Source organism: Arachis ipaensis, chromosome B7, assembly GCF_059453495.1.
Source record: "Arachis ipaensis isolate K30076 ecotype BB chromosome B7, ASM5945349v1, whole genome shotgun sequence".
In the NCBI taxonomy this organism is placed as follows: domain Eukaryota; kingdom Viridiplantae; phylum Streptophyta; class Magnoliopsida; order Fabales; family Fabaceae; genus Arachis; species Arachis ipaensis.
This window is the reverse complement of record NC_142442.1, coordinates 94,951-209,358: the sequence shown is the minus strand read 5'-3', so window position 1 is coordinate 209,358 and position 114,408 is coordinate 94,951. Positions and strand designations below refer to the sequence as shown.

The window sequence follows — 114,408 nt, the reverse complement described above, 5'->3', positions numbered from 1 at the left end:
AATTGGTTAATTAAGAGTTAATTAGTTCATTTAGGAACCATATGCACAAGATATTAATTAATCTTCAAACATCATTGCCCATATCTAGTGATATCTACTCTTTTTTCCTTACATCTTTTGAGTATATAGTATTATTAATTATTAATTATAAAATAATTATCTCAAAAAACTGAATTCTAATTGATAGGGTTCAGATTTAGGTATACGTTGCCACATGCACAAGTTCTATAAAGTTTATAATTTGAAGTGTCTGAAGAGCACGGGTTACTTTATCTAATCTTTCTTTACGGCCTTAATTAATTACGATTTTTATTTTAATCTAAAAGTTATTAACCTACAAGATTTCCAATAATGATGATGGCCATGATGGCAGCCACTACTACTACTTCTGTTCTAAACAAGAAAATTAATTAAACCTATGATTAAGGGTCAAAGAGATGCCCTCATTCCATTCTTTTCCTTTTAATTTAGTTTCCCTTTTATCAAGATGAATCATTCTTTCATTGCTTACGCATATATGCTTCCCTTTTTCATTCCTCTATCTCTTTTTTTTTTCCTTTTTAAATGTGTATATTATCAAGAGCAATGTTAAATGATTAATAAGTATTTTTACTAATATTTGACTAATTTATTTTAAATATTAAAGACTAAAGATTAAATTTTAAATTTTAATAATATAAAAAGGTGGAAACTCAAGTGGAGTCGACTTCACATGAAGTTGATAACTGAGAGCCGTTAGATGATTTGACTGATTTGACTAAATTTTCATCTAACGGCTTTTATCTATCAACTTCATTCACGTAAAGTCGACTGCAGCTGAGTTTTCACCATATAAAAATAATAAGATATTAATCTAAAATATTAACTAATACTGATAAAAAATATGGGCTCCTAATATACATTTTTGTATTATATATCAATAGCACCCTTTGAAACTTTAAAGGGTATGCAATTTCTTATGCAAGGATATTATTGTTAAGAGAATCATGTAACGGATTGGATATAATTACAAGATATGCTTGAGTTATTCCAACTTCCTATAGGAATATATGTACCTTAATATTTTTTTTTTATATAGGTTAGTTTTATTTTTAGAAATGATTTTTGAAGAGAAGTAGAAGCATTCAATATATGCATCTATCATATTAAATATTTGAAAATTAAAAAATATTCGTTTCCTGTCTACTATCTATATATATATAAATATTCAACCATTAAAATAATCAAATTTATTATAGTAAAATAATCAAAGATGTAATATATACAAAATAAAACTTATTTATAATAATATAATAAATTTTTTTATGAAATCTTAAATACATATTTTTATATATAATAATGAATTAATATCTGATTTTTTGTATATCTATAACATGACTGTTGACAAAGTTAATTCATTACTAGCCAAGTCCGATCACGTGAATTTTATTGAATAATATTAAGATAAGATTGGTTAATATTTAAATTTAACTTAATTTGCTAGAAGAATTTATCTCATATAGAACAACCGTTACTATCATCCATTAACACTTGATGAGATGTTAAAAATTGAACTTAAAAAAGTGTAATAAATTAAATTCCAAAACTAGTCGAAGATAAAGTCATGATAACCTTTTTTTTGTAGAGTAAACTGATTACTGGACCAATTCAAATTGATTATAAAATCATGATAACTTTTATAAATATATAATGAGCTATTCTCAATTATTATTTATTAATATTTTCTCTTAAAAAAATAAAAATTTTGGGTCTTCTAGAAGGGTTCTGATGCATGGGATTAAAGCATGCTTCTCTATTTGAGAAGAGATATATATATATATATATATATTAAATTATTAATTAATTATATATAACAGTAACTGAAATTGAAAAAGGTGGAATATCTTTTAATTTTATGTAGTAAATTAAACTGTGTGCATGAGGCATAGTTTTTTTCTGACTTGAGCGGAAAGAGCATACCAACATGGCAATGGCATCAACCAATTAAGGTCCCTCACAATATAAATTTTGCGCTTTCGGTCATTAATTTCGTCATCATCACTTCAATTATTGCTCCAAAAATATAATTAATTAATCGAGAAAGTTTGGAAACGAAAGTTCAGGGAGCAGCCAAAACATTCCTTCTTTTACATTAATTAATATAATTAAACTATATTTAGTTTTTATCCTCTCACGCCTCTTTTGATTTTTTATACTAAAATTGATTTTAATAATAATTATATTTAATATTAAAATATTTGATTGTATTAAAAATATATATTAATAATATATAATGTATTAATCTATTAGCAATCAATGTATTTTCTATAAATAATATTATTTCACAAAATATAAAATTTGTATTCCTAAAGATCATATGCAACTTTGTGATAGAAAATTTGTCTTATAATATTAAAATTCCTGAAGCCATATGCTATTTTTATAAGAAAATAAAATTGCTTATTCATCTCTATTTTATAAGTGTTCAATTCTTATTAACAATGTAATAAATTTTTTTCTACAAATATTGTCCTATCTTTTAAATTATTTCACATGTGTCTCAATAGATCATGATATTAAATTATTTTAATATTTTTAGTTAATATTCATATGTATATTTATTTACGGTAATACTAGAGAAATAAAAAAAATAGCCATAACTTATCTTATTTAATATTCATTAATTGTCATAACAATTAATGAATGCTAAATAAATAAGATAAATTATGACTATTTTTAACTAATTTTTTTTGTTATAAAATATTTTTTATTTATTGATTGATTTTAATCTGATCTGTTAATAATTATATTTAATATTTTTTTTCATATTTTTTTTTATTTTATTTTATAATATATAATTTGTATGTAAAAATATGAATTGTGTATTGTAGAAGTTATTAAAATATATTTAATTTAACATCCATAATTTTATATATATGATATTTATAATTTTAAAAATATAATTCTATAATCTACAAATTGAAATTGATTTATTATAATTTATTATTATTTTTTTATATTGCAAGTCACAAACCAATATTTTTTATGTTTTTTATTTTCAATAAATTGAGATTAATCGAGTTTGATATTTTGAATTTTTTTTTACATAGTATATTGTGGTGATTTGAAAATATTTTTTAGGGTTAATAATATCAGGATTTAATCTTTCATTTTAAATAAAGATTATATAATTATAGATGTAATAAGTTAATAATGAGGGAGAGATTTTTTGGATTTGATTCTCATAAAAATAAATTTGATTTTTGGTGTATTAAATAAAAAGAAATATTTATAAAAATAAATTAATTGTGTCAATTAATTAAAAAGAGTGATTTCCACCTTGATCTCTTATAAGTGAGAATGTTATTAATGTGATTTTTGGCTATGTAGCATGGCTCATTAAAAACCAATTTAAGTGTAAGTACTAGCTAATATATCATATTAAAGTAGAAGGCAGGTAAGTACTAGCTAATAGCCGCACCCATATATGTATGTAATCAACATAAGTAGACAATTAAGCTTAAATTAAGTCTAAGTTTTTAACTAGTGAAATATCTTTTCAACTCTTGGAGATACTTATGTAAATGGTTATTCGGTAATTGGATCCAAATATTTTTGCTGGTTTGGGTCGAGCTCTTGCATTCTTTTGTTTGAACTTTGGGCCTCATATTCTTTGAATTATTTAGATGCAGAATTTAGGATAAAAAAAAAATAAAGTTACAATATAAGTTAATAATCATAGGTTGGTCTAATAATTAATTTATTAGTCTATTAATTAAATTGTCTCTATATTAATAGCGTAGAGTTTGCACTTTGCAGGTAGTTTCATTGTAAAAGGTACACATTGTCTTTTTTTTTTTTTTTGTATCAGAGTATCTATTATGTTAGAAATCCAATAATTAATCCCTCAAATATTGATAAAAACACAAAGTGGATGACCCTTCTAAATAAACAAACTCTATTCTTATTTTCTAGTGAGTATTGAACTCGAGAGAAATGATTAAAGGAGACAGACCTTCATTCATTTGTGCCAGCTTACGTTGGTGCACATGTTTTCCGATTAATGTTGAATTATGATTCATATTGGATAATTAAGCATACACAAATCCATATGCATTAATACTGTCAATAGGGCTGATCTCGTAGGGCTTTGAATCCTAATTCATAGGGCCAAGATAATATCACAATAAAATGCCTTACAACCAAACGGGCCAACTTTTCAAAAAGCCCATAGGGCTAAAAGTCCTCATGGAGCAAAGGATCTAGGGCTAATCTATGGGCCACCTTTCTTTTTTTTTTTTAAACAAAAAGAAAATAAATTTACTTCCCAATTAATTGCCTAGTGTGATTTTTGAGAAATCGAGAATAATAAAAATATGATGAGATTTTGTATATTAATAATAAAAAATAAACTAAGTTAGATTAGTTCAGTGATTAGCTCACTAGTCTGCTTAAGTAAGTGTCGAGGGTTCGAATTCCACTTGATACATGCAGCAACTCATTGGTCAACGACAAACCCTTAAATGAAGTTCAGTACAACGACGGATTAGTCCTTAACCTGTCGGGTTAGAAGATACCATGGGAAACCAAGCAACTTTTGTGTTTTGTAACCATCAATTGGTCATTAATAATATTTTTAATGGTGTGAGATTAAATCTAATAGTGTAGAATCATTCAATTTTCTTTTGATGATTAAATACTGGCCAACTTTTTAAAAAATTGCTGACCCTCAAGACTTTTACATAATAATAATAATAATAATAATAATAATAATAATAATAATAATAATAATAAAATGTGTCCTTTGACTTTATTCTAATTGTGATGAAAACTTCATTAATAAAATTAGAAGCGGTATGTTTCTTAAGAGAAAACAAGATCAAATTAATTAGTTCACCTAAGCGTGAAAACTCTATTGTTCTACATGTAACAGAATTCCCCTACATTAATTAAGTCCTAAACATCTTAACCAGCATACAAACATATTATCATCATGATTTGGTGCGCATGTATCTCTTTCCACAAACCATACATCAATTATATAATGTCGAAACTAACTAATATAATATAATATTATACATTATACATTGTGTTAATTAAGGTGCAAGTACTACTACTATCGAAAGTTTATAGTAGAGAGTCTGTGTAGAAAGTGCATAAAATTTTCATCTGTATCCAACATGCTAATTCTTACATATTGTTGGCTAACTCCAAAGTGTGTTCCACTTCTTGTTAATATGTTGTGTCCTCTAAGAAAGCTTTCGCAGTCTTCTACATTTCTTTCACATTTTAGCCACACAAATGCTGTGTACAAACGTTTTACAGTGTCAGTACATCAAAATAAAATTCAGTATATAATAATAATAACTTAATTATTTTGCAATATGTAGTACTTTAAGAAGAATTTTGAGAATATTTGTTTAGAAAGTGTTGGAAATTTGTATCTAAGGAAATATTTGTTTCAAGAGAGTAACACAGATTTTAATTAGGTTATATTTTGAGAATTTATTTTAATATACTGTCAGTATAAAACAATTTTATACGTACATCCAATCATCTGATTAAACGACTATGTAAAATATTTTACATGGTCAATATATCAAAATTAGAAACGAAAACAAAATATTTTTTTGTCCCAAAGGGGAAAATTATTGGTATTTTTGCTTCAATAATGTATGAACACCATTTTAGTTTATTATTATTACCTGGATGAGGCTCCAAATTTTGATTAAAGAAGGTGCAAAAAGAAGGAGAGAATGTAGGGACACTGAAGAATCCATTACTACGTTGAACTGCTTCTCTGAGTTGTTTCCATCTGTCTGACATGATTTTGTGGCTGAACTGGAAGAAGGATTCGCCGCCGCCTTGTAGTTCGCAGCTGTCGGAAACTGCCCTCAGAACCTTGGCGGCCCTAAGCTGTGAGTCCTTAGAGACTCCTATGGTATTGAGCTCTATGAATTTGGTCATTTTCTTTGCTACTTCTTTGTCTTTCACAAGAGCCCACCTACAAATCTTAGTGTAAATTCAAATCTTTCACAAGGACATAGCATACTACTAATATGATCATTAGTGTTCAAATCTTTTAGATATTTGCAAAAGATTAATGCATTTTTTAGAAGTTTAATTGATTCAATAGGCTTTTAGGCCAATTCTCTCAGAATTACGCACAAGTATCATCTCAGAATTACTTTAATACGAAGTTTGATAACTGAAAATCGTTGAATAATAATTTAGTCGAATATTTTAAATCATCTAACGATTTATAACTATCAATTTCATATAAAGACAATTATGTATGAGCTTTTACCGAATCTTATTAGTATATTGTTTGATAGTGATACAAACATGATGTGTAAAAAGAAAACAGAAACATAGCCATCATATCAATGAATAATCATATTAACAATTCTACGACTCAGATATATTAATTAGATAGGTCTTTCTATCGATCTTTTTAACTATGCACACGAATTGAAGACCAACAGAAAGACCTATCAAATCCCAATCTTTATTAGAATAGTAAAAATTCAAGTGCAGTCATTTTATGTAAAGTTGATAATTAAGAATCCGTTAGTTGACAATTTAGTAAAAAATGTCAAATCATTTAACGATTCTCAGCTATCAACTTCATATGAAACTAACAACGACCGAATTAATTTCCAGGTATTAGAATAGAATGCAATGTATGAAAGTTAGGAAGAGACAAACCCAATGCGCATTCCAGCATGACCAGTAGTCTTAGAAAGAGTGAAAAGGGTAAGATCATGGTTGGAAGGGGAAGAAATAGGAGTGTACTGAGGCCAGTAATAAGCAAGATCGTGGACCAGTAGACCCTCAGAGCGATTGAGCACTGAACGCCTGACGCAGCCATCAGGGTTGTTGGGAGAAGTAACTAACTCAATGTAGGGCCCACTTTTGTCAAACTTGTCAGCATCACCACCCCATTTGTATAGCCCTGATTTCTGGTAATCCGTCATTGATGGGTATGACTGCATTTCAACATCTCTCATCTTATGCATTCATTAATAATGAAGTTAATTCTACTGTGTCTATGAATTACTGTCTAAATTTTGTGTAACTTATTTTTTTAGTAAATTTTAATTTTTTAAAAATTTTTATTTTTATATTTTTAAATTAAATATTAATTTTTTATTTTTTTTTATAAATAAACATTACCTTTTAGAGACCATAACATTCACATTTTATAATAATCTCTATTCTCTAGTAAGATTTTCAAATGTCAAATCTACTTATTTTGACTGTCATCACTCATCAGTTCAGCACATGCAAACTGTATATTGTATCCACTGTCATCGTCTTATTTATGAGTGTTATTTAATTTATATTTAATTATTTTATACTTATACTAGATTAACATATACCTTTTAATTATAAAATCATAAAATATGTATCAATTTATTATATAAAATAAAATAAATATACAAAAAAAATTTGTTATCTATTAATAATTAAATAAACATAGAGAGAGAAAGGAGGCATTAAATCAATTCTGGGAAACAGATATAGAAGAAATGGTAGATTCGTAGTAACAGTTTGAATGCTCTAATTAAATATATTATTTTACTAATTGTATTTCGTGTATATAAAAAATTAGTTATTTATATAAAAATATATATTAAAAATAGTTGAATCTCTAAGTTTATATATTCAATAATCAAAGATAGTGTTTCAAAAATCAAATTGAACCAGTTGGATTTGGTTAATTGAAAATTGACTATTATATCAATCCAGTTTAAGATAAAAAATGTTTAGAAGTAAATCAGTTAAAAGATAAAAAAATCCAATAAAACAATCGATTAATTAATTGAACCGGTCTTATTATTAGCGGGTTAACCAATTTGAAAAAAAAAAAATAAAAAACAAAAATTTATATATTTTATATATAAATATATTATTTTATTATATCTGATTTAATTCCAATTGAATCTGTAAATCTCTAACTTTACTGATTCAATTACCAGTCCAATTTTCAAAACACTTACACAAAACATGACAAATCAATAAAACATGAAATTCTTATAAAAAAAAATGGTGAATTTTAGTATGCTATGTTTATAATAGTTAGAGTGACTATAAAGTGTTATTAAAATTAAAATTACATTTTTTTTTACATTTTAATAACACTTTTTTTAGCAATATTTTTTATGAAGTGTTGTTAAACAATAAAAAAATATTATTTTAATTTTAGCACTATTTTTAAAATACTATATCTATGGCAGTAATATAGACATACTAAAAAATGATATAAAAAATTAAAGAATTAAAAGAATTATTTAAAAGGAAGCAAATGAAAAAAATAAAGACCAACAAACTATAATTTAAATAACATAGTATTTTCATCCGCATCTAAAAGTCTCGTGTTCGAATTTCACTCCTAACTTAAGAAGAAGGAAAGAAAGACATACAGAGTAGTAGGGGGAAGCAGAGACAACACTGATGGGTTGAGGAGAATGAGTTGGAGAGAGAGCATAGAGAGCAGCAAGAAAGAGCTGAGAGGAACCCGTTCCAACAACAAGGTGACGATCCTCTGTGACAGCATTTCCCACCACACGGTGGAGCCTCACAACCTCCTCTGCAAACTCAGGTTCTAGGAACCAACAAACATTGCTCACATCTGAGAAGTAACTCATTGATTGCCACCCTGCAATTCTGATCGTTGTTTTCTCTCCCGTTTCTCTCCAAAATGCTTCGTACACTCTCGGGTCTCCACTGCCAATCAAAACAAATTCATTAAGGATATAATTTTGTTAAGCAAAATGCACCTGAAGCTATTTTTATGTGAAGTTGACAGTCGAAAATCGTTAGATAATTTGATAGATTTGACTAAATTATTATCTAACGATTTTTTACTATCAACTTCACAAGAAACAATGCACGTGAGTTTTCGCTATTTTGTTAAGTGCTAAACTTCTATCAAGTTTATTAAAAAGGTGTTAAGTACTTTTAATTCATATTTGCATGTAAAATTTAATGTTGCTTCTGTATACTTATTAAATTAATTAAGCTAAAAAATTATAAATCAATATTGTGTTAGGATTAGTATTGGATCATGCTCTAATTTCTTTTAAAATTACATCTAAATTTGAAATTTTATGTTGATCAATTATTGGCAGAATCAGGATGAATTCAGGTTGGTAACAATAAAGAAATAGGAATAGTTTCATTGGAATCTGAATTAAATTCTCTAAATCACCATTGGTTTTAGTTTTAGAATGAAAAACTCTTAGATGGATTATTCAATGAAAGCACTATTTGATACGGTATTGTATCAAGAATTAGAGAGAATTAGGTAGAAATATGAGAGAATAGAATAGAATTGCCTAGAATTAAAGTTAATAGGAGAATTAAAATTTCTAATTTAATTACATCATGCATGTTTACACTATTACATCATACTTTTATTTATAGTATACTTTTTTAATTAGGTTATAAACTCAATATTAATCCTAATATATTGTTAATAATTAGAAATTTTTTTTAGTTAGTTAATATTAATTAATATTTTAATTTGTAAAATTATTTCTTAGGATATTACAATTTAGAATTTAAGATAAAAGTTAAGATTTAGTATTTAAATTTTAAAATTTAAAAAATAAAAAATAGTTAAACTAGCTGATAAAAAAATTAATTTATTGGTTGAACTACATTTTTAAAACATTAAATAATTCTAAACATCGGATACCTCATTCTTCTTGTAATATTATTATAGTGTTGAATTTAACTTCTGAAATAAAGTAATAATACTTTATTTTGTTATAATGAAATTAAATGATAAATCTTAAACAATTGAGTATATAAAAAAAATTAGGGGGTTATTATTTAGGCTATTTAGTGGCTGGTGCATTTGCATGTGTTAGGCTATGGAAAATATGGGGGTCCATATATATGAAGGAAGAAATGATTAGACAGAATAATGAAGAGGACAAAAGATAGAAAAAGTAGATGGTAGATGTTTGCATTTACAGCTACATACATCAGATTAATTGGGAGGCAAACCCATGCATATACCTCTCAAGACTTTTGAAGACCACAAAACAAGTTGGAATTGGACTTCCATTTTTAATAATATGCACCCTTGGACCCACATTTTTGCAGTTCCAGTTGATGCAGATCCAAGATTCTAAAGGACCTATATATATATATATATAAAAAGTGAAATTCAAATGCAGTCAACTTCACGTGAAATTAATAATCCGTTAGATGAAAATTTAGTTAAATTATTTAACTATTCTCTCTCAACTATTAATTTCACGTGAAAACGACTACACTTGAGTTTTTAATATATATATATCTTTTCTATGGTGTATATTATTTTTTTATTTTTTAATAAATGAACAATCTATATAAAAAGAAAAAGTATAATGCTATGGTAAAAAGTGATATTAGGTATAAAATAAAAATTATTTATTTTATAATAAAAAATATTGAAAAAATAAAAATATAATATACAATGAATTTTTTTCTTAAAAATTTAATTATAATTTTTATTTTTTACCAAAAAAAAAAATTCAAAGAAAAATTACGTATTTTTTACTAGGGGTGGCAATGGATAGGGTAGGATTGGGTTTGGAGCCAACCCTAATCTTACCCACGGGTTGAGAATATCTCAACCCTAACCCTACCTGTTCTTAACCTGCGAGTACCCGACCCTACCCGCGGGTTACAAAAAAAGATGCAACATTATATAACTTGATGATAATTTAAAATAGAACTGACTTTTATATATAAAAAAAATTAAATTATCAATTAATGAACTTCTTTTAATGACTAAGGATCTTTTGCATTTAGTGAGAAGTCTTTGGTTCAATATCCACTTAAAACATATTTTTATATAAATATATAACATATACATATATAGGGTGCGGGTTGGTCGAGTAGAGTTGAGACACAAACCGCACCCTACCCGACCCGCGGATAGAATTGGGTATCCGCAGGTAGGGTATGTTGCCACCCCTACTTTCTACCCCGCTGTCTGACTTGTAATTTGAAATTATCTTTTTATTCTAAAAATTTTATATTTTAAATTTAAGATTTAAAATTTTAATCTTAATCTTAAATCTTCACAAAAGAACAAATTGAAAATTAATTCCCATGATTTTTCAAATAAAAACGTACTATAATTGAGGCTTTTGGTCCATCCAATTGAATTGGTACACTTTTCATTCACAACCAATTAGTTGTGTCAGCATGAATTAAATATATCTGTTAATTATTGGTTACACTACTATCCTTTAGGAAACTATCTCTTAATTTTCAGTAATAAAATTCAAATATCAATAATTTTATATAAAATATTCACAAATGGGGCGGCCACATAGAAGATTAGAAAAAGAAAAACTCTTAAACTTTAACTGGGACAAGAAAAGGTGCAGCACTGCAGTTTCATAATAATTTTGATGGTCACTGCCGAAAGATAAAGGTTGCCTTCAATCAGTGTAAGCAACAAAGCATCAACCATATCATCCCCCACTAACTTATTTCCTATTCTTCCTACTAAAAAGGCACCATTACTTTTATTTTCTTTCTTTTCTCATCATTATTATTATTATTTCTATGTAGTATAGTAGTAATATTCCACTTTTTTATTATTAATTACTTAAATTCGATTTATCATTGATCAATAAATTAATGTATATACAAATAAGAATTAAAACTCTAACACTTGTTTAGTTAAATATTTCTCCACCCGACAAGTTAAAAGACTAATTTGTCGTGAATCTGAGTTTTATTTAAGAGTCTGTTGTTGGCCAATAAATTGCTGCATGCACAAAACAAAATTAGAAATTGTGATATTTTATTTAAACGGATGAGTGAACTATTCGACCAACCTAAATTGGTTAATTAAATTTTGTGTTTTGACCCTCTAACTAAATTAGGTATGATATTTTTCCGTGGGTGAAAAAAGAGGAGGAAAAAAAAAAAAGCAACGGTAGTGGATTTCCCAAATCAACTCTAAGCTATAGTGTTCTTCCCTGCAAGTGACTTTCACATTTGACCAAAATTCCCCACACGTAATAAGGGAAAAGATGACAAAAACTGTTTTTTTCCCTAGTGTATAAAATTATTGTTATAATAATATATAAAAAAATAAATAAATTTTTTATTTTTTAATTCGAAGACATATAAATTTTTTACTAATTAAAAATATAAAAATTTTAATAATTTTTTTAAATATAAAACATTTAAATTTCTCCGTTCAAAATATATAAAAACAAATTAATCTCTCAAATAGACTTAAATGTTTCACATTTTAAAAAATAAAAAATCAAAAACATATTTATCGTTTAATCTAATATAAATTTATGCATCGCATAACTTTAATTATGTCAAAACTCAAAACAAAATCATTAATTGCACCCAGATAAAATTCATATCAATGATTAGAGCACAAAGAGAGTAAATTGGAGGTAAAAGTAACCCTAGCTTTTCTAAGAATATTCTTTTAAAAATTAAAATAGTGTATTTTTCTTTTTTCCTTATACTATAAGCATTTTAGTGAGATTAACACTTTGGTGGTGTTTCAACTTTAATATTCTTTTATTGCACTTAATCATTTTCAGTGAATAACATTTTTCATAAAAAAAACTCGTGTCAGAAAGATTGCTAGAAGCATAATTATTTATATATCTTTTTTTATTATTTTAAAATTTTAGAAGAAATAATTTTATAACAATTAGTTCTATTTTAAAAATTTATTTCTTGGATCAGAAATAATTATATAATATCATCCTCGCAAATAAAAATGAGGAAGTAACGACATACTCGTAACTAACAACTAAAACAACGTCCAATAATAATAATAATAATAATAATAATAATAATAATAATAATAATAATAATAATAATAATAATAATAATAATAATAATATCCATGTTAGACATTTTAATGTGAGGTGTATAGAATTGAATATTAATATATAATTAAACTAATAAATTTTGATATTATATTAAAATAAGACTTATATACTCATGATTTAATATTATGATTTTGCTAAAACCAAAAGTTTGCAATAACAATTTGTTTATTCAATTGTTAAAAACATTAATGCATTAACTCTTACTTTTCTTTTTTTTAATAGAATCTTTTTAGTTTTGTATTATTTTTAACAATTACCTAAGAAATTCGTTAGATAAAAATTCTAAAGGTTATATTATAGTTACAATAATGATTAAAAAATTGAAAGCACGAAGTCAAACTACCAAACAATATTTAAAACTGTTTACAAGTCTATACTCTAAATGTCTCTGACATTTTTCTTTATTTTTTGTTCAAAAAATTCAGACGTGATACATCTTTACATAAAAAATAGTATTATAAACTACTAAATAATTTAAATAAATATATTCGATCAAATATATCAAATTATCTAACGAGTTATTTTACGTGTTGTGAGAATCCAATTTTCTGTTTTTGTTGTAAGAGAATAAATTGGGCAGGTTAAATGGTAAAGACTATGACTTGTCCCTTTCTTGCTCAGAAACAAGTGCAGCAAGCAAAGTAAAGAAAACCGGTCCCAAAATTAAAGACTCAAGGCCCAGAGCCAATAACGCACAATATGAAAAGGACTATTCATTCTTCATAATAATAAGTAAAATTCAAATCAAATACAACATTCTTATATTTTTCTTGATTAAGTGATTTTACCATAAGTAAATTTCTTTTTGATAATTTTTTACATAAATGTCAAAATTTTCAGAAAAGAAAATTTTTTAAAAAATTATCTTAGCTTTTGTTATATGAACTTTTTAAATAATTATGCAATTAATATTATCTTTAAAAGACTAAATAATATTTTTTAAAAACTATTTTATTAAAAAAAAATCTTAATAGTTTAGTGAAATACCAATTAGCTAATAAATATTTCAAGGAACTAGTTAATAAATTTTAATATAAAAAATATGTAATAAAAATTAATATTTAAAATTTTCAATATATCTCCTGTACATTTATGAAAAATAACTTTAAGAAAATCTTAATTAAAATAACTTTAACAAGGCCCTTAAAATAATCAATTTAAACAAAATATATATGATGCACTACTAAATTAGAGATATAATTATTTATGTTATTTATTTTTATCATATTTTTATTAGCTTAAATATTTAAAATTTTTATGTCCAAAAATATTTAAAATTTGACTCTTGATAAACTTTAAAAATAAAAAAAATAATTAAAAAATCTATACAAAAATTTAACAAATTCAAAAAGATTTATTTAAAAGAAGTGTTATAAACATAATTACTTATGTTGTTTTTTCTACCCGTTTAAGTGGTTGAGATGAATGATTTCACGACAAAACTAACACTATAAATATGATACCAATAAATAAATTAAGGTGGAAACTCAGGGTAGTCGACTTCACGTGAAGTTGATACTGAGAATCGTTAAATAATTTGACTGATTTAACTAAATTTTCATCTAACGGTTCTCGGATATCAACTTCACGTAAAATTCATTTCACCTGAGTTTTCACCATAAATTAAATAAATGATTATTACTAATGTTGAAAGGGTAGTAAAATAGAACTTACTGGTCGAGATTGATGACTCTGTTGTTGTTTTTGGGTGGTGGTTGATGATGATCCTCACAAGTAGAAGAAGAAGAAGAGTTGGAGAAAGAAGAAGATATAAGCAAGCGAGGTTTATTGTGAGTGTGGAGATTACTAATTTGCCCCTGATGAGGATATTTGTAGAAGAAGAGATCAAGTTGGGAATCATAGATTATTCTGAGTATGAGGCTTACATTGAGAGCGAGAGAGAGCACCAACAAGTGCCTCATGGAGAACAAGCTCTGAAGCTTCGCCATGAATCAAGATTCAAGAGAGAAGAAGGAGGAGTTAGTGTATGTTCTTCAATAATCACTATGCACACTTGCCAATTATATAAATAACTCTCTCTGTGGTGTCATTCAAAAATTATTATTTTATTAACCTAATAAATTTGTTTTATTTTTTTCAAAAGTTATTAGTTTCTTATTGTTACACTAACTTTATTTTATATAATCTCTTTTTTTTTTTGGTTTGAGAAATTTTAATACTGTGTTGTGAAATTATTTTTAAAAAAATTTAAACTAATAAGTAGAGGGTGAAAATTCAGGTGCAGTCGACTTCACGTGAAGTTGATGGTTAAGAGCGGTTAGATGATTTGACTGATTTGACTAAATTTTTATCTAACGGTTCTCAGCCATTAACTTCACGTGAAGTCGACTGCACCAAAATTTTCACCTAAGTAAAAATGCATAGTTATATTTTATAATTAAAATATTATTATAGTTGTTTGTTTTAATTTAAAATACCAAATGTTATATAAATATTACAAATAAATTATTGTAGATTTGTTTAAATAAACTTTTTGAAGGTTGAAAATTGAAATTAAGGATTTTTTTTATGTTTTGTAGTTTTGTTTTTTAATGTTTCTATTATTTAACATTTTATAAAATAAAAAGTGAATATAAAAAAAATAAGATTTTACTTTTTTATTTTGTTACAAAGTTCTAAAAATATATTGAAAATTATTATAATTGAAATTAAGGGTGGCCTAACTCAATTTTAAAAATTTGTTTGTAGTAAAAGAAGTGATTTATATTTATAAACTCTTTAAAGACATTATTAAAGATGTGAGATTTGTAATAAAAATAAAAATAAACACTTTTTTTTTTCAAATTCAAAGAGAAACTAAATTAGAGTTGTTTTTGGATTAATTATTTAATTCCTCTCTTTTTCTTTCCCCTCTCTCTCTCTGAATAACCTAAGATTCACTTTGAGGGTTGACTTTGTAACTTGTAAGGATGATTTATGTTGGTATTGAAATTTTAAAACTATCATTTTTATTATAGAATTTATATTTTGTTAACTATTTAGCTCATAACTATGGATTTACAAAAGTAATACATGTCGTTGCTAAATGCATTATTTGCCACGTGGCATATCACATGTGATAAAAGATGCTACAAAACATGCCATGTGGCAGATCACATTTGCTTGCATTATAATAACATGTCCTTAACGTGATGATGGGTTAGCAAACACATGTTTAAGAATTTATTTCACCTATTTAGAGAAAAAGATTATTTGACAAATACTTTAACTATATATATAGATCACATTAATTAAGGACATATCTATTATGAATTTTTTTAATATACTTTATCTACTTATATTTCTTTAATCTAGCTTTTAAAAAAAATATTCTCATGTAGTCATGTAGATTTCTAAAGTCTAAAATTTAAAGTCATTTAGGTCAAATTAGAGTTTTAAAAAAGTAGGCTAAAGCCCAAAAATGTTTAATAATAATAATATATTTAAATTTAAATCACATTTTAATATTATGAATGTATTTTTTCTATTTCTCAAAAAAAGTATTTTACAACTTAATTCTTTATATATTAGAAATTTTATACAAATAAAAAAAATAATTTTCCAAAAAAAGGCACGTTTTTTAAGAAGAAGCGAAATAAATGCAAACTAATATATATATCATACTTATTTAATTTTGAACAATAAAAATATTATATATGTACTAAAAATCATCGATTAAATTAATTATTATATATTTATTTATTTGTGTATCTGTATATATATATATATGTATATATATGTTGTATTTTAATTTAATATATATTTTATACGAACAACTAATTTATTAACGATTAATTTTTTTTTATGTATATAAAACAGCCAGTTCAAATTAAACAAGTACTTGGAATTATAATATAAGCCAGGCCTAGCATGCATATATAACTTAACTTTTTTTTTTTTTTTACTAAAGATAGGGAGATTCGAACCCACGACTTTTTAGGTGAGTATGAAGAGATTATACCATTTGATATATAACTCATTGGCCATATATAACTTAACTTTTTTTTTTCTCAAAGATAAATGTTATTTTATTAATATAAAATAAAAGTGTTTCCATAAAGAAGTACAAAATAATTGGGTATTTCTATTTATTACCAACTATGACTGAAAGACTAAGAGCTTAAAAAAGAGTAAAGTAAGAGTAAAGAAAATTAGCAGCATCTATCAGGTATGGCTCACGAATTCATGTACTAAATTACTGACTTCTTTCACTATTTCTGGTATTGAGCTTATTACCTTCTCAAAAACACACCAATTTCTCGCTTTTTAAGTGCTCCAACACAGCGCCGCTACGAGAAGGATTTTTGAAACAAATTAAATTGAAAAGATTTGGCAAGTGATAATAAGGTGAATATAATCCATTCAGGTCCCAATTTTTGAGGTCCAAGCATTGAGTAGCAAGGAATTAATGCATGTGATGATAGGGATAAGATAACTACACATGCACCTAGGGCACAAATGCCTTGATTTCTATATTCATCATCTATCCAGACATTAGGCATATACTCATAATTTGGGACCAATATACATTTTCATATGATAGGGAAACCTTATGGCTGTTGTGTGGAGAATTTTGAATGAAGGGTTTGAGGCTCAGCTAACTTCAATTTAATTTAAGGATCATAAATGGAGGGGACCCTTGTCTATATAAATAAGTCTCAAGAGGAATTTGGTCCAATATCTATAAAACTATTAGCACTAGCTTTAGCCCCTTTGACTTGGTGTGTGTTGTTTCATTCACACAACTTGCAAACATGCCTTTTCACTCTGCTTCCTTTATTTGGAGTTTTTTGGACCCCATTATGGCTGCTACAAATTTAATTTAAATCCTCTAAATTTTAAATTTTTATTTTAAAAGGTAAAGCATGATCTCTCACTTTTAAATAATTTTTCTCTCATATTTTCTCTTGGTCCCACTTATGAAATAAACGATGAGAGATCATATTTTTTCTTCTAAAGTAAAATTCAAAATTTAGAAGATCCAAATCCCTATAAATTAATCACCCATTGTTATCTTCTTCTCGAATTAAGGTTCTTTTTTTAAAGTTGAATATAATTATTAAGACAATTATAAAGTTTTATTAAATATTTACAAATTAAAAAAAAAAAACAAAAATACCTTCACTACTTTAAAAAATTACTTTTTACGGTTATTTATTTTATTTTTAATGACAATAAAAATACACGTTAATGTATTTACCAATAATTAGACATTAATCGTCTTATATTTTGTCGTTAAAAAGTTTTAGTGACAATAATTATTCAATTGTCAATAAATATCTTTTCAATAATTGCAAAAAGTGTATAATTGTCATTATAATATATAATAATAACGATAAATATATAATTTCCGTAAAAATATAAGTTAAATAAGACATATAATAACTATATATTATTGCCACTAAAAATAATTTTTGTTGTATGTTTTTATTATTTACAACAATTTAAAAATATCAGCCAATATTTTAAAAATTACTTTTTATTAAATATCAGCCAGCATTGCAAAAAAATTTTTTTTTATCTTAAATTCTAAATCTTAATTTTAAAATATAAACCCTCGAAAAAATAAAAATTAAAATAATAATTTTACAATAAAAACAATCAACTAATATTTACTAATTTAAAAATCGATTCATATATTTATTCTTCTGAATTATGCAAGTCCCTAAGGAACCAACAAACATATAAGATCAAAAGGGAAGGGTCATAAGCTAAGTTGATGAAAATGAAAGAATAGATATAGAGTTGAACAAGCGGTTGACATTTCATCACAAAAACAGTACAAAGAAGCAATCATATGGTTCCAATGGCCATAGTTGGGTGTACTATATATTGTGGTGCTTAATTCAATTGCTAAACCTCACGTGTCATGGATATAGCATTACCAATTTAGCATAAATATTTTTAAATCAAGTTAGATTAGTCGAGTAATTAATTTATTTATTTGTTTAAATATTTGTTAGAGTTTAAATTCTATTTTATGTATACGGTAATAACTTATTTAGCAATGACAGATCTAATATAAGATAACTTAATTTTTAGTCGGTTAAATTAAAAAATATCGTAAAAAAAAAATTTCATATTTAGTTTTTATAATGAAATCTATTTCTAAAGTTAAAAAACAAACATGCTTGAGCAAACGTATTTTGTATAAGACACCAAAAAAAATTTTTATTTTGTATTTTTTTTATTCTTTTGAAAAAAATGGAGAAAATACTTAAATAAAAAAAAAATCTTAAACATTGTAGGCGTTCACAAGTAGAACACTTCAAGCATATTTATATATTAAGGTATATTTTTTTCTATTTTCCTTTAATATAAATAAATGCACATAGTGTTTGTAGTAATGATTAGAGTGTGGCAACAGGTATGGAGGTTAAAATAAATGTTTGCCTAATTAATGGGGACCCACGGTATGATGAGTTTGAGATCCCAGCACTTAGGAATATGATGATAAATTGATAGACCATATTATACATACTCTAATTCTCCAGAACATGCTCAAATGATCGTTGTTTGTTGAGTGCAAGAGAAATTAAATGTTAGTGTTCTATGATATTATTCCTCTTCATCACGAGTAAAGAAAAGAAATAAATCATTAAGCTATTAATTAGTTTAATTTGTATTCACTTAATAATTATTATGTTGGTAATGCTGTTGAAATGAAAGCAAAGAAATTAAAGAAAGTATATTTTGATTGCAATAGTGCGATCTTCTGCCAATATTTGTTATGCTTAGACGTAGTTTAGGTAAACAATTTAATTAATTTTTTTTAAAAAAAATAGTTTAAATTATAAATAAATTATTTTGTATTTAGTTTTTTAATTTTAAAAGTATTTATTTTAAAAGAAATAAAATAAAATTTTTTAGTATGAGAGAAGTTATTTTTTAACTTCTCTATAAACATTTAAATAACTTTTTAAAAAGCTACAATTTGATTTTGGAACGAGAAAATAGAACTGAACAAAAAATTTTGATACAGATATTGAAATACAAATATTAGTAGTTTGCTTTGCATTTTTGTTTATAATGTTTTTAGCTTTTAAAATCTTATTAAAAAAGTTAAAAATAGTGAGAATATATAAGTTTTTATTTCTATTTCTTCAATTCATAGAATCTTAAATAAAAGAATATTAAAAATAAAAAGGTAAATTAAACCAATTTTAATATTTTTTAAATATTCACAAATCCTATAGTTACTTCAATATAACTAAACATATTTATATTTTTTTATATTAAAAATATAATTTTTTATATATCTCATTATTCTATTCATCTAAATTTTTGAAATAACTAAACATAATCTTTTGTGACGATTTAACATAGAAAATCTCTTTGAGAAGATCGAATAGAATTGGATAATGAATGAGAATCTTTATTGAATTTAAATAAACATGTATATTACATATACATAATAATTTTTTTAATAAAAAATTGAGTAATGCTACGTGTATATTAAAATTAGCTACTAAAATTAGTCATTAGTATAAAATATATGTTGAAATACAAATATACATTAAAAATAAATTAAATCATACATGTATTTATACACAAATACATTAGAGGCTGATTTTAACGGTTGATTTTGGTGTATAAATAGCATTTTTTAAAAAATACAATCTTCACTTTTTACTAAAATTTAATGAGATAATACTCAATTTGGTCTCTGAATTTGCATACGAGTCTTAATTTAGTCCATAAAATTTCAATTGCCTTAATTTTGCCCCTAAACTTTGCGAACATGACTCATGTTAGTCTTTAAAACAATTTTTAATATACAGATGTTAACGGAACACTGTCATAGATAGCCAATGTCACGTTAGACTCTGTAAAATAATGTTTTAGTTTTGATACTCTAATGACTAAAGAACATCGTAAGCGGTATTTATTAAAAATTTATCTAACAAAACAAATGATTCGATAACGTTTTTAGACTATTTAAATGTCAAAACCAAAACTACATCATTTTACAAGTTTTAGCATGGCATCTGATTGTCCATCAGTGCTCTATTAGCGTTTTTGTACTAAAAATCGTTCTAAAAACTAATGTATGTGAGACACGTATACAAAATTTAAAAACTAAATAGAGACAATTGAAATCTCAATAACTAAATTGAGATTTCTGTACAAATTCAAAGACCAAATTGAATATTAACTCAAATTTGATTCTTCATTATAGCATTATTCTATGTATATGTCTCATGTCTATCTTTTGTGACGGTTTGGCATATACGTGTGAACATGTCGCATGTCTCCACATGAAGCAAACCGATTGAATACCTGTCGGAAGCAAGAACAGATATAGAATGGTCAAAGTCATTTTGGTGAATAAATTCTGCGACATTTCCATGTGATGATCAACTCTAAACTCAGTTTTTAATTTGGTCAAAGTTTCTCATCTTGAAAACTTCAGTTCCTTGATTCCATAATGCTTATTTATTTCCCATCACTCCTCCTATCCTTTTAAATTGTAAGTGAGATATGTCAAAATTTTTAATATTGAGTTGTCATGTAAGATTTACCAAAATATTAAGATTTCTTAGTGAATTCGTTATTACGAAGTAGTTACTGGAAAAGAAAAATCGTTAGTAACAATTTCAATTAACTATTTTACCATTGACAGATTGTTAATGGTAATTTTTTTTGTAGAGTGAAAAAAAAAATAAATGTCGATCAGAATTATTGTATTTCTCATGTTAAAATTAATTTGTGATTATTTGTAGCATTTTTTTATTTTTAATATTGGATTAATAATAGTATTTTTTTAAATTGTGATCTATTATGGTATTTTTCTAAAATGTGGGATGATTTAATGTACGGAGTACAAATTGGACCGTCCGATTTTTAAGAGGTACAGAAATCGGACCGTCCAATTTTTAGGTACACAAATCGGACCGTCCGATTTCTGTACTCAGACTGTCCGATTTGTGTTGAAAAAATAAAAAAAAAATGGAGTACAAAAATCGGACAGATCCGTACTCCAAATTTTTTTAATTTTTTCAACACAAATCACCAATTTGTGTACCCCATAGTTTTAAAAAATACCAAAAATTACCACGTTAAGGTATAACACTCATTCTACTTTCATATCCAATTATTTTAACCTATTTGTAGACGCATTTTTTTAGTATAATTTAAATCAATTTAGATCTCTTAATACTACTTATAGAAATAAAATTTAGTGTATAATAGAATTGTAATATACTTCTGTTGTTATGTCAATATACTAAATAATATTAAGGGAATTAATATTACACTCTTGGTATAAAAACTATTTCAAATGGATTTCATGTTATATTTGATAATAAAGAGAATTTAATTTAAATGTAAGAGTTTTGTGAAGACAATTAATTATGCATTATTACATTAATACAAATAAACAATTTTAAAATTTATTATTTAAACAAGTCAACCACATAAATCTAAATTAATCATCACTATAATCTGAATTAATGATTGTGTAAAATTAACAACTACCACATGTTAAAAACAAAAACCCCATGTGAAATAGATCTTTTGGTATTAATATTTAAAATAAAATAATACAAAGAAAATTATCATTTTTTTTTCATTTGATAAAGAGAGAATAAAAGATAAACAAACTTTTATTTACTTAATCTTTAGTATTGACTGATGATGTTGGAAACTTATGTGCAGTCAGCTTTACTTAAAATTGATAATTAAGAGCAGTTAGATGAAAATTTAATTAAATCAATCAAATTATTTAACGACTCTCAACTATCAACTTAACGTAAAGTTGACTGCACCTGAATTTTCACCTTAATTGATACATCAAAGGATCCCCAATTGAATCTTATAAGAATCAAAACAAATACTCAAGCATTGACAATTTTGGTTCATGAGTAGGCCAAGGAACATGAACCCTAACCATGTTATCCTCGTAATCAAATTTCACACCCAACCCATTAATCTTACAAGCAATAGGCTCCTTTGATGCAAACACTCTCATTTCCCCGCAACCCTTTATTCCAATTTTGACCCTGCTTTGTTTATCATCAAACACAAGTGACTCAATTGCACCGCCAGAGTTGAGCATGTTCACTAACCCAATTGGTGCAAATTGATTTAGCCTCTCATTATTATTATAATTATAATTATTATAAGATGATAACACCCTAACTGGTGAAACTGTCATTAGTTCAAAGCTGAATGGTTCAAGTGAAACTTGTAATTTGTCTGAATTCTTCATTAGCTTCAATTTGTTTTCCTTGAAGAGATAAACTGCAAAAACTTCCACACCTTTGATGGAAATTGGTTTTTTATTATTAGCATTAGAATTATTATTATTACCATTGTTCCATTCAATGTCTTTGGGGCTTGCAAAGCATGTCACTGTGTTTGAGAATTCAGAGGCACTCTTGTTTCTTCTTGTCACAGGCACCAACCTCCTCCTTGGCAATTGAATAGTCCCAACACTCCAGTGTACTGCAATTAAACAAATTAAAACCAAAGTTATGTCGTATAATTTGTTAGAGTATAATTAGGATCAATTAGATCAATTAGCATTATTTAACATATCTGAATATTTATTATAAGAAATTACGTCTTTATTATTTCGATTTTCTTAACACCTATAAATCTCTTTTTATATTATATCATTTTATACAACTTGAATACTCACAAATATTTTTTCTATTGTTCCATCTTCCCTTGCTAACATAATTGATATTAGGAATTAAATGGGTGTGAGTCACTATAACAATTAGCTTAAGAAATAAGAATTATTTTTATTTTTAAATAATATACGACTTTAAAGCATGAATATTGACGACAATTTAGACTGTGTGTAGTAAGAGGGTGAGCCGACAATAATTTTTAGGGTTTATCTATCTTGTGTCCTTAGGCATTGTTTGGTTATTGAGACATAAATTTTCAAAGACATGCTTACATACAAATGGACACAATAGACATGTATTTAGTGTCTCTAGACAAAGTTGAGACTAGTAAGAATGAATATGGACTCTAACTTTTGTGTCTCTTAGTCAATGTCTTTGCAACCAAACAAATCTAATATTAAACTATTCTTTTGTGTCTATGTCCTTATGTATATTTGTGTCTATGCCTCAAAATTTTGAGACACTAACCAAACGAAATCTTAGAGTACATGTTAAGATTACAAAATTTAAAAATTTTATTGAAAATATAAAAAATTTAAATTTTTAATGTATTTATTTTATATTTATTAAATAAAAATATTTAAAACTTCTCATTAATAATAAGCTTATCATGTGTCCTAAGAGAGGACACATGTTAGCTAAACTCTAATTTTTAACCTAGTTCATTAAATAGACCTAATTCAGTCCGAAAATTAACTTGAGAAGCAAGAACTGTCTAACACTCTAAGAAATGAGACTTTATTGTTAAATGAAATGAGACTTTATGGTTAAATGAAATGAACAAAAATGAGCAATATCGATGTGCATAGGAAAAATTATATATATTCTTATGTAAATTGATGTTATAGATCACAATATAAATCTCAAATGAGCTGTGCATGTTGACTTAGTATAAAAAAATAAGTACAAGTTATTATAAATCGACTCGACCAGATTAAGTAACACGTAGTAGATAATTAAAGTAGATGATTTTGTGATCACCTTGTTGAGGTTCCAAATCTTGAGCATTGTTTTGCCATCATGCAATGGATCCAGAAACAAGCAATCTCTAGTAGGAAGTGCATAATGTTGGCACCTCAAGATAGAGCCATTAGGCAAAACAAGAGTCTTAAGCAACTTGAAGTTATGGTTGGAAACACAATCACTAACATAAATTGGTCCACCAGAGATGGCTCTTGAGGCAGCATGGAACTCAGCACAGGGGTGAGTGGATTGGAACATGTCCCAATCTGGCTGAATGAAATTCCCCATCCACAAGCTGTTGTAGGCACAGTGTACCATGTGACAACCTTGTAGCCAGTATGTGCCGTTCGGGTCGCCCGACGGATCCGTACACCAAAAATCATCACCTAAACAAATTATGACAAAAACAAGTATAGTGAATGAATTTTTAATTAGTCAATATTAATTAATTCTTTATTATAATTTTTTAAATTCTCAGCTTCTGAAATATTTAAGATATATGTTTAGAATTTAGAGTTTAGAACTTATGGTAAAAAATAATTGACTGATTGACTTCTTAGCTAAACTCTTATAATAAGAATGATAACGATAAATTCGACAAAATTTTATGTTGACTGATTGACTTCTTAGCTAAACTCTTATAATAACAATGATAACGATAAATTCGACAAGAATTTATGTTGACAATAGAAAGTTGCTTACCGACTCGGCCTAGCGAAATGGCTTGGGTGCCCAAAAGGAAGAAGTCATTGCAATGCTCCATGCTAGCAATGACTCCATTGCCTTTGAAATGCTTCTTCACAGAATCTGTAAGTGCTTTGTAATAAGCTTTCGCAAGATCGACACGACCACCGTATTTCTCGCATAGCATCTCAAGCAACTGCATTCAAATAAAACAATAAAACATCATCGTCCATCATGTCTCAAATCTAATTAACTAATTTCTCTTTCTATTTTTCCAACAATTTTTAAAAAATAATTTTTTTGGGATGGTAAGAACTAAGAACACTCTTTTTATGTGGCTTAAATTTTGGAGGCCCAATTCAGACTATATGAATATTTCATAGTATAATTTGTGGACTTCATCATCATTTTTTTATATAGAATCTTAAAGATTTTTATAAGGTGTATATTATCCTTATAATGTGTGTGGTTAATTAAAAACAGCATTTAAATTAAAGTATGGATGATATATAATAAAACAAAGAAAGAATATTGGAGAACACTTACATGTATAACATCAACCTTAACCCCATCAATCCCCACAGATTCCAAATGAGAGTGAAGTCCCTCATACAATTGATGCACCAAATGAGGTGGTACCAACCCAACACCATTATTCACAATTTTATCCACAGCAAGATCCTCCATTGTCATTTGCAAACTTTGTGACATCTTAGGACCAACAACCTTAGACATAGGCATGCCCTTCACATTGGGCCTTATCCCACCCCAATACCCACAAAGCGCATGCCACACGTAAACATGTTCCACGCTCTTGAATTCTTCCTTTAGATCCCTAACAAACGCACCCATCCCTTTCTGGTCGGGGTCTACAATCCCTTTGTAGTCCCTGAATTTAGAATTCTCTACAAATTTAATCAGCCGACATGGCATTTGTTCACCGGCCGATGTTCGGTTCATGCCTTCTTGTTCATCTGTGATTGGATCGTCGTCGTGACAAATTGATTGTCATCCGTCGTCGATTAAGACCATACCCGGAGGGCACCCTCCCTCTACAAGGCCTTTCACACCTTCGCATACCCCTTTAGGGTGTACCTTCAAGTAGAAGGCATCCCATGTACACCAACCAAACTTGTCCACAATACCTTAAATATGTAACCATTTAAAAGTATAATGTCAGAAATTCAGTTATGTATTATTGTAAAAAGGTTTAACTTCGTGTACCAAATATGCCAAAAGTTGTTGTAAAGAGAAATATATAATTAATTTATGTAATACAATGTTATACCATAAACTAGTAGAATTTTAAAGACTACAGACAATATTCATGTTAGGTACATACTCAAAATTAATTATTGAATAAATTATTTATATAAAATAATATATATTAAAAATAAATTAAATAATATATGTATTTATATACTTTTTATAATTGATTTGATTTTTTATGTGCAGATCACATTTATTTAGAAAATTACATTATGTTATGACTACATATTTAGGCATGATTTGATAATATTTTAAAAATTTGATTAGTTGCCATTTTAATTTATAGAATCATTAGTTTCCAATAGATTGTGACTTTGGTGAAAAAGAATTTAATAATCCCAATCTAAGCAACTAAATTTGAAAGACATTTAAATTAAATTAAAACCCAAATGAAAAATTTAAAGAAAAAAAAGTTAGTTAAATTTACAGAAAAGTACCTGGTGGAGTTTTTTCTTGAAGGAGCTTGAAAGTTCCCAAGTGAAGGCGTATGATCTTGATGGCTTCTTTGACCAAACGGAAAGGGTCATGAGAAGCATGAATATACAAACAGCTTCTGAAGGTGGATTCACTGACACGTGTCGATCCACTCTCAACGCACATGTCCACGTAATCATCCAAACCCGGTTGAAGTGAGGCTCGGAAGGAACCTTCTAGAATGGGGAGCAGGAGAACATAGGGTCTACCATAGTGGTCGTTCTTGTCCAACATTAACAACTGAGTTTCATGCTCCACTTCGTGTCCATTGCTTCCAACCCAATGTGTTGTCCACCACACCTTAAACCTGGCCGAATTTGCGTACATGAATAAATACAATTTACGCATATTTTTTAGATTTTGCATACCTAATTTTAAATTAGTATTTTGACAACAATAATTTATACCCACATTTACATAATTTTTGTATATAAAAAATATATAATTTACACTTATATCTACTAAAATTTACCTACATAAATTAATATAATTTGTAATTATATTTTTAAAAATTTATGCAATAACAATTTAGTATTTATAATGACTAAATAATAGCTAAAATTATTTAAAAAATATGAACTCCTAGAGTTTTTCTCTTTAAATATTTAGGTTACACATTTTATATGTAAATCATCTAAAGGTGATAGTTTATTAAAATAAAACTCATGTATATGCAAGATCACTTTGAAACATAAACTTAATTAATTGTCATTAAAAACTAATTTACCCTTATTGTTGTTGGTGATAAGGTAACGACTAATGAGAGTTCGAGATGAAATTTTAAAAATTTTAGAGAAAGAAAATAAAAAAATTTAGGTCTCATATTTAATACTAATATATGTATTTTAACTTTATGTCAGGCACGGATACATGTATCGAGTTAGCGTGTCGTGTTTCTAAAATTTACAGAAAGATTTTTAAATGTACCGTTATATCGGTTTATCAATCATTTTTTATCGTTGATCTTGATTATATATTATATATTTTTTATAATTAAAATCAACGATTAAAAATAATTGAAATACCGAAATACCGATACGATGTTACACTAAAATTTTCCAAATTTATATCTCACGCACTATGCAAACAATAGACATATGTCACTGTATGGACCAAAAATGATTACATTTTTAATACTTTTATGTGAATTTTTTCATAATTTTTCTTTAAAAAATTTTATGTGAAACTTAATTTTAGCGAACACAATTTTTATGAATATAAAAGATGTCTTTTTTAGTTTGTGTGATTTTTGTTTTATAAACTTCGTTTCCATTTTTCTTGCTGAAAATATTTTTTTAAATAATAAATTTTAAATTTTTAGATTCTGAAAATTAAACAAAAAAAAAATTATACCAGAATTCATGTAAATATAATAAAATTAAAATATAAAATAAGTAATGACCTGAATATGCTCATGAACCTAATGTCTTTGAGCTTGCCAAGTGGAGCCACGTGGCGGCACCTAGATTCGGTGGCATCAAAGCCCACGAAGCAACCAACGACGTTGTTGTTGTTTGCATCCGATGAATATGGCGATCGTGTTGCTACTATGTTGGATGGAACCTCCGTCAGAAAAGGTTCTCCATTTGCAACAAAGTTTGATCCTTCTAACTTTATACACAAAGTTTCTTTTTCATTCTTACTACTATCACTTCCACCACCATTCACAAGTTCTCCTATTTCTTCTAATGCACCATTATTTTTGGTTAAGTATGGTGGAGCCATGTTCAATCGAGTTATTGAAGAGGGTAATTATGTAATTTAGGTAAAGGGTTAAGGTGATAATGAAATGTTTAAGCTAATAAGGTTTGGACTTGTTAAGAATTTGAGAGGATCAAGAGTGATGAAGTAGTATAATTGTTATGAGATTTGCGAGTGTGGGAAGATTTATATAGAGCTATGAAGTATGGACACTTAGTTGAGTTGTCGTGTCTGGGTGTCGGACACATTTCGGATACGATACTCATCGATCATCGTCTGACACGCGTGTCTGCTATGTCCAACTGTGTCTTAATAAAAAATAAAAAAATTTTCTCTGAATATATTTAGACACACTTAAATATCATCACGTGTTAGTGTGTCCAAGTTTATTCTTAATATATATTTTTGAAATAAATTTAGATATAGTATATATTATTATTTATTAAAATAAAAAATATTTTAAATACTACATGTGACATTAAAAATAATTAAAAAATTAATTTATATTTTAATATCAATAAAATATCAAAATATCATTACGATTTATCTAAAAAAATACTATATATCTTATATATATGCGTATTCCCGTGTTTTATAAGATTTTAAAATTCGCGTGTTGGCGTGTTTCATGTCGCGTCGTGTGTCCGTGCATCATAGATATAGAGAAACCATGGTTTTTAAGAAATTAGATCCAACCAGACAATTCAACTGGATTAATTAAAAATTAATTTTTAAATTGATATAATTTAAATTAAAAATTAATTAATAATAAATCAATTAAAAAACTGAAAAATCAATTAAACTATTAATTAATTAATTGATTCAATATATATATATATATTTTAATTTCGGTTGAATATTTTAAACTCTTAAATTTTTTAATTTTTAATTATTCATTTTTTAAAATCTCGGAAAAAAAGTGTTTTCTACTTTACATATAGTGGGTGGAGACAACCATATTAAAACGGCATCATCATCTAATACGCTTTCCTCTTCATTTTTTTAGATGTCATCACTAAAGAGAATAATTAATTAATTTTATATATTTAAATAATTTATTATGTATATATCTTGATTATTATATTTATACTGTAAGAAAAAAATTTAAATATTTTTCTAATATTAAAATTTTAATAATTTTATTAATTAATTTTAATTATAAAAAAAATATATAAAAAATATTAATTAAAATTATTAAAATATTAATATTTTAAAATTAAAATTACTAAAATACTAATATTTTAAGTACATATAAAAATTTTTCCCATACTATATAAATCGTGAACTCTAGTTGATGGTGGCAGTAATAACATTAACATGCGCTGGAAAAATTGAGAACATATTAAAGACAAAAAATAATGGACACTTCTAGAACGAACTGAGGGTTAGTAATAATAATAAGGTGGGTTCTACAAGAGGGTCTACCTGCATTGGATCAAATATTTAAAGATATTATTGGTTAAATCTTTTATACTTAATTAATTAATTCAGGTTACCAATTCTAGCTCGTTCCATCAAGAACTCTCGTTTCTTTTCTAGATGTTTCTATAGAAAGATTTTAAAGTGTACCATGGTACCGATATATCAGTAATTTTTACTGTTGACCTTAATTTTATATATATTATATATATTTTTTATAATTAAGATCAACGGTTAAAAATAATTGAAACATCGATACGACGGTATACTTAAAAATTTTCCGTTTCTATATTTAGCTTTATTAGTGTTAGTATAATAAGTATAGGAAGTTTTTTAAGTGTACCGTCATACCGGTGTATCAATAATTTTTAACCGTTAATCTTAATTATATATATTATATATATTTTTTATAATTAAGATCAACGATTAAAAATCACTGAAACACCGATACGACGACATACTTAAAAATTTTCCATAAGTATAATTATGATATTAATATTTTTAAGGAATTGTTCATTTATTTAATTTATCAGCATGAACGTGAGTCTCCTCGTCCGCGAATCATCAAGCTTCAGATTCTTCATCACTTCATCATCTTCATTCGTTGCTTTTATTCATTTTTGTAATGTATATTTATTATTTGATTAATTAGTTAGTTAACTTTTATAAATTGCTAATTACTTGGCATGTGAAATCTCGGATCCAACTTTCCATGTGAAATGTACTATTGGTTGATACTACTAAAAATGGGTCCCTAATTGTCCTCATTAGTTGCAGCGTCTCATGGGAAACTAGAAATTTCCAGTGAACTCTAATTTCAGTTTGCCGAAGAAAAAAAAAAAAAAAACCGGTATAATAATATAAAAATATTATTTCTATATCAAAATTAAGTATTAAAATTAGTTATTATGTATTTATATATAAATATATATAATTTAATTATTTTTAATATATATTATTATATTTTATATTTGAATATATATTTTATATTAATAATTAATTTTAATAGATGATAATAATAATTTACATACAATTAATTATTTTTTTATTTAATTAAATAACTATTACAAATTTATATATAAAAATTATTATTAAAAAATATTTTAGTCAAATAAACTAAAATATATTATTTAACTCTCATATAAAAAAAGTATATTAGAAATAAAAGGGACAGTATCATTAAAAGAAATTTCATTTATTATTATTATTATTATTATTATTATTATTATTATTATTATTATTATTATGGAATAGTTTAAGAAATATAGTAGACTAAAATATCTTAAGATATACATACTTATTTATCATAGTTATAGAAGTAATTAATTGTATGCAAATTGGTTCTTTAAATATACTACATTTTTACATATATAATTAAGCATGGATTAAATTGGGTTGGTCTAGCGATTAGCTTACTAGTCCGCTTATGCAGGTGTCGGAGGTTCGAATATCGTCTTATGCATGCAGCAATTTATTGGCTAGCGACAAACCCTTAAATAGAGCTTAGTACCACGGCGGATTAATCCTTAACTTGTCGGGTTGGAGATACCGTGAGAACAAAAAAAAATTAAGCATGGACATTTATAAGGGTATACAGGTAAAAGAAATACCTCATACATACTTGATGATAAGATCGTGGGTATAATTCCTTAATCTCTTATTCAATGTAGTTATTGTTACAACTTACAAATACCAAGTTAATTAAGTAGTAAACAAATGCAATTTGCCAAAAGAAAACACTATTTACATGAACAAAAAGTAATCATATTCTTTTGTAAAGTTATTAACATAGATACGAAGGATAGTACATATAAAATGTTGATCATTCGGTTGGGTTGAGGCTTGGCTGAAAAGGATCCCATGATCAGTGTACTATTTTGTGTGTTGTGTCACTTGCAACATGGAACATCTATTAGGTTATATTATGGGATACAAGGGGTTACTGCCGAGTGCCACATTACGTTACACCTGCACTTCATAAGAATCTTTCTGAAATACGTGCATGTGAGTTTTGTGTTTGTTTAGTTTAACTTGTTTTTGGGGCAAGTAAGGTTTGGTTAGTACACATACACAGATACAGATGCACAGATGCACGCAAAGTCTTGGTGATTATTTCTGTCTTACAATAGCATTTAGGTTCGAAATTTGACTGAGACTAAGGTAGTGAATAAAACTCTTAAAGTATTACACGTGTGAGGGTCGTGTAGGTGAATTTTTAATGTTTAAAGTTAGGAGCTATCCCATCCATTTGAAAAAAAAAAAAAATTGGGTTGCCTACTATACCTTTAAGCATGACAAATTAATGACTAATCCGTCATGGATCTAACTCTATTTTAGAATCTACTGCTAACTAATAAATTGCTACATGCACAAGACGAAAACCAGTTCCAAACTCTGTTATTTGTTTCATATATATGTATGTATTTTTGGTAAAATGTTTCATATTGTTATTTGTTCCAAACTCGGCATGAAAATCAACCGGTTCTACTAGTCCTTATTTTTTTTGGACAGGGAACCAGTTCTACTAGTCTGAATGAACCCATTCTGTTTAAGAATAGGCCTGTAATATTTGGGCTAGGCCCAAGAACCGTGATGAGCCTGGAGCTTAAACTTAAAAAGGCCCAATAACTTCGACCAAATGACTCCCATACTAAACTGAGTATGCTTGACCAAAAAAAAAAAAAAAAACTGAGTATGCAGCAAGATAGGTCAACGAATTTACCATGCTTGGGTTGATCATGGTCTTTAAAGCGTGGAATCTGCTCATCAAAAAACACTGCAATGACAGCGTTTTTATGAAGTAAAATTCCAGTGATTAAAATTCCTGATCACTGGCCAACAGAATTGAATAATAATGCAGCCTATGCAGGAATTAAACCTCAGATTGAGTAAGTTGTTTCAACTATCTCAACATGTACATAAGACAACAACTGTGTATTTTTAGTGTGCAACAAATCCTACAAACTACATCTTCCTTTGGAATATCAGCTGTAGCATACCGAAGAACAAAAGTAAGCATGCATTAGCCAGAGATTAAAACATGAAACGAAGCTAAAATTAAATGAGAAAGTATAGGGAGCCAATGACCTAAGCGTACAATGTGTACAATGAAGGTTTAGAAAATATTAGAGATATTATTATTAGTGTTACATTGTCCTGTTAGGTTACTCTTTTGGGATGAGTGGTTTCAGGATATGGTATAAGAGTTTCAGATCCGGAAGGTCAAGAGTTCGAACCTTGGTGAACCAAAAATTAGCTTTTTATAACATGAGATGTTTATTCATAAACCAAAGATTTAGCCCATTGTATACATTGTACACTTAGGCCATTGGCTCCCTAGCACTACTCAAATTAAATACTTATCTTTTACCTTTCTCTTTCAACTTTTTTTTCATCATCATCAAAACAAATACTCGTTAAAATTGAATTATATGTGAGATCCATGTCTATCTATCAATTTTCTTGGCTTTGGAATTCATAATTTGATAAATGCTCAAAATTTAAATAATTGTGTGCAGACTCGTGCTTTTTTGAATTTCATAAATTCATCTAGTGAAAGTAAGGTCTTTTCTCAAAATCAAAGGGAGAATATTAACTCAAACATGATGTCCAAAGTTTCAGACCTTGAGTCTTGTATTGATTCCAGAATACTAAAAATTAGAATCTAATTAACAACTAAAAAATTTGCTATCTTAATTACAGAAATCACGATACATTTGCATAGCAGCATTGCAAGTGGAAAGCATCAAAAGTTTGCAAAATGCTATCAACCATAGGTCCTAGCTCATAGCCATACATGGAATGCAAGAATGGTCATAATTAACAGATGTAACTAAATGTCAACAATTGGCATTTTAATCAAAAGGAATAAATTAGATTTAAAAGAAACCCAAAACCCAGGAAAAGCCTCAGTAAACATACCATGCATCAGTCCCAAAGCCTCAACTTCATCACCAAATTTTATGATTCCTTGCTCAACCCGGCCAGTGGCAACTGTTCCTCGCCCCTTGAACAAAAACAAGTTATAAGGAAGTTGAGGTAACATTCTGGAAAATATACCTTAAATCAATAGGTGACTTTACAATATTCAAGAGCAATCCAAAACAGATTTTCATGAGCACTAAACAAAGTTGATAAAAAATATATAAGTAAATTTTGCCGCTGATTGATAAAGGAGGGGAAAAAGCAAGAGTGACTATTGCCGTGCAATAATTTTATAATAAATAATGAGTCACTAATAATTCAGCTCAATAGTATGCTTAAGGAGCGAGCAGGATCAGTTGAGACCACCGTAGTGGGGTGCCCATGATTTGCAAATCTCACTGAAAGGGCAGCAACACAACTTGTTTTAACCACAATCTTTTCCCACTAAGCATGTCATACTTCCTCTCCTTCCCTGCCACCATCTCCTATTTTAATAGAGGGCTTTCTTGCTTCTAAGGTCTACCCAATTAAGGCTACGTATGATCAGCATAAAGGGATCTCTCTAACCTCCATATGTATAATAACTTTCTCTTCGTATTATTAATATTTCTTAGTGATTTTCTAATATTTACAAAAAAAATTCCTTCATTACTGCAGTTATTAAAAACTTAACCACTCCTTAAGAGTTTAGTGATTTTCTACATAAAATCTCATCAAAATTTGAAATTAACAGCAATAAGGAATAAAGCAATTATTTCCTAAATCAATTGTGAGGCCAAACAAATTAGTTGATTGACAAAAAGCGATGCAAGAATGCTACCTTATGACATATTTAAAAGTGTTATGCATAACAAAAGTGATTAAATACTCACATTCAGCATCAGCATTAGTTTTTAAAAAATAAATCAACCAAATCAGTAGAAAATTATCTATCCAATTAGTGGAAATGGAAGTTATTGGAACCAGTTATTGGCAATTGATATTCATCACAAGATGCAACATGACCAATTTTCCTATGAATAAAGCATTTCAGCATCATCAAGATAACAATCACAATCAGTCAATATCAAGAAATTATGGACAAACCTGGATGATGTTGGTCCACTGGCAAATAAGGAATCAAAATTATTTTCTCCACCAGATAAATTGACTTCAAGATGGGGTGGGTTTATAACATCACAGGGGGGAAAATAACAGATTTGCATAACTTTGAAATAAACCAAAGTAACTATAATGAAACTAAGATGAATGATTCGATTCACAACCAAAACAATAATTAGAGCTAACATTTAATCACTAAGTATGCTGTCCATAGAGCCCCAATGTAAAGCATATAGTCCCTTACATGCCCCCCACTTGAATCCAATGCCTCCTTCACTACCTGAACACACTCACAAAGAAACAAAGTCACAAACACTTCGTGAGCAAAATGCAAAAAGATAAAAGTTGCCAATTTTGAGGATAACCAACACCATAAAAAGGAGAATCGGAACCAAATTAATAAAAGTTAGAAAGAAATTAAGGATCGGCCATTGATAAAATATGATTGTACTGATTGCTTTAGTTGGAGAGCTGAAGCTTGAAGTTTGGTGATGACAAAATAATACAATTACTGAAACTTTAGATACCTAGATAACAAATTCAAAAGTTTATATAAAACAAAAAGGCAACCTTATATTACAATAATATAATTAAAATTTAAAAGACAAGAATAATTTATTTCAATTTTAGCTATTGAAGTTTAGTGGTTTAAGTTATAAGATTTCGATATTTGAACAAATAATAAAAAAATGGAAACCTTAAACAAATAATCCTAAATATGAAAACCTAAAATCTATAACATAACCTTTGCATGATTAATTATAAAAAAGAAACATCAAATATAACAAGTTTGGTGCAATAGGAAAGAAAAAATTTACCAAAAATGTTCCATCAATTTAATCATGCCAAACATACACAAAGCTTCAGCTATCATCAATTCACAAAATGAGAGAACTTCAACCTCCATCAGCCATCCACATCCCCAAAAAATTACATCTTGCATTTAGAAAAGTGGAAAGTTTCTATAGATACAGCATTTATTAGTTATTACTGTTGTAATTATTTTAAAATGATAATAACGATGGCATAACAATGGCCACAATGTGAAAAAGAATAAAAACAAAAGCTAGAGTGCAAAAAGCTCCATGAAGAAAAATAGAAAATAAAAGTAAGCCACATAGCCACAAATTCTATTATACCACAAAGCCAGCCAGCTAGTGAAACTTGAAAGGCAAAAGCACATGAATGAAGAATCAAAGAAAAATATCCCCCAACCATAAAAATTGTAAACTCTTGAACAAAACCAAATTATTTTGAAATTTAATGCCAAAAAAAAAAATAGAATCTGTTGCGGCAGAATCTGAAATTTTGAATGAGCTGCATAATTTGTTACAGTAAAGATGGGAAGACAGAAGGATAAAAATCGAAAAGCATCAGATCCAAATCAAACACCAAAGGCAAGAAGCAATAAGAACAAAATGGCAAAAAAAAAGAAGCAAACAATGGATGAATCATGAATTACCCCTATACTCGTCACTGAATCAATTTGGAAGGCGTTACAGATGGCCTCAGTGGAAGCTGTGTGGCCACCACCGGTGTCACGCATGAGGATCAAGATGTTTTGGTCTTTTCAGCTCAAATCTCCATGAATAACATTCCATCATCAGCTCCATGATCATCGTGATGGGACGAAGAAATCGCATTGTTCAAACTCTTATTGCTTCCGAACACCTTATCAGCCAACGTCTTCTTCGCGGCAACCATCCACAACCTCCATCTGAGAAAGAACAACACAAACCAAAGAGGGGAAAAAACCCATCATAAAATAGGGAAGGAATAACTCAACTACTTGCAACAATCCAGGCAGAAATCAAGACAAAAAATTTTCACATGTCAACCAAGAAAGCAAAAAAAAAAACAGAGAGAAAAGAACAAATGATTCACATCAACTGAAAACACAGCATAACACAGCACCCAAATCATTTTTTATATATAATGAGTGAATTCTCCCTAGTCAAAAAAAACATCACGACAAATTGCAACAATTCAGGAGGCTAATCGAATACCAAGTTTTCACACACCAACCAAGAAACAAAATACGATCAAAAAGACATTAAAGTTCACAAAAGATACCAGTTTACCTGGAATCCAACCTCAATGTTGAAGATAAAAAATAATACAATAAGAAATTCAAAGATGTAGAAAAACCAACCTGGTTGGACGTCATAGCTAACACGAGGAAGACCGGACACGAACTCGAGACGGTACAGATTCGAATATCGACAACGCCTTCTCCGGCGGGACCACCAGCGCGACATCAATGAGCATTCGATCCCCCAAAGCGAGGAATATGAGAATAAAAAAATCAGGACGCAAGCAAGAACCAATGGATGGAATGATTCAAATGATTTGTTCCCTTGTACCCCATTCATATACAGAGCCAATATAAAAAGGCAGTCAGCGATTGAAAAATCAGAAGATAATAAAAAGAATGAGAAACGAACAAAAAAAAAATCGAATACCAATGCAATGGAAACCAAACAAAACAAATTAAAATAATTGATGGAAACCATGGGGAGCATATCTGTAAAATGAATCATCCAAGAGTTGCTTCAATCATGAAAATTTCGGAGTTTTAAAATAAACTGGAATCGCAACTGAATATCCCAAACAAAGATCAACAAACATATATCTCAATAACATATCTTAATGGAACCAAAATGCAAACCAAACAAAGATCAAGGATAAGACAGCCACACACCACCAGCAACATCAACACAGAGTTTTTGGATTTTGGAGGAAAAAGCTATCTGAACAAAAAAGTGGAGAGATTCGTAAATCTGATATTTTTTTTTTTTGCACTGAACTAACACCTCTGGCATTGATTCATTAAATTCAAGAAAGGAAAATAGCGATCAACAACACATGTATTGACTAATAAGCACAGATCAGAATTCAAGTCAAGGTATCATTACTATGTACAATAAACACATGTATTGACTAATAAGCACAGATCAGAATTCAATAACACATGACTGTACTGTACCAAGTACAATAAATCATCGAGTGAACAAATAACTCAAAAAATAAACGTGGTTCCCCCTTTCATAACCCTTTACTCAAACCGTTAACTTCATACAACCAATCTATTTATCAATGACCAATATAATCAGTTTCTTCATACATTCATGTATCTGATCAGAATGGTGCCATAGCTGATTAATGAGTTGCACTCATGATCTTCAATCATGTCCACATCGTCACTGAACATTAATTCGAATGTTTCCATGGCCAAAGCAGATACCATAGCTACCAGTAATCCTTGCAAGAGCAGTCACCATTTTTGAAATGATGGAAACGTATCCTGTCCCTTACTATGATCTCTCTTTGGTATATCTTAGACACTAGTTTCATAAACTCATGACAGTCCTCACAAGACCTTAGATTCTTCACAATCCGGATTTTGGAACCCTGCCTATTCCTGATTAGTCCATAAGCAAGAGCTAGCTTCTCACTATGATGAAGTAACTGAATGGCCTTATCCTCATCATCCATCTCAAGCAACACCTCTGATACTCTCGGATTATACCCTTCCTTTCTAATTTCATCTACAATCTGATCCAATTTGTCATATATTTTCTCTGCTTCAGGGTGATTATAATCTCCCATAGAAAATTCACATACAGTGCCATCAACTTCAATCCTACTACACCCTGGAGGCTTAGTTAATCCCCTTCTGTTCATCAACTCTCTCACCTCTGCTTTGTTACACCACTTCCCTGCAGACGCATAAACATTGCTAGCGAGTATGTAACTCCCACTATCATCATCAGCAGTTCTCCTTCGCAGTTTGAGGTGTTTCATGAGACGCCCTGCTCTGTCGGTATCCCCATGAAGTTTGCAGGCCCATATCAGGGTCCTCCAAAGAACTGCATCAGGCTTTATAGGCATTGTATTAATGAAATCCTCGGCTTCCTTCAAACGCCCTGCTCTCGCGAGGAGGTCCACCACACAGCCAAAATGCTGAATTGTAGGCTCTATACCATAACGTTTTGGCACATCATTCAAAAACACATAAGCTTCATTAACCAAGCCTGAATTCCTACACGCTGAGAGAACTGCTGTCATTGTCCTCTCATCAGGTTCTATCCTACAGGTTTCCATCTCAGCAAACATCCCAATAGCTTCCTGGCACATTCCATGGCTAGCAAGGGCAGAGATCATTGCGGTCCAAACAAAAACATCCTTGTCCACAACATTGTCAAACACGTTCCGTGCACTCTCCAAGCACCCGCTTTTAGCATACATATCAACAAGGGCAGTGCCAACATTCGCCTTAGAATCAATCCCCTTCTCCTTCACAATCATGTGCACCTTCTTCCCCACACTCAAAGCTCCGGTTTCAGCACAGGCCCTCAAAACAGACATCACCGTGGCATCATTGACCTCTATCCCAGCCTTCAGCGTGCTATCAAACAAGGCCAAGGCGTCGACGTGGCGGTCAGCGTTGACAAGGCCATCAATCATTGAAGTCCAAGAAACCACATCCCTAAGAGGCATTCTATCAAACACCTTGCGAGCAAACCCCAACTCGCCAAATTCAGAATACATATGGATCAAGGCGTTCTGGATATACTGATCCGACCCAAAACCCGTCTTAGTGATGAGAGCATGGATCTGTTTACCTTGTGGGGTGAGTTTCAAGCGGGCGAGACACTTAAGGAGGAAGGGGTAAGTGAAGTTATCAGGTTGGGCAGGTTGGTGGTGGAGCATGGAGAGGAAGAGAGAGAGGGCGTGGAAGTGGTGGGTGGGGTCGGGGCTGCGGGAATAGGCGCGGATGATGGTGTTATAGTAATAGGAGTTGGGGCGGGGGATGGAGCGGAGGAGGAGGCGAGCATAGGAGAGGTCACCGCCGGGAGAGAGGGCGGCGAAAGTGAAGAGCTTGGAGACGTTGCGCGCTGCGTCGTCGTTTTGGGTGCCCCCTTTCAGGAGTTGCGCGTGGAATTGGAGCGCGTCGGACATGCTTCTCAGCTCCATCACAACACCACCCACTCATGCTCACTAGTCACCGCCACTTCGTCTTTTCGTTATTTAATATGTATTACTAGTGGAATGACCAAGGTTCTGAAAACTGGATTGATGATCGATCAGCTCTAACTACGAATTTACTGGTTTACTAGTCTAACCAATTCAACGGTACTTCAACTGAAAAATTATTTTATAATAAAATAATAAATAAATTATAAATAAACACTTCAAATATAATTATAATCAAATATAAATTTTTTCAAATTTAAAATAACACTACATCAATCAAAATCTAATATAACTTTTAATCTCATTAATTAATAATTATTAACAATTTATCACTCATTAATCATTATATCACTATTGAACTCATTAAGATAGTTGTAAAATACAAAAGAAATCCATTGAATTAACCAAATAAATAACAAATATTCGATCATTTACTTATTTAATTAATTCAGTTAATTCAATTCATCTATTTCTTCATTAAAAGCAAATACGACAAATTTATTTTTTCTCTAACAAAACACTGATCATAATGAACAAATAAAAGCTCCGCCAAACTTTTAACAAAATTTTTAATATAATTTTAATAAAAATTAACAAAATTTTCAGCCAATCAGAATTTTAGCAAAATCTCAGCATAATTTTAACAAAATTTAATAACCTTTTTCCAAAGATTAACCAAAAAAAAAAAAGCATTCAATGATTCAATAACACCAAGAATACAGAGTTCAGAACAACTAGATATAGAAGGGAATCATAGCTAATCATTCAGTGATTCAAGTTATGGAAGGGAAAGCTCTAAGATGGTTCAATCATCGCTAACTAGATATGCCTTCAATCTTGCTAGAATCAAACAACAATTCAGCAATTACCAACCACAATTTCAGATGCAAAATCAGCAACAACAGAAATTATATGATTACAAATTAGTAATTACAATGAAGCAGCACCACAAATTCGGCAACAGTAGAACCAACTGCATCAACTAAAATACTTCATGCCAAAATTCAAAAATCAGAAATGCAGTAGAAGAAGTAATAGAAGTGCACATTGAAAGTTTAGATCTAAGAAATTCAATTGAGCAAAACTCACTGTGGATCTGTTGTCGCACGGCGGAGCGAAGCAATGGCACCAGGGTCGGTGCCTCGGTGAATGGCAACAAGGACGGAGGTGCGATGAACCGTGGTGGCGCGATGAACGAGGGTGGCGCTAGTGGTTCTTCGGTGTGCTCCACCGCGACCCCGCGAACAAGTACGGCGGCGCTGTCGCGACGCAAAAAAGAGACAACGCGAGCACTGAGCACTGACCTTCACCGAGTATACGACGACGACGGCGACGGCGACCAGAGGGCAGAGTGGCAGACGAAGACGAATTCTGTTTAAGAATACAGAAGCTGTAATATTTGGGATCAAATCCCGAAAGAACCAATTCTTTTTTTTTTTTTGGGTGGGGATTGGACAACTCTAAATTTTAGACATTACATCCATGCTTTACACACCCACACAACACACTTACAGTCTCACACACACTACCATGGGTACTATGGAATGCTATCTGTGCTAGGCCTCCCGCTACCAATTCTGTTTAAGAATGGACCTGTAATATTTGGGCTAGGCCCAGAACTTACAACTTAAAAAGGCCCAATAGCTTCAACCAAAAATTGAGCCCAACAATAATCAATCAATCGAGAGAGAGAGAGAGCAAAACCAGACAAATTCAGAAGCTGCAGAAGAAGAAGAAGAAAGAGGAATTATGGATTGGGACTCTCAAAATTCGGAAAAAAGCGATTCCGTTTTTGTTTGGGATGAAAATTCACAGCTATACTTTCATGCAAGGTTTCCTTTCTTATTATTCTCTAAATTTCAAACAATTCATGTGATTAGTGGTTACTCCATACGTTCTTAATCCTACTTTTTTCTTCCATCATGATCACACGTTCATATCTTAATTACACAGATTGCGTTGCAGTTGATTTTCTGCATGTGGAATGATTTGCATTTTCCTTTCGTCAAATTGTAATTTTTATCTTTTTTTGTCGTCAGAATGAGGATTCGTTCACTAATTTAGATGATGATGAGCTTAATGTGTTTACAATATGTTATGATAAACGCTTGGTACTGCAGAAATTTAGGGTTTAGATAGGAGGTACCTAAAATCGTAATTTAACTTCCTGTAACTGATTGAAATGGTTGTTAAAAGGCTTAAAGCTCATAGTATATTGTTGCAGCATTATTATTGCTGAGGCTAAGCTAGTTAGAATCCACAGACTCGTATCAAGTTCTGGTTCTTACTCTAACGTAGATTAATTTCTTGCAGTAGTGGATTTTACCATGACCCCAATGCTGGTTGGTACTATAGTAGCAGAGATGGTCATTATTATAAATTTGAGGATGGGAATTATGTGCTTTTAGATTCCAATAAGGTAACAGGTTCTCAATTAATCTACATCTGGTTTCTTAAGAACTAAACCCTTTGATCACTGTCGTGTCAAGTCGACGATTTACGTTCCTTTTGCATGTTGTCTCAGGATGATGGTGAAGAAACATATCCGTGTGAAGAAGCTGCTCCAGAAAGCACAGAACAAGTATATGGTAACAACAATGAGGAATACCCTTCCTTCCTCGAAAGTGAATTCAAAGCTTACCAGCGGACAGAAAGCTTGTCTAATGATCCAGACTATGGTATGTAGTGTTAGCTTAAGTGTCAAATTTGATTAATTCTTGATAATCATAGTATCTGAGCTGAGGTATGCTCTGGAAACAATATTACAGTATGATGATGGTCGAAAGCAGGTTCTGCAGTAGCCAACAACAAGGGGTTACTGCCGTGTGCCACATTACATTTGCACTTCAGTTATTTTAACCAATTGACAATTGATTTCTAGTACTCTTTGAGCATCGACATTACGTGTTTCAAGCATGTAGTGGTAATGAATGAGTGACGACAGTTAACTAAGTAGATGTATTTGTAATAGATCTCTTGAATTCTGTGAGCACTCCAACTATTGAAAACCCTCCTCCGCCACCATCAGAATGGTATGTACCTTCAAGAAACTTATTCCATTGAAATGATTATATATTCAAAATTATCCCTTGGACTTATTCATCTTGCTAATGTACAGGTTAGAGGACACGCTTATTGATCTTTACTTGTCTGGCTACAAGACAGAAAATAGCACAGCTGATACAATGACAGTACCCTTGGAAACAGATGATGGATCTGCTGATGGTTTGTCATATACCCCTTGACGCTTTTTAACTTAGAAAAATGTAAAACTACCCTGCTTCTAAATTATCTGTTTCCTGAATGTATGGTTAATGACAATACTTGTGAAGTGGGTGACAAGTGGATCCCAGGGCCAGTAGCTGCAAATGGCATAGTTGATAAAACTACTGTTGATGAAGGTATAGCTTACAGCGATACTTATGATCTGGAAGAGGGTGAGTGGATCCCAGATGCCGAGGACTTAAATCAGTTAAATGGCACAGCTGATGCAAGTACCACAGATGAAGGTATGTTACAGATGTGTGCTTGTAAGCTTAATATTATATCGACAGAGTTCAACAACATATATCGTATTTTATCATATAGTAATTTACTAGGTTTGATATTTCATCTATTCTCTTTACACCTAGAAGTAATTTGTAGAAAGATCATTATGTTGTGCACTGAGTATACTGTAAGTCAATACCTATCAATTGCTTATTTCCGTGAAAAATCAAATAACCTAATATTAGCTTGTTTCCTTGTTTTGTTTTCAGCAATCTAGTTTGCTTTGAGTGTTCTATCAAGTGTTTTTCATTCTCTGCATGAATTCATAGTTGAATTTTTATCACGTGGTTGGAACTTGGAATTACTTGCCTCTTTTTTGTTCATATGCCTGATGCTGAATGCTGTTATAGGTATCCTATCAGACGAAGAGAAATGGCGAGCTCAATATGGTCAAGTCATTGAATCAGAAACAGATCTGGTTTCGGAGTTTCCAGTTGTGGACATGTGGGATTGGGAAATGGTTAAAGGATCCAAAAAGGATGGAAAAGATACGGCGGCTAGGTTGGTTGGAAGAATTGTAAAGCAATCTGCAAAGCGGCATCCATCTATCCCTTCTCGGGGAGGGAAATTTCGATCTGCCCCTATCAGTGAAGTACATCTCGATCTGGTACGAGTCAAAACAGGTTTGCATTTTTCACTTTTATTTGTTATTTACTTAGCTTTCTGCATATCACGAAGACATGAATTATTGTGAAAATGCACAAGAGATGTAGTGTTATCATATATTTCATTTGGACTTGACATATAAATTTCATTTTAAATGGAGCAATTTCAGTAAAATGATAGTGCCAGAAGTAATTGTTATAACTGAATATGGCTGCTTGTTATTTTAACAGGACAAGTGTACAGATTGCGAAATCCTAGTGCAAGATATGTGGCTTCTCTATCAACTTATGACTCTACTAATCCAACAGAAGATTGGGATTTTCCTAAATTATCATCTAAGAGAAAGATCTCCCGTCCTTCAAAGTCTGGAGAAGGAATTGCTTTGGCTTCAGGTGAAATTCTCATAGAGAAGGATTTGTCTATGTTGCCAAGTTCTATCCCTGCATTCGAGGTTTGTAATCTGATTTTGAAATCTAACAATCAGTTCTTGTGTGATTGATGGCTAAGGGTATTAATGTCTATCTATAAAAACTATGGCAGCAAATGAAATGTAAATACAGAGATAGGGCTGCTGAAAGAAGAAACTTGCATGGCGGTTTTGGTGTGGGCTATGGACAGAAGAATTCCGAGGGCAGTTATATTGATACGCCATCGTCACCCGATGCTAGCTGTACACAAGAAGCTGCATCAGAGGCCTTGGAGATGTCATTTGGATCTGGAAGTTATGCCAGAAAACTACTCAAAAACATGGGTTGGAAGGAGGTATGTTCTTTACCGTCTACAAATGTTTTTAACTTGCTGAAACATTCCAGAATTTCTATTTCTTTGATAATTGTTTTGTTATGATGTTTGAAACTACCAATGTTGCAAAGATTCTACATCAATAGTTCAATACCACTAGACAGCATTTATTTGTTATGGCTTAAGCCATTCACGATTCACCTAACATTTATTTCATTTGTTATGCTTACATTAAACAAGTTAGTTTTGTGTTTGTAAGAGTAATCAGTATCACATTTGATAAAATAATGGTGTGGGTTATCATGTAATCTCTTTAGAATTTAGGGTTTGAGATTTGTCTTTTATATTAAGTAACGTTATATGGTTACTACATCTAATTATGGTGCAGGGGGAAGGGCTTGGCAGTTCGACCAAGGGACTTCTGGAACCTATTCAACCAGTTGGAAACATTGGAAGTGCAGGCTTAGGATGGCCTTGTCGAAACCGATAAAGATATTGCTCACTTGCCAATACACCATCATTCTACTTATCATTCTATAGCTAATTTTTGTAGGAACATTTTTTATTTTGTTTAAGTTAGATCTGCGCTCCCTCCCGTGTAACTAGTAACTATTGTATATCGCAAAAAGAGTAATAAATAAATAGAAATGTTATAATGCGTCATATAAAATTTACAATCATCAGCAAAACTAAATACCGGGGAAAAAATGAACGTTTGCTGCAAAATTGGTGATAGATATACTAGTTGGCAGCTTCCTTAGGTACTTCCGGCTTATCACTCTCAATAAAATTTTCTGCTGCATCCGATCTTCCATCTTCCATCATCAAGTTCTTTTGATGGAGCTTTTGTTTCAGTTTTTGGATCTCCTGATCCTTATCTTGTAATTTTTCCTGCAATATTACAACCTGAGCAAAACAAATCCACTTAGTCTCCGACTAAAATATCCTGGAACTAGTAATTCAATCAACCATGGAAGAAACTTGTGTCTATCTCTCGACATAACATATGAATACACGATCATGTTCAAAACAAAAATCAGAACCTCCAAGACCCTCATGAACAATAATTTTCACCAATTTTGACAAATAAGATGAAGCACTAAGCATTTTATAACTGAGCATGCATAGCAATCCTTAAAAAATAACCAAAAAAAAGGAGGGAGGGAGAAGTTAACCGTTTGATTGGATCTTTCCACATCATTTGTCAGTCCTTGCATATGTTTCTGCAACCCTGTAGTCAGTGTGAAGGATTAACGCAACGTTAATTTCCAGTGTGAGATTATATATATAAGTAATCGAATACATAAATATTTTTCTCTCAGAAGATCCATTTTTTTAGACAAGAGGAACGTAAGGCAACATCTTCCATCCGCAACATATTTCTAGCATAGATAATATATTTTATATGATTAATTCTGCCGTCACACATATCATTGTTGATTCCATATCTCAATATGTTAAGAAGGAAACTAAGATTACCAATGTACCTAGAAAAGCTAATACATGAGTCAAAGGATCCAAAAGCCAAAATATAATGAAATGAAATATCATTCAACAAACCTTCAAATTGGCTTCTGATTTGTGCATTCTGGGACTTCTGCAATGCAACTTTCATGGCTAATTCATGAATCTGCACAAGAAGAAAACAGAAGGGGAAAAGATGATAACATGACCATCAATTCATCAAAACAAAGAATACCGATTACCGAGTTTTATATTTATGTGAATACATGCAAGTGTAACATTAGTTCTAGTGCTAACACAGTACATCTATGGAGAGAAAATGGTGACAACAATATGCATAAAGCGGCGAGAGAGCAGCACCTTTCCCTCAGAAGCATGATTCCCAACCTCCTCATTTTCTTCCTGCAGAGTTCTACATTTAGCCATCAGCATCTTCCCCATCTTGCTTTGAGTAGTAAAGCTTACTGCATTTATGTTATCTTGCAACTCCTTCACTTTTTTCTCCTTTTCCTCTACTAAATTCTATCATCAGATGAGAACAGTTGAGAACATGTTAGGTAAAAACAAAAAAAAATATGTAACCACTAATTGACATTATTATAAGAAGATATACATATAATTGGAATTGAGGACATGTGACGACTATGAATACACTAAAAAATATTAGAAGACTCTTGCCTATTCTAATATGCCACCTTAAAATCTTATTTTTATACTTTAAATCCACCCTCCACAAAAGAATTATTCACATACCCAAAATACAACACCTGTCTATATTCTTCCATCTCAATTTTTCAAAAGTCTCTTAATAAGTTCTCTAGTGAAAAAGGGACGCAATTTCTGCTAACCATTAACACTGTTACTCATGGAAATAATATGTTTTTTTTCACTAAATCCTCTTGGCGCAACACAAGGTGTGACATACATTTTGACCACCTCCATGTGCAAGTCACCAACAAAGTAAAAGATAGACCAAAGTTAATTCAATACAAGTCAGCATCGAGCTGCATATAGCCAAACTTCATTATAGAGTAGTCAATATCTAATTAAAAGTAACAAACCTTTAAACGCGTGAACTCTTCATGAATAGCTGGATCTAGTAACAACCTCCTTGCCTGAAAATTATATTCACAAGATATCAAGGCACAAAGGACAAGCTTGCACAGGTTTAGTTTAGTGAATATCCTAAAATCTTAACCTAGGCAAGTCATTGAGTTAAGGCCGAGGTACATATCACTATTCAAGTAAATGAATCAAAGTAAAAGCTGAAAAATAGCACACTAGTGTATTCCAATTTTTTTAAGGAGCAACACTGCTTGTTTGCACAGGGAAAAGTGTATATCTAGAGTGTCACACTTAACATCCATGTTACAACCATACCTGCATTGAAGGTGGCTTGAGTTGTGCTTTTAGATCCCGCACAGCAGACTGAGTTTATAAACAGCAACAAAATAGTTAATTTGGTCATGATAACAATAAGAGGAATAAATAAATAATAATAGAATAAAAAGCATATCCGGCTTTTTGGAGCTTGATCACAAGGTGTTGTAAGATTATACGATTCACAGGGCATCGTGATATTTTCATCTTCATATCAATAACAACTATTAATCAAGTGAATGGCACTTTCTTAAAAACTACTATATGAAAACCCAACACTAAAGATAATTTATTGGGTGTACCCTATCTAGTACTTAATTAATGAAGAGAATAAAATGGAAAGTTTCAATCAGAAAGTCCACTGTGTTAAGGATAAATTATACCACCCTACCTTGTGGTTAAAATATACTAGCCACAATATCTAAAAGAATACACTAACTTCTCTGAAATTAGGTTATTTGACAATTCACATCGCTATATTTTGTAAAATGCCACTCTTTCAAACTACTTTCATATTTAGCATTTGTAAAATAGCTAACCATACTCACATTAAAAGAAATACAACTTGACTAGCATTGACGAGTGAGTAAATTTGTTAGTATTCTTAAAAGGGTGGAAATAAATTTTACCAAGTGGTCAAAGTTGATGTCAGAAAGAAATGTAATTGCACATATACAGCCATGCTATAGAAAAAATCTTATTTTGAGCATGATACCTTCAACTCTGCTATCTCTTGTTCTCGTTTTGCAAATGTTACAATGAATGCAGCTTCCTTTTTCTTTGCCTTTTCAAGCTGATAACAATAGATATATGTCAATGGTCATTGATAATTGATAATTAATCAATGGATAGTGAACTACATTAACAGAAAAAAGGGCAGATTAGATTCTAAACCTGCTCTCTTAAAGACTCTTCTGAGGATTTCAGGGCCTGAAGATAATCAAGCAACATTTTGGGCTCTGGAAAGAACAAAGGTTAACTAATAGTTCACGGATAAATTTATAACAAAAAAATAAAGCAATTGTGTACAAAGAACTAAAACTTGAACAATTAAAATACAGGTGTATATCACAATTAACATGCCAGAGACAAGCAGCAAACTAACCAGGAGTGGCACCAGCAGGTACACAAGGCTCATTTTGAATTGAAGAATGCCAACTTTGAATCTCAGATTTAGCAGCCTCAAGTTCATTCTGGAAAATTCACTGATCAAGTCAATGATTTTTTTTAAACAATTAACTATGAAGAGTAGGCTGCAACAATACTTTGTCCACATGGTCACAATACAATAGTTATAAATGCAGCCTTGCCATTGAGAACCAATCATGAATTCATCTCTTAAATTACATGAATTGTAACTAAAGTCCACTTTTAACATGATGACAGATAGTAAATAAATAAATAGTCAAAAACAGAATAATAAATATTTAGACAATAACGTGTGCACAAGAAAGATAATGGTACCAGAAGGGACAAATTCCAAAAATAATGGAAGAAAACGTACTTGGCACGTTGCAAGTGTATCCTTACAGTTCTGAAGGCTGTCAATAACAAGATTCGAAAGAATGAAAGGAAAAAGAAGGGTTAGGCACAAATAATTTACTGCAATCCTAGCAGTGTAAAATGTCTAACACAAGCTGTATACTATGCTACCTCTCACGAAGTGACAAGATCATTCCTGTTGTTACACCAGAAGCAACCTCATCGGTTTTTGATTTGGTCTGCATTACAATTTGCAGTTAGAATTTGTGTTTTAGTATTTTTCATATGCAAGTAAGCATATAACTAGTGAGCCATCTTAAACACATCAACACACTTCACCTATGCTAACTTCCCTTACCAATCAATACAATAGCAAATAAAAATCACTATCATCCCCATAACACTATACTACCCCGATTTTCATTGCGAAAAAACACAGCAATGTTTCTCAAAGCTACCTCATTCCTCAAAGCCAACACTTACTCCACAACTATAATTCAGCGCTGCAAAAGAGAAAAATAACAACCAGTCCTACCCCCGTTAGCTGGGGTCATACTTCATGAACCAAGCAATACCATTGTATAGAGTCATGCACTACATATATCTCACACAAGCCATAAAAATCTAAGCTCCTTCTCAATAGTTTCATTCATCCATAAATTCCTACGTCTTCCTCTATTACTATGGCCTATTAGCATACCCTCATTTGGATTCCATAAGCTTAATATCTCAGATCACGGTGCCAATAATAAATTCTAATAAACTATAAGGAAATAACACTGCACCATAGCTATCTATCACCTCTAGCTTTTAGCCTAGTGGTAAATGCTAGCATTGCAAAACAAATTCAATTCATGGATACAGTATGAAAGTTAGAGTACCTTCTTAGGCGCAAAAGGATCATTACCATAATCTTCATCGTCGTAATCCGGCGAAGGCCTCTTATTACCTATATTACACAAACGACGATAAAAATCCACCAAACGCATCTCAAAATTTCGATAACGAACACCGTTACGTAAACCGAAAACAAAACTAAACAAACAAAAAGAAACCTGAATGCCTTGCAGGGAATCCGCCTCCGAAATCAAAATCCTGTGGAATTCGGAAGAATTGAGAGCGATTGAAAGGAAAACGCAAGAGAGAGAGAGAGAGAGAAAACTCACATCGTCAAAATGCGCAGGAGAAGCCATAACTGCAGAAACAAAACCCTATAAATTACGATTCTGAGAGAAATTGAATGGGAGCTGAGCTGAACGGAGCTGAACTAGTTTTAGTTATACTGATTGTTTTCACTTTTACTACCGATTACGGAGTACCGATCACTTCCGATTCGAGTATGCGATTTCTGGTGTAGCATCTTTCTCTTCCTCTTCGATTCTTCGCTTTTTTTTTTTGTTTCCGGAATTCTATTTTGGGCCTATTGGGCCATACCATTTATAATTATTTTTTGCTTAACCAATTTTTTAACTGAAGGCTTAGGCCTAACGTATTTTTAACCATTAAAATATTTCAACACCACTCAACCAAAAAAAAATATATATTTCAAGACAAAAAGAAAAATTAATTTTTTTTTTTTTTTTTGGTTTTAGTTCCTACCAAAAACATGTTTTGATCTAGCAAACATTAAATTGCAGCTAAGTTTTTTTTTTGTTAATCAACTAGATAGTAAATCCACTAAACTATTACATCAGATGTAGTATTGTAATGTAATCTAGTGTGATGTAGTATTGTAATGTAGTCTAAAGCTCTCAAAAGCCGTTTTAGATTTTTGTTAATCAGAAGTGTAAGTTTAGTTTAAATTTAGTATCCTTGATAAAGCAAATATTCAAACTCAAGACCAATCATATTTATATTTTATAATGTCACTCAAATTGATCTTGTGTTGGTTTTATTACCTTAAGCTGGTTTTAACTTAAGGAAAATAGAAATGATTAATATTGATGTTGTAATAGGGCTCAATATTTGTTGTAGTATTTGATTTATAAAAGTATCTATTTTACAAACTTAATATAAATAGACACTTGATTAGAGTATTCAACTAGAAAATAGATCAAGATAACAATTTGAGGTACACCAAAAACATTAATACTTTACATTAATTTTCCTTTTCCTTTTCTCCTAAGTCCTAAGTGACCAATTCCAATTTTCTTCATGTTGTCATAACAATCCAAGTTCAAATTGTTCCATTTTCTTTGCTCAGCAGTCTCTCTTCAAAAGCACAACCTTCTTCCACCTTAAGCCTGTAAATCATATTAGACAAGCTTGGATGCGACAATAGTTTTCAAATTTGTCAGGTTATTTATTAAAAATTAATTTAAATAATTGGGCAAACAATGATAAATGTTTGATCTTAATGTAGTTGTATAAGAGCATCAGTAAGACTTAATTCTAAGGCAGCCAAAGTTTATTTGTGACAAAATAAGAAGTGTTGCTTTTAATTTTGGGTTTGTCAACAAATCCCATGATGAAAATTAAAAACATTAATTCATCTTATTATATCAATTTTAATAAAAAAAATTGATTAAAATATAAAACCAATGAATTTATCCAGAAATTTGTGTCTTGAAACAAAGGATTATAATTCCAAGGATCTTCATCTGGCAATTTGATTTTGGCTCTAAGCGGCAGTCAAGTAACTATGGAATAAGCCCCTGCTGTTGACTCTATTATAGAGCCTTTATCCCTTTTAATCAATAATTATATATATTTTAAATCTTTAATCAATAATGTTCCCAATAACTTCTTAACCTAATCAAACTAATTTCAGATATTAATTCATGTCAGGAAATTGTTACTATAACTCCCAATTGATGTTTATACTTTGCCAGGTTTCCATTCTACACATTAATCAAATTCTTTAGTTTAATAACACCACTTAATCTGACTATAACTTTGTAAATCAGCAATGAATGGAAGCCTCAGTAAGCCAGAATTTGACATCAAGATAATAATTTTCAGCCGGTAATTCCAATTCAAGTTAGTCCTCATTGGCTTCCATTCAAATCCATAAAATACTTCAAAGATTGATAAATTGTATATAAAAAGTGAATGTAATCGCAGAAAACGGCTCCACAGATCATAGAATATTGAAATCCGCAGGTTCCTATCAAGATGCGAAACAAGTGAAACTCTTGTTCTTGGTCCAATCATAGCATCGCTGGTCAAAGCAAATAGCTATCAGCGACGTGGCATTGAACCTAAACCCTAAATTAAACGAAAATTAAAATTGATTTACACTTTTTTAAGTATTAAACCCTCAGAGACCCGTTTCAAATCACACACACAGCGTGGGACAAACCAACCTGCGGCACAAAAGCAGTGAATTTTTCTCGACCAATGGCAGAATTAGGGTTTTGCCATCGGTGGATGAGAAAAAAGCGTTGCTTTCGTGACATTGCTGGTTGGTAATGAACACCACGCTGCTGTTTGGAGTGTCATACGGCACTTCCTATCAATTTTTGGGAGATCTTCCTCACAGGGAAAAATTGGATAAAATAAGACCTAGATAGTAGAAATTGAATCAAGATACACATAGCAGAATGAAAAATTGAAGATTTATGGAAACTAATAATAGAAGAACAACATGACTTACACCATAGCAATTAGCAAAAAGCTGTGCTGAGAAGGGGATGGGTGAAATGAAAAAAGAGAATGAGGAATTAGGGTTTTGGAGAGTGCACATTTATAGGACACATGTTGGGCCGTTACATCAGGCTAACAAATCAGCTAGGGTTATGGAATTAGTCAACAAGCCTCAATCTGTGTATTTGGGTAGAAGAACTATGAGCTTTTTGTTGCAAAAGAACTACGCATTTTTATATGAAGTTTTTTTTACAACAAATATGTATGGGCTTATTATGACGGTCAAACCCACAAACTTATAGAAAGTCCTAATTCAATTACACAACCCATATGAATCCACAAATACATCTAAGATAAGTGTCAGCTATACCAAAAAAAGAACATAAGGTGTAATTATGGTTATTCTAAACCTTGCATTAAAATTCTTTAGGTATTGGGCTCTTGCCCCGTTTAGTACACCAAAAAAAAAAAAAAAACTCAGGTATTGATTTACTTTTTGATGATATTTCCATGCAATAGCATTAGTCATGTGCTACCAAATCAAGTCAAAGATTTATTTTTTTCTTTTTTTTTTTTCAAAATTTTTAATCGTTGCAGGTTTTAAATTATTATTCTTTAGTTATTGATATTTTTAATCATGTGTTACTAAAGAAGAGATATACATAATTACATATGTCTATAGAGCTGGTAATAAGTAGAATACGATAGAGTAAGTTAAGGTTTTAATCCAATTCTAACCCTATTTATGAGTTAAATTTGTTACTAAAATGTAACTCTATTTTACTTGTAGGTTGAGAACGACCCAACTTTAATCATACTCACGGTTAATCTGCGAATATTCGATCCTACTAACGGATTTTCACAAATATAATTGACAATTCTGTCCGACTGGATTTGGTAGAGTTAAATACCCAACTTCTTTTATAAAATTATTAAATTTTTAACTTCTTGGATTATGTACCCAAAAAAAATTATAAATTAGTTTAAATTTACTTGAATTGAAGTTGGATTTGATTTTATAGTCAAATTTTTTAAACAAATCTATTGTTTACAGTGACAAAAATAGTTTGAACGAACATGAAAAAAATTTTAAATAGTTCTATTGATGAATAATTTGGATGAGAGATATTAATTAAATGTGCTAGTTTATTATATATGAATTCACAATAATATTTTATAACAAAAAAACAATAATCAAAGACAGTGTAATAATTAATAAATATTAAATAAAAAAAAATTTTAACTTTTTTTTTTCTAGCATTACTAATATATTCATATCATGCATTAAAAGTATCATCATTGTAAGGGTATGTACCTTGCCAATGAGTAATAGCTCAAATGGCATAGTCTCTCCATACTCAATTAAGAGATTGCGGGTTCGAGTCTCTTATCTTTGGTAAAAAAAAAAAAAAAAAAAAAAAAAAAAGTAAGGGCATGCACCTTTTTTCCTTAGTAGAAGTAGTATAATCAAGCTAGGATGAAAGACACAATGTTGAGTATTAATTTATTCTGCCACGAGACCTGTAGCATATTTTGGTCAAGCATGTAATATGGGCAGATAATGTTGATTAAGCAACTGCATAAATATAAATATTGTTCAAGTAGAAACAAGCATATATTATTGTAATGAAGCATTATTTATTTAATTCAGTTGTCATGAAAATTGATCGTGAAAATTGTATTATTAAACTCATTTTATTCGTTTTTGTGTATTGTACAGGTTTATTCACTAGCATAATTAGATGATCTAGCTTGCATTATAAGTAGATCAAAATAATTTATAATATTAAGTCAACAATAAGAGTAAATCAAAATTAGCCAAACTTCAAATTATATAATCTTTTCATATTCATCTAGAGACTATGTGTTTGAATCTCACGCCTAAATTAAAAGAAAAAAAAAGAGTAAATCAAAATTAAACCAATCAACTAGAGAGTAAAGAACTTTGGTGAGGACCAAAAAAACGCACACACACACAATTAGCAGAGGAATGAGAAAGCGCGAATGAAACGAGTCCTGCTGGACTCTGCTTTGGAACAAAGGAACAAAAGAAGTGAACAAACGAAAAACAGAGCGTCTCTGTTTCCTTCACACCAATCAAATCATCATATCATAATTCATAAACTATCACATACGCTTCCAACGCGATTCTTCTTCCCAAACATAATAAAGGCTTCAAAATTCAATTCACATGCAAATTACAAAATTCCTAATTTACCCCCATTTATTCACCACCAAGGCAACAACGCTTCTCGTAGATTCCGATGGCGTTGAGAACCGCTGGCAGAAAACTCTCCTTCGATGTTCTCCGCCACCGTGACGACGACGACGACGCTGCTGTTCCGATCAACAGAGCAGAATCAGACCCGACGCAAACGGCGACGATGCGCAAGAGCCGCAAGCAGAGAAGGAATAAGAAGAAGAAGGACCAGAAGCTTCTAGAATCTTCTTCTGTAACGGGAGCTGATCTGTGTTCCGCCGTTGAGGATTCCAGAACTCTTAATTCAGATTCCGTTACATCCGATCCGCATTTTCCGCTTCAGAATGGAAGCGCTTGCAACGGATTCGAGCTCGGGGCTCGGAAGTTTTACTCCACCGGTAGCGTAACGTTGGTGGAGGAAGAGGAGAGTGCGGCGAGCGTTTGTACTGGTCCGGCGACCGGGTTTAATTTTGGTGAACTGAGGCAGAGAGCTGTGAACAGTGGTAGCTCTGAGGATTTGGCGAATTCAGCTGCTGTGGCTGTTGACGGCGGAGGGAAGGATGATGGTGGTGCGAAGGCGAGTCCGATTGAGAATCCAAAGCTGACGAATGAGAATGATCGGAACGGTGGTGTTGCGAAGTTGGAGACTGTGGAATCGTTGGATTGGAGGCGTGTCATGTCAGAAGATCCGAATTGTGAGTGAGATTGTTGCTTGATCTTCTGCATGCATTGTCGCATCTGTTATATTTCATGATATGGATTGAATTTTCAATTGGAAGGAAATGAGGACGATGAAATTGTATTTTCAATGAAACAGGGTTTAAAAAACTTTTGATGCATGATTATAATATGAGGTGTTAACCAGATGAAAAATGGAAAATGCCAGATGACAAATTTCATGCAGTTTCAATTATGGTGGAGCTCAAACTGTATCCAAACCAATGTATAATATTACATGTCTGAATCAATTTCATTTGTGATTTTTGTTACAATACAACTACACTTTGCATTGGCTTCCAAAGGCTATATATGGTTGATCAATGGAATGGCTAATGCAGTGCAGCCATTTGAGCGTTGACTGATATCTATGTATGAGAGTGAATTATTTTGACATTCATGAATATTTTTATGCCTGTTCTATTGTTATACTTTGAAACTAGTCTGGCAGTCTGTGTGATACTTCTTAATGTGAAGCAATATCTGCTTGCCTTTGCTGAATACTGTCTGTCTTCTCTTTGGCTTAATTAATTGACATGTGGTGATAGTTTGTTTTTAAACTTTTTAATTTTGTTATGTCAGATGTATTTTTGGTGGATAAATCTCCTCTAGCATACTTCTTGGAAGAAATGCACAATGGAAATTCTTTACGGAGTACAACAACACTTGGAAATGAAAAAGAACGAGAGAGAGTCTATGACACTATCTTTCGCTTGCCATGGAGATGTGAATTGGTACACTTCCTTTTCTCGATTGAAAATGGGAAGATAATTTGAAATTTGAAATGACTCTAGTTATATTTTTGTGTTGTCGTTTATAGATATATGTTCCTGGTTTAGCTGCCTATATTACCTTCACAATAGTTGGAATAAACTCAGAAGTTTCAGGGAAAAATGAAAAACACTAAACCTTCCTTTACCCTTGCTAACATATAGTAGCATATTCTACTAGTGCATTTTCTGCTGTGGCAACTCAAACACAATGTAATTGCAGCTTATTGATGTTGGCTGCTTTGTCTGCTTCGATTCATTTCTTTCATTATTAACTATCATGCCAACAAGAATCATGATGACCGTTTGGAAGCTTTTAAAGACAAGGTTTGTCACCTTTACTAAATTTTATTCCCTCGAAATAAAATGTTAGTAGTTGGCCATGCATGTGGGATTTTAGGTTATAGAAAATTCAAAATTCTGCAGCATTTATTTCTTCAATTTGAGTTAGTGATTTAGGCAGTGTCCATCTGTTGCAATCATCTTTTTTTGGATAGAGTCAATCTATTACAATCTTACTAATGCCTTATAAATATCTGTAGATCTTTGAATGATGAGTACGAAATGAATGTGTGAACCGTGTCATCCTAGATTAAGCAGTTGGTCCAAATCCAGTTAGACATTGGATATGGTATTGGCCCTGAATTTTTGAACTTTATCTAGACTGTATTAGTCGCTGATTCTTTCAGCTGAATATAAGACCAATCTCTGTCACTACAAAATCAACTTGTTCTTGTACTTCGATTAGTATCCTCTTGTTCATCCCAATTCTTGTGTTCAGTTTTAAAACTTGTTGTAGTCCATCAATTTTAGTATCATAATTTGACCTTATCATGCTTGTGGCAGGCAGTTCAAGAGGTTGTCTGCTATGGAATTATCAGATTTTGGCTGCTTTCTTATTATGAGTTGTGGAGTCATTCTTCTGCAGCAGACAGGTCTTCTGATTCTCTGCTCCTATGATCGTATGTTATATCATTAATTTTTGTGTTGATAAGCTATAATGCTATATACTGAATTTGTTTTATTCATCCTTAAAATCATGCTGCCTCAGATATCAGCTTAATATATCATATGATCCGTGGTCAAGGAACAATCAAATTATATGTGGTCTACAATGTTTTAGAGGTGAGCATTTTCGTAATACATAAATCTCAGTTATAGGGAATAAGTAGTTCTCCATATGTCGATCCGTATTGTCAATTTTCAATCAAGATGAATGTTCATGTGAGAAAGATCTTGGCTTGACAATGGAAGGGAACTAATTCAAGTCAGAGATCAGTGTCAATATGCTATGCTATCTCCATGTTTTTATTTTTCATAAACACAAATTTGAGTGGCAGTATCCCTGCTCTTCCAAAGAAGTACATACACTATTGTTTTGTAGCAAACCTGAATTAGTGACAATTGGCAGGAAACTCAAAATTTATATGCAAGAAGGGATGTGGAAAAATAATAGTGTTGCCTCGACTTAGGTCCAATTTGGGCATGCCAATTGAAAATGTAACTGAAAAGAGCAGGATGTATGTTCTATGATGGAATACACAAGTAATAGTTATATAACATGGATTGGTGGCCTTTGGTCATTTAACCATCCAGTCAAAAGCTACTGGAATTATAATCAAATCTGCTACTGCTTTTACTTTATGTTGATTGATTAAATGCTTTAAATCAATGTGATTTACTCTGAAACTTATACTGGAAGTTTGTGACTGATCTTGCAGATTTTTGATAAATTATGTCAAAGTTTTAATGGGGATGTACTGCAAACGTTCTTTCATTCAGCTGAAGGACTTGCAAGTTGTCCACCAGAAAGTACGAGATTCTGGATTTGGAGATTTATTGCCGATGAATCTTTAGCTATTGCTGCTTCAAATATCCTTCCTCTTTGGAATTACTTTTGTTTTCTCAGATTCTTAGGCCCCCCCCCCCCCCCCAAAAAAAACCAAAGAAAAGGGAAAAATCACAGATGTTTTGTTAACTATCCTATCTTATTCTTTTGTAAGCAAAAGTAAGAAACAGAGGTTGTTGGTTCCTTGACTAGTCTTACTTGTTCATTCTTTTATCTTATTAGCTCAGGCAATCACTCTATCAACCTGTATAGTTGCTCACAACAATGCATTGTTCGCTTTGCTGGTGTCAAATAATTTTGCTGAGATAAAAAGCAATGTGTTTAAGCGATACAGCAAGGACAATGTACACAGTTTGGTTTACTTTGGTAAGTTATTGTGCCTACTAGAGTTTCTTTTCCTTTGATTTCTGCGTATTTGGTATATTGATGATTAGTTCCTATGCTAAATAGAAAATAATGCAAACCGTTTTACAATATGATGAATAAAACTCACTTTTTAAGCAAAATGAAAGTTAGTTCTGGTGTTGAAGTCCATGATTAGTGCATCCCTTTGATTTAAATTCTAATTTTGTTAGGACTTAATGGGTTGCATTGGTCAAACACTAATAAATATTTTATGTATGGGTTTTGATCTTTTAATGAAATATGATATGAATATGATAAGGGTATTATGGGGAATTAGGAGGTAATTAGTTAGTGAGTGAGAATTATGGGAATATGAGTATAAATAAGGGACTATCAATATTTTAACAATAGAAATCTAGAAATGGTGTATGGTGTATTCTGTTGATTGTCAGAATCTGAAATTCCTTATCCTTCCAGTCTAGGAGATAGACTCCACAATAAACCAGGTTCACTCAATTCTATTCTTCACTTGTGTATTACAATAGTGATAGTCCCTTATTTATACCCATAGTCCTATAACTCCCACTCACTAAATAACTACTTCCTAATTCCCCATAATACCCTTATCACATTTGTATCAAAATAATTTTTGCAAGAATGGCAATAACATGAACTTATTGTGCATAGTAAATTAGTAAGACTGAAAGAATTTCAAATATTAACTGTTTATATTTGACTAGGATTTGTTCTGGATTTGACATTCATACTACGACCATTTTTTCTCTCTAGATTTTATATTTATTTTTCTCTATAGACATGATACATGATAGAGCTCAATGACGTCGTTTGATTCATGTAGCCGACCCCACCTAGTGGGACAAGGCTTTGTTGTTGTTGTTGTTGTTGTTGTTTGTTCTGATCTTCTCTTTTCCCTTTTACTTGTGGTGATGAGCAGATTCTATAGAGAGATTCCATATTTCAGCATTTATCTTATTTGTTTTGGCTCAAAATATTCTGGAGGCAGAGGGTCCTTGGTTTGAGAGTTTTCTTAGTGTAAGCTTTCAAAGTATTTTAGCTCATGATATTTATTAAGTTCGTCATATGGGAATCAGTTTTCTTTCTTGACCGAGACTTGCTCCTGACACATTTTGGATGGTGCAGAATGTTCTATTGGTTTATGTATGCGAAATGATAATTGATATCATCAAGCATTCATTCATTGCTAAATTCAATGACATCAAACCCATTACATACTCTGAGTTCCTTGAAGACCTCTGTAAACAGGTATTTTCATCTGATTTTATGTGCATATCATCCATGCACTATTATTGGTTGTTTATTCTGATTAAGAAGGCATTAAACAGCTGGCTGTGCATGGTTAATTTGCATATGTTTCAAATCCCTCATGTGGTGGAGAATTTGAGTGGCTTTATGAGCAATAATACATTGAAAGTACCACAGCCTTCCATAATTCAATTTCCAAATTCCTTTTGTGATTATCTGTTGTAAACTTGTAATATGTTTTCCTTTACTGCGATATTGAATCCAATATGGTTTTATATGCCTTTTGTATTCCTTTCTAGCAATATGGTTTAATCTCTCTAAATAACTTGGTCATTTTTCTTCTCAATTGATTTTGTCCCTTTGATTTCTTTCATTATTGTTTCTTTGATTTATAGTTTAATTCCAGTGAGTTCAGTTTATAAGTGAATACTTTTACCATATTTCACCAAAAGTAATAAAAGAAAAAGAGAACGAGAATACTTTTACCATATGGAAGGGGTTTTTTTTTTTTATATAAATAGGCATTTGCACATGGTGTTTCCTGTTGGAAAGCAAGAATATGCTATGTAGTTGACACTTGAGATGACACTTGAGAAAGCCAACTATTACTGCATAAAGAATGATGTATAATTCTGCAACTTTAAGTTGGTTTATACTTTTTTTGATAATTACATTGCTTTAGCTGACTCTATGATGGAAATTTCCCTAAGAATACAAGCCTGACACTTGACTCTTTTTCTTATCTGTAGACTTTAAATATGCAAACTGAGGGTGTGAAGAAAAACCTTACTTTTGTCCCCCTTGCTCCAGCATCTGTGGTAATCATAAATGTTTTAAATGCTGCATTTCCTATATGCTAATTTGCTATTTGTTGCTAATTTAATGTCTGTGTACTTCTTTATTGCTTGTTCTCAGGTTATTCGAGTGCTGACTCCAGTTTTTGCTGTAAACATTCCTCCCAATCCCCTTCGATGGAGGCTTTTCTGGATTCTGCTTTTTACAGCAATGACCTATGTTATGCTTACAAGCCTTAAGGTCCTTGTTGGCTTGGGCCTACAGAAACACGCCACCTGGTATGTTAACCGGAGGAGGAAGCACCATCTTCATGCAGATTAGGTTAAAAGGGAAAAAGTTTCTGTCTCAAGTCATGGTGCTTCGCCATGAAGGCCTCCATGCATGTGCCCGCAGATCATCTACGAGATGACCACCGGCAGATGATTTGAGAAGTCGATTCTCAAATCATCATTGATAACTGGCACATACAGGAGAAAATTCTTGTTCAATCTCTTGGTTTTTCGAACTTAAGATGAGCCTATGAATGGTTTCACCTTGCAATTTTGATATCAGGATGAAGGCATAGTTTGATGAATACAGAATAACGATACAAGGTTGTATAGGCTGCATGAATCCCATCCCTTTAACCTGCAGCAGAGTTTCTATAGTTCTATACCCCTCCAATTCATACATTGCCATATTGGACCGTACCAATTGCCTTCAAAGAAAAGTTAGTTTCACACCCCTTATTTTGGCCTCTTTCCATATGCCAGATATACACAGAAGCAACATACATGCAGTGCTATTTGTTATTATAAAATGTAAAAATTTCTACTTTCATATTATGCTTATTATAGGCGCAATCAAAATCCCCAGGTGGGTTCATAAGAAGTCTGAGTTTTTGTGCTTCATGCATCTAGTGTGGTTGTGATACTAATGTTTACCATGGAAATTTAACTGATAGTGATCATGGTGTCCTTTTAGTTTTTGAAAGTTAAGTACTGAATTTCATTAAACAAAGCTTAAGGTACAAGGAAGCAACAGGATAACCTTAGTGGAGAGAGTAAGTTTATTACATGCAAATTTGAAAGTTATCACAAATAAGGGAGAAACCAATAATCTTACACATCAAGTAATCCTAAATGGGAGGAATTGGAAATCTTGTCCTTTGAAATCAACTTGGTTGTTTTCAAATCTCTCGGGAAGAAAAGACGGAATGGATTCTCTCAAATTTTTTTTAACAATTAAGGGGATAAAGTGTGATTTTTTACCATTAATTTTGTAAGTGGGACAAAGAATAAATATGAGAGAAAGAGTAATGAAATGCTAGAAATTACACTTTACACCCTTAATTTTTTTTAACAATTGAGAGGATCTATTTTCGAAATTCTTCAGGATTTTTCCATAACTCAGGTCCCTTCGAATTTCCCATACATTAAAAAATGATAAATTTTATCTAATTCTCTTTAAAATAACATGTAATTTATCCTTTATGATGTGTCAATTTTTAATTAGATATTATCTTACTCTGATAACTAATTATATTTGTGACTTGAGTTATTTCAATTTAATTAGAGTTAATTTCTAAAAACCCAATTTTTTTTAACAAAATATTATTTGCACCTCAAAATCAGCCATTAAAATTAGCTAGTATATGTTTGTGTACGAAAACAATACATATATAGTTTAACTCTATTCTACCTTAGTAGTTGATTTTGGTGTATAGCTCAAATGGAATAATTTTCCTATACTCACATAGAAGTTACCGAGTTTAAGTCTCACCGACACACAAAAAAAAAACGTTGTTTTTCAAATTACCAACTTTTTTGTGTTGATTGTATAAAAAAAAATCTGATAATAAACATCATCAACATGAAGATGTGGTTATGTGTATAAAGTCAAAATAGGATAGAAATAAAGATCTTTTTATGGCAAATTTTAAAGTGGAAACAGAATTCTATTTTTGATCTGGTAAAATATAAAGGATTGTCACACAATAAAGTCTTAATAATAGCCACAATATTTTATGATAAAGATACTAATGCTTGAATATGGCAAAGCACTTTAAATGGAATCACTTTTTAGTTTTTACTCCCCTGTAATGGTTGATGATACAAAATATATTCTAAAAATAGAGTCATTAAAATGAGCTGCATTTTGTGGGTTCGTCGGTTCGCTTGTAAAAAGAAACGACTTGTTTAAAAACGGGTCAATTTGGCTTGGCTTAAATAACTTATGAGACTGAAACAGTCTTGGATCAAGTTGGCACGAGTTGTTTCGTCCGACTCTTTTTTTTATTTTTTATATATAAAATTTGCTGAGTTTATATTATACACTATTTTTGTTATAGATTTGTTAATTAATTTTTTAGATTTTAAATAACTTACTATGAAAATATATGAATGTATGATAATGTTTTATTTGTATGGATATTAAATAAAAAATTCTTAAAATTATGTAGTATTATTTGTTTTTTTTTTTTTGTAAAAGTCAAACAATTAAAACCCTTTAACTTGTTAGCTCAAGCAAGTCGAGTCGAACTAATATTTTTTTGACTTATTTAAAATATGGGTCAATTTGCTTTTTAATTTGGCACATTTCTATCTAAAAGTTGTATTGTATCATGTATTTATTCATTTATTTTCATACATTAAATTATTAACTCTCTTTTTTTTCTTTCTTACGATGTCTCCAAATCTGACAAATTAAGGGGTAATCTATTACGACTAATTCAAGTTGGTTCAACTCTCTCTTTTCTGTTATTTGTTATTACGCTTTATTTAATGTTGTTTGCCATATTATCTAAATGGAAAGTTTAGGGGGCCAGCAGTTTTGTTGAATTTTAGCCAGCATGTAGCCAGCAGAAAAATGTGAGTCATTGGATGAAATCTCACACCATTAGATCATCATTAATGGCTATTTGATGGCTACCAATCACAAAAGTTGCTGGCCCCCTAGCATTGCTCATATCTAAAAGCTAATTGTCAAAAAAGTAAAATAATTAATATTTAATTTAAAAATTTAAAATTTATTATAAAAAATAAATTAGACAAAAATTAAACACCAAATAAAAAATACTATAAAATTTTCCTTATTTAATAGTAAATTAGGACGAAGCCAAGAGTTAATCTATTACAACAAAACGAGAAAAATTGTTTAGAATTATATGAATTTTGTATATTTTGACACTTAATGCCTTTGATCTTTAACCAATGAAGGTTTAAAGGGAAAAAGTGTTCAAACCTGAAGCATCATTAAATGTTTGGACTGTTGTGCGACAAAGATAATATACCCACTTACCTGGATACTTTGCTGTTAGAAGATATGAATGTGCTTTACCATGTCATAAAGTGAAGGAGTAATCGCAGTTGAGTCGATGTGCCCACTTATAATAAAGTTATTTGATCAAAAGGTTTTTACTACTTCACTTTATCATTTCACATTGTAATGTCAAGACACTGAAGTAACACTGATTCAGCAAGATATTGAACTATCTTAACTGTTCTACAAGCGACTAATAATGCAAAGTGATACCGAATGATACAAATACAATTTAGACAATAGATTCAGTGTAATTCACAACCTCATGCCCTGGTAACTCAAATGTTCAAAACTTGATCGGAAAAGTTTTCTAACAGCCCTTCTGGAAACGATCAAGAACTTCGCAAACTTACGGGAGAAAAGGTAATTTCATCTTTATTTTGAATTTGAATTACAAACGAAGTTCAGTCCTTCACAAATCACCAGAAATATGTAATCATATCTTGAGCTTCATGGATGTGCTAAGCATCGTTTGCCTTGAGTCGTAGCAAGTAGCAAGCTTGTTATTTGAATCTCATGTAAACATTCAAGAGATCTCACTCCTCAGAAACCTTGAAGAAAGTGTATGATAATATTATGTTATTGACACCATCCATTCTAGGGTCGGTCTCAATTTCTGGGTCAATGTAAAAGAATACCTACAATACAAGTAATACACTGTTTAGATTTTAGATGCATGTAAATCTGTTCCCCAGGAACTATTTTTGAAACCACTTACAGGCATGTCAATCTGCTCCCCAGGAAGAAGCCGCTGCTCCTCAAAACAGAAGCATTGTATTTTATTGAAGTACACTGCAGCCTGTATAAGAGAGTTTATGATTTATACGTTTTCCCTCCCTAAATTCTTTGGGTAGCTCTATGAAAGAAATCAAAGTTAATCTCCGAAGGCAACTATATGAGTTCAGCAGAAAAGGGAAACACAAAAGACTTCCAACAGCAGGAAAAGCAAAAAATGCCATTATGCTCTTATCATATAGTAGAAAGACCATGAAGAATTTGTCTCCATATACAACATAACAGAAAATTCATCGCAAGTCGTTACCTTCATAGGAGTGACATTATATGTAGAAACACCAGTTATTGGAGTGGAACTTTTGTTTTCAGCCGTATAAAATGCAAGGGCACTTTCTCCAGGCTTGACTCTTACCTATTAGAATAACCAAATAATGCTACATAACCAATCTAGCAAGTGTTAACCGTAAATGCAACTAGAACCAGATCAGAAAATACTATATCAGTCTCTATAGAAATTAAATTGTGACAACCAAGCTTTTTTATTTAATATGATAATCAACAGTTCTCTCCAAGCTAGCAGAATGGAACTTTAATAGAATAATATAATATAATATAAGTAAACTTAATGGTTCCAAGAAATTATAAGTAAAAGTTCCTCAATGAATACTTGCACAAGTTATAATTCTGTTTCCTGATGGAAATACAGCATACATGCAGTAAGGTGTTAAGTAAAGAAAAACCTCTCTTTGAGTAGGAATAAACTTCCATGGCATGCCATCAGCAATATCAGCATTGAACTGCACTACAATTTCCCTGATAAAAATATAGTAACTCATCAAACTAGCAGTCTATTACAACCGTATCAAAGTCAACTTCTAAAACGAAGAGCCTAATTGAGGTTTATTGACTAATGCCTTGTAAGCATATCACTTATTGAATCATTATTCACTTGTCCCTTTGACAAAACCAAATGTGAAGTCCCAAGGCTGATATCGCAAGTTTAGTGCAATGTACCCAAATATATCATAGGGCTTAAGAAATATAGTAGAACAGTAGTCTTGCATAAATTCCCAATATTACAAAAAGTGGCACAGAATTCGAACCAGTGAAAACATTTTTTTTAAATAAGATACTTGGAAATTGATCAACTATTGCTAATAAACATATATTCTTCAACCTGAGGAAATAGAAATCACAAAAAAGGTCCTGCAAACATCTACTAGTAAAAAGGTAGAATATATGAAGTAGAAAGTAACACCTTGTGGCAACTGTTTTCTCTTTATCATGTCGTGCAATCTTTTCTTCAACAGTCTGAAGAAAATGTAAAATTGTCAAACAAAATTGAAGTTGCCAATCAATTTGGTGAGGAAAAGAAAAGCCTTGAAATCAAACTCGACCAAACCTCACGCCTTTGAACAGTTCCCCCATATCCAGTTGCTTGACAAAATCTCCTGTACAAGGGAACAGCAGCATAGGTGACTCCGACCATTCCAAAAACCAAGCCAGTCAAATATAAGAGCATCTTTTGTGATTTCTTTTCTTTGGACGCATGAGACGAAAAATGTCTAACACCGGATGTAGCACCTGAACTTCTAACATTCTGTGAAGCAGAGGCCAATGAGTGAAAACACTGATGGAATGACTTTGTACTCAATTCCTGGTCAAGCTTTGACAATTGTCTTGTAGAAGTGAAAAAATGTTGGAACCCAATATTACAACTAATGGACTTGTAACTTGATACTTCAGAAACAATAGATAGGCACCTGAATCAAAAACAAATTATACACCACTGACAACTTGCTGGAATTGAAACTATTACTTTCACTATTATCTATTATTATTATTTTTGCTCTGGAAGTCAAACTTTAGAGAGGCAAAAACGGTACCCAGCACATATGTGAATCTTTATATTTAAAAAAATCACTAAAACTTTGAGAGTATATAGTTTTAGAAATCTGATGTAGTTTTATTTATTTTGTTACCGATATGTTTCAAAACATTACTTACTACCTATAAGAATCATCAGTATTTAGCATTTAACAAAGAATGTAACAGCAAAACCTTAGGAGTGAAATAACATGGCATTACCTGGATTCAGGAGAGGCATTTTGCAAAGTCCTAAAGTATGGTGAGAGATGGATTCTCCTACCTAGCCTCGACCATATCATGGTTAGACCAACTGCTTTCCAAACGATAACAGGATATTCAGTGCTATCCTGGCAAGCAACAAAAATTTAGTGCAAACTTAAGTGAAACGGTGTTTACAAAAAAAAAAAAGAGAAATTATATACAAACGTAATGTTCCGATTCCATCATACCAACCCAAAAACACAATGGTGCATAGAGTCGGCATATAACGGTGAAAATGTAGTAAAGATTTGCAAGAGCAAGAGGGAAAGAAAGAGATTCACCAAGATCGTTGAAGTTGAAAGGAAGAACGGAAGTGAAGGTTTCTTCTGGAGAGGAATTACGGTGGCCCTAGCTAGTGGGCGCCATTAAGCCACGGAGGAGCTCGATGCTCTGCACTATAAACAAGTTTAAAAGTATTTAGGGCAAATTAAAGTATAATAATATATAAATAGTTAAGAAAGTGAAAGATTTGGAGATTTATTTGAAAGAAAAGGCGAAGGAAGCTGTTGTTAGCATACTCATACAAATGGCCAAGGCTGGAGAAGACAACAAGAGCGACTTCAGCATCACAAAGCACAGACAGTTCATATGCTTTCTTCAGCAATCCGTTCCGCCTCTTACAGAACGTCACCTGCCGATTCGTCGTTCACGTTCACGTTTCCTGTTTCTCCTTCTTGGTTTGGATTCTCCATTCTTATTTCTTTTCCCTTTCTTTTCTCTCCTCATTGTTCATTGCACGTTGCTGATGGTTACCGATTCAACAGGTTAGAATCGTGTGACAATAAGAAGTGCTCGTTGCTCATGGTTCCCGGTGTAACCGGTTAGAATAATGTAACAATTATAAGCGCCATTTTCGCGTTTATTGCATCGCATACAGCGTGACAAGGTAATGCTACTTTCTCACCCACCTTTTTCTGTTTTTCCTCTTTTAATTATTATCTTCTTTGATTTCAATTTTGATCCTCTTTCTTCCCCTTCGTATTCGTTTCATTACTCTTCTTCTTCCTTTCTCAGATTCATCAAACCCGCACCTGAATTCCTCTCTATTGACCTTCCTAATTTCGATTCAAAATACTCATATTATTGTTTAGTGTTACTGCTGAGTGAATGCCATAATATGTTCTTCGGAATTTGATGGATTTTATGTTTTGCATACTGTTAGGATCATGGATTTGAAATATCCAGCTCGCAAGTTGTCTCGTTCCGTTCTCACTGTGAGTGTTCAATTTTCATGATTTATTACAAATTAGAGTAAAAAGACAAGGGGGGAAATGTGTATAATACATGTTTGGAACTGGCAATAATACAGTTACTGATTAAGTAAATGATGTAGCTAAAAAATGTCTCGGGAAACTTGTTAAGAAGATAATAATGGAAATTTTGTAGGTTTTTGACTTATTCAATGCACTGAAAGTATCAAAAACTTATCTTTCAATTAAACTTTTACTTTTATGGTGTTTTTAGTCTAGGAAGATCAATGGGTCATGACGATGCCATATTTCATAGAAATCATGCAATATTCCAATCTAAATGCATCATACTATTCCAATCTAAATGCAATATTCCAGTTTATTGCTGAACATAATAGCATTTGGCATAAGTTTAAGTGGTTACTTGGTCTAGGCACAGCAACTGAGCGCATGCTTTTCCATTCAAATCGAAAATGTTAAAAAGTGTATTCATTGTGGGTTTTAAGGCTTTTACAGATGGGCAATGTTGGGCTTCAACTCCTTTGGTACTTCCTACACATACTTCTCAGCATTTGGCATTCCATATTAGCAATCCGTTGTTTCATTGAAAGTTGTTTCATCACTTGTGGAGTATTGGAGAAATACAAGTCTCTTAATATAGCAAAGCTTCGGTACCTTGCCATTGTCATAGAAAGTGAAGATGCTCACCAAACTTCAAAAGTTGTCAAGCTCTTGCAGTGGCTGGATTCTATTGGGGTAAAGAATGTTTGCCTCTATGACATGAATGGTATGAAGCTTGGAGAAGCAGTAATGATAAACATTTTGTGATTCAGGCCATATATAAATATTTTCCTTGAATTCTGCATTTTAGGAGTGCTGAAGAAGTCTAAAGAAGCCATATTTGGAAAATTGAAGAATGCAAAACCAATAGAGGTACTATATGCATTTTTTGGTTTGGTAGTATGCTTCTTTCATAACATGTTAATGAACTTATGATATTTGCTTGCACAAAACAAGAAATATATCTTATATGTTGCCCCTAGTAATCATTATCGAGATTGAAACAATGTGTTGGTGGGAAAGTATGGATTTGATAGATATTCAATGGAAATCACTGTCAATGAGTTCTGATCTAGCATTAACTCAGTGCAGGAAGTTAATGAAGCTGTTACACTCCACGTTCCAGAGCACATGACTTTGGAATTTGTTTCTTACGCAGATGGAAAGGAGGCCATGGTAAAAGCAGCCAATTTTATTTTTGTAGAGAATTTGAAACGACAAAACTTTGGTGGAGAAATTGATGGTCAAGTGATATCAGAACCTCTCCTGAATGAGGCACTGAAAGTTGTTGGTTTGTTTGCTTTCTGAACCTACTAGTCATTTAAATAGTTCATTTTCTTGTTCAGGACATATTCACTTAATAATTATCTGGTTTCACTGTCAGGTTGCAAGGGTCCTGAACCTGACCTTTTACTTGTTTATGGGCCAGTGAGAAGCCACCTTGGTTTTCCTGCATGGAGGATTCGGTATACTGAGATTGTGTAAGCATTCTCTCTTTTGCTTTCCCTCTGTATTGGTGTTGCAGAGCTACTTCTCTTCTCAATTCCATTGCTGGATCATTAAACCCTAAATTTAATCTCCTTCCATTTGTATGTGTTTTGTAAATAGTAAAAGTTTCATTTTTTTTTTTTTGTATATATATATATTGAATAGATTCTGACAGATGTTTATTACAGACATATGGGATCATTGAACTTCTTGAGATATGGCTCCTTAATAAAAGCCATTTACAACTTCACAAAAGTGCACCAGAATTATGGTAAGTATTTTACAATGATTTTTTTTTTTTATAATTGGATTATGTTTGTATTGTTGTATTAGTTGCTTGAATGCAAGTATATAGCAAATCATATTGATAGACTACTCTCAACAATTATACTATATGGTTCTGTCTTCGGATGCTAGGTAGAGTTAGTATGTATTGAAATCAATATTCTATAGGTAACTCTAACATATTATCTTTTGGTTTGTGCTAACAGGTACGTAGTGAAGGAATTTGAGGATAACTGACTTGGCATTTGCAAGCCACATAGGAGTGAATAATAGAAAAATACTTAACTACATATATTTGAGTGGCAGACCTTTCGGTAGATGAGAAACATAATTGCAAATCATAATATAATTCTAATGTAAGTTTTTTGGGGGAAGGAAAAAAGAAAGAAAAAAGTTATATATATTACTCTCTTTACTCATATGTAGTTTTTGTCTTATAACTTTCGTGTATTTTTATTCAAATTGCACCATAAGAGACTGAGAAAGAGGATGCAGTTGTTGATATACAAACAAAGATGGTCGTATATTTCCAATTTCCACTCTTTCGTTTTTCTCACCAGGTTGTGAGATCTCTCTATATAAAAGAAAAAGAAAAGTAACGTGTAGTTGTCATTGCAAAGCAATGTTGTGTACTAATAACAGGACACATTGTATCGTGGAAGGGAAAAGAAAAGAACAGGGTACCTGATAATTACATTTTAGGTCCCTTTCACTTTAAAATCTCATTAGTTAAGCATAAGATATAGAGGTTAAATAAATAACAAAGACTTTTAAGATTATTTTTAGTTTTAGTTTTATTTAAGAAAAGCTTCCAAATGTAAACATGAAACATGATTGATTGTTTTTTCTTTTCTTTTCTTTTTTTCCTTGTCTTTCTTTGTTGGTGAAAGTTGTATATTTGAATTGAAGTGGGTAATGAGTTTGCATATACCTTTTTCTTTTCTTATTTGTGAAGACATATACATATATTGCCGTATGGTGCCAACAGCAACAAGGTGAATGAATTACTTGTTCATTCTATGACCACAATTCCATTTACTACTTTTCTATTGGAGTTGTTAGCTAGCCTACATTAGGCTGCGTTTGTTTACAGAGATAGGATATTGAAACATGGACACTGAGACATAAAATTGTGTTTGGCAAAAGAGACATGGACAGAGACAATGTGTTCAGAGACACTGAATTAGTTTATTTTGTGTCCATCCTGACAGGAAGGATACAAAATACACTAATAAGGAACACAACTTATTTTTTATTTTTTCTTTTATTATTTTTGTTAATTTTTTATAATTATATTTTTTATTATTATATTTTTCATCTCAAATTTTTTAAATGAAAAAAAAATAAAAATAAATTGAATTTTCATAATTTGTTCTAGTTTATTACCAAACAGAATAGAAAAATACAAAATTTTGTGTCTCTGTCCATCAGTATCTTGTCCTGTCCTGTTTTCAGTGTTTTATCCTGTTCTGTTCTTAGAAACAAACGCAGCCTTATATAGAGCATTTTCACCATATGTATAAAGCAAGTTTGATGATCATATTCTCTGCATTTCACTACTATACTATTTCAGCTGCATTCCTTTGTTGTCACTTGTAAGCGATTCAATTCTCTTTACTAACTACCCGGATTAATGGTCCCCTCCAACCTTGAGAAAATTAATTCTGGACAACACAAGAAAAAATCCAATGCTCAAAACAAAAGGGAGTGGGGTTGGAAGGGGCTTACATGATTTTTATTAAAAGGAAATGAAGAAAGAATTTTTTTTTTAAAAGAAACTGTATCTGTTTTCGTAATTCTAATAGAAGTTTAAGTAGTTTCTCATATAAATAAATAAATAATTCAAAATTTGTTTATTTAAATACTATGAAGATAGTTAAAAAAATGAGCTAGGATTCTTAGTTACTTTCCAATCTATGATATCATGGAAAGGTGTACTTTGAATTTATACCAATCACTAATTAACTTTTCTTAATCACATCTAGTAGTACATACTACATACACATTTACTTTCTACTGAGCTAGCTTCAGACCAGTTTAACCAGCTACTAATAGTCTCATATCTTAGTTTAATTTGGTTACACTTACACCAACCTAGCAACCTACATTTAGTTTTACTTTGAAATTTTTAAAAGTCAGTTAAATCAGAATAAAAATAACAAAGAAAAGAAGAAGAAGTAGAATATGCCTGACATATGTGCCATGTGAGTCCATAATAGGATATAATTAAGTTATTATTTGAAATGGATAATTATATAATTTTTTGAAATATTAAATCCTATTTTCTTTAAATCATTCTTTTCAAAATACAGAAGAAAAAATTGCAAAACTTCTTCCAAATTCGGTATCCTAATTCTCTTTATAATGGCTTTTCACTTTTCCTTCGTCATCGTTGCATCTTCCAAAATCGTTCACCCCGTCAAATAATTAACTTGAACATGCTTTGGCAAAAGTGAACCCATAAAACCTTCATTCCTATCTAATTTTCTATTATCTCCTTTAATAATAATATATCATTCTTTATATCAGTTTCATTCCGTAAGATTAAAATTTTAGCATGAATAGTTAGATTCATTTAAAAATTTGAAAGTTCATAGAATTTATAATTTGGTAAAAATATCTTTAAAAAATGAAAAAAAATAAAATAAAATGATATTCAAAGCATTCAACTAATATCACGGTAGATAGTGAGTGGTTACATTGAAGAGTGTTAATGTGCAGAAGTGGTTTGTTTAGAAAGATTGATTTGGAAAAAAAAAATGGTTATTAATATTTAAGAAATTAGATAATTACCTATTTTAAATAATAATTTAATTACAAAATAATTTTACTATAATTAAGATATTAATTTTAATTAAATTGAGGTAACTCAAGTTATAAATATAGTTTGTTATCAGATTAAAATAATATCTAATTAAAAATTAATATATAAAAAAATAAATTACATATTATTTTAAAAAGGATCAAATATAATTAAAATACCCTTGTTTTTGGAGGAATATCATACCCTTGGATCCGTCGATGTAATCTAAGACTTTCTTTGATCACACAATTCAAGTAGTTCTTTTTTTTTTTTTTTTTTTGGTCAAGAATTCAAGTAGTTCTGATTCACATCATTTTCTTCCACTTTTGATTTGCTCCCCACAACTCTTCTTACTTCTTCTTGGGCTTTCTTCATGACATTTGGGTTCTTAAGGAGCTCAGCAAAAGTCCATTCTAGAGTTGTTGAAGCAGTATCACTTCCTCCAACAAACATGTCCTGGAATCATAAAAATGGGTTAATAATAACAGGCATTTGGTTAAGAATATAAAAATGAAATTTGTAAACAGTTTATCAATAAATCAACAATGTTAGGAACCAAGAGAGTAACAGCCAAAAACCAACCAAATATCTCTAGGTGAATTCAAAACCTCTACGTAGATGGTATTTATGCTAGGAATTAGAATGTTTCTTTTCTTTATAAATTGGATGATTCTAAATCTATTTTCTGATTTATAAAACCATGCAGCGTAACACCCAAAGGGCTTCGTGTGAGGTATGAAGAAACGGGCTTGATTCTGCGCCATGATCCTAGGAGTAGTTTTGGAAAGATATTTGTCAAAGGTTGATTTTACTTAAACAACAATTAATAACAAATATTGTAAATTAAAAAAATTAAATTAATTAAGAATGAAATATAAATTAATATGGTTTTGTTTAGTTTTTGACTGTAAGTTCTTAGTTTCATATACTTTTTCTAAATAAAAAGTCCATTATAATTTTGAAATTCTTAATTTTTAATAAAATGATTTATTTATTTTTTAACAAATGTCTTATTGCAAAACCTAGTATAATATGCTCTACCATTAATCATGCAAGAAAAATTATTAGAAATCTTAACTCATCTATAAATATTTATTAGAAAAATCATATTAGACTTTGTTAAGGATTCCTCCACAAATATTTATTTTTAGCGATATTTAAATAGCATGACTCTTTTGTGTTCAAATTAATTGTTCATTTTGAAAATTCAATTTGGGAAACTAAACAATGTTGATTAATTTTTGGTCTGCTAGTAACCTTATTCATAAAAGAGATAAATGATAAAGAATAACAATAAAATATTTAAATGAACCTCTCCTGAATTATGTTAGATTGGTCTTAAATTTTTTGAAAATTTAGCCGTCGATGATATATTTGATGCAAATAAAAAAATTTTAGGACAAAATTAAAACAAATTAAAACTTAGGAATATTTTTAATTTTTTTGTCAAATTTTAAAGACAAAAAATATACTTTACACTTTCAATAATTATTTATCAGTTAAGTCAAGCCGATTTTAAATAAATTTCGTGCAAATCAATATTAGTGATTAATTTTTAAATGTGAACAAGTGGGAGAGAAAATGACATGTTTAGGTAGGATAGGAAATTTTAATCCCTCTAATATTAACAGGCTTTGGTGTAATTTTTAAAATTTAATTATAATTTTTTAAAAAGTTATTTAAGTGTTTATTAAAAAAAAAAACAATTTTTTTTATAATAAAAAACTTTTTAAAGGACCAATAATCTAGTTTTACTTCACCAATGGTAATTGATTATCTTCACAAAATAATTTTGTTGTAACTTGATTTATATATTAAGCAACATTGTGCACTTTCTTCTTAGTACAGAAGCATAATTATGCTGGAAAATATTATCTTAGACCTTATCAATTTCCGAATATGACAAGGAAAATGCAAGCCACTTAATAAGGACACAAGCAATAATTATAAGAAACAAAGACAAAAAGAAGTTTTAAAAAATTCAATTAATATAGTAATATTGCAAATTAAATATTAGTTTCCATTCCAAATTATTTTATATTTTTATTAGTATATATATAGTTTGTGGACCACCCAACTAACATATATAGGTGTATAACTGTATATATCAACAGTACATAATTAATTAATGGGTAAAATATATTTTTTAATTTTAAAATTTATTAAAATTTTTAAAAATATTTTTTAAATTTTATTTTGTTTTAATTTTATCCCAAAATAAATATATCCTTAACAATTAAATTTTTAAAAAATTTAGAATTAATCCAATAATAATACATAACAATTATCTCTGATAATTATTCTTATAAAATTGTTACTGAATTTGTTCTAATTTTTTAAAAAAAAAATTAGCCGTCAAAAATATATTTAATGCAAATAAAAAATTTAAAAAAAAATTACTATTTTCTCAAATTTTCTCATGAGAGTCAAACTGCCATGTGTCATATTATTACAGGTCCATCACTCTTAGCCACCATAGCCATGACTTTTCCCAAGCCATCACAAAGGACACCTATATATTAAGGTATATTCTAAAAGCAAGGAAGAAAAGCATAGGCAAATAAATCCATGAAAGGAACACTAAGATACTTGGCTGGAATTGCAGGGCCAAGTGGTTTTGGTTCAAATTCAACTGCTGAACAAGTCACTCATCAACAACATTCTTCTTCTTCTTCTTCCAATCTAACCGCTATTATAACTGGTAAGTCTTATATATTCATCCTTAATTAGTTACAATATTTATATTATAGAGTTTAACTAGGGAGTAGTCAATTTTTTTCCAGTTAATACCAATTAATTTTTTTAATTTTTAATTTTAGACTCTAACCTTTAAATCTTAGCCTTGTATGTGAAGTTTTCTGTCCAATTCTCCAGATTAGAGCATGTAAAGTGATCATATTATTAGGAGTTTGTTAATTAGCTCTATTTGATGATGTATAGTCTATGTAGTTAGGAATAGTTAATTATAATGTTAATTAACACCACTCATGCATTTTTCTATATAAAATTAAATAATTACTACTTTTAATTGTGAATCTTTTTTTATGTGTATGAAAGTTTTTTAATGAAGAATTATATTGGCCAAATTAAATTTAATGTTAATTCACCACCTAATTGATTGATGGATTTCCTTACAAGAAATTTCTATGTAGTTGGATTATTTTTTGGGCATTGATAAAGTTGAAGACAATAGTATTGCACGTGAGGGGTACCACTTAAGGTGGTCGTTTCTTTTTGGTCGCAACAAGATATGATTTTGTCTCTTTTGTGTTCTTCATCTTCTAAATTTAATTTCATTTGTTCACACTACACCTACTAGATCTCCCTATCTATGTTATTTAAATTTTATTTTATTTTAATCCAATTTTAGATATACAAGTAACACAACTCTATCTAAGAACAAAATAATAATAATGTGTGAGGGATTTCCCCCCTAGTATTTTATTTTTCTTAATTCCCATAATGAATAAGATCAATAACTTAATATATAATAAATAAGATTTTATTACTTGTTAAATAGGTATATTGCTTATGTTTTAAAATCAAATTATTAAAGGGGCAAGTTCTGGAATTGGAGCTGAAACAGCAAGAGTGTTAGCAAAGAGAGGAGTGAGAGTTGTAATTGCCGCAAGGGATACAAAGAAGGCTAAACAAGTCAAAGAGAAGATACAAAAAGAGATTCCAAATGCTAAGGTTGTGATTTTGGAAATTAATCTTAGCTCCTTTGCTTCTATACACTCATTTTGCTCCCACTTTATAGCTTTGGACCTTCCTCTTAATATTCTCATGTAAGTCTTTAATTTAATTTAGAGTAAAGTGATAAATAAAGTTTTTGAGAATTTATATTTCGGACAGATTAGTCTTTTAAGAAAAAAATTACTAATAAAGTCTTTTAGAATAATAGATGTGGATAGACTATCTTAAAATAAAAAAGAAGGTTTAATTACTCTACAAGTTTCTATAGTTTCATTGAATTTTCAATTAGGTTTCTATATATATATATTTTTTATAATTGGGTTCCTATACATTATTTTTTTTCAATTTAATCCCTGTTAATATTAAACGTCAAAAAAATGTTAGCAATTTATAAAATTACTTGTATACCTTTAAGGACCCAATTGAAAAGAAAAAAGTATAGATACCTAATTGAAAATTCAGTAAAACTATAAATATTCAATGAAAGATATTCCTATAATCCCTATAATCACAATAATTAAAGTAAAAAGTCTTAATTTAAAGTATAGGAATTTTTGATATTTTTTTCTTTAGTAACTAATCTGTTCGAAATATAAATTATTAGAAATTTATTTGTTATTTTACTTTTTAATTTAATGTATATATAAAATACTGTGAAAGAAAATGGAGATGAAATAATCATTGTTATAATGAATTAATTTAGCAGAAATAATGCTGGAATATTCTCTCAAAATCTTGAATTCTCTCAAGAGAAGATTGAAATGACATTTGCCACAAATTACATAGGTACCTTTATTTATTTATTTATTTATTTATTTAGTTAACCCGTTCCCTTTTTCAAAAATCACTCTTAAATCTATGTAAACATTTGTCTGGTAATATTTTTCATCATATGTAGCTTTAATTTAATAGTTCTTAATTGGCTTTAAATATGTATTTTTCATATTTTTAGTAGTAATTAATTATATTTAATTATGTTACTAAAATTGAAGATCTATTTTGTTTAATTTTCAGGACATTTTTTGTTGACCGAAATTCTATTAGAGAAAATGATAGAAACAGCAGAGAAGAGTGGCATTGAAGGAAGAATCATAAACGTTTCTTCTGTGATCCATAGCTGGGTGAAGAACAGAGATGCCTTTCATTTCAATGACATAATCAAAGGAACAAAGTACATACAAAAACCACTTAATTAATTATTAATTCTCTCCAAAAACTATAATAAAATAAAAATTTAATTAAGTTTAGTTTTTATACTTATCATTTTAATTTCTTTTTGGTTATACAAATGCAGGTATAATGGCACAAGGGCATATGCTCGGTCAAAATTGGCCAATATTCTACATGCAAAGGAAATAGCTAGGCAACTCAAGGTTAATTATTTAGAATGCAAAATAACCCAAAACTTTATTATATAAAATAATGCTCTAATCTTATATATGTATATAATAAAATTATTACATTAGTTCTTATAATTTTATCAAATTTTTAATAAAATTTTTATATTTTTTATTCTTTTTAATTAAGTCTTTACACTGCTTTTAATTTTATAATTAAGTCATTTTTAGTGTAAAAATTATTAGAGTTAAATGAATATTTCTCTGTAAATTGAAGATATCTACAATTAAGAACCTAACTAGATCTTTAATCACATATTTTTTTTTAGAAAAAGATTTGTTAATTTTAACGTTTTTGACATGAAAAGAACTTAATTACAAAATTAAAAATAATATAAAGATCCCAATTGAAAAGAAAAAAATATAATGATCTAATTAAAAATTTGATAAAATTATAAGGACTAATAAAGTAATTAAATCTATAATATAATAATTAACTATACTACGTGTATATCAAAAATCAACTGTCAAATTAATCCGTCGTATAGAATATAGGTTAAAATATAAAATATAAATTAAAAGTGTATAAAATAACATATATATTTATATATAAAGACATAATAACTGATTTAGTAGTTAATTTTTTTATATATACTTACATCTTTTAACAATAAAAATTTAAGGGAAATTGTAATATACTTTCAGGCAAGGAATGCAAGAGTAACTATTAATGCAGTGCATCCAGGTATAGTTAAGACAGGAATTATTAGAGGTCATCAAGGCTTATTAACGGGTGAGTCCAAAGTCTCATTAGAAATAGTTAATTAACTTTCTTTTATTAGTTAAAGCCTGAAATAATTACTAATTAAGAGTATGTTCAACTTTCATATGCAGATTCAATATTTTTCATTGGATCAAAGTTACTTAAATCGACATCACAGGTTTGTATTTGTAATAAGCAAAACATCTTGTTCTTAACAATTCTTATGTTTAACTAATAAACATGATATTTATTTTTTATTTTTTATTTTTATTTTCATCTTCCATGAAATAGCAAGCACAATAAACAATATAACTATTTTTGAGAAAATATTAAGTAAAAGTATAAATGCATTCAATGTCATCATAAGAATATATAGAGCATTATTTCCTAATATAATTTTTTTTTTTATTTTATACTTATTTTGAATGGTTTTATGGGCAGGGTGCATCAACTACTTGTTATGTTGCTCTGAGCAAAAAAACAGAAGGTATAAGTGGAAAATACTTTGCAGATTGTAATGAGAGCAAGTGCTCAAGACTTGCAAATGATGAATTAGAAGCTCAAAAACTATGGAACCAAACCCATGCCTTGTTACATAATTATTTTTGAATTATTATTATTACACATTAATTAATTATTATTCCTGCACATAGTAATGTATTCTATGTATATTAGACTATTATTCACTTGTGTTAAATAAATAAAAAAGGTCTAAAAAAGATTACCAGAAAGGGCTTTAATTTCCATGTAGTTCTACTTTAATTTATTGTATATTATACAAATAAGAGAGAATATATAACTAACATATTAGTTAATAACAAATCTTTAAATAGAGCTCAGATGTGAAAAAAAATAATTCTTTTTTTTTGTCGAATTAAAGACACAGAACAACAACAACAACAACAAAGCCTTGTCCCACTAAGTGGGGTTGGTTACATGAATCAAACGACGCCATTGTGCTCTGTCATGTATCATGTCTACAGAGAGACCGTTTACATGTAGATCTCATTTGACCACCTCATTGATGGTTTTTTTAGGTCTTCATCTGTCTTTTGCCCTTTGTCCATCTTCCATCTCATCCACCCTCCTGACTGGATGTTCTATCGGTCTTCTTCTAACATGTCCAAACTACTTGAGACGCGATTCAACCATCTTTTCCACAATGGGTGCTACTCCAACTCTCTCCCTTATATCTTCATTCCTTATTTTATCCAATCACGTATGACCACTCATCCATCTCAACATCTTCATCTCTGCCACACTCAGCTTATGTTCGTGCTCCCCTTTAGCCGCCCAACACTCCGTACCATACAGCATAACCGGTCTTATAGCGGTGCGATAGAATTTACCTTTAAGTTTTAAAGGCACTTTTTTGTCGCATATAAAACCAGATGCACTCCGCCATTTTGACCAACCTGCTTGGATCCTATGATTTACATCCTGTTCAATTTCTCCATTATCCTGTATGATGCACCCAAGATACTTAAAACTTTTAACTTTTCGTAGGATGTTTTCTCCAATCTTCACCTCTATATTGCAGTTTTCTCTTCTCAGACTGAACTTACATTCCATATATTCCGTCTTGTTACGGCTTATGCGCAGACCATACACTTCTAGAGCTTCTCTCCATAACTCCAACTTCTTATTTAGGTCTTCCTTTGACTCTCCCATAAGGACAATATCATCGGCAAAAAGTATAACATAAGAGAATATATACAAAGCTAGAATATCCAATTCTCCATTACATATAAACTATATGAAACTGAATACTGCTTCGGACTCTACTGAACAAGAACATGAACTTGATCTTCAATACACTGAACATCAATTTATCCTATGTGGGAGGAGAAATTATAGTAAATATAAAATCCCATTATATGCTTATGTCTCTATGATACTCATTCCCCATTCTCCATAAAAAATCCAATACTGAGGATCTATTCTTATTCTCTAATAATGTGATAAGATCATACAAGTCACCTATTTGTTCATGTATTCAAGATATATATACATACATACGTAGATATATCATTTGATATTTGACTATGTTATTAATCTTAGCTCTATCTCCTTCAACATCAAACAGAAAAGTCGGCCCTCTCAACAAAACCAAAAACTATATGAAATAGTATATATAGCATTTAACCATATAGATCATCATCTCCTTCAGCTGTAGCAGATGAGAAAGGGTCAGAGGCACCAGCAGCAGAAGTGGTATCAGTAGTCCTATCTGTGAACCGGAACTCTGATCCGAACCCGCGAGACTGTTGCAATGTCTGAGCAAACAGTTGGTATTTTCTGATGTCGGCGTCGCTGACACTCCTCCGAGCAAACTTCATGGACTCCTCAAAGTGTGATGGTTTTATCTCAGCCACTACATCAGTGTCTTCATTATCTTCTTCCATGGCTTCAGGGTTCTCTATTTTTCTTTTCTCCATCTCAATGTCCTATTGATTTCATCAACCATTCAAATAAATGATCAATCTTTGGAGCTTCTACCAAGGGCTAAAGAGTAATAAAGAAGAGATAACTGCCACTTTTTTTTTTCACCTGCAAAAGATCTCTTCGCTCGCAACATAGTACATCGCATATTCATAATTATTCCATAGTATTTAAAAGGGTCGCATATTCATAATTATTCCATAGCATTTAAAAGGGTGGAAACTCATATACAGTTGTCTTCGTGTGAAACAGATAATTGAGAACAATTAAATGATAATTTAATCAAACAAGTCAAATCATCTAACGATTTTCAACTATCAATTTCATATGAAAGACGTCCCCATCATTTAAAAGATTTGTTTCACTAGATATATGACTTGGACTTCAGAAAACTTATTGACATATCTAAGATCAAGAGCTTAGAACTTAGTATTTAAAAAAAGCAGCTAAATTAGTCATACCTTCTCAATATCTTCTCTAATGGCATACTTGCAAGCTCTTTGACAAATCTCAGTAATGTCTGCACCACTAAATCCATGTGTATAACGAGCAAGAGCCGAAAGATCGACGTCCTTCGAGATTGGTGACTTCCTCAAGCACGCCTTGAAGATCTGGAGACGTGAACTCTCATCCGGTAAAGGAATGTATATCAATTGGTCAAGACGTCCTGGCCGAAGCAATGCAGGGTCTATAATGTCAGGTCTGTTTGTTGCTCCAATGATGAACACTGTTTTCTTAACAGACATTCCATCCATCTCTGTTAGTAGTTGGTTCAACACTCTATCAGCACCGCCGGAATCCCCTCTTGAACTTCCTCGCTGCAGATCCGAAATGTCAAAGCCTTAGAAAAATAATTACTGGCAATTTGTGTTTAGTTTAAGAGTATATTCCCAATCTCTTCCCAACCAAAACCGGTAATCCCTCAGTATTCGAAAGTAACCAATTCGTTCCTTTCCTTAGTAGACAAGTTTGTTCCTACCATTAAAAAAGGACATATTAATCCTTGTCCATACATGTACTAGAGGACTCATACATCACAATCTTTTGAATGGAAAGGGACGAATTTGTCATTCTTGAATCACACGGGACAATGCAATCCTCTGGTGTTTTTGGTCAGGTGTGAGACTGTGGGTTTACCCTCAATTTGATTTATCAATTGATGTGTAGAATCTTTAGAACCTGGGTTGCAATAGAGTCGAGTTCATCAAAGAAAAGCACACATGGTGCAGACTGCCGGGCCTTGTCGAATATCTCGCGAACGTTTGCCTCACTTTCACCGAACCACATAGTAAGCAACTCAGGTCCCTTGACACTTATGAAGTTGGCCTGGCATTCATTTGCAATAGCTTTTGCAAGCAGGGTTTTGCCGCAGCCCGGAGGGCCATAGAAAAGAACACCTTTGGAAGGCGACATGCCAAATTTCTCAAACTTCTCAGGATGTTCCACCGGGTATTGAACGGTCTACAAGCAGCAAAAGAAATCTCTTATATCAATAAATTGTTGAAAAAATACCTAATATATAACACATTTAAGATTTAGAATATGAAATCAAGTTTCAACTTTCAAGTTTTTGCACCTCTTGAAGCTCCCTTTTAACATTCTCTAGACCTCCAATGTCATCCCAGGAAACATTTGGAACCTCCACAACCTACCACATAACAACAATTCATGTCATGGTTCATGTAAATAATTGCCACATTAAAGGTTAACATAATAATAACACGACATTTTCATTCAAATTTGCAACTGAAATAATCACAGAACTTCCTCAATACAAGGAATTGCAAGGAATAAAACATTAATATGCTAAATGTATTGAAGTATATATTTGCAAGAGTAGTGTTCTTCCTTTTCCAAAGTTTATGCAACCAAGAAAGATGAATCATGCTTAGAAGTTAGAATCATTCCTGTTAAGAATTCAGCGGGGGGAACTCACTGTTTCACGCAACGCAGACGGGTTTGAAGAAGTCAAAGCAGTTTGGAAGTGCTCATTGGTGACAGCCATGGAATTCAGAACCTCAGCATCTATTGATTCATCTTCCAAGTCAATCACATCCATCTTCTCTCTTATACACTGCAGCGCAGCCTCTGTGCATAGAGCAGCAAGATCTGCTCCTACATAACCATGAGTGTCCCTTGCAACTCTTTCAAGATCAACCTGAAAAAACAAAATAATTTAGAATTGTGAAGCATAACATATACCAGAGAAATTCTTGCAAGCTCTGGATCATATTTAATGCATGATCTAGAAACAAACACAACCACTCATTTTTAATTGTAATGTTTGAAAGTCATATGGGAAAATAAAGAATTATTGGTTGTGAATCTCACATTATCAGAAAGCTTCATGTTCTTAGTATGAATTCTAAGAACCTCCAACCTTCCAACTTCATCTGGTACACCGATATCAATTTCGCGATCAAACCTTCCAAACCTTCTCAAAGCAGGATCAATACTGTTGGGCCTATTTGTTGCTCCGATCACAATAACATGCGAACGGGTCTTGAGGCCATCCATTAGAGTCAAAAGTTGCGATACTATACGCCTCTCTACCTCACCATGTGTCTTTTCTCTTTTTGGAGCAATTGAATCCAATTCATCAATAAAAATGATAGAAGGGGAATTCTTTTCGGCTTCTTCAAATGCCTTCCTCAGATTGCTTTCACTTTCACCAGCCAGCTTCGACATGATTTCCGGTCCATTGATCAAAAAGAAGAACGCACCTGTCTCATTAGCAACTGCTTTTGCAATCAGAGTCTTCCCGGAACCTGGCGGTCCATAAAGCAAGATTCCTTTCGGGGGCTTAACACCGATCGATTTGAAGAGTTGCGGATGCCTGAGTGGAAGTTCTACGAGCTCACGAATTTGAGCCATTTGCTTCCTAACACCCCCAACATCATCATAGCCAACTTCATTTAGTCTCTCTTCATCCTCGCGTTTAATCGGCTCTCCCTCGCAGAAGATTTCAGTATCCGGTGCCACGACACAATATTCACCAGGATCAGTTTCTATCACCTTGAATTCAACACTTCGCATTCCGCCTCTAACAAGAAACAAGTCCCCTTTCCTCACAGGTCGGTACGACTCCATAAAATATGCTACGGAGTACAGAAGCACAATATAAGTCAATTCATTCAAAATTCATTATAAGTGAAAAAAATTTTGCATCCACACAAATCTAACCTATCTTGTAGTACAAACCCTAAGACACATGTTTCTAAGTTCCCCCAATTTCATGAAATCGACGGTTTCAATCATTGTACTTACGCTTTAGATATGCATCAAACAAGTTGCCGGTGACACCCTCAATAGTATCATCAATGGGAAGGATGTGAACTCGCTTCCCATACTTCACATCAGAACATTGATGAACAGAGACAACATCTCCAAGCCTAACCCTAAGATTAGATCTTACAACTTTGTTCATCCGAATTCTTGGCTCTTCGCACTGATCATCAGCAAGAACAATGCAAACAGTGTCCTTTCTCTTCTTCCCCTAAATATATTTCATCAAAACACATTCTTAGCAGCTAACTTCCTTCCATTACCATAACCTAAAAATGCTAGGTTCCTACGTACCTTAACCAGAACAGTATCCCCTCGGAAAAAATTGAGCTTTTCCATGGTATCAGGATGCAAAGTAACAACAGAATTATCATCATTGATTGATTCATCCACAACAAGCCGATTCGGAGACTTCTTTCGTTCTAATATCGCAGTTGAATAATCCTTCTTTTCACTTTTCCTGCACCAAACAACTACAAATCTGAACAATAGTTTACAAGTTCAAGTTCCTCACTTCAAATCATAACTGTAACATCTATATATTATGCATGTCAATTTTCCTCTTTATTATCTTAATTTCTAGTATCCTATTATCAACGCCACAATATTTCAGAGCTAGATCAAAAAGAATTATTGCTATCAGAAGTTCATTTTGCTATTCTATAAAATAAAGCTAGCAATAGAAACATAACTAAACCTGATTATCACATTGAATTAATAATAACAGTAGTATATAGAGAGAGAGAGAGAGAGATAAACTCACTGATCAGAAGAAGAGGATTGACCTTTAGCCATGAGGTTTATGAGAGATTATTCTTGGTATTTCAAAATCATACTCCAAGCTTACACTGTTTAGCAGCTTAGCTATATGCATATTTTTGTGCTGCGTGTTAATAGTTAATTCATAATTAATACATAATCTTCTTATCCGAGAGTTTGATAAACAATTATTTAAGTAAAGTTGATAGAGGAATATTATATAACCACTAAATGGCCAAATTTCTTTCCTGAAAATTCACTCATTCTTCTTCGATCAGTGTTGAAAGAATATTTTTAATTAAATTCGTCTTTAAATATTTTTAAATTAGTCAAGTTAATTTTTTTTATCATTTTTATTATTAATAATATCAAAACTTATTAATATGATATATTAAGTAATATCACATTAGTTAAAATAGACTACAACATATATTTAATAATCTTAGTCAATGAATAACATAATAAGTAATTAAATTAAATTAATTTCAAATTAAAAAAATTGAAACATTAACATTTTTTAATTTAAAATTGATTTAATATAATTTTATTAATTAATTATATTATCAATTAATTAAGATGGTTAAATATTTGATGTTCTGAGCAATAAAAATAACAGAAAAATTAATGTGACAAATTTAAAATCTTTAAAAGACATTTGATTTAAAAAAATTTTCAAAAATCAATTTAAAGAATAGGTGATCATTCAGAAACGAATTTGATTATTTACTCGTCGTATAAACTAATGAAATTTATTCATTTTTTAATATTTTGTTAATAAAAATATTTTTATATAAAATTTTAAATTTTAATAATATAAAAATAAATATTGATATAAAATATAATTAATATTAATAAAAAAAATTAGTCACTTAATATTTTATTTTAGAGATTTTTTTAAAATTGTTTAATATAATACATGTTAATATTTTAATAATCATATTTATATAAAAATATTTTATGTGAGTAGTCTTATTTTGTTAACTCAAATTTCATATAAGACAATATAAATTAAATTTAAGTAATTTTGCAAATAATATATATAATATAATATGTATGTACACACTACACACAATTTTGTTGAGTGGCAAGTGTCCCGTTAGAATAATTGAGAGCATGCACACGTGGGAAGAGAAGCTTTATTCATATTTGATATTCCTATTGTTTATTTATGCTTCGTGTAACACTTTGGCAGTGAACAGCACACAACACACAACACATTCTAGTTTCTCTGAAAATGACACAAACTGTTAAATGCTATTTGCTTAGGCAACTATTCAAACAAAAATGTTAAAAATATTTTTTTATGAAGAGTTTTATATTAAAAATATATTTTATTTATTTAATTACATTTTAAAAAAATATTTTTATAATATATCAAATTAAATTTTATAATTTATTATTTAATAATAAAAAAATATTTTTATATAAAAATAATTATAAAATCTTTATGATAGTATTTACCATTTGTTTATTGAAATTGGCAAAAGACTTTGATGGATTTATTTATTTTGAAGGTAAAATGTGAAAAATTTGTCACTCTTCTTTTGAAAACAAATGAAATAGAATAATTTTAAAAGTTCAAGTACACTATGAGAATTAAACTGAATAATCAAAAGAAAAATATTCTAGCGGGAGTACTCCTCATCTAGTGCTTCATGAGTTTGTTCACGTTCTGTTAGAGTTTAATTGTGCTACTTCTATAGTTACATATTTTTTTGTCTTTTCTTCGTCAAAGTCTTTTCCATCTTCTTTTACTTTTTTCTCTTAATTTCTTTCCCACTTAGTTTCCTAATTTTCATTTTCTCTCCCAATTTATTCCTCTTTTAATTCATTCTATTTTCTAATTCACTCATTCCATATATCTTATTTTTCTCTGGAATCATTAAATACCAATTCTGATTTTCTCTACACCATGAGAAATAAACCAAAGACTCAGAATCCTCATATAATTGATAGTGATTAGGAGGATGATTTGATCGTTTTAGCTTATGAAAATATTTCTGAAGGAATTCAAGCCTGTACACACGGAGCCTGTCCAAAAGAATTTTCTTAGATCAGATCTTTTCCGTAGGTACCATGGAAGGAGCTCTCTATGTAATATGGAATAAACCAGATTAGTTGAAAAATTCAAGAACCAGTTTCAATTTTTCTTCGAGAATGACTCTGATGTGACTCGAATTGAGAGGGGTTCGCCTTGGTTATTCAAGAGTTTTGTTATTCATGTTCGCAGATGGAAGCAGTCAATAAATATGGAGGATAATCACATCTCTTCTTTTCTTGTATGGGCACAACTTTGGGGATTGCCTGAACAATACAAAACGCTTGAGGTTGGCCGAAAATTAGGTGGGAAACTTGATCAAATTGAAGATGTTGCTCTATTTGAAGTTAGAGGCAAAGATACACGCATAGTGAAGTAGGGATGGCAATACCACCCGAACCTGCGGGTACCCACCCTGCCCCTACCCGCTCGGGGCGAGTTCTTGGGAGGGACGGGGCGGGGTCAGGTTTAGGTAATACCCGCTCCTACCCGCCCCACTATATATATAATATATATAATTTTAATATATAATATGTATAATATATGTAAAATAATTAGTAAATGATTAATAATATTGTATCATATTTAAATTTTTACTTTAATTTATGTTATGTATGTGATGATGGTTATATAAATTTTGAAATTTAATTTTATTTATTGAATTTTAATAATTATAGGGGCGGGTAGGAGCGGGGTGGGTACCCGCAAGTGCGGGTTAGGGTTCAACGTTTTACTACCCCCAGGTAAAAGCGGGGCAGGTTCCATGCGGGTTGTTGTACGACGGGGCGGGGTCGGTTAGAGCAAAAATCCGCCCCTACCCGCCCCGTTGCCACCCCTATAGTGAAGGCTAAAGTGGAACTGAACGGTGATAAAAGAGTGAGGGATACACTGAAATTGCTTGATCCTAATAAGAAAATGCTGGAAATTGGAGTACGCTATGAACGTATAGGTGTGTTCTGTACTTATTGTGCAAAATTGGGGTATGAATTTAAGAACTGTCAATTTTTTATTGATGATTCTGCCCAAAACAATATCAAGAAAGATAGAGTTGGTGAATGGCTTAAGGCAGATCAAGTCAGTAGGCGTTTAACTGAAAAGAGAACTTCCTTCAATCCTAACCAACCTCGGGATGGTTCTATTTCAGCTTAACCGAAGAAAAAATCTCCACCTCTTTGGCTTTTTGATAGTTTCTTAAAAATGAGTGTGCAAGATTATCAGAAAAAACAAAATAATGAAAAAATTGCTGCCAATTCGGGTTCTAGGTTAGAAAATGAGGGTGAATCAGAAAACACAGGTACGACTACTGATACTAATTCTTTTTCTAATGCTTTATTGGAGATATCCTATCCATGAATAATGTCCAACACAATAACAACGTCATATCCAAGCTTAAAAAGGAGAACAAAAAGCCAAACCTAAAACAACTTGCCAGAAAGTTTGTGATATATTTCAAACGGAGGAGTGGAGGTAATGGTACTGAAGATATTTCAAAAAAAATTTGTCTCAATGATATTGTCTCTGATGCTATGATAGTGGAGGATGCCAGCCTTTAAGTGGCACACAAAGAAATATGAAACTGCTCTTGTGGAATTGTCAGGGTTTGGGGAGACCCCTGACAATCCACAATCTTAAAGGGATTTGCAAATCCTACTCTCCCGAGATTGGTTTTATCTGTGAAACAAAAAAATAATTTCGACAAGTTGAAGGAAAACTAAGATCTTGTGGTTTCAAGGAATGATTTATTATGGATCCGGATGGATTATCAGCATGGTAGATTCTTCATTGCGGCATCCGTTCTGACAGCTGATTCTAATGATCCCTATGGTGTTCTAGGTGTTTATCTAAGTTCAAATGATAAATATAAAATGGCTCAGTTTGTTGAATTAACTTCAGTCACCCAACAATTCGATGGTAAGGTTGTGTTAATGGGTGATTTTAATGTCATTTCTAAACAATTGGAGAAAGCAGGTGGGGTGCTAAATCTCCTTCTATTGAAACCTTTAACATTTTTATTGATGATAATTTCCTGATTGATATTGGTATGGTCGGAAGACCATTCACTTGGTCAAATAGACGGAGGGGTGATGAGTTGATACAGGAAAGACTGGACCGATTCCTGGTAGGAATTGATTGGCAGCAACTCTATCCCAATGCAACGGTTCTTAGACTGTCATAATCAAGATCGGATCACTCCCCTCTTCTCTTAGACTCTAATTCAATAACTGAGAGATATAAATGCCGATTCAAATTCCAAGAAAGATGGTGTTCCAATGATGAAATAAGGCAGATTGTTAGAGAGGTTTGGCACGAACAGATTGATGGTTCAGCCATGTATATTCTAGCTCAAAAAATAAAGCGTTGTCGGCATAAGATTGTTAGATGGCAGCAAGAACACATATCTATCTAATTCAAAGGTGGAGATTGATTTACTACAGTCTGAATTAGAGGAACTTCGTTTAGCAGGAATTCATGGAGGCGACATCATTTTAGAAATAGAGGACAAATTTGAAAAAGCATTACAAAATGAGGAATCTTATTGGAAAGATAAGTCTAGAGTCAAATGGCTCAAATCCGGTGATCAGAATACAGCTTTCTTCCATTAGAAATTTAGAAATCGAACCTGAAGGAATAGAATTTGGCAACTAACTGGCAGTGATGGTGAAGTGGCTACTTCAAATGCTGGTATTGCTTCTGTGGCTGAATCTTATTTCAAGGAAATCTTTTCCTCCACTTGTCATGAGAACCCTGAACCTCTATTTACTGATTTTGAACCTAAGGTTACAGCTCACATGAACCGTAGGCTTCAAAGACCAGTGACCATGGAGGAAGTAAAACATGCAACATTTAGCATTCATCCTCAAAGTGCTCCAGGAGATGATGGTATGACAGCAAAATTTTTTCAAAACTTCTAGAACATACTTAGTGGTGATGTGTTTCGAGCAGTTAAGAGCTTCTTTTCAGGGGGCAGAATTTTGAAAGGTTTTAACTACACTCAGATCTGTCTTATTCCCAAGATTTCTTATGCTAAAGATATGACTCAGGTAAGACCAATAAGCATATCTTCAGTCTTTTACAAGATTATCTCCAAAGTATTTGTACATAGACTTCAGGTTATGATGAATAGACTAATTAGCCCTACGCAGAGTGCTTTTATTAAAGATAGATTAATCTCTGATAATATCCTAATTGCTCACGAGTGTATGCATTACTTGAAGAACAAAAAAGGGGACTCAAAAATGAAATGACGCTAAAATTAGATATGAGTAAGGCATATGATAGGGTGTAATGACACTTTCTTTGGTTTATATTGGAGAAGTTTGGTTTTGACTCCCGGTGGATCATGTAGATTCGAGAATTAGTGACAACTGTTTCTTATTCTTTTATTGTGGAAGGACAAGCTTATGGTTTCTTCAAACCAAATAGAGGTATTCGACAAAGAGATCCTCTATCTCTCTATCTTTTTCTTTTCTGTGCAGAAGGTCTCTCCTTCTTGCTACACATGGCAGAACAAAACAGAATAATTCAGGGTCTTCAGATACATAGGCGATGTCCCAAGGTCAACCACCTCCTCTTTGCTGATGATTCCATCTTATTCTGTAAGGCTAATCCTGAAGCATGTTCAAATATCATGCATTTATTGAATTCTTATGAAAGCATCAGTGGCCAGAGGGTAAATCTTAATAAATCTGCTGTATTCTTTAGCCACAACACTCCCTCCACTACTCGTACTCTACTGGCTAACTCTATGAATATTAATCATATTGGGGCTTAGGATAAATACCTTGGTTTGCCTTCTACAGTCTCTAAATCGAAAAAGACTTCTTTTAGTATGATCAAAGAAAAGGTTTGGAAAAGAATCCAAGGGTGGAAGCGCAATCTTCTATCATCAGGTGGTAGACATGTATTGTTTAAGGCAGTGAGAGAAACTATTTCTATTTATACATTGTCTTGCTTCAAGTTGCCTGATGGTTTAATTTCGGAAATTCACTCTCTACTTTCTCAGTTCTGGTGGGGACAAAAAGGTTTTGAAAGGCAGATGGCTTGGATTACCTGGGACACTATGACTCGCCCACGAAAAGAAGGAGGCCTTGGATTTAAAGATCTCAGAATCCAAAATCTGGCGCTTTTAGTCAAATAGTTTTGGCGACTCATAACACAGCCTACTTCCTTATTATCTAAAATCCTAAAAGGTAAATACTTTAGCAATAGTAATGCTATAACGGCAGAAATTGGAGTCTTACCTTCTTGGGGATGGAGAAGCATACTGGAAGGCCGAAAGATTGTTGAAAAAGATCTTAATTGGGCTGTGAGTACTAGAGAGAATATCCGAACCTTTGAGGATCCTTGGCTGCCTTCTCCGTATCCTTTAATGATTTCTGACATGCCAAATAGACAGGCTATTTCTGAATTGGTTCCAAGAGTTAAAGATCTAATTACTGAAGATAGAACTTGGAATCAGTATCTCATTCAAGAATTATTTTCCCAAGACGTTGCAAACAGGATTTTGTCAGTTAAAATTCAGCAACGTATGGACAAATTGCAATGGGATTTGAACAAATCCAAGTAATATGATACAACTTCAGGTTACAGAATTGGCTATTTATTTTACCATCCACCTCTGGAACTTTGCCCTAATTATATGCAGCAGAAAAAGCCGTGGATTGATCTATGGAAGTTGAACTTGCCTCACAAAATTAAGCTATTTATCTGAAAATCTCTCCATGGCCGGCTTCCGGTGCTTGCTCAGATTTATCACCGCATCCCATCTATATCACCAACATGCCCTGCTGTCATAAAACAACAGAAGCAGTCACTCATTGTTTGATTGATTACTCTAGAATTAAAGATGTATGGTCTCAGAGTTATCTTCATGACTGTCTTCCCCCTCAGAGTCCTAACAACTTTTGGACATGGTGGACTGCATCAACAGAGATACTTAACCCGTTGAAGAATGCTTACCGTAATCCTCAATTGCTTGCCATAATTTGCTGGAACTGCTGAAAAGCTCGCAACTAGTTGATTTTTGAAGGTTCTACTTCAATGCCGTCTGCCATTCTAGCAAGCTCTGTCAAGTTGCTCCGTGAAATCCAAAGAACTCCTAGTTTAGGTCGTCATCTCCATGAGGCAAGCTCTTAGTTGCATTCAATTTGATTTATCATTCTTTCTTCTTTAAGATTTTTCTTCGTTTTTCGACCACGCACCGTTGGATGAATACCTTCAGTGTAGTGTTTTTGGGAAATTCTCACCTTTTATTATGTTGTCCTACTTTTGGACATCTTTGTATTTCATTTTTTAATAATTAATGAAATATAACCTACTATCTTTGGAGAAAAAAAGGTACACTATGAGAATTATATTGCTCATACTAATTGTATTCACTGAATTTTAATGTATTTTAAAGAAAAAGTCTCGGGGCCAGCAATTTTATTGAATTCTGGCCAGCATGTAACCAGCAGAGAAAGGTGAGTCATTAGATGAAATCTCACACCAATCGCACACCATTAAATCATCATTGATGGCTATTTAATGGCTACCAATCACAAAAGTTGTTGGTCCCCTAGCATTGCTCTATTTTAAATATTACAATTTCTTCTTTATAAAAATCAAAAGTCTTTAACAAAAAATATTGAATATCTTTGACATTAAGGATTTAAAAATTTTCTTTCTAAATTAACTTATAACTTATTTTTCTCTATTAAAATTAACTTGACATAAAATATAATATAATTTTCCATGAGATCTCATTACTTTTGATTTTTACCAAGAAAAAAAAACTCTTATCTTCTTATCAGGCTAGGCCTGTTTTTAAATTTTCACGGCCCAATTTTCTGAAACCAGACTAAAAAAAAAAAAAATCTTCTTCTCCGAAAATTGACCTAAAAATAAAAATAAAATTTTTAGTTTTCCAGCTGAAAGAAGCAGGTTGTGAAATTGATATTTGATTGTGTGAATTGAATTGTTTGATAGGGAAGATGATCATAAAAAAGGGTGAGATTGAGAAGGTGAATTGGAAGAATTTGAGTTACAGTGAATTTGTGGAGAGATTCATGCAAAAAAACCAACCTTTGTTGCTCAATGGATTCTCGGAACATCACAATTGGAGAGCTTCAGTTGATTGGGTCACCCCTCTTGGCCACCCCAATTTTCAATTTTTCTCCACAAATTTTGGGGATTCCAAAGTTCAGGTACATTATCCATTGCTTCTCTTGTTCAGTGCAATGTTATCAAATTCAAACCCTTGAGCTAATATAAGGTGCCCAATTTTATTTAATTGTTTACTTTACAGTTGATTCAAGTTTTATCTAAGTTTGTGGAGTTTAGGTGAACTTTTGAATTTGATTACCTTGATTATTAAATGATTAGTTGATTGTAATTGGATAGCAAGAGGAGTTTGTGTTGGTACTTGGGAATATGTAATGTTGTGCTTTCTTTTTTGTGTTTTTTTGGGAATTTTAGTTTTTGTTGGATGTAATATAGTAAGGACAAAGGATGATTGTAATAAAAATGGAATGAATTTGATTCCTAAAGGTAAAAATGGTGAATGGCTATATAATCTTTTGTGCTTTGTTTTGTTGTTTGAGATTTGGTTTCTTAGATATGGTTGATTATTGATTAGTTATTATGGATGATTATAATCAAATGGTCTGAATTGGATTCCTTAAAGTGAAAAAAAAAAAGGGTTGGTGAATAGCAATAATGAGTCAATTTGTTTGTGCTTGTCCAAGGGAAGGTTGCAGATTGTGACACAATCCCATGTTGGTTTGTTGAAACTATGCTGCTGATATGTGGTCTCATGGACATTAATGATCTCTGGATACTCTCAAAATGGTCAAGAGAATGATGCCATCATCATGTATCTGCAAATTCTGCAATTGGGACATTTACCAGACCAGTTAACCTTTGGAAGCATACTCAAGGCTTGCTCTATTGCAGGTGATATAACTTTAGGTTGGCAACTGCATGGCCATGTAATCAAATTAGGATTTGGTTATCATCTGATTGCACAAAATGCTCTTATTGCAATGTATACAAAATTTGGACAAATTGATCACGCCTCAGATGTGTTTACTACAATCTCTACAAAGGATTTGATTTCTTGGGGTTCCATGATTACAGGGTTTACCCAATTCGGTAATGAGATAGATGCTTTATATCTTTTCAGAGACATGCTCAGGCAGGGTTCCAATCAGCCAAATGAATTTATATTTGGCAGTGTTTTCAGTGCTTGCAGCAGCCTGCTAGAGCCAGAATTCGGAAGGCAAATACATGGAGTATGTACTAAATTTGGTTTAGGGAGGAATACTTTTGCTGGATGTTTGCTCTCAGATATGTATGCAAATTTTGGATTCTTACCTTCAGCAAAACTTGCATTTTATCATATTGAAAGCCCTGATTTAGTGTCATGGAATGCAATTATTGCAGCATTTGCTGACAGTGTTGATGCTAATGAATCCATATATTTTTTCTGTCAGATGATGGATTCGAGATTGGTCCCAGATAGCATTACATTCCTCTCCTTACTTTCTGCTTGTGGGAGCTCGATGGCACTCAACCAAGGCAAGCAAATTCATTCCTACGTTATCAAACTAGGATTCGATAAGCATGCACCTGTTTGCAACTCTTTGCTAACCATGTACACAAAGTGTTCAGATCTACAAGATGCATTTAATGTTTTTGAAGATATAAGCGAGAATGCCAATTTAGTCTCGTGGAATGCAATTCTTTCAGCTTGCTTGCAGCACAAACAAGCAGGAGAGTCTTTCAGATTGTTTTAACTAATGAGTTCTTCTGCAAATAGACCTGACAATATCACCATAATGAACTTATTAGGAACTTGCGCAGAATTAGCTTCATTGGAAGCCGGGAATCAAGTCCATTGCCTTAGTGTTAAAAGTGGACTTGTGCTAGATGTTTCTGTTTGCAATGGATTGATTGACATGTATGCAAAGTGTGGATCACTTAAATCTGCTCAAAATGTTTTTGATTCAACTCTCAACCGAAATGTTATCTCGTGGAGTAGTTTGATTGTTGGTTATGCACAATTTGGGCTTGCACATGAAGCACTTAATCTCTTCAGAAGAATGAGAAAGTTTGGTATTCACCCTAATGAGGTCACATATCTCGGGGTTCTCACCGCATGCAGTCACATTGGATTGGTGGAGGAAGGATGGCACCTATATAAAACCATGCAAGTCGAACTAGGTGTTCCACCAAGAAGAGAGCACTTCTCATGCATGGTTGATTTGCTTGCTCGAGCTGGATGCTTGAATGAAGCAGAGACTTTTATCATGAAAACAGGATTTGACCCCGATATTACTACGTGGAAAACTCTCCTATCTGCTTGCAAAACTCATGGTAATGTTGACATTGCGAAGCGAGCTGCTGAAAATATACTAAAGCTTGATCCTTCCAGCTCTGCTGCAATGGTGTTACTTTGCAATATTCATGCTTCTGGCGGAAACTGGGAAGATGTTGCCAAACTAAGGAGCTTGATGAAACAAACGGGTATACCAAAGGTTCCTGGTCAGAGTTGGATAGAAGTCAAGGATAAGATCCATGTGTTCTTCTCAGATGATACATCACATCCTCAAAGGGAAAAAATATACACAATGCTTGAAGAGTTATGGTTGCAGATGTTGGATGATGGTTATGATAGTTGCAAATGGTTAGGCATTGACATTTAGTGAGGAAGTTAGTTGGAAGGTTTCGTCGAAGCTATGCTTTTTTTTGGTTCCCGATTGAACAACCTGCATCCAATTCCTTATACTAAGAACCCAACTAACCTATCCCAAACCGGGACTACTGATTAAGGGACCAAGGCACTTACAATATTGACCAATCCCGTGTTGGTTTATTGAAACTATGCTGTTGATATGTGACAGATAGGGTGAGTTAAGCTCCACTTAAACAAGGTATGCATCAGTTGTTGGGATTGATGATATGCAGTATGCCTCTAAGTTATATCTTGTTTAATGCCATATATCACTTTGGGCTAAATAAGATTGTTGGATATAATATATGACAATGAATTATATGTTAATCAATGTAAGTTATTAAAATTTTTGTTGGAGAAATTCTTATTTCTTTTGTATAGGAAAAATCATCTCTTCTATTATTCTCTTTTAGTGCCCTTTATTCTCTTTTTTCTTCTATCTCTCTTCTTTATATTAAATGGTCAATATTACTTATTACTTTATGGAGTAAAAATTTCTTACTGTAGTAAAAGCTAAGAATGCATTTGTATATAAGGATATAATTGACAATATAATGATAAATTTAAAATAAAAAATGACATTGTGGAACAAAAAATAAGGTATCGTATTTAATGAATGAGGGAGTATAAAATTAAAATTATGTTAATCAATTGGATTCTCACCAAACACTCAACTGCTATTTACTTCCTTCAAGACACTACTCTTATTAAATTAAATCCTCATCAATCATCACACACTATATGATAATTAGGTTAAGATTTTGTCAAATTAATTTCTTCTTTACAAGTGCATGACTTCTAGTTCTAGTTACTCGCCCCCAACCAAAACAATGTCATGAAACATTACCCTTATATTGCTAAATCTTATAATTACCATAACCCTCTAGGCATCATCATCACATGGTGTATGAAACAAATGGTCATAATAATTTCTTGCACCAAAACCATGATTATCACAATCTTAATCTTGATCATCTTTTGTGCTGTGTTGATTAATGGTGCCAATGTAAAAAAATCAAGTTCCTCTATAGGCACCAAAGGGCAATGGCAACTTCTACTTCACAATTCTGGTGTGGTCAGCATGCACATGGCATTGACCAATCGGAACACGGTTATAATGTTTGACCAAACCGGAGCCGGCCAATCAGGTTACAAATTAAGAAAACGCTACAATGGAACATGGTGCACCACAAGTCACAATGATCTTGTGGATCCTACATGCTATGCACACTCAGTAGAGTATGACATTGCTGCTAACAAAGTTAGGCCTTTGAGGCTTGACACTGATACATGGTCTTCCTCTGGTTCATTTCTTAGCAATGGAACACTATTGCAAACTGGTGGATATGGCAATGGAGCTAAAAGCATAAGATTCTGTAGACCCTGTGATGGTGGTGGAGGAAAGAATCTTACATGTGGGTGGATTCAATCAAAGAAGACCCTTTTTGATGAACGGTGGTATGCTTCTAGTAAAAAACTCGCAGAACATGACAGAGTTGTTGTTGTTGGTGGAAGAAACGTATTCACATATGAATTTGTACCAAAAATTAATCATGAAGAAAAATCTTTTGCTCTTCCATTCTTGCACCAAACCAATGACAAAAATTCAGGAGGGGACAATCTCTATCCTTTTCTTCATTTATCATCTGATGGGAACTTGTTCATTTTCGCAAACCGTGATTCGATCCTGCTCAACGCGAGAAGGAACTGGGTGATCAAGACATTCCCTCGGATCCCTGGACACGGATCAAGAAACTATCCAAGTTCAGGCTCATCTGTGATGCTACCTTTACATCATAAGCACAAGTTCCAAAAGGTGGAAGTTATGGTATGTGGTGGTTCTACTACTGGGGCATTCAGGGCTGCTAACAAGGGCATGTTCCTAGAAGGCTTAAGATCATGTGGGAGAATGGTAATTACAGGTGAGAGTTAGCATTTCAAGTGTAAATAATTTGGTCTGATATTGGTTAAGATGCGGTGTGTGACATTTTTATGGTTTATCATTTAATTTGTTAATTTAGAAATTTTCAGAATTATCTTTTAGTGGATTGTATGAGTAGTAGCATATATCTGTTTCCCCATGATTCTATTAATTTGACTTGAGTCAAAATAAAAATTACTTAACTTGTGGTTGGAACATGGAGTACATGCCGCAACCGCGCCTCCTCCATGACATGCTGATTCTCCCAACTGGCCAAATTTTGATCATCAATGGAGCAAAACATGGTTGTGCAGGGTTTGACAATGCAAGAAATGCTTCTCTTGAACCATACCCCCCAAAAAGATACTTGGGAAAAGGTTCAACCCTTCTTCCTGATGGAAGGGTCTTGGTTGGTGGTGGCAACCCTCATCCAAGGTATTACTTTTTAAAATTTATAAAACTTGCAATGAGATCTCAACCATTAAGAAGTGAAAATTTTAATATAAAAATGTGTCTTTTATTATCATTTTCACTATTATTATTAAAGAATGGTGAAGGGAGGCCTTGGAGCAATGACCGAGTTGTCTCCGTGTGACCTGAAGGTCACGGGTTCAGATGTGGAATAAGCCACCGATATAATTATTTAGGCTGCCTACATTGCGCCCTTTTGGTGCGGCTCCTCCCCAGATCCTGCATTAACGCGGGATGCTTATGCACCAAACTATTAACGCGCTAGAGTATAATTCCTATGATTATTCAGATGATTATTATTCATAACAGGTACATATTTCGCAATGTGGCATACCCAACAGAATTGAGACTCCAAGCATTTGTTCCACACTACATGGACAAGAGGTACCATAACAAGAGGCCTATGAACTTAACCATAGAATATGGTAATCAAATTGGGTACGGTAAAGAGTTTAGAGTGAAGTTTATGGTGGTTAAGAAGGGGCAAATTAGTAATAATACTGTAACGTTCAGTGAATGCAATTTTGGAAGCACCACCATCATCTTTTGTTGCACCTTCTGGTTACTACTTGCTCACTGTTGTTAATGCTGGAATTCCAAGCATTTCTCAATGGATTAGGTTCACACATAATGGTTAGTTGATTCATTTAATATACAATTTAGGAGTACTAATTACTTGGGAGTTTTCTCATATACAAAATGTCTAATGATAATGCTTATTATTATTATATTATAGATAATAAAATTGTTTCCAACCATTTATTTGAGCGTTAACAATTTAATTATGAACAATGTTATTACAACTTATTTTTGGGTTAGATCAAATTGACTTCTCTGTTATGAGATGTGATATGAAATTTAATTGGTTTAAGTCAAAATTTCAAACGTTCATTTAATAATAATAATAATAATTTTCATGATTGCATGCAATGTATATATTAAATACATATCGATGATCATTGATAATAACAAGACATTAGGATTTGAATTAAAGTTTAAACGTGTGATATATTCTGTTAATTGATTGACAGAAAAATTCGTTTCAATTCCAACAAGCTTTTTAGTATATTCCAAACTAATAACTAAAATTTATATTTGAGAGATAAATTAAATATAAGAGGCTTATGTGTGCTTTAAGCTGCTTCAATAATCAATAAGAGGCTTATGTCTTTTTTTCGTTTTTGGCAGAGTTTTCTTTTTAGATATGATTTGAAGAGAAGAGTTTTTTTTAAGAGGCTTATGTCTTTTTTTCGTTTTTGGCAGAAAGTTTTCTTTTTGGATATGATTTAAAGAGAAGAATTTTTTCAAGAGCAGCTCTAAAGGAGGCCAAATACATTAACCAAACATTTATCTTAACATAAACCTCTATTGCCAATGAGTTTTAGCTCACACGACATTCTACTCAAACAAAATCCATAATTCCTAAATATTTTTTTCTGATTCTATGTGTTTGTGTTTTTCTGGTTTTTTCTTTTCTTGATTTCATCTCCCATTTTTCTTGTTTTTGAGGATCTATTTACTTTATTTTGTGTTTGTGTTTTGATTTGTATTTGTGTTCTTTTGGTTTTTCCTTCTCTAGATTCATCTCCAATTTTTTTTCTAGGATTTTCTAGGGTTTTCTACGATTTTTCTAGGGTTTTCTAGGGGTTTTCTAGGGATTTTCTAGGATTTTCTAGGGTTTTTTAGTGTTTTCTAGGGTTTCCTAGGGTTTTCTTAGAATTTTCTAGGGTTTTCGAGGGTTTTGTAGGGTTTTCGAGGATTTTTCTAGGGTTTTTTAGGTTTCTCTAGGATTTTCTAGTATTTTCTTAGGGTTTTCTAGGATTGGGAGTTGTCCAGTCCACCTGACAAAAAAAAAAAAAAAAAAAAAACATAAACCTTCATTTGCCAATATAAAATTAAACATAGCATTAAGGAGAGAGGCCATACCACTCAAACAAAATCCATAATCCCTAAATATTTTTCTCTGATTCTCAGTCGTATGTGTTTGTGTTTTTCTGGTTTTCTCTTCTCTCGATCTCATCTCCCAATTTTCTTGTTTTTGAGGATCTATTTACTTTATTTTCTGTTTGTATTTTGATTTGTATTTGTGTTCTTCTAGTTTTCTCTTCTCTGAATTCATCTCCAATTTTTTTTTAGGGTTTTCTAGGGTTTTTCTAGTATTTTCTAGGGGTTTTTAGGATTTTTCTAGAGTTTTCTAGGGTTTTTCTAATATTTTCTAAGGTTTTCTAGGATTTTTTAGGATTTTCTTAGGATTTTCTAGGGTATTTTGAGGGTTTGTTGAGTTTTCTAAAGTTTTCGAGGGTTTTTCTAGGGCTTTTTAGGTTTCTCTAGGATTTTTTAGGGTTTTCTTAGGGTTTTCTAGGATTGAAGGTTGTCCAATTCACCTGACCAAACAAAAAAACATAAACCTCTATTTGCCTATACAAAATTAAAAATAGCGTTAAGGAGAGAGGCCATACCACTCAAACAAAATCCATAATCCCTAAATATTTTTCTCTGGTTGAATCAAGAGAGGTAGAATTTATTGAAAATAAAATTATCAATTATTCAACTTCTAATTTAGAATATCCCCAAAATAATACTAATGTTTCACAAGAAATATATATGGAGCAACCGAAAAGCTATGTGCTACCCGGAAATGAAAAGAAAGTTTTCAAATTAATTAAGTCTTTGTATTGGGCTAAAACAAGGGCCTAAACAATGGCATGAGAAATTTGATTCATTGGTGTTATCAAATGGCTTCTCACATAATAGTGTGGATAAATGTATTTACTTAAAATTTACTAAAGATTATGAAGTAATCATTTGTTTATATGGTGATGATATGTTAATCATCGGAACAAATTTAGAAGAAATTCGTATAACAAAGGAGTATCTAACTTCTAAATTCAAGATGAAGGATTTGAATGAAGTTGATACAATATTAGGCATAAAGGTGCATAAAAATAAAGTTGGCTTTACTTTAAGTCAATCTCATTATATCAAAAAGGTATTGAAAAAATTTGATCATCTCACAATTAAAGAATCTAATACACTTTATGATCCTAATCTTAAATTAGAAGGAAACATGAGAAGACCCATAGCACCATTAGAATATGCTAGTGCTATAGGAAGTTTAATGTATGCAATGCATTGTACTAGATCTGATATAGCATTTGCTGTGTGCAAATTATCAAGGTTTACAGGAAAGCCTAGAAATCAACATTGGAAAGCTATAACAAGAGTTCTTAGTTATCTCAAGAAAATCATAAACTTGGGATTACATTATAGTGATTATCCCGCAGTTTTAGAAGGATATTTCGACGCAAGTTAGATTACAAATCTTAGTGATAACAAATCCACTTCAGGATGGATTTTCACCATAGGTGGTGGAGCAATAAGTTGGGTCTCAAAAAAACAAACATGTATTACATATTCTACTATGGAGGCTGAGTTTGTAGCTTTATTAGCCGCAGGTAAAGAAGCGGAATGGTTAAGAAATTTGTTGTATGATATAAAGGTGTGGCTACAACAGACGACAGCCATTTCAATCTTCTGTGATAGTGAATCAACCATGTCTCGAGCATATAATAAGGTTTATAATGAAAAGTCTAGACATATAAGTTTGAGACATGAGTTTGTGAGGAAACTAATAGATGATGGTGTAATTACCATCACTTATGTAAGATCTCAAGAAAATTTAGCAAACTCTTTGACTAAAGATTTGTCAAGGGATAAAATCAAAGAGACTACTGCTAAAATGGGATTAAAACATATTATTGCTAAATGATGGGAACCCAGCCTTATTCTAGTAGACCACTAGTTTCAAGGTTTAATGGGTTATAACAAGTTATTTAGCAATTGGAGCACTAAGGTATAAGATTTAGTGCTATTTACAATAAATTAGGAGGATGAGTTAAAACTCTTAATGGAATGATTTCAAAAGATTCTACCTGTATGAATATAAGAGTGGTGCCGTTCTAATCGAAAATTTGAGAGGTTTTATTCTCGTAAATATTCATGAAACCAAGATGAGTACAAGGCCATATAAGTGCTTAAAATTATAAACTCTTGAACTTGCTGGAGGGTATAAGTAATGTGTGTAATTTTTTGTACTAGCATATAGAGTATATGTTTAATCGATTAGACACCTATTACTTCGTTAGAACTTTAAAATTTACACTAAAAGAATGTTTAATCTTAGTGACACATTCTTTATGCATATACTTGTATGACATTTAAATTTTGTAAACAGTGGAGGATTGAAGGGTATTTACAAATTTGATTAATTAATATTATTGATATTATTATTAATATTAATAAACGGTTACTAACCGTTTAGTACCATTTAGTAGAAGGGACACAACCTTTTAATGATTGTGTATGTTTAAAACATTGTATCTATTAGTAATGAAAAAAACACAATATGTATAAATAAGTTATTGTCTACTATTTCAGAAAAAGAAGTACTAAGTGTACATTTTAATCAACTATTAAGAGATTTTCTTTATTTAAAAGAGTTGAGAATTTCTTACTATTACTAATTAAGAAATTCTTAGGTTTCATTGTATTTATGACACTATTGTCATCAACCCTATAACAACAAAGTGTGGAGACAAATATCTTTTTAAAGAAAGCAATCTAATTATGCTTTGAAATCAAAACACAATTAAAGTTTTGTCATCTTACCATTTTTATATACCCAATATAGATCGATAAAAATTCAGCAATATAAAAAATAATGCAGATTAATTAAAATTTTTCGTACATTAAAATTTAATTAAAATTTTTCGTACATTAAAATTTAATTACTTACATAATGTAACTAATAATTAAATTAAACAGTGATCATTTATGATGAATTTCAAAAATTATTTGTATATAATCACATATAATGATTTAGACTGAAATATATATAAATTTAATATAATTTCAGTCTCTTTCTATATATATAGAGAGACTGAGAGAGAGAGATATGACAAATCAAGTTTGTCGTTACTCGAAAAAAATTTATGCATTTCAATGTCTAGTAATAATTTATTATTATTATTATTATTATTATTATTATTATTATTATTATTATTATTGTACAAGATACGTCAAATAATATATTCATTAGTTTTTGTTTATTGTGAAAATTATTTATATCATAATATTTATAATATATTATATATAAGATTATTATTATTAATGTATCAATGATATTTTAATTTTTATTTTATATGTTTAAAATTATATTGAGAATTATTTATTTAGTTAAGTAATAAATGATATTTTAAAATTAAATAATTTATTAATTAATTTTTACTTATTATTTCATATATTGAATGATTTATGAAAAAAAATATTATATAATGAATAAAAAATTATTTAAAGAAGATATTATATCAATCTGGTAGAAAAAATAGGTCCATAACAAATAGATTCTTGACTAATTTAACGTCAAAATGACGTCGTTTTATCTAAAAAATTGAGAAAAATAAATTCTTAACCAATTTAAATTTAGAGATAATTAGGATTTTTTTATTTTATATGTTTAAAATTATATTAAGATTATTTATTTAGTTTTTTAATAAATAATGTTTTAAAATTAAATAATTTATTAATTAATTTTTACTTATTATTTTATATATTCTTGACTAATTTAACGTCAAAACAACGTTGTTTTATCTAAAAAATAGGAGAAAATAGATTTTTAACTAATTTAAATTTAGAGACAATTAGAATTTTTTTTTTCATTTCTGATTGTTAATGTTGACACATAATAACTATCTTAGCAAGCAGACGTGACAGTTCAGCTATGTAACGTAACATTGCCATTTTTTGTTTGAATTTGACGAAAAAACATACAGAGAGATCGCGTATGTCACGGAAATAGGGAGAAGAATTGAAGTGGACTATTTTTTATGTGAAGGGTCGCGTTGTTATTCGAAAAAATGGTCAAAGATTAAATTGATAGTTCACTCTTAGTTCTTTATTAATTTTCTGATTTTAAAGAATTTAAATTACTTTTTTTGAATTATTGAGGGATGCTTAAAAAATTATTTATATACTAGTAACAAAAAATTTAAATTATTTAGTGTGTTATTGTTTTAAAGAAGTTTAATCTTTCCTATCAATTTATAGAAATATACAAGTGTAATAACTCGTGCCATGTACGTGATAAGATTGAATTTATAGTTTTAAGTTGTTTATTAAAATTAATTTGAATTGTAATAATTTAACTAACAAAAAAGTAACATAATATCCATTGTTCTTTTTTTAATATAGCATTAATAAGTGTATTAATTCGAATGTAGTTATTAAATGTTTTTGTTAATTTACTTCGTTTAATAAGTTAAATATATATACTTAATGTCAAATTAAATAGCATAATACTTAAATTCACTAACAAATATTTTGTATGTTGTTTTACTGTGAAGTAAGAATATATCGAAATTAACTTAAAATGAACAATGATAAATTATTGTAAATTATAAAGCACAAATTTTTCTAATACCAGTAAATAATTTAAAGTTACTAAAAAATAACTCAACAACCTTTTTTGACACTACAAAAAAGTACCAGAATAGTAATTGATTTTAGCGACCGAAAAAATTAGTTGCTAATAACGACCGATATAGAAATTTCAGATTACTCTCTTTATTTGCCTTTTTTTTAAATGACTTTTACTGATACCTTGCTTAATGCCTTTTTTCATTGAAAAGAAATAAAGAAAGATGAAAAACTGAAAAATAGAAAATTTAATGTAAAATCATGAAGGAGAAAAAGGAATAGCTTGTAAGCTATGAAGACTCAAGCTATGTGCTCACTCCTTATTTCGATTTCTGGTCGTTTATCATTTTTAACGAAGAGTAAAGCTTACAAAATTTGAACTAGGTTGGACATCTTTGACTTGTTCTTCTTTTCCTATATATCATAACAGTAACGCAGAGAAGAAATGGAACAGCAACAGTGATTAGAGTTAGCATGCATTCTTACCTACCTGCTTCTATTTCTTCTTTTTTCATTTGGTTTCAAGGATTTGAGTCATTCATCAATTCTTTGGCTTCAAGTTTTGTTCTTAACCTTTGATTTGTAGCAATGATTCACAAGCTCCATTTTTTCATCTTATTCGAACGGTGTATGTAGAAGGAAGGCATCTTCAACAAGCTACAATGGAAGCACAAAGATAAAAATATTATTTTGATTTAACCTTTAGTTTGATTTTTACTTTGGTACCTTAACTTCTGACTTTTCTTCTTCTTTTTTTGTTGTTGTTTGATTTTGATAAACACTTTTTTCTTCTTGCTTGAGCATCGAGCTTAATATTCTTTTTTGCTTTGAGTAAGTTCATTTTCTTTCTCAATTTAGGGATTAATCACGTGGGTTGTAGATTAAAGACAGAAGGGAGTTCGTTGCCTAATTTTTGGACCAAAGAAAAAAGTGTTGCTTTGATTTATGATCAGCAACAATATTTTTGGGCCATCAAAAAATGAAATAAATGTTTTTTATTTTAAGCCTGTTTTATTTTTGGACTTGTTTTGAGTAATAATTTTCTGCACAATGAACACACACAGCACAAATAATTTTAAACTTTCAACTCAAAATTATAATGTTAGTCATCATCAAATTATTGTTTTTATTTCTTCAAACTCAACACCACATTGTCCAAATTGAATTAAGATTATGTTCAAAGTCTTAACATCAAAATCGGGGTATGATTAATATATAAAATTTTAATAATTACATACCTAAAATAAGTTAATTAAATAACAATAATTAATACCTAAAATATAAAAAAAGAGTTTTTAATAAATATAAAATAAAATAAAAAAGTGATAAATAATAATAAATGTTATTATATTGAAAAAGAGTACTTTTATTTAGGAGTGAAAAAAGCTCATAAAAAATTGATACCTCACTTTTATTAATTAAAGAAAAGAAATTCAATTTTAATATATTAAATAGATTACTTTTATATTTGTTTGAAGTTTTAGAGTATAATATTTTAAAATAACCCAAAAAATGTTAATTACCATAAATTAAAAATTTTTATTCTCATATAAAGGGTAAATGTTTGATATTATTATGTCAAGAGAATAAAACTAATATCTTAATTATCATATTTCTTTTTAAATTCATCATTCTTGTACTGATATTTTAGACATTTTGAGATTGAAAATCTATTCTTATGTATAACAAAATAAATACATTCATAATTTATTTTTTAATTATTAAAACTAACTGTTAATAATTTAGATTTAATTATTTTGTTGGTCTTTATAATTTTATTAAATTTACAATTAAATTTTTATATTTTTTAATTGAATTTTTATATTATTTTTAATTTTATATTAAATTTTTATCAATGTAAAAAATAATAGAGTTAAAGGAATATTTTTTCATAAGTTAAAGATACCTATAATTAAAAACTTAACTAGATTTTTGACAGTATATTTTTAAAAGAAATATTGCATTAAATTTAACATTTTTGACCCGAAATGACTTAACTACAATATTAAAAGTAGTGCAAAGATCTAATTAAAAAAAATATATAAGAATCTAATGACAAATTTAATAAAACTATAAGAATCAATAGAATAACTAATAAACCATTAATTTATAATACTAAAATTAATAAAATTACTTTTTAATACTTGTATATAATATCTTTAAGTATAATATTCTCAAACTATAAATCTACTTATATAATATTTTGTGTAAAGATTTTTGTGGCTATTTTTTTTTATTTTGTGTAAATTAAACCCAATGTAAAAATAAGTGGTGACTTATATTATGTGAATTTGTGAAGGTTTAAATTTTTAAATAAAAAAATCTCAGAGATTAATATTTTTATTAAAATTTAATTAACATTTAATTATTAAGAGAAGAATGTGTAATCTTATATCATTAGATATAATTTTATACTAATAAAAATATTAATAATAACTCATTAATAATTATAAATTACTAAATGTATTGAGCTTCTCACCGTTCCTTCGTTTAAAGTGCATAGCTAGTAGGAGGATCAACCACCCCCCCCCCCCCCAATTGACCCACCCTTTCACAATTGGCTAATGCCTTAAAACGCAGTTCAAAAATAACTTTTTCTCTTTTTTTTAGATAAATAATTAAAAAAAAATTAGAAGATAAATGATCATTAAATTTAGAGTAAAGTATGTTTTTGTCCTTAACGTTTGGGGTAAGTCCTATTTGTGTTCCTAACATTTAAATCATCCTATTTGTATCCTTAACGTTTATAAAAGTGATTCAATGTTATCCTACTATCAATTATACTAACAAATCAGATTATATTTTTCAATTATTCTCACTTGGATGTATTCATTCTCAATTAGATCTCACTTGGATGTGTTCGATTTTAATATTATATCCACTATTTGTGTTTAGATTCAATTATGTTCCTAGAAAAGTGAATTATGTAAATGTTGTAGGAATTAGTTTCAACATTTGATGAGCTATTTTTCGGAGTAGATCATCGATTCTATCACAGACATTTGTATTCTAACTTCAAGAAGAGATTTTTAAAACTCAAACTAAAGCACTCATGATGTGTAATTGACGGCAGGATAACATTGAATCACTTTTACAAATGTTAGGGATACAAATAGGACGATTTAAACATTAGGGACACAAATAGAATTTATCCCAAACGTTGTGGACAAAAACGATACTTTACTCTTAAATTTATCTCTAAAAGATTACTTATTTTATAAATTAATTTTTAAATATTTTTATTAACTAAATTTATTTTTCAAAAATTTTAAATTAGTTATTTTAGTTATTCTGTCACTTTCATAATTAACGATATTAAAATTTGTTGATATGATAGGTTAAATAATACCACAACACACATTTAGTTATCCTAATTGGTGACTAATATCATAAGTTTATAAAATTAGATCAAATTAATTTTAAATTGAAAAATTCCAATACCTCAAGTTTTTTTTCTCAATTAGGTTTTGATTTGATTTAAATTCATAAATTTATTATGCTAATAGTCAATTAAAACTTCTATGCGTATGTTATAGTGTCACATAACTTTTCATATTAATAAATTTTAGTGCCATCAACAAAGAAAATAATAAAAAGACTAGTGCGATTAACTTAAAATTTTTAAAAGAAAAATTCAATTAAAAAAATTTTAATAACAAATTTAAAAAAATAATTTTTTAAAAACAAATTCGACTATTTATTCTTTTTTTAAAAAATAGCATATGTAAAAAGAAAAAAAAATAAAAAAATAAGATTATATATATATATATATATATATATATCCTCAAGAAATGAAATCTTTCCATTTCACCTTGTAAAGAGGCAAATCTTACTGATTGTTTCTACAGGGTAATAAAATAATATACTTCACATAAAATTTGAACTCTGTTAAGAATGTCCATCACAAATACCAGAGGTGGGCTCCACTTGCCCCGACCAAGACGATGATTATTATGAAACTACATTCTAGATATCTGTAATTATTCACAATTTTAGGGGCTTAAATTAAAAAACTTGTAAGAAAATAGGGGCAACCCAGCCACAACTTCAGAAAAATCTAAAATCAGACATAGATACAAGTAATTACTAGTTAGGATTTCATTTTAAATTAAATAAATATAAAATTATAGAAATACATAGTATTTACTTAAATACGCATACCAGATCTTAGATATTGTGAGATATTGTGAGAGAAACTCAATTATAAATATCTTTTGAATATTGAAATTTTAAATTATAACGCAAAAGTCTAACATATCTTGAGTAAATATGAGATACGTTCTACGTGGAGAAAAGGGTGTTGAGCACCCGAGATACATTCAAAAGCTGGTTAAGGTCTTTAGTGTTCGAGATACGTTCAAACGCGGAAATTGAATCACAACACTCGAGATATAGTCAGTAGTGAATTAAGACTACAGTACCCGAGATACGTATTTTATGGTTTAGGTGTATATATATTCTTCTATCCTCAATTTTACCTTCACAATTCATTTTTTTCCCCTCTCTCTCTCTCTCCCTCAACTATATTTGTAATTTATCTCATTAGAATAGTAAAAAACGGTGATAAATGAGTGATTTTTTGAGTCTAATTCAACTGTGATGTTGTGCACTAACCATGTTGATATCTTACATGTACTAAAGACGGTCATATTGAGCAACATGGGGAATAGGTTTCAAGAAGGTTAGGCAGTTGCATATAGATTTTTGCACGCACTTCTGAATGATGGATTTACCAATAGGTTATTCTGGCTTGAAGGAGATCAGCATGTGAGAATAATGTTCGACATTCATGCAAGGCTAATGCCACAACATGTGATGGAATGGTATGATTCAGTTTTTGACGTGGGTAGGTGATAGGCCGTCCTCTTCGAGTCCTTAAGTAGTCCTGCTGGATGTAACACCGATCCACTTCGCCCAGCCTCGTGATAGTGTCGAAGAAGACGACAGTGAGGGCGATTTTGCCGAATCCAGGTCGTTGAATGAGACTTTTTTTTCTTATGAGTATGTACCAGAGACTCCCTCCAGTAGTGGTGCTCGGTTTTCTCCTACCTCCCCCTTTGTCCATTCCTCAATTGTCAGAAGTTCCAACTCATTATCACACTTTGAATTTGAACGCAATGCAGCTGGATGATCTTTTCAATACCAGCCAAGGGGATGATTATAATACCGATGGTGGGTTGGAATTTCGAGTTGGCCATAGGTTCAGGAATTGTGATGCCATTCTGATGGCGATGAAGAACTACATTATTCGAAAGAACGCGAAGTATAGAGTTCTGGAGTCGGATAGGCTTAAATACCATTGTCGTTGCAAGCAATTCACCAACAGTTATCCATGGAGTTTTTGTGTGGCAGTACGTTGGAATTTGAATTACTGGTATATTTTATTTGTTAATTTTGATGAAATTAAAGGCTATTATGTCTTGTACTGAATGTTGACATGCACGAGTAATTTTGTAGGGAGGTGCGTAGGTTTGGTGGACCACACACCTGTTTAGCACTAACCATGTCTCAAGACCATGCTCAGTTGGATAGTAGTTTGATTTCCAAGGTCATCATACCTATAATAAAGACTGATCCATCTATCTCTATCCCGATGTTGCAAAGTGAGGTGCATCAGAGTTATCCTTTCAAGTCATCATATCGAAAGGTATGGATGGAAAAGCAAAAAGTGATTGCTCAAATTTTTGGTGATTGAAAAGAGTTGTATAACAAGATACCCAGTCTCTTACAAGCTTTACAAGAATGCCTCCCATAGTCCCATGTACGATTCACGATTGCGTTGCTATTCTGTATTATGACGGCAACATGATTGACGGCGATTGGAGCGAGCTTGATAAGGTTTTTTGGGCATTCCCTCATTGTGTTGAGGCATTTGGTGGATGGGACACACCTGTATGAAAAGTACGAAAGTGTGTTGTTAATTGTTGTGGCTCAAGATGGTAATAACAACATTCTGCCCATAAATTTTGTATTTGTCGAGTTTGAGACAACTGTCATGATCGGTTTTCCTATTGAATTTGAGTAAGCATGTTACTCTATACTAGGGGCTTCTTCTCATATCTAATAGATCATAGGCTATTTGCACTGCCCTAAATACACCTTATAGTGGGGGTGTCTGCTGTGGTGGTGGTGGTAGAGTTTGGTAATACAATGATGGAACTGATCCATACTGATGTAATGGTGGTGGTGGAGTCTGGTAATGCAATGATGGCATCTGCTGGCCTATCAAATGAGCCTGTGTATAGTCCAAACCATGATCAGTGTGCTGTTGAACTCCTGGACTTGTCGATGAGCTAGGTATGTTGGTGTGGTCTCTCCTAGTACGATAACGATCTGCCAAATGCTCTATTGAATCCCCAGATGCACCCACGATCTAGAACATGTCATCGAGCTGTATAATAATGTCTGTGCTGATGTTGAACTTGGTCTGGTGATGAGCAGTGTTGGAGGAACCTGGCATGACGCTCCTGGCCATGTCCGCCTCATGCCCAGCAAAGAATCTCAGGGATGGAATCTCTCCATGTGTAACTGGTGTAGGATCTTTAGGTATATCCTCCTACTGTCCATAGTTAGCCTCCTCGTCTGACTGTTGATCATCTCCTTCAGCCCGCTGATCATCTCCCTCAGCCCACCTCATGCATTAATCACGTTCCCTCCGAGCCGGTCTCTGAACATCATCTTGGGCACGCCTCTTAGCTCGTCGTCTCCAATATGGGACATCTAGTGGAAGCTGTAAGTCATCTCTCTGTCCCAAGACAATAGGGGGATATTAGCATGCGGTGCTACTACTCTCGAATCATCCAGGATGTCCTTCCCAGATAGATATCGAACTCTACATGTTTGTTGCCACCATGTCCAATACTCCTGTGTCTGACGAGGATTAGGGATCCTATCGATGGTCACCAAGTGGTGTAGCTGGTAACATCCCTTAAACAAGTCGTACAAGTCACGGGCCACCAAACATTATCTCCCCTTGTCGTCTTGAATAGAAACTCATCAACGTTGATTGGATCTACTGTCCTGTGCTGCTGCCTCTCAGGTTTTCTCTTCACTCTGTCCACATGATGAAACTCTACAAAGTGAAAGCAGACGAGGGGGACAACAGCCCTCCGTGTATAAATCTTTCCATCACTACTAAGTCAATCAGGAGCATTCTTATGTAACTAGAGATCCTCACATGGTGTCCATCGAAACTAGGCAAATCACATAAAGTACGATAATTAGGAATGAATCCCCAATGCCTGAAATAAAATAGAAAACAAAATATCTTGTACCTGATCAAAGATAAAGCCATCGATACGACGACGTAAACTTTAGATCCTACTATCGTGGCGATCCCTGTTTTGTTGTCCTAGTCCTGCCAACCTACGCACAATAAAAGTAATTAACAGCAGAAATTAATTATTTACAATAATTAACTTTATTCACTATTTATAAGATGTTAAATTAAAATATTGACAATAACTACATACCTAGTTGCAAGTGAAAACCTAATAACGTCATATCCTGGCGGACAAAATGATGGAAATCTATAGTAGATCTAAGACACAAGAAGCGGCATGCATCCCGCAATGTCAGTCACATCACGTCCAGCAGCGGTGCAGGGCGAGTGGTACATGTGTGCCAGCAGTGCAAACTCCCAAGACAACTGCCTGCAACAATCGAAATTCACCAGCAATAGTAGCCATCTCAAAGGAACAAGCGTAGCTAATTTGTCCGTGAAAAGAAACTCCCAATAAGCATCATCAAGTAGCACTTGGAGTACTTACAGAGTGTATCCGGATCTGCCTCAGGTGGAATGTATGAAACCCTATTCCTCAGTCAAGTCATCCTCAAATCGAAAACCTGCTTCCTATCTTCTGGATGTGGTGGTGGTCTGTCGCCAAGTAAATCCTCAATTCACTCCCACGTGGGGTGTCAATAGTACTGTTGGAAGTCTCTGATACAACCCCTAATCAGCTCATCCTTAGTGCGCAGACCAAGATGGTAAGCAACATCTTGAAGCGTAATGTTGACCTCACTCCATGGAAGGTGGAAGCTATGGGTTTCAGGCCTCTACTGCTCGACAAATGCAGAGATCAAGAAAATGTCAAACATAAAATTCATCAACTCTACTACATATTCGAATCCCGTATCGTTGATATAAGGTAATAGGATATCCGGCAGGGGAAGATCTAAGGTCACACGGCGTAATAACAGCTTCCAACACCTCTGCAATAGTTGCAACATTTACTCTCGCAAATTAATGTCGTCTAAACCATTATATAGGTTTAATAACTATTAAATATTGTAAACCTAATAGATAAATATCGTTAATAAAATATTATATTTCATACAACATTAATATTTATTACTAATATTCACCGTATTAAATAAAAAAAAACATGAAGCAAGATTTAAAAAATAAATCATTCATGTTGCACTATTCTAACCTAACTAATAGTCCTCTAGATAATATCAATCCAACAATAAATTTTTGCAAACAAATATGATCTAACAATTATTTTATATGAATAATATATTTATTTAATTTAACTAATATATTAATTTACATTTAACTATTACATTTATTTAAGTTAACTTAAAATTATTTCTAAAAATATTAAAACCTACTATACTTACCTAAGTTAATAGAACTTCTAATTAACAAATTCAAAATACCTAACACATTAACTAAATTAATAAAGACTAAATACATAAATTAATTATTTACTAAAAATAAAAGAGGGAAAAAAAACTTCACCTCAAAATCTAAAGCTCCAACTATGTACCAAGTCACATTCAGTCGGTTGATGTCTTCGTCACGAATATATTGTTGGGGGCATCTATACATCAGGAACTCGAACTTAAAGTGTTACAAAGTTAGAAAATTTTTCAAAACTCTTCAAATACAGGAAAAATCTCGGTTGCAATCAATTTATACAGGCCTCTGACTATATCTCAGGTGCTGTGATCCAATTTCTACGTTTAAACATATTTCAGGTACTAAGACTCTAAAAACTTTTGAACACACCTTAGATGCTTAGTACTCATTTTTTCACCTAAAATATATTCCAGGTGCATTTAAAATACGTCAGATTTTTGTTGCATCATAGCTTAGAATCTCAATACTCGAAATACGTCTGTAATTTGGTTATCCTCATAGTACCTGATATATGATACATTGTGTATTTAAGTAATTACTCTATATTTTATATATTTTTATAAATTTTATATTTATTTAATTTAAAAAAATCCCAAATAATTAGTACTAGTGCAGTAGTGCTATCTGATTTTTGGTTATGGTTCAACGGAGCTAGGGAATCAAATCTTTGAATTAACTCCGCATTTAAAGTACTAATTAAATTAGAAAATGTATTTTCCAATTAAAGACATAGTAGTAGTATGAAGTATTAATTCATGATCTAGTCAATTTAATTTGACGGTTTGGTTTGATTTTACAATAAGATGTCACACTATTGTCTTCCTAATTACCACATCAATAATAATAATCATAATAATAATACAACTACGGTAAAAGTCTTCCTTTCAAACTTGAAATTCTAAATTTATTAAATTATTGTATTATGGTATTACATTCTTCCTTATATCATATTTTTTTAGAAAAATAAAATAAATATTTTTTTGTGAGTTTTTTTTTTTATTTTTTGTTGTCTCTTAAACTGTGTTTATTTATAAAAACGAGACATTAAAATAAAAATACAAAAACACAAAATTATATTTAACAGATAAAATATAAATAAAA

General features: G+C 31.0%; 9 protein-coding genes, 1 long non-coding RNA gene, 3 other non-coding genes and 4 pseudogenes across 34 annotated transcripts; 7 read left to right on the top strand and 10 right to left on the bottom strand.

The window, feature by feature from the left end:
* Positions 1 to 4,964: 4,964 nt before the first annotated feature.
* On the bottom strand, positions 4,965 to 14,876 carry LOC107609489 (tryptophan aminotransferase-related protein 2). Its single transcript, XM_016311479.3, has 5 exons — positions 14,532 to 14,876; positions 8,406 to 8,709; positions 6,688 to 6,968; positions 5,685 to 5,983; positions 4,965 to 5,283 (listed from the first exon to the last, which is right to left on the bottom strand). Exons 1-5 carry the CDS (start codon positions 14,804 to 14,806, stop codon positions 5,096 to 5,098), a joined length of 1,347 nt encoding a protein of 448 aa, XP_016166965.1. The 5' UTR covers positions 14,807 to 14,876; the 3' UTR covers positions 4,965 to 5,095.
* A 7,753-nt stretch (positions 14,877 to 22,629) lies between these two features.
* On the bottom strand, positions 22,630 to 28,745 carry LOC107606404 (galactinol--sucrose galactosyltransferase-like; annotated as a pseudogene). Its single transcript, XR_015892205.1, has 6 exons — positions 28,287 to 28,745; positions 26,848 to 27,191; positions 25,688 to 26,286; positions 25,160 to 25,337; positions 24,476 to 24,843; positions 22,630 to 23,303 (listed from the first exon to the last, which is right to left on the bottom strand). The product of XR_015892205.1 is annotated as a galactinol--sucrose galactosyltransferase-like (transcript).
* A 3,088-nt stretch (positions 28,746 to 31,833) lies between these two features.
* Positions 31,834 to 41,468, bottom strand: LOC107609016 (pentatricopeptide repeat-containing protein At4g21065). Of its 8 annotated transcripts, none has more exons than XR_015892074.1 (5): positions 36,492 to 36,629; positions 35,216 to 35,309; positions 33,926 to 34,010; positions 32,727 to 32,780; positions 31,834 to 31,972 (listed from the first exon to the last, which is right to left on the bottom strand). XR_015892074.1 is itself a non-coding variant. In XM_021106799.2 (2 exons), the coding sequence occupies exon 2, from the start codon at positions 40,004 to 40,006 to the stop codon at positions 38,279 to 38,281; it is 1,728 nt and encodes a 575-aa protein (XP_020962458.1). In that variant the 5' UTR covers positions 40,007 to 40,174; positions 41,096 to 41,465; the 3' UTR covers positions 37,879 to 38,278. The 8 variants fall into 8 exon arrangements, 2 of the variants coding, with proteins under 2 accessions (XP_020962458.1, XP_088349005.1); XR_015892073.1 differs by lacking the exons at positions 31,834 to 31,972; positions 32,727 to 32,780 and adding exons at positions 37,182 to 37,385; positions 41,096 to 41,468 and having other exon boundaries at positions 33,601 to 34,010; positions 36,492 to 36,746; XR_015892075.1 differs by lacking the exons at positions 35,216 to 35,309; positions 36,492 to 36,629 and adding an exon at positions 35,015 to 35,148.
* A 203-nt stretch (positions 41,469 to 41,671) lies between these two features.
* On the top strand, positions 41,672 to 45,572 carry LOC107608743 (D111/G-patch domain-containing protein). Its single transcript, XM_016310464.3, has 10 exons — positions 41,672 to 41,838; positions 42,320 to 42,425; positions 42,531 to 42,684; positions 42,978 to 43,038; positions 43,125 to 43,231; positions 43,339 to 43,515; positions 43,906 to 44,178; positions 44,392 to 44,612; positions 44,702 to 44,923; positions 45,291 to 45,572. Exons 1-10 carry the CDS (start codon positions 41,756 to 41,758, stop codon positions 45,390 to 45,392), a joined length of 1,506 nt encoding a protein of 501 aa, XP_016165950.1. The 5' UTR covers positions 41,672 to 41,755; the 3' UTR covers positions 45,393 to 45,572.
* LOC107608744 (FKBP12-interacting protein of 37 kDa) lies at positions 45,520 to 50,636 on the bottom strand. The gene is made up of 14 exons (XM_088492880.1): positions 50,395 to 50,636; positions 50,284 to 50,323; positions 50,110 to 50,177; positions 49,400 to 49,467; positions 49,251 to 49,287; positions 48,852 to 48,939; positions 48,641 to 48,705; positions 48,462 to 48,539; positions 47,747 to 47,794; positions 47,428 to 47,481; positions 46,727 to 46,888; positions 46,463 to 46,532; positions 46,078 to 46,133; positions 45,520 to 45,808 (listed from the first exon to the last, which is right to left on the bottom strand). Exons 1-14 carry the CDS (start codon positions 50,419 to 50,421, stop codon positions 45,644 to 45,646), a joined length of 1,026 nt encoding a protein of 341 aa, XP_088349006.1. The 5' UTR covers positions 50,422 to 50,636; the 3' UTR covers positions 45,520 to 45,643.
* Positions 50,637 to 51,178: 542 nt separating this feature from the next.
* Positions 51,179 to 52,867, bottom strand: LOC148550104 (uncharacterized). The gene is made up of 2 exons (XR_015892038.1): positions 52,824 to 52,867; positions 51,179 to 51,471 (listed from the first exon to the last, which is right to left on the bottom strand). It is a non-coding gene; the product is annotated as an uncharacterized LOC148550104 (long non-coding RNA).
* Positions 52,142 to 52,225, bottom strand: LOC148550107 (small nucleolar RNA snoR77Y). Its single transcript, XR_015892487.1, has one exon. It is a non-coding gene; the product is annotated as a small nucleolar RNA snoR77Y (small nucleolar RNA).
* Positions 52,278 to 52,429, bottom strand: LOC148550106 (small nucleolar RNA snoR2/U65). The gene has a single exon (XR_015895234.1). It is a non-coding gene; the product is annotated as a small nucleolar RNA snoR2/U65 (small nucleolar RNA).
* LOC148550105 (small nucleolar RNA Z112) lies at positions 52,483 to 52,713 on the bottom strand. The gene has a single exon (XR_015895228.1). It is a non-coding gene; the product is annotated as a small nucleolar RNA Z112 (small nucleolar RNA).
* Positions 52,868 to 54,772: 1,905 nt separating the features above from the next.
* LOC107606403 (protein POLLEN DEFECTIVE IN GUIDANCE 1) lies at positions 54,773 to 61,643 on the top strand. 2 transcript variants are annotated; one of them, XM_088493468.1, is made up of 11 exons: positions 54,773 to 55,708; positions 56,313 to 56,464; positions 56,724 to 56,827; positions 57,347 to 57,435; positions 57,552 to 57,625; positions 58,222 to 58,372; positions 58,548 to 58,715; positions 59,650 to 59,747; positions 59,856 to 59,978; positions 60,728 to 60,796; positions 60,894 to 61,643. In XM_088493468.1, the coding sequence occupies exons 1-11, from the start codon at positions 55,078 to 55,080 to the stop codon at positions 61,092 to 61,094; spliced, it is 1,860 nt and encodes a 619-aa protein (XP_088349594.1). In that variant the 5' UTR covers positions 54,773 to 55,077; the 3' UTR covers positions 61,095 to 61,643. The 2 variants fall into 2 exon arrangements, with proteins under 2 accessions (XP_088349594.1, XP_088349595.1); XM_088493469.1 differs by lacking the exon at positions 56,724 to 56,827 and having other exon boundaries at positions 57,351 to 57,435.
* Positions 61,644 to 64,152: 2,509 nt separating this feature from the next.
* LOC107609052 (cytochrome c oxidase assembly protein COX11, mitochondrial) lies at positions 64,153 to 67,638 on the bottom strand. 7 transcript variants are annotated; one of them, XM_088493589.1, is made up of 9 exons: positions 67,463 to 67,638; positions 67,220 to 67,328; positions 66,897 to 67,024; positions 66,211 to 66,571; positions 66,067 to 66,119; positions 65,549 to 65,621; positions 65,116 to 65,220; positions 64,792 to 64,872; positions 64,153 to 64,711 (listed from the first exon to the last, which is right to left on the bottom strand). In XM_088493589.1, exons 3-9 carry the CDS (start codon positions 66,974 to 66,976, stop codon positions 64,610 to 64,612), a joined length of 855 nt encoding a protein of 284 aa, XP_088349715.1. In that variant the 5' UTR covers positions 66,977 to 67,024; positions 67,220 to 67,328; positions 67,463 to 67,638; the 3' UTR covers positions 64,153 to 64,609. The 7 variants fall into 7 exon arrangements, with proteins under 7 accessions (XP_088349715.1, XP_088349714.1, XP_088349718.1 ...); XM_088493588.1 differs by having other exon boundaries at positions 67,220 to 67,333; positions 67,463 to 67,604; XM_088493592.1 differs by having other exon boundaries at positions 66,897 to 67,019; positions 67,463 to 67,602.
* On the top strand, positions 67,410 to 70,494 carry LOC107609053 (uncharacterized). 4 transcript variants are annotated; one of them, XM_016310883.3, is made up of 9 exons: positions 67,410 to 67,615; positions 67,703 to 67,824; positions 68,101 to 68,152; positions 68,645 to 68,915; positions 69,000 to 69,061; positions 69,281 to 69,479; positions 69,573 to 69,669; positions 69,865 to 69,947; positions 70,168 to 70,494. In XM_016310883.3, exons 3-9 carry the CDS (start codon positions 68,105 to 68,107, stop codon positions 70,173 to 70,175), a joined length of 768 nt encoding a protein of 255 aa, XP_016166369.1. In that variant the 5' UTR covers positions 67,410 to 67,615; positions 67,703 to 67,824; positions 68,101 to 68,104; the 3' UTR covers positions 70,176 to 70,494. The 4 variants fall into 4 exon arrangements, with proteins under 4 accessions (XP_016166369.1, XP_088349721.1, XP_088349719.1 ...); XM_088493595.1 differs by having other exon boundaries at positions 67,418 to 67,615; positions 68,635 to 68,915; XM_088493593.1 differs by lacking the exons at positions 67,410 to 67,615; positions 67,703 to 67,824 and having other exon boundaries at positions 67,876 to 68,152.
* A 4,809-nt stretch (positions 70,495 to 75,303) lies between these two features.
* Positions 75,304 to 79,291, top strand: LOC107608033 (short-chain dehydrogenase TIC 32 B, chloroplastic). 2 transcript variants are annotated; one of them, XM_016309925.3, is made up of 8 exons: positions 75,304 to 75,465; positions 76,321 to 76,552; positions 77,167 to 77,246; positions 77,475 to 77,631; positions 77,755 to 77,833; positions 78,503 to 78,590; positions 78,692 to 78,738; positions 79,002 to 79,291. In XM_016309925.3, the coding sequence occupies exons 1-8, from the start codon at positions 75,333 to 75,335 to the stop codon at positions 79,167 to 79,169; spliced, it is 984 nt and encodes a 327-aa protein (XP_016165411.2). In that variant the 5' UTR covers positions 75,304 to 75,332; the 3' UTR covers positions 79,170 to 79,291. The 2 variants fall into 2 exon arrangements, with proteins under 2 accessions (XP_016165411.2, XP_016165410.2); XM_016309924.3 differs by having other exon boundaries at positions 75,311 to 75,465; positions 77,164 to 77,246.
* Positions 79,292 to 80,471: 1,180 nt separating this feature from the next.
* Positions 80,472 to 85,328, bottom strand: LOC107609217 (cell division cycle protein 48 homolog). Its single transcript, XM_016311089.3, has 9 exons — positions 85,051 to 85,328; positions 84,582 to 84,747; positions 84,270 to 84,498; positions 83,334 to 84,100; positions 82,939 to 83,160; positions 82,579 to 82,650; positions 82,182 to 82,463; positions 81,464 to 81,820; positions 80,472 to 81,007 (listed from the first exon to the last, which is right to left on the bottom strand). Exons 1-9 carry the CDS (start codon positions 85,080 to 85,082, stop codon positions 80,702 to 80,704), a joined length of 2,433 nt encoding a protein of 810 aa, XP_016166575.1. The 5' UTR covers positions 85,083 to 85,328; the 3' UTR covers positions 80,472 to 80,701.
* Positions 85,329 to 93,131: 7,803 nt separating this feature from the next.
* Positions 93,132 to 96,152, top strand: LOC107609434 (pentatricopeptide repeat-containing protein At3g53360, mitochondrial pseudogene; annotated as a pseudogene). The gene is made up of 2 exons (XR_015892267.1): positions 93,132 to 93,269; positions 93,815 to 96,152. The product of XR_015892267.1 is annotated as a pentatricopeptide repeat-containing protein At3g53360, mitochondrial pseudogene (transcript).
* LOC107606402 (aldehyde oxidase GLOX-like) lies at positions 93,149 to 98,946 on the top strand (annotated as a pseudogene). The gene is made up of 4 exons (XR_015892268.1): positions 93,149 to 93,269; positions 96,818 to 97,738; positions 97,902 to 98,153; positions 98,499 to 98,946. The product of XR_015892268.1 is annotated as an aldehyde oxidase GLOX-like (transcript).
* Positions 98,947 to 109,488: 10,542 nt separating this feature from the next.
* LOC148550103 (uncharacterized) lies at positions 109,489 to 110,561 on the top strand (annotated as a pseudogene).
* The last annotated feature ends 3,847 nt before the right edge of the window (positions 110,562 to 114,408 follow it).

Bases quoted from the DNA above. Each gene is read 5' to 3' on its own strand.
- LOC107609217 (XM_016311089.3), bottom strand. From the start codon at position 85,082: ATGGCTAAAGGTCAATCCTCTTCTTCTGATCA. The intron at 84,499-84,581 runs GTACGTAGGAAC...AAATATATTTAG, and splicing joins GGGATACTGTTCTGGTTAAG to GGGAAGAAGAGAAAGGACAC. The intron at 82,464-82,578 runs GTGCAAAAACTT...TGCTGCTTGTAG, and splicing joins TTAAAAGGGAGCTTCAAGAG to ACCGTTCAATACCCGGTGGA.
- LOC107606403 (XM_088493468.1), top strand. From the start codon at position 55,078: ATGGCGTTGAGAACCGCTGGCAGAAAACTCTCCTTCGATGTTCTCCGC. The intron at 56,465-56,723 runs GTACACTTCCTT...ATGTAATTGCAG, and splicing joins TGCCATGGAGATGTGAATTG to CTTATTGATGTTGGCTGCTT. The intron at 56,828-57,346 runs GTTTGTCACCTT...TGCTTGTGGCAG, and splicing joins TGGAAGCTTTTAAAGACAAG to GCAGTTCAAGAGGTTGTCTG.
- LOC107609053 (XM_016310883.3), top strand. From the start codon at position 68,105: ATGGATTTGAAATATCCAGCTCGCAAGTTGTCTCGTTCCGTTCTCACT. The intron at 68,916-68,999 runs GTATGAAGCTTG...TCTGCATTTTAG, and splicing joins TTGCCTCTATGACATGAATG to GAGTGCTGAAGAAGTCTAAA. The intron at 69,480-69,572 runs GTTTGTTTGCTT...TTTCACTGTCAG, and splicing joins TGAGGCACTGAAAGTTGTTG to GTTGCAAGGGTCCTGAACCT.
- LOC107608744 (XM_088492880.1), bottom strand. From the start codon at position 50,421: ATGGCTTCTCCTGCGCATTTTGACGAT. The intron at 49,468-50,109 runs GTACTCTAACTT...ATTGTAATGCAG, and splicing joins ATCCTTTTGCGCCTAAGAAG to ACCAAATCAAAAACCGATGA. The intron at 46,533-46,726 runs GTGCTGCTCTCT...CTTCTTGTGCAG, and splicing joins ATCATGCTTCTGAGGGAAAG to ATTCATGAATTAGCCATGAA.
- LOC107609489 (XM_016311479.3), bottom strand. From the start codon at position 14,806: ATGGCGAAGCTTCAGAGCTTGTTCTCCATGAGGCACTTGTTGGTGCTC. The intron at 8,710-14,531 runs GTAAGTTCTATT...TTTGATTGGCAG, and splicing joins AGAGTCATCAATCTCGACCA to TGGAGACCCGAGAGTGTACG. The intron at 6,969-8,405 runs GTATGTCTTTCT...GTTGAAATGCAG, and splicing joins CTGCTTCCCCCTACTACTCT to TCATACCCATCAATGACGGA.
- LOC107609016 (XM_021106799.2), bottom strand. From the start codon at position 40,006: ATGGAGCTGAGAAGCATGTCCGACGCGCTCCAATTCCACGCGCAACTC.
- LOC107608033 (XM_016309924.3), top strand. From the start codon at position 75,333: ATGAAAGGAACACTAAGATACTTGGCTGGAATTGCAGGGCCAAGTGGT. The intron at 75,466-76,320 runs GTAAGTCTTATA...AAATTATTAAAG, and splicing joins TCTAACCGCTATTATAACTG to GGGCAAGTTCTGGAATTGGA. The intron at 78,591-78,691 runs GTGAGTCCAAAG...TTTCATATGCAG, and splicing joins TCATCAAGGCTTATTAACGG to ATTCAATATTTTTCATTGGA.
- LOC107608743 (XM_016310464.3), top strand. From the start codon at position 41,756: ATGGATTGGGACTCTCAAAATTCGGAAAAAAGCGATTCCGTTTTTGTT. The intron at 41,839-42,319 runs GTTTCCTTTCTT...AATTTCTTGCAG, and splicing joins CAGCTATACTTTCATGCAAG to TAGTGGATTTTACCATGACC. The intron at 44,179-44,391 runs GTTTGCATTTTT...TTATTTTAACAG, and splicing joins TCTGGTACGAGTCAAAACAG to GACAAGTGTACAGATTGCGA.
- LOC107609052 (XM_088493589.1), bottom strand. From the start codon at position 66,976: ATGATATGGTCGAGGCTAGGTAGGAGAATCCATCTCTCACCATACTTT. The intron at 65,622-66,066 runs GTGTTACTTTCT...TATTTTTATCAG, and splicing joins GAGAAAACAGTTGCCACAAG to GGAAATTGTAGTGCAGTTCA. The intron at 64,873-65,115 runs GTAACGACTTGC...TCTCTTATACAG, and splicing joins ATAATGTCACTCCTATGAAG to GCTGCAGTGTACTTCAATAA.